Below are 144,179 nucleotides of genomic sequence, written 5' to 3' on the forward strand. Positions count from 1 at the left end.
TATATCCTGAGCACTACCATAATTGCCAAAGAATGCTCCTCACCATCCAAAGAAAATCTGGAGAAAAAAGGAGATACAACAAAATCAGAGGCTGCATTCTCAGTGATTTTCCCTTTCATGGAGTGGATTGAAACTTCTACCCTAATCAAAGGGTCAAACTAATTTCCACTAAATGTAGGTAGTTCAACCATCTTTTCTACTCATGTCCACAAAAAGCTCTAAGACTATCCTCAATGACGTGATTAATCCTTTCAGTTTTGCCATCTGTTTATAAATGATAAGTCGTACTAAACTCCATATCTCTATCATTTATTATTCTATGAGATAATCCATGTAAACAAAATATTTCTCTCACAAAAAAACCTTGGTAATATCTGAAGACGTGAAGGTCTTCTTTAAAGAGATAAGGTGTGCAACGTTTGTAAGTCTATCAACTACAACAAATATGGAATGATATCTGAGATTTATTGGAAATCCAATGATGAAATCCATGCTTATGCACTCCCACTTCATCATCGAAACATCCAAAGGATGCAATTTACGAGGCAATTCGACCCTTTCAGCTTTAACGAGGTGGAATTGGTAGACTTGGTGAACTAGGTGGACATGGTGGACTAGGTGGGTATCGTCAAACGACCACCATGCTGAAGTAACATGTTTACTAGGTGGGCATCATCAACGACCACCTTTTAGAAGATTCCAGCATTCCCTTCTTGTAAAAACTAATGGATCTTGATTCTTTATTCTTGTAACCGCTTTTGTAACAACATTTACTTGGAGTTGAGTGTAAGTAGAAAGGCATGTGCAACCAAATAGATATCTTGGAACATTGTATGCAGGATTGGTATGGGGATTTATAACGCGTATGGAGCTCTGAGCTAGTGGTGGAGAGTGTGTTGTGAGTAGCACCTTGTAAACAATTGAAGAGTGTGAAGTGAGTAACACCCAATAAGCAGTGGAGAATATGGCTCAGTGTAGCTTGCTGATGCATGAATATTAAAACTCTGTACCTTGGTTTACACCTCTTTGCAAGGGAAAAAACCCAACAGAGAATCCACATTTCTATGTATGTTTTTGGTTGTTTGGTTCTCTATTATTCATTAAACTCTTGAGTTTAGGTAAGCAAGTATGTGAGTTGGTCATAATGAGGAGTGCACACCTAGATTTCCCATAATCTACTTTGAGTATTGTGCTTCTCTCTATCTCTACTTGCTTGTTTTGTTGCGTTTCTATGTGTGTTGCTACCTTTGTTGTTGAGATATCGAGCTCAAATAGTGATGCGGGCGGACATTGATGACCCGCCTGGGTGATAGCTTCCTCATCTACACCACTAACATGGTTGGTGAGATTATGGGTGATACACAGCCAGTGGGATGATAGGCTGTGTGATAGCCATTTTGGATTACTAGAGACTGGCATAGTTATAGCGCCAGCTCATTTAGTTGGGTTCACATTATGGACCAGCCCTTGTATGTTGTAGTAGTTGATTACTAACCCATATAGTGTGTACTCTTATCTTTATGTTATGTTGGTTTAGTAGAGAAGAAGAAGATAGAAGAAAATTCAGCTATCCATCTCTTTGTGTCTTGCTCTCTCTTGTGTGTGTGTGTTTGCTTGCTATGGTTTGAAGCTCTCCCTCTCCCCTACATTCTCTTTATGATATCAGAGCCTTCGAGAGCTAAGGAGGCAAGAAAACTTGAAACTAGGGTTTGGGCATGGAAAGAAGAGCTATGGTGGGTGAAATGTGAAGAAAGCCATAGATTAAAGTGTGGAAATGTTGCTAATGACAAGGATGATGGATGATTAGTGTTGTAAAGCAAGATGATCACGACTTGGATAGGGTAGAATGCACACTCTTGTCATTACTTGAGGCTCTATCCAAATGGTTACATATCATGTGGACTCCATTGATGCCACCTCATCCAAGCAATATCTCAAATATCTCCTCTCTACTAGAGGATGTTCACACACCTTCACACACCCCCCCTTGATACATACTCCTTGTGCATCTAGGCACCACATTTTCAACACTCCCCCTTGGTGCCATAGGCATCTTGGCCTTACACATGAACTAGGCATCTTAGCCTTTACATCATTCTACCATGGCTACATCATCGGTGCCAGCGAGTAGAAACAATACAAAAAGATACAAGGGGTAGGTGAAAACTCCATAGCTTCAAAAAAGTTCTTTCATATCCTCCTTTGGAAAGGAGGCCTCCATCACATTCGCTTGTTGAGGTTGATTCTTTGACCAGTAGTTGCTTTCCAATTGCATGAGTAAATGAACTTTGGAGTGTTTTTCATGTGTACCAAACAACTTGTTTAACTCTTCCCATGCATCCTTGGCCTTCTCAATCCCATTGATATGATGAATGACCTCATCATCTAATGCAAGTGCTATGAGTCCCAAGGCCCTCTCATTCTTCTCATTCCATGCAGTTCCTAGGCTTGCTTGAGTGTCCCTCCCTTGAATTATTCCCCATAGATTTTTCTTCCATGAGTGCATACATGATCTTTGACTGCCATGTGTGGAATCTAATACCACTAAACTTGATGATTTCATGGTATGCCATGATGAGTAGGGGGTCTTACCAAAGTCCCCGTCTATGCAGTGGTACTTGGCAGTGTCTACCCTTTACAATGATTGACTTAATAATACTTATGACCACCTTACCTTAGCATGGAGTATGGTTACATACATGCCACATTCATTACTGATTTTCAGCATGCCTCAACTCATGTAGATCAATGATGGAATGCATACACGCATCAATGAAGGGATTCACTAGTGAGACCTAGGCATTTCAAGGCAACTTGGACATGATTTCTCATGAGTTCATGGGTGCAAGAGGGTATTTAAGCAAGCCTTCCACCAAACAAGTCAGAATAGCTCAAAAGATCACTTGTACTTGTACCTAGATTAAACCTGAAGTACAGTGTGATTAAGATTTTAATTAAGTTTCTTCACAATACCTCAAGCTTTTAGCTATGGCAGCTAGGGTACCCTCTACTCTTTTAGCCAGTGTGGATAGCTCCTTGCCTTGTTTGAGAATCCCTTTGGTGAGCTTCTAGAGGACCCTAGGCGCAGCCTCCCCTTAGTGGAATGGTCGTGAAAGTCGTCATGCTGGCCACACTTAAGATTTCTCCCAAATCGTAAAAAGCGATTTTGACTTCTCTACTAATGCCATCGGGTGTAGGCGTCCATCGTCTAATTGCTCCGAGTTGTGGAGTCTCCGTGAGGTCTGCTAGCTCCCTCTAAGAGGGTTTAAAGAGAGATGCCTTGTGGAGATAGAAAAACCAGTGGTGGGTAGTCAGGCTGCCATGAGAGCTTGAAAGGGATAAGATGGAGATTAAGGCTAGATTAATGAGGAGATTAGTGTGAGACCTCAAGTGAATGATTTTGAGAAAATGATAAAGAGGATTCAAGGATTATAAGTGCTCTGATACCAACTTGAAAACTAGGGTTTGGGCATGGAAAGAAGAGCTATGGCGGGTGAAATGTGAAAGCCATAGATTAGAGTGGAAATGTTGCTAATGATGACAAGGATGATGGATGATTAGTGTAAAAGCAAGATGATCACGACTTGGATATAGGGTAGAATGCACACTTTTCTCATTACTTGAGTCTCTTAATATAGCCAAATGGTTACATATCATGTGGACTCCATTGATGCCACCTCATCCAAGCAATATCTCAAATATCTCCTCTCTCTACTAGAGGCTGTTTCACACACCTTCACACCCCCTCCTTGATACATACTCCTTGTGCATCTAGGCACCACATTTTCAACAAGAAAGAGGCAAGAGAAAGGAAGGAAGCGGTACTACACGGGTAAGAGCATCATCATCTCTTTCCCCTTCTTGGTTTAGGTACAACACTCCCTCAATAGCTCTGGGAGCTACACATCTTCGATTAAGGAGCTATTTTCACGGGAGCGGAGCTACAGTGCAGGTATACTGTTCTATTGGACGACGTTTTTTTTAGCCAAATTTGCATTTCGGACGTGTTACGAGCCCTGTTTTATTATTGCAGGGTGTTTTATAGTTTTTTAGAAATTTTGGTAGAGAACTGTTTCTGCTCGAAATCTGGCTATTGCAATGTAGTAGTGCACTTTGGAAGTGTAGACAGGGTTTGCACATGTATTGTTGATATTGGGTGTATGCACATGTACTATGGTCACATTTGGTGATACAAAGGCTGTGCTAAAGTACCGCTGTTGCAGCAATTACATGAGATACTGCCGTATTACAAGTTGCATACAGAAGTTGCCTATTTGCAGGTTATTTGATTAGTGCAGGAAAACATGTTTGATGAAATTAATCAGATTGTTAGTAAAAAGCTAGATAAGAATAACTTCCATTCTTGGAAGTTCAGAATGAACAATTTCCTAATGGGTAAAAGATTTTGGGATTATGTAGAAGGAGACAATAAGGAGCCTCCAAAGTTATCTGAGGAGAATGCCACTCTTGCTAATAAAGGCATTCAAGGATTGTAATCAAGGTGCAAGAAAAGTCACGTACTGGCTTTCAATTAGTGTCATAGACACTATGATAGGACACGTACAGGATCCAAACACTCCAGCAGTTGCATGGCAAAATCTAGTTCAGATGTTCCAAACTAACACAAAGGTAAGGAAGTTGTAGTTAACGCAAGAGTTGCATACTGTGGAAAAGAAAAGCATGTCCATCAATGAATATGCCTTAAAGATCAAGGACATTATTGAATCCCTTAGGTCTATCAATGTATCAGTGGAGGATGATGATTTGGTGAGTATCTGTCTGAATGGGCTTGGCAAAGAGTACAAGCCATTCAAGACCTCCATTGCAATTAGGAAGAATATTCTCCACTTTCGGGACTTGATATCTATGCTGATCATAGAAGAAAAGACTTTAGGTGAGGATTCTTCATCACAAAGCAAGAACACATCGGAATAGGCCTTCGACTCTAATTAAGGTAGAGGCCGTGGTCAAGGCTAAGGGGGTGGCCGACAAGGAAATCAGAATTCTAGATAACAACAGTCCAATGATTCACAGTAGCAATCATACACAAGTGGAAGAGGCCAGGGGAAGCCAAAGAGAGGCCAAAGTGGTTGGCAAAGAAATCAAAATGAAAATAGCATAGAGTGCTATTACTGTGGCAGACCCTGACACATGGCAAATGACTGCTACAAAAAGCAGAATGACATTAAAAGTGGGAAGTTGCAGCAAGGTAACTATGCATCATCTAGCAAACATGGAGGTGATGTGACAGAAGTGAGCAGTTGTTTATCATGCAGCACATGCTTAGTTCGATAATAGGGGATGTGTCAAGATCTTAAGATATATGGTATGTGGATTCTGGTGCCTCTAACCACATGACCAGTCATGCTGAGTGGTTTAGAGATATGCAGAAAATAAAAAAAGCAGGTTAAGTAGAAACAGGTGATAATATTGCGTATCCCATTGCGCATGTTGGTAAAGTGTCATTATCTATGCAGGATGGCAAAATGAAGTACTTGTGTGACTGATGTACTTTATGTTTCGAATATTACAAAGAACTTGGTTTCTGTTGGATAGATGGTTGAGTAGGGTCTACAAGTGAGATTTGATCCTCAAGGATGTTTTGTGTGGAAGACTTCAAAAATAAGTACCGCTTGGTTACAAAGGGTAGCAGAAATGGCAGGATGTTTACTTTGGATGTGAACATGCATGAGATAAAGATAGCCATGTTTGCGCAGCATGGAACAGGTGTCATTGCAGATATTGACATATGGCACAAGCGCATTGGTCATGTGAATGTACAACGATTGAAGTCTATGCAAGCCTAAAATATTGTTGCAAGTTTGCCAAAGTTTAAGGTTGACGATATGCATAAGATATGTGAAACATGTCAACTTGGTAAGCAGGCCAAACATGCTTTCCCACATGAAAAGCATGTCAGTGCAAGGCCATTGGATGTCATACATTCAGATGTATGGGGACCGACCAAGACTGCAACAATTATAAGTTGCAGGTTCTATGTTACATTCATTGACTCATCACACTAGGAAAGTGTGGGTTTATTTCATGAAGGAGAAAAGTAAGCTGTTTGCTCACTTTCAGAGATTTAAAGCCTTGGTCAAGAAGGAAAAAGGCATGCAAATAAAATGCCTAAGATCAGATGGTGGGGGAGAATATTTCTCCAATGAGTTTAACAATTTCTTGAGAAAGCAAGGAATCAAGACATTTTACGTGCAGGTACCAACAGAATGGTGTTGTAGAAAGGAAAAACAGACACATTGCAGAAGTGGCACGTGCCTTGAAGAATATGCCACATTACTTTTGGAAGAAGCAGTAGCAACTGCTATGTACATTATTAACAAGACACTCACTACAGCTTTTCATGGTATGACTCCTGAACAAAAGTTTATAGGCATAAGACCGGATGTGTCTCACTTGACAGTGTTTGGGTGAATTGCATATGTACATGTTCCTGATGAAGTGAGAAAAAAGTTGGATCCAAAGGTAGAGAAATGCATCTTCATTGGTTATGCTATGGAGCAAAAAGGTTATAGATGCTATAACCCTACCACTCGTGAGATGTGAGTAAGCAAAGATGTCTTCGATGAGATGAGTAGCTAGTATACACCTATTATTATGAGTCCTTGAGCAGTGGATCCAATGTTAGCCCATGGTCAGGCAGGTTGAAGAATGATGCAAGTACACATGTATCATGGAAAGGGAAGGAAAAGGTAGATCAACCTTTTGTGCCTAATCTGTCAACAGGTCACTCATATGTGGATAGTGACTTTAGTGGATCTGAGTAGAGCCTTGATGTGAGAAGCTTGGCATTCCGATTGTGGTTACTCCTGGTGTAAGGAGAACCAGGGCTGTTTTGAGAACACCTGGCAGCAGTGATCGAGGTGTACGCAGGTCTACGAGGGTTAGATACCTTATTGACAGGTTGAGATATGATGGATATACAACCCACCATTATTCTTACATGGTAAAAGCAATACAGGAGGTTGAGCCCACTTGCTTTGAGCCGGCAATTGGAAGTAAGAAATGGGAAGATACCATGGATGAGGAGATGGCAAATGCAAATGCAACATGGGAGTTAGTGCCTTTGCCTAAGAAAAAGAAGGCAATTGGATGTAAGTGGATGTATAAAGTCAAGTGGATGTAAGTGGGTGTATAAAGTCAAGCACAATGCTGATGGTTCACTGAGGCAAGATTGGTTGCCAAGGGCTATGCGCAGACTTATGGCATAGACTATGAGGAGACATTCAACCTGGTTGCAAGAATATTTACATCAAATGGATGTAAAGAATGCTTTCTTGCATGGTGATTTGCAAGAAGAAGTGTACACGATACAGCCACCAAGTTATGAGAGTGATGCACATCTAGATTTTGTGTATAAGTTACGCAAAGCCTTGTATGGCTTGAACCAGGCACCCAGAGCATGGTCAAACAAGATGGGGGAGTATCTTATATCCAATGTAGATTTATGTGAAAAAGACAAATAGAGGGATCATGCTATTAGTCATCTATGTGGATGACTTGATTATCACTAGTGATAGTGATGTAGACATACATGATGTCAGGGCTTTTGAAGCAAAAGTTTGAGATGAAGGATTTGGGTGAGCTACGGTATTTCTTGGGCATAGAGGTGGTAAGATCACCTCATTGCATTTTGCTATTGCAGAGACAGTATGGCTTGGACATGATGTCCAAGTATGGTATGACAGGCTGTATGCCTGTATGCCTATTTCAGTGCCATTGGAGCATAACACAAAGCTTTCCACAGATACAGGTGAGCTTTTGGAGGACCCCACTACATACAGGCACATAGTGGATAGTTTGATCTACATGACCATTACAAGGCCAGACTTGAGCTATGATGTTGGACTTGTGAGTCAATTTATACAAGCCCTTAGAAAGCCACACTTGGATGCGGCTAGATGGATCCTCAGGTACATAAAGTCTAAAATTGATTATGAACTTTTCTATGAGGCTGGTACAGAGAAACAGTTGCATGGATACACAGATGATGATTGGCTCTGGTAGTATTGTAGACAGGAGATCTACCAATGGTTTTATGTTCTCATTTGGGAGTGTTGCTGTGAGTTGGAGCAGTAAGAAGTAGCCAACAATTGTCTTATAGAGTACAGAGGCAGAGTACAAGGGTGCTGCTATAGCAACTTGTGAGGTAGCTTGGTTTCAGAAGCTACTTGGTGACGTGGGAGTGCCCGTGGATAGGGCAGTTGTCATATATTGTGACAACATGAGTAGCATACAGTTGGCCAATAACCCAGTATATCATGCTAGAACGAAGCACATTGAGGTGCATTATCACTTTGTGAGGGAGAAGATTCTAGTAGAAGATGTAGATCTAGTATATGTCAGCACACAGAGGATCAGGTGGATGACATCTTCATAAAGAAATTAGGCACAGAGAAGCTCCACAAGTTTAGGAGCTTACTTGGAGTGCAGTGTGTGGAGTTGAGCTCGAGGGGGAGTGTTAAGATATCGAGCTCAACTAGTGCTACGACAGACATTGATGACCCACCTGGGTGATCGCTTTTGCATCTACACCACTGGCATGGTTGGTGAGATTATGGGTGATATGCAGCCAATGGGATGACAGGCTATGTGACAATGATTTTGGATTACTAGAGACTGGAATAGTTATAGTGCCAGCTCATTTAGTCGGGTTCACATTATGGACCGACCCTTGTATGTTATAGTAGTTTAGTACTAACCCATATAGTGTGTACTCTTATCTTTATGTTAAGTTGATTTAGTAGAGAAGAAGATAGAAGAAAATTAAGCTATCCATCTCTCTTGTGTGTGTGTGTTTGCTTGCTAGGGTTTGAACCTCTCCCTCTCCTCCACATTCTCTTTATTTGTCTCCACTCTAACAAAAGGATGCACTGTTGTGATCTTGCATTGGACTCAATGTCGAAATTGTTAGGATTGTGTACGAAAACCAACTTTTATCATGATGAAGGTTTCTAAGTTAAGGAAATGTGTAGGTCATCATCAATCACAAGAGAAAAGAGAGTATCCTACCCTATGGTCATCAAACCAGATCTTTCCTTGTAGAGGCTTTAATAATGACATTAAGTGATTGCTTGTGTGTCATGTATCTAGTTTCATAGGTAAGACTCATGTTCTTAGATTATTTGCTTCCACTTTTGGAACAATGCCAAAAGAGTTGGTTTGTTCCTCGTAGAGGCTTTAGTAATGGCATTAAGCGCAATTGCTTGTGTGTGCTGTATCTAGTTTGTAGGTAAAACTCCCATTCCTAGATTAGTGGCTTCCACTCTTGGAGCAGTGCCAAAAGAGTTGGTGTGTTCCCATTGAGATTCAATTAGAGAAGCAATGGCATGGGTTTGATTTTATAAGGTGGACTTCTGTGGTGGTCTAGATGTATATAGGGGTTCATATTCTACCACTTTCTCAAGAACTAGGTTTAGTTTAGCTTGGACCTATCTAACCAACTGTCATGTCTTCTCAATGCAAGATTTTTTCGACGTACTCTTCATCAGGACATGCAACAATTGGGAACTATTGGGCCTTTTTCATTATCAAGTACAAGTTCAAGAATGGGTTCCACGTAATCAATTACAAACAACCAAGGTGTCATCAGACCCGCTTTGGATGGTGACCGTATTGTCGTCCTTCCTTGTGTGCTTGGAGCAATATTTCCTTTTTGCCCTTCTCAATAGGTTTGTCATTATTTCATGTTGGTTTTCCCTTGACCTCTTTTGAGGTTCAAGCTTTGAGTTGTGCTTCGACTGATGTAGGGTCTTTTAAGAGTTTCTCCATATGAAGACATTGAGGGGACGTGTCCTTGATGCCATGTGGTTGGAAGGGGAGGGTTGGCTTAACCCTTGAGGTATGTGCACACTAGGAGTAGGGGGACAATTTCAACGATTTAATTAACATCGACACTATTGGTGGGTTGTGGTCAATGGTTTTGCTCCTGTATTAGTTTTTTTACCAAACAAGCAATACTACTGTGTGTGTGTGTGTGAGAGAGAGAGAGAGAGAGAAAGAAAGAAAGAAAAATTTTATTAACGTAATGTCCATCACATATCTCATCATGGAATGGAAATCAAAACAGAAACAAAACATAAACATAGCTACCTCATTGGGAGCAATACAAAACTATCCATGAAAACTCATCATGGAATACTGAGAACATAGAAACATGAGAGAAACATCAGCTCCCAATAGATGGTATACCACTCTCCAAAATATCAAAGCATAGGGCTAATGAGTATGGCCGAGAGGTCTCCCCAGTGCGGAGGCCCGCCGGTCCGAGGTAACTCCTCTCGGGTGAGAGAGGTCCGGGGGGACGAGCTCAAGGAGGGTCCACAAGATCCACTATATCGGTGTCCACCACCTCCTGGGTCCAAGAAAAACTGGTGATGGTTGGTTGGCGAGGGAGGGGTGGCTCGAGCCGAAGCTTTGTCAAGAAGTGTCCCTGTACCTGCGGAGCTCGAGCAGAAGAGGCCTAGGCAACGCTCGTCCTGGAAGTCCATGATCCTGGAGAGTGGACCAAATCCCTTAGGAAACAAACTGTGAAACCTCCCACAAGATCCACTATATCGGTGTCTTCCACCTCTTGGGTCCTAGAAAAACTAGTGATGGTTGGTTGGCGAGGGAGGGGTGGCTCGGGCCGAAGCTCTGTCAAGAAAGTGTCCCTGTGCCTGCGGAGCTCAAGCAGGAAGATGCATAGGCAACGCTCGTCCTGGAAGTCAATGATCCTGGAGAGTGGACCAAATCCCTCACGAAACAGACAGTGAAACCTCCCACAGATCTCATGGTATACCGGGCGGCGACATGTAATGCTCCTCCATCTCAACCTCTGTGGCATAATTGGCAGATCCTCTCCCCTCTAGGTCTCCGTATGAGCTTTCCGACTCTAAAGATGTTGTCAGCTCTACCTGTCTCCACTCTAAGGCGGTGGGATGAAACCCGTATCTAGCCAATCGCAATCCGCATGGCATGGGACATGTGAACACTCAAGTAGCCTAGCTGCTAGATGAATCCATCCTCAATGAGCCTGAGGAAGTGATCTCTGTAGAAGTGCATCTTCATTGGGAGCTCCGAAGGTGTGATCCATGTGCAATAGATGTAGAGGCTATGTGTGTGTGTGTGTGTGTGTGTGTGAGAGAGAGAGAGAGAGAGAGAGAGAGAGTGGTGGAGGTGTGCAAGCAAGTACAAGAGATAGTTTAAAATGGGTACTATATGTGTGTGTGTGTGTGAGAGAGAGAGAGAGAGAGAGAGAGAGAGTGGTGGAGGTGTGCATGGAAGTACGAGAGAGTTTAAAACGAGTGCTCACTATAGTACAAAGTATGAATCTTGAAGCTTAAATGTGAACACCATTAAAATATTTGTGACCATTGTCGTTAAAGAGTACTAATTTTCTAAATTTGAGTGAAAGTAACCATTTGTTGTCGGAACTGGAATACAGTTTACCATTGATCCGTTTACCCTGTTGTAGAGTTTTCTCCTTTTCAATCCCTATGCCCTCATCATCAAGTAGAACTCAGCCTCATTAGGCTAGATCACAATTTATTGGGCACTTGAAACCTTGGGATATCAAGCCCCTACTAACTTTACCCTTTCTGGTTTTGATGCATCAAGTGCCAAGCGATGCAAGAATGCTATAGCTACACACTTTTTGAGCTCTAGTTTTCAGACTAGTTTAAGATGTAGTCGTTGATGAAGATGAAGAGATCGCAAAGAGTTATACTTCGTTCCTTACGAGTCTAAAAATAAGAAAAAGTTGTTTTCATGAAGTAAATGTGTCGCAAAATGCTTCACTCCAACGGATACAAAAAGGCTCTCGGGTGATTTTCTAGCACCTGAGTTGCAAAATTAATACAAATACTATGAATTCCCTGACATCTCTTCTTCATCTAAATAACAATCTAGTAAACCTCTTCAAATTCTAAGCTAAACTAGAATGCCTTTTTCCCTTACGTTCACTGACAAGTTACAACATTGATGTACTATATGCATGTACTATTGGATATTACAACATTGATGTGCCATATGCATGTACTATTGGAGATTGAAGACTTTGTAGTGATCCATATCCAACACAAATGTATGCTAGTTGCTGTTAGAAATGCTCTCCAAATCTTACACAAATAGGCTCTATTGCAATCAAAGATAGCTACTAACACTTAACAGGAAAATACATACAAGAACTGGATGTTCCTCTCTCTATATATATACCTAGATGAATCTAGGAACACGCCCAAATTCACCTTTTACGAACGTGCACGTTATATACTCATGGTAGTCAACCCACAAGACTAATCAACTCCATCATGCATAGTATGGACTAGATACTACGACATCCCCACTAACGTCATCACCACCTATAAGCATCTCCACCATAAGCAATAAGTTGATGCATTCATTCAGAGGCTTTCTGCAGCTTACGAACTGTAGGCATTTTGACTGATGTGCCAGTAGCTGATTGGCTGAGAACTTGCGTCGATAATCTACACTTTGAACCGTACTTTTCATGTGCTTGTGTACATATACAGGATGGAATAGATCATCCCACTTATCCTATGATTTAACATGTAATAACGTTGATGGCAACACCAAGATGTCACGTGAAGGACAAGTTATGTGTACAGCACCTTTCGTTGGAGTGGGGCTGTGTAGTATTGCTCCTCACATCAAGTGTTCTCATGAGCATGTTTCTAAGATGACATTGTAGCTCTACTGTTGCTATTCCTGATGACCTACATCAACGCATCCTGGTGGCATTAATCATACGTTTCTGGACCACCTGAATCTTCAATTACATTATAAGCCACTGAACATACAAGTGAGGGACAAAGAATAAATACGTACACTGGGATCCATGCCCTTCAAACTTGCCTTGCATGCATCTTCTCTGCAACTTACTCTGAACTTGTTTTTCCCAAGTGCTTTGCCATGGGATATCACTGTATCTCCTTGAAAAAAGAAGGCTATTGACACCAATTGTGGCACCGATGAAGTATTGCATTGTAGACGCAGTTCATATACGGGGCACTGCCAGCAGAAGTGAATCATAAACGGGAACTGCTTTCTGAGTAAACGTGGCACCCAACTTTGATGACTCTTTCAGGTTGACCTGAACCATTATGTCCTCCCATGTGTTCTAACCTCTGCTCCTGGGAAGGAATGTGCGCCAAAAGTAGCCCAAATAGTATTTTACCCTACAAAGTGGGCACAACCCAATTTATTGAAAAGAACAAAAGTTTCACATCATTTTTTAAATGTGCGAAGACATGCTTTTCTGAGAGGGCTGTGCACGATTTCACCTTGAATCTCCTGTAGGATGCAAGTGTCAGCAAAGGGTTACTTCCCTCCTGAGGCCTCCCTGTTGTTTGATCTATATTGATCATTTGGCATCTATTGCACCCCCCCAAGACCTGAGGCAAATATGATGCGCACACAAATATGGCATCAAACTAAGTAGCTCAATCATGAATGACAGCAACTCTCAAAATAGACTTACTATAAATTTATCATCACCAAGATACAACGACTGCCAGCTGTCTTCCTCGAAAGCGGATCCGCCTGATATGACAAAGTTTGACCTAAAACGCATAACGTCCACCTGCATCTTTGCTGTCATGCAGAATATTTAAGACAAAATCAATACATTGTTCAAGAGAAATGCTCTCAAAGAAATACAAAACAATAGACCTAGGGGGGTGGGTAACTTATGGGGTCACAGGTCAGGGGGAAGTGAGTCTCGCTACAAAATCAACCAGATGTTGCCACATCAACAACCCCAGAAAGCACCATCAGAAAATCAAGGCTTCACTTGCGCCCTGTCATTTAAACTAGAGTATGATTGGTTGAAGACATCAGACATGCTTACGGATGTCTTTCCATAAGGTATGGAATCCCTTGCTGAGTGTGCAAAAGGTGGTCTTATTCACACAATATAGGCATGATAATACCCATTTTAAGGTTGAAGACATCAGACATGACTGCGGATTTCTTCCCATAAGGTATGGAATCCCTTGCTGAGTGTTACCTTACTGAAGATAGTGAAGCCTTGTTAACGCCACTGAGGTGAGGAATTGTTTATGATAAGACTCAAGTTTGTGAAAGCATGGTATGCAATGATAGCAGCCAAGTGGATCTTACGCATGCGCAGGGCTCTTCTTTTGTTTGTTGATTGTATGGATGAGATCACCCGACGATTCAGATCCTCGACGCTTGCTCGAGAAACGAGTAAAAATTGGCCTTCATTAGCAAAGCTAAGTTCTCTTGCCTCTTTACATGTCTGTGAATCACATGGCCCCCCTCTTAACCTCACTTGCCTGCTCCTTGGCTCCTTCCTAACCAACGAGCAGGCTGTACCAAGAGCTTCTGTAAACCAGTCAGAAACCTCCTTTTCAGATGATTTTCCTTTTGACCTGCAGCTTCAAAGCATCATCAATGTCCATTTTCACACTAGTACACTGCCATGGATATGTAAGCAATGACATGGTTACTAAAAACCCACCTTTCTCCACATAAGTCAAATCCTACAACAGCCTGGTGAGATATCTCTTTAAGAGGAACTTCTAGTCTTGTTCTCATGTTTGGAGATGTCACAAACAGTTTATTTACTGAGGGCTCAATATAAGTCCCTATCAAGCACATCATGGGGCACTGCAAACCAAACCAAACAAAACATGTTGATCAGCAAGGATTGGTCAAGGAACACATGTTATGGATTACATTACATACAGGCATTCACATTGTGTCTCACCTTCTTTTGCGTGAGAGCATCACCTGCAGAACTCATCACAACCCATTCACGATCATATAGAAGGCCTGATCAACACATCAAAGACCCATAAATGGAAGGAGTTCTCCACATGATAACAGTCTGTTGCCACCTCCGTCTTATTTAATGAAAAAGATTGTGGTGAAAATATGTATATACACATTTTCACTCGTGCATGCCACTCATTGAAAACTCATAAAACATGCATAACGCAATTGGCCAAGATGAAGAACCCCTCCCCACCCCCCACCCCCCACGCCCACCCCCACCCCACCACACACACACACACACACACAAAACCACAATGTCACTCGTGGGCCTTTCACAAAAAGGGGTGAAATTTTTGTTCTTTAATCCTCTCAATCAAAAGTTTTGATGTCCTTACCGCAGTCACCAAGTGGCCACGAATCCACAGAAAAGCCACCACAAGACTTGATGGGGTAGATGGTGATTGATTCCAAGTGCATCCTGTGATCTCCTTTGTGATTAACTGCATCAACCATTGAGTCTTTGAGGCTGCATTGTTATTTTGAAAAATCTCAAAGATATTCTCAGTACAAAAATTCAGGTTGAATCCAAACAAAACACGACTTGAAAAAACAACAAAACCATGCAATCCAAAATGCAGACCCAAATCCTAAACAAAACAACAAAAAACCTACATGCAAACAAGCTACTCACCTGCCAATCCTAATGAGAGCAACTTGTGTAAGCCCAGCGGGGCGTGCAGTGGCAGTGAGACAGACCCAACCATGTGTCCAAGAGAAAAATATAAAGAGAGAGAGGGGAGAGAGAAAAGGGAATGGGGATCTTGCATAGTACACCACATGGAGCGGGGAACAAGCCCCGCCCTCTTTCAGGAATTTATTCAGGAACAATCCACGGGCACGCTGGCCAGGATCCATACAATCAATGAATACAAAACAAACAAATATGCCGAGGTAGGATATCCAAGTCGATGTCGATATCGATGTCAAGGCACAACATCTCTGATGCCGAGCACACCACGGGGATGACCCACAAGTATCTCTCACCGGGCTAGTACCAGATCCAATATCCAAATCCAATGGATCCCAAGTCCGATGAATCCAAATCCAAGTCCAAGTCCAAGTCCAAGTCCTAGTCCAAATTCCATGTTCATGTCCAAGCTCTATGTTCCATATCCAAGCTCTAAGTCCAAGTTCATATCCAAGTTCAAGTAGTCCAAGTTCCCATGAGTAATCTCCACGACTCCTACAACCTTGTCGATCAAGAAAACCATGGAAAAGTTCTTTCTAACAAGAAAACTGATATAATACCTATTTTAGTGGTTCTTGGCCGATAAAAACATCCAAAAAGCTGTTTTTAGGGTTTTTAGAGCAGTTTTAGGGTTTCTGAAATTTTTGTCCATGTCCGTACAGCTCCACACATGTCCGTACAGATCCTTACACGCATCCATATCGCCCATGCATATGTCCATACAAGTCTAGGGATGACCGTACATCTGAAAAGTAAGTTGGTTGATGGCGAAGAAGAAGCTCTCCATGATCATAATGATGCCCACACACTCCACGATCTCCTTTATTCTTCAATGATCTTGTTCATGGTACTACAAGAGAAGTCCAATCCTTTTTATACTTGTAAGAGACCCTGCTTTTTGCCAAAAAGCCTTCATGCTTTTGCTTTGCCTTTTTTATGCTTTGCTTTTCTCTTTTTACTTTTATTAATGAAATATTAGTCAACTTTTGGTGCTTTGCTTTTCTGGCTTTAAGGCCTTGCTTTTTGGCCTTAGAGCTACTTTTTGAGAAAGCGCCTTTTAGTTTTTTGGTCCGGCTCAGTATCCTCTTTCCAATGGTGCCCTTGACTCGCGGTCAACCCTATTTGACTTTTTGCTTTTTCTTGCTTTTTGATCAAGAATGGTGCTTTTTCTTAATCAAACCTTATGGACCCTGTCCCCATGTCTTCTTCCACCTATCTGGTGTCCGGGCATGCATTTCATCATGTGAAATAGAGCTAGGAGGGCCAAATAGTTACAACTTGTCCATCTTCAACAAAGAATACTTCAACTTTGTCGGTGGGAGACCATAATCAAGTTGGCGGGTGTAAGAAGTCTATGGTAGAATTATGCTTCTAAAAGGCCTGATTGGCATGTTCATGTGCAACAAGTGAGATAATGCACTTGTCCCACACCCAAACCCTCCGTCAGCAGCATGTATGACCCATGGTATTTAAGTCGCCAAGATCCCCTTTGAGACTCTAAAAGTATGCTACTTTTGTATTTTACACTAGGATTTCCAAACGACAAGGTGGGAATTTGATCCCATGGCACACAAGGGCTGAGATCAGTCACCGATCTGTGTGCTGATGTGGCAGCAACAAAAAGATGGGCTTGCCCTTACGCGAAAAGTTGGGGGAATTTTTTATATTAGAAATTGAGAGAAAAAAGACTAAGTGAAACTGTCCTTAATTTTCTCGTACCATTAAGCATTCACAGTTGTACTGATGAAAATGGGAATAAACACAGCTTAGTTATGTGGATTGCAAAGATTTGCTGCGAGTGAGCTCCATGCAAGTTGACAAAGATATGATGACTATTTTTAAGGAAACATGTTAGTGGTTTCAAGCTTGGATATGAAAACCTATCGGACCATAAAGAGAACCCTCAACCCAATAGGCAGCCTGTTGGGTACGAGCAGGACGAAGTGGAAGGGGTAGAAAAATCTTACTTTGAGGAAAAAATGGAGAAACTCAGCAGATTTGCAGGCTGATATTCAGTATTTACAGGAGCAAATGTTACTTCTTCAGAGGGTATGGTTGGTTCAGTCCCAACTCCAAGTGCGGTTGCCGTAGCTCCTTACTTCACGCCAGATGCTTTTGCAGGCGAGAAGAGGAGAGGACACAGAAGGTTGTACTCCTGACTCAACCGCTGGAACGTGCACTTTGAGTTTCACCCTTTCCTCGATGCCCGGAGGATACAGATGGTCAGGGGTCTCCTAATGGGGAAGGCCCTTACTTGGTAGAGAGAACTCACGGATAAACCCACTACTTGGGCGGATTTCAAGGCGCAGTTTCAAGGCGAGTTCCTCCAAGCGGAGCATGAGTTTGATGTAGTGGCCAAGTTTGCGGACTTGGATATGAAGAATGTGTCTTTCAACACATATTTACAGAGATTCAAAGAGTTGTAGTCCCAGGCAGCACACACGGATGCCACAACATTGGGTGGGTTCTTTATCCATGGGAACACAAGCTCCACGTGAAGAATAATCATAGCAAGACACGAGAGGATGCCATCCAGTACGCTAGGATTTATGAGAAAACGATGGCCGGGAAGATTCAGAGAAATGTCTCCCACAAACCTCAAGCCACAAAAGCCTCTGAGCAAGCTTTCCAACGTAAATGAAAATTTAAGGCTGAGAAGGCTCCACAAAACCAAACCTAGGCTTTGGGTGAGTCTAGTCTAAAGAAGGATAAGAAGCACCATTAGAACCTTTGGGAGAGCAGGTGTTTCACTTGAAATCGGAAGGGTCACTTGAAAGTGAGTTGTCCATAGACGAAGACCAACCCCAAGGCAGCTCATTTGACTTAAGTAACAAGAAACACTCATATTACTTCCGTTGATATTAATGTTTTAGGTCAGAGTACATGCATGAATGCATTTTCAACATGGCAGTCTTTGGTCCGACTTGATATGTATGTATGGGTAACTGTTAGGGGAGACTGTGCACGTCCTTTTTGACTCTGGTAGCACTCGCAACTTCACTAATGCTAAACTTGTGCAGAAATGTCACGTGCACACCCATCAAGTGTACAAGTGGCATGGCATCATCAAGCATTAAACAGGACATCTAAGTATTATTCAAGCATATATCAGCATAAGCATGTATATGGGGGTGTTTCACTACCAACATCAGTACTTTAGTCTTCATGAGCATGTAAGGCATTCATTTGCATCAGCTCGGGGTTGTTAGCACCAGCCGACAGCACATTAGCACCAGCCGACAGCATGGTATGGGCAGCCGACAGCCTTCTAGGCATTTATAACAAGTCGTGAGCATCTAGGGGCTGGCCGACTGCAGCAAACTGGCCGACCAGCAGCCATGTTCACATATATATAGAAGTGCATCCATTCAGTCCAGCAGATCTCAGTTCAGTTCATCAGATATCTCAGTTCAGCAACGCATAGATCATCCATCTCCTCAGCGTTTCCTTCCCAGGCAACAAGGAGAGCATCAGTTCAGCATTAGTACATCAGCGTTTCAGCATACAGACAGCATCGCATCAGTTCCAAGCATTCCCTTCAGCGTTTCCTTCCCAGGAGACAAGGGAAAGTCAGTGGGACAGCAGTTCATCCAGCATATAGTCATCAAATCAGCATATTCAGCAACATAGGCAGCATATTCAGCATATAGTTCATCATTCCTACCTCCTACATAGAGGGAAGCCGGCACCGAAGGGTGGACCTCAGCATTGGAGCAAGGAACAGTCCTCATCTTCAGCATTCAGCCCATTCATCTCATCCCGAGAAGGATCTTCATTTAGGACAGCATCATAGATCTATTTAGATCTCATTGTAACCCATTCATCTAATATAGCTGCATTGCATTGACACTATTTGTCTATCTCTTAAGCATCATTAAGTGAAGTTTAGTTAGCCTAAGGTTGTGTTTACGACGGTCATTCCCTCACATGTCACAAGAAACTAGGACTGAAGACGCAAGTAATCACTCACGTGTATCGTGTGAACCTACTGGCGGGATGTGGACAAATCTGCGACATGCCTGTGTCTCAGTCTACCAATATCTATCCAAAGTTATACAGAGTCCCTAAATTTTTTGATTATGAATCTAGATGGGGTCGATGTTATAAAAGAATGGTTTTATAGCCATGACGTCCATGCGGATTGGAAGGGTAATGTTTTGTTCTTTGTAATGGGAGATGTTCTTGTATGTCTACAGGGTGATTTTCTGGTCCCACCCTCTATTTTGTAAATTCAGCAGGACTTCATAATATAATGGAATATTTTAATTGTAGTTAATAACAGTTAAGTTAGATGTTGGTAGACACATGATTTAGAAAGCATCGGGACGGGTTTCACAGATGTTTTCTATGTTGGTTTACTTTATGGTCGATCATAGGACTGTTTTGGATCCCAAGGTCTAAGCTTGTGAGTGCCACATCTTACAGGATGAGCCAATTGGGAGAGGATTGGGATAGATCGCAGAGGTATATCTCCCTGGGTAAATTCTATAGGACGAGAGTTATTGGATGTGTGGAGAGTCCACGGATCCTGGCCTCTCACCTACAGCACTAGCTCCTCCCAGGCAGCGAGCTCCGGCCCATGAATGGTCTCCTGGCTGTTATCCTTTCTCCACATAGCTTCTTGCAGGGCTGATTCAGTTAGGCCTCTTCTGTCACAGTTGCAAGACCAGATAGACAACCACACTCTCAATCACTCGTCAAGTAGTGGTAGTGAACTAGGTCCTTGCTACCATGTGGCACATCACCTCTTGCTAGGCCTTTTCCAAGGCATGTATCGGTCAGGTACAATGGTTGATCTGCAACTTACAGGCAGCGAGATCGGCCAAGTGGTGTCTAGGAGAGTCATCATTCAGCATCGCCATAGAAGGAGCCTACACATTATTGATCCTTCTATGCAGAGCAGAGCCCTTCTGGGGAAGCTGATCATCAGAGGCCTCCTCCCAGGTGGTGAGCCCTAGAAGGACTTTCTCATGGCCCACATCTCTACCCGCACTACTCCAGCTCTTGGTGGTCCCTGGCCCCCAAGACCGAGATGGATCTTCAAAGAGAGGACCCACGGCTTGAACCCAGCCTTTGAGGACCGATTTGCGGCTAGCTACTTCCGAGCCTGGGACCACATTCATTCTTCTCTTCGCTGGTCTCCCCCAGTCCTAGACAAGGAAAGACTTCTTCAGCCACGCTAGTCTGGGACCCCTTGATTACCCTTCCTAGTGGCCACATGCTAGGCTCCCATCCTCACATCTCATGGGGCGCATTGAGCAAGGGACGGGACCAACCTAGTCTCTTGGAGAATGGCTCACCTTCAAGTGGCTACCACCAGAGGCTCGAGAGCAGTGCCTAGCAGGGATCTGCGGCCGAGAAAGGCTAACCCTCAACATTTACTCCTCCATCCGTCCTGAGTGGCTCGCACCGGTCCCTGAACCACCACCCCCCCCCCCCCCCCCCCCCGGCGGCACCCCGTGGGTAGGGGTTTTTACAAGACATGATATCCCGATGGCAATCCATGGTGCAGATGGAGGCACTGTCATGACTTTCTCTATAGGGCCACAGGGCAGATTGAGCCAATCCCCCCCCCCGTGGGTAGGGGTTTTAACAAGACGTGATATCCCGATGGCAATCCATGGTGCAGATGGAGGCACTGTCATGACTTTCTTTATAGGGCCACAGGGCAGATTGAGCCAATCCCCCCCCCCCCCCCCCCAAACAGAAGACCTCAGCAAACTGCAGCACTTTCCTGAGGGTGAAAATGATCAGTTTTCATGACCACAGATGGCACGTTGACCCTCCCCTGGCCAAAGTGGCTGGAGAGAGATTGTAGACATTATGGTAGTTTGGTTGTACACCAGCAACAATAGTACACTGCCAGAGTCCAAGGCAGCCCCACACATTTCCTCCGTGCTTTCCGGAAATGATTGTGGGATAGCTTTTGTGGCCAGAAGCATACTCTTTTCCTTTGGCAGATAGCTTTCAGGAGCTCGGCATGGTGCAGATGGAGGCACTGTCATGACTTTCTCTATAGGGCCACAGGGCAGATTGAGCCAACCCCCCCCCGCCCCCCCCCCCCCCCCCCCTCAACAGAAGACCTCAGCAAACTGCAGCACTTTACTGAGGGTGAAAATGATCAGTTTTCATGACCACAGATGGCACGTTGACCCTCCACTGGCCAAAGTGGCTGGAGAGAGATTGTAGACATTATGGTAGTTTGGTTGTACACCAGCAACAATAGTACACTGCCAGAGTCCAAGGCAGCCCCACACATTTCCTCCGTGATTTCCGGAAACGATTGTGGGGTAGCTTTTGTGGCCAGAAGCTTACTCTTTTCCTTTGGCAGATAGCTTTCACGAGCTTGGCAATGGGCGCTGGCGGTTGGAAGTCGGCTAGCTCTCTGTTCTAGGTGTGGAAACCCCCGGGAGTCACGGCGACATTTGCCTTTTAGTGCAGCTTCGGGAGCATAAGAACCCACTGTATGAGATAGCCTTCCTCCGAGAGCGGCCAGCCTGTGAGGAAGAGTCCCTCTGTCTCCAACTGTTTTTCTTGTCTCCCTTGATTGAGACTGGGTCATGTACTTTGCTGTTTTGGCTGCATTTTTGGTAATGGAAGGATATTTTCTTGGAAATAAAGGAAAAAGAAAAAAAAAAAAGGAAACACTTCCGGGGAGTCTAGAGAACAACACCCGCTGCTGAAATCAAGAGCCGTTGAGGCAAGGAATCAGACGAGGTTATGAGCACCCTCATGGATGGGAGACCCACAGCCCTAGCAACCATGGAAGCTATCGTCTGGGGGGTCTCAATGACCTGTCCAAGGGTACTGCTGGGCGCATGGAGGAGGTTGTGGTACTCTTTGGGGAAGACCTGAGGAAGCAAATTATCATACGGAATCATGACGCGGGCTGCTCAGAGGACGCACTCAGGAGCTCAAGCTTCACTTCTAGCCATTTACGATTAATTGAAATTTCATTGCATTGTAGGTTTGAAGATCCCACTGTAGGCCCTTGTGCCCATACACTATAGATTCAAGCTTTATCAAATATCTGGTTGGATATTAAACCTACCCTTGCATGCATCTAGAGTAGGATTCAAGGATCTTCTAGGATTATGGAAGGCCTTCAGCCCTGTTACGTCTAATACGCGTTCTGGTTTTGTTTTGTACCATCATATTCATGTTGAATCCATCAGAAGTGAGTCTACCTTTTCTTTATGAATTTCTTTACGAAGGGCCTTTCTTGTATTTACTTTATACTTTAAAAAACAATCAAACCAGGATCATGAAGTTTGATAATTTGCACAGACCTTAGATCACTTGATTCAATCTGCGACACTGCCTGTTACACTGGTAAACTTCTGATTATGCCAAAAATGGTTTGGAGTGCAAAGACCTACTCTATATAGAATTTGTTGAGAACATGTAAAGTTGTTTCAAAGAAAAAAGTCATGTTGCACAAAACTTTTTCACTAAAAAAATTTAAAAACAATTGAGTCACAAAATATCCAGTTTTGACATGAAGTAGATAAACCATGTGACAGCAAACCTTCTTGTTGATTTAAACTCGAACATAAATGTGATGCAGAATTGTCCACAAAATACTTGCGTATAAAATCGAGTAAAGCCTGTTGAGACAACTCTTTGTTAAGTGGCATACCAACCATAAGAAGGTTAAAATTATGAAGTTACTTGAAACTTTATATGACAGCTCTCTGCTCATGTACCTAGATCAGATTTTAAAGTTCTAGATTTTTGTTATCTTTCTTTATTACTATTTTGTCCCCAGGATTATGTACCTCATGGATATGATGTAACCTTTTGGTCTCATAGGTCATTTTGGCCTTTTGAAGACGTTAATACAACTTTCTTTCTTTCTCTCTCTCTCTCTCTCTCTCTCTCTCTCTCTCTCTCTCATGGATATCATACCAATGGATGTTCTGATGTTTTAGCTAGATTGTTTTATCTCTATTCCATGATTCAGTTACTTAATGGATGTATTGTAACACTCGTATACCCTTTGCTACTGGTCTTTTTGTGGACATTTTCCGAGCCAACCTCTTCAGACTGAAGACCCATGTCACATGGCTGGTCCGCTTCTTCACCACCATCCTTCTCACTACCATCCTTCTTCGCCTCGCCCATACCGGCAGCATCCCTTCTCCTCCTCACCATCCGCGCCACCGGGTTCGCGCATAAGTACGTCAGGATTCCCCTAGCCAACGCCGCCGTCCCACCCCCCGCAGCTCCAGCCCTGTGGTCACCTTCGCTTCCTTCTCCCCCACTGTTGCTGCCACCACCATATTCGGATCCTGGATCTCCCCTGCTTCCATCCGGCACTACTGCCTCCGCTTGCACTCTTTCCACCCCCGCTCTAGTTTGCATTCCTGCCTCCTTGACACCCCCTATTGTCACCCGCACCCCCCCCCCCCCCCGCTTTTGATCTCGACCTGATTCCCTCCCTCGAGGAGATCCACTCCCCGCCGCCACCACCACCCCTTCCTGCCAGTTCTTGTCCATTGGCGGCTGTACACCTCACTGGGCCTCTCCACCCGTTCGTCTGACACCCCACCCTCACCATCCTCTTCCGACACCCATTCTTTCACCGCCACCCACTCATCCTCTTCCTCGCCATCCCGCACCTGCAGTGGCTCTCCCTTCACTGATGCCACTCCTGACCAGCTTTGAAACATCTGCCCTTCACCAGGCTTCCCCCTCTCTCCCTGCCTCGCTATGCTCGTGCCCTCCGCCTCATCCGCTCTTCGACAGAATCTCCCTCGACACACAGATCTACTCAGAGCATCTCACAGAGTATTTCATCCTTCTCTCTTGCAAGTGGGAACACACACACACTGAGCTCCGCCAGGCACAGGCTGCCCTCACTCAGGCCCGCTCAGACGCCGCAGCACATCTCCAGCACCATCTTCAGCAGGCCCAGGTCTCTCTTTTGGAGTCACGTCATGAGTTCACCAAGCTGCGCCACCTTCTTACAGCATCTGAGAGCTGGCAATCCACTTTGGAAGCTGAGTTAGCCTCCCTACGGGCGTGCCTCACCCCCACTGAGACCGACCTTGAGACTACTCGCTCTCGCCTTGAGGCCGCAGAGCATGACCTCTCCGAGCTTCCATCTCTTCGGGAGTAGGCAGCGCAGCTTCAAGGGATTCAACAGACCCTCCAGTTCGCTTTTGGTGGTCTTGGCATTGTTCCTGCAGCGCCACCCTCCAGCACTCCTACGAGCACCACTGGTACCACTCAGGGGTTTCCTACCCATCCCAACTCCCCCGGTCCTTCTGGTGGACGGATGTGACCTCGGAGGACCACACCACTTCTAGTTTTTGCTCTTAGTTTTTTTTTAGACTGTTTCTTTTATGTTATTCTGCCTTTCATGGCAGCTCATTGTATATACCATCAGAACTGCTACATGATCATTACTATATTGTTCTTGGTTGGATCGTTGCTTGTTGCTTAGTTCAGTTTAACACACACCAGCATGCATCAGGTTTACTTCTCGTCTCGGATGCGGCCTCTCTCTCTTCTGGTGAATATATGGCATCCTGCTTTCTCGACAAGCTGTGGTGGTCCCACTTCTTCAACACTTTCTCCTGGACCTATAACGGTCCATTTGCAGCTTCACCTCAACATGTGCCTCTGCTTCTGGTGTTCACCAAGACGGTGAACGGATTAATTGGTGGGGGACCTGTAGCCACCCTCACTGCTAGTGGTCAGGCACCCCAAGCTCATGAACCCCCAAGATCGGGCACCCCCAAATCGGCAACCAAGTTCGTGAACCACAAGGCCACACACCAATCACACAAGGCGGGAATCTCCGACGGACCCACTCCCCAAGTTTGGCTACCCACCGATGAAGCGGTGCTCACTTGTGCTCGGCACCTCTCACCTACTCCAACGGCATCTGTCAGTGACCACTTTTAGCACTTGGCTCGTGATAGCCCAAGGGGCCACGCCTATTGTATATAAAGAGACTCTGGTGTACTGAGGGAGGATCCCCAATGCAATACATGCTTTTGTGGTTGCCGACTCCCATCTTGTGTTGTGTTCATGTCACTCTAGGTAGCTCTTGTGTTGTGTTCCGTTCTTGAGTCTGCGTGAGTGCATAGTGGAGTGGGACAAAGAGATCACCATCTCCCTAGCCTATGCCAACTCCTGAGGGTATACTGCCCTAGAGAGAACCCTAGTGATTTAGTGTGCCTCCACGACGGGCATCCTAGTCTGCTACATCCCCTTCACATATGAGGAGTTGGCAAAGGCTATGACGGTCTTCCAACCTCTTTATTTCTGCGGCATTGGGATCTCATGAAAGGTGGCCCCAGGGCTACCTTCAATGAGAATGGTTACAGAAGCCATGCCGGAGAGGTTGTCGGAGGGTTTCATCCACTTGATTCCCAAGGGGGGTGAAGACTGATTGGAGATCCGGCAGTGTAGACCCATCACCCTCCTAGGGACTGCCTACAAAATTCTAGCCAAGGCCATCAGCCAAAGATTGCAACCCTTTCTCCCCCACTTGATTCATGGTACTTCACAGACCAGTTCTATTCAAGATCGGAGTATTCTAGACATCATCTTCACTCTTTGGGAGGCGACCGCGTCAACTAGGATGCGGCAACAGCATCTGATTGTTCTCCTCCTCGACTTGAAGAAAGCCTACAACAGAGTATATTCGGGCTTTCTGGAGGGGACGATGTGCAGGATGGGTTTCCCAGAGGAGTGGATCCGAGGTGTATCGGGACTCTACTCGGCTTCTCATAGCCAAGTTCTTATTCAGGATGCTAGAGGTGACAGATTTCCACTTTCACGCTCAGTCCAGCAGGGTTGCCCTCTAGCACCTTATCTCTTCCTGTTCATCACCGCCAAGACCATGAGCAGTTTTCTCTCTGCCCAGGAGACGAGACTCCAGGGACTGCCTCTCCCCATTCGAGTGCAAGAGGAGCTTCTTGATTCCGAGTTCGCCGATGACACAATAGCATACCTGAGAGGAACCTCCAAAGATTCACCGAGGCGATTGAGAATTTGTCTTGCATCAGGAGCACAGATCAACTAGCACAAGTCGTGTGGAGTTTGGGTTGCCTCATCGCTTGTCCCAACTTGGTGTCCGGTTGAGGATTTTTTTTTTTCAAGGAACCAATTGAGGATTTTCAATGGGTCCAGAGGGGAACTCCAGTTCGTTATCTTGGATGCCAGGTAGGCATTGACATCTCCCCTGAGCAGTAGCTTGCCCCCCTTCTTCTAAGCATTCTGAACAAGCTGTTATACCGGAGTTTGGCCAAGCTTTTCCTAGCTGGCTAGGTAGTGGTGGCAACCCAGGCTCTTGCCACCATGTGGTACATTACCTCCTGCAGGTCTTTCTCCCGGGCATGTACCAGTCATGTTCAACGTTTGATCCAGAACTTTCTGTGGGCTAGCAGTGATGGGAGACTGGCCATGGCCATGGCCAAGGTGGCCTAGAGAGTGATCATTCAGCACCAACGCAAAGGGGGCTTGGGCATCATCGACCCTCCATTCAAAGCCGTGCCCTATTGGGCAAGTTGATTGTTTGAGGTCTTCTTCCGGGTGGTGAGCCTTGGAAGGACTTCCTTCTCGCTAGGATCTCCACCCGCATGCCAATCTTGGGGGACCTTGGCCTCAGAGCACAAGATGGATCTTCACAGAGATGCGGGCACGTGGCTTTAGTCCAGTATTTGAGGACAGATTTGCAGCCAGTCTCTTGCATGCTGGGGATCATCTCAGGCCGGCCTTGCAAAAGTCAGCTCCAGCAGCCTCCAAGGAGTGGCTCCGGCAGCCTCTGATCTGGAATCCTATGGTTAGTCTGCCTAGTGGTCACATGCTCGGGGCTTGCCCACACAAACCATGGGGAGCCTTGAGTACCGGCCCCGCTAGGTCACTTGAAGATTGTCTTGCATTCAGACAGCTACCCCTAGAGACGCAGGAGAGAGGCCTTATTGAGATCCAGGGCAAAGACCGACTTAGCCTCGACATCGCCTCTTCCATCCCTCCGGAGTAGCTGGCCCCGATACTGGATCCTTCTCCTCCGCAGTGGGGCTGGGAGTGTTCACCAGGCATGGTATATGCCTGGAGGCTGGCAGTTCATGGCGCGCAGACAAGTACTCCACTTTACTCCTCTATTGGGCTTCATGGCAGACAGAGACCCCCTTAGAGAACCTGGAGAGCAAGAAACTCTTAGGGTATTTAAATTCAGTGTGTCCTGCCTTGTACCACACCTTATGTCTGGTGGGAAGGGCTGTTGTAGGAAGAATGCATTGGCTTTATTAACATCAAGTACCAAATTTGTGTAGAGAAAAAGGATCACACAAAGCTTGCCCTGTTCTGATTACTAGTGCCTTGGTAAAATTTTGAACAAGATTCAGGCGCATTTGTGTCGAAGAAATTTGAGATTCCATACTTTTTTCCAAGCATGATGTGTCCATGTTCCATGCACATAAACGTTTGATGGGAAAGTGTGGCTAGTGTGGATTAAAAGGATGGTGTTAGGGGGGGGGGGGGTGGGGGGGGAGCGCTCTGGTGGTGGTTTTGCGGCCGGTGTCCTCTCCACTGCAAGGGCCTTCTCTTCTGCAGGATGTAAGGAACTTGACAGAATTTTGGAGGTTTTCTGAGAGCCTAGCTTTAGGATCATGAGACACCCTGACCATGCCTTTCTGAACTTTTAAGAGGACCAGGGGAGCACCTTTTCCCATCATGCACCGGTGATGCTTTTCTTGGAGGATTTAAGACATAATGCTTCTCATCAGATATACTTGAGATTGCTTGATACAGAAGACAGAAGAGAAGACACAGATGGAAGCTAACTGGTAGTGGTTGACACACTCTAAGACTTGCTCACATAACCTTGCTTTGGATAGATTCTATCTTCAAACGGTTGCTCCCTTCGGCGCATGTATGTCAGCTTCTTGGAAAGAGCCGAGTTTCTAGCATCACCAAGGAGAACATACCAGACAGCCCTTGGGTGTGGTGGCAAAACTTCAAGCTAACCAGACTTGTTTGGCTTCTTGGAGGATAGTTTCTGCAGACCATGTACTTGACGTCTCACAGGACGCTCACAGTCCCAAGTCAAATGAATGTGGCATTTGATGGATATGACTCAAACATCTTTAAAGGTGCACTTAAGGTGTCATCGAAGTCATAATGCCTAAATGCCAGCTTTGGAGAGTTTAGTCCATTGAACTACCAAGGGGAAATGCAATGGTGCAACTACTTTTCTCAGAATTGAAACATCTTTGAAGGTGCACTTAGGTGTCATCGAAGTCATAATTCCTCAATGCCAGCTTCGGAGAGTTTAGTCCATTGTACTACCAAGTGGAAATGCAATGGTGCAACTACTTTTCTCATAATTCAAACAAGAAGTTCAGCTAGCACCTCACTCACTCTGCAGGCTGTCACTTGTGCTTAACAAGATCATCAGCAACAAGATTTGTTCATGGGTTGAAACCATCCTCACACGCACATGAGCTTGGCACAAATATGGATTGAGAGAATTGATCTGATAGCATTTGAAAAATTAGACAGGTTGGGAAAGCTACCAAAAGTGTCACCAAGTTCAGAACTGGGATCGATGTTGTTTTTTTATTTTATTTGTGTAAACCTCTGTCATAACCAGCTGGGTCAAAACCAGCTGGGTCAAAACAGGTGAGCATTTTGAATATGACCTGTCAAACCAGGTTTTTGGTCACCTACTTGCTCCGGACAGGTGTTGAAGGTTTACTCGCGATCTAGATAGTCTGTAGAGGAGCTTTGTGTTCTTGTTTTAAACATTCAATGAACCTTACTAGATGGACTAATGCAAAGTTAATCGAGCCTTATTATAAGATTAGGTTATATTTTTCTTTAATTTACTAGTAGGCAAGTTAAAGAAGATAGAAGACTTCATTCTTTAGAACTCATGAGAACCTTACAAACCTTATCATAGGATTAGGTAATATTTTTATTTAATTTACTAGTAGGCAAGTTGAAGAAGATAAAAGACTTCATTCTTTAGAACTCATGAGAACCTTACAAACACTTTGTATTTATAAAGAATCATGGCAGGAATGTCATCAACGTTAATTGGACACTCTCCTTACAATCATCACTAATGCCGAAACAATAGATTTTGTAATTTGTTCCTGGGCTAGCTAAGCTCAAGATTAGGAAGTAGGGGAAATACCAACGAATCCTCAATGGTAGACATATAACCGAATGATGCTCGAACTGCTCCAGTTGGCTTCCCATCAATGATGTCATGATCATCCCAACATACATGGCCAGCCTATAAAAACACCTTCATGATGAATCAAACCTACCATTTAGCATCCTTAATCCAGCAACTTAAGTAGCTTTCAAAGACTTTCACCTCATGGTTAGCTCGAATCTCTGACTCTAACAAGCCTAAATATTTCGAACACGCACCAGGATTGCAAAAGCAGCCTGTCTGAAAAAAGGCATGAAAAAACACGAGGCACTGATTATTATTATCATTACTTTTTGCAAGAAGGCATTAATTATTTTGAAACTAAAAATCAAACCTCACATTACTTACCCGAAGGTGGATGCCACTAAATGATGCAAGCTTCTCAACCTCTCGATAGCCAATCCACGATCCATCCAAACGTTTCAAATTAAATGTCACGATTGGACCCTGATTGCAGTTATCACCCCAGTAACTCTGCAAGAGTCAAGCACAAGAATACTACAAAATTAACAAGCAAGGAATCTCATAGCCAGGGCAATATTTATTTAGCATTTATCCATGGTCCCTTTGTCTCCTTGTATTTAGCATTCATAGCATGTCTCATGCCTCCTTGTCAAAATATTTGAAGAATTTAATTTAAAAAAATACAGATCCTCTACACTACAAACATTGCATTTCCTTTTGATTAGATTTGAATTGATATCATGCCTCGTATGACACTTACCTCTGAATCATGACTCCCATATAATACGCAAGCTATGTTCCCATTCTTGTGCCTTAATCCTGATAACTGGGAAGCTGTAAACTTTGCAAGGCATCCGACATGCCTGTAGATTAAAAAAGACATCCATTCATCAGTTAGCCACGGTCGTGAAACTGCCCATCTGAGCATTAGAGAATCAAATGAGAAACATCATGGCAGAAACCAACTGCAGCACAACTTTTGTTGTGTTGTATTGGGCGCCCTTTCCATGGTATGATGTTATGTGTAGAGAAGAGAGGAGAGACAATCAGTGTAAGCAGCTAATGGAGAGAGGGAAGGGATGAGTTAACACTGAGATCTGTCCACAACGAGGCCTAAGAAAGAGGGGTGTAAAGCTATGAAAGAAAGACCAAAAGCAGATAAGTAGCTAGTGCAAGAGGATCAGAGATAGCTCATAAGTTAATTGTTATGATTTTTGTTACTGATGGCTCTTACACAAACCAACATCAAAATAACAGTTGCTAGGTAGAAACTACTGGGTCATCAAAGCATTATAAACTCACATTCCTATATTGTAGATGCCAAGTTTTTTAACAGTTGTAAAGCCTCCTTGTAGAGCAGCGATCCCAAGAAAGGGCACAGTTCCATCCTCTAACCATTGCTCAATGTTCTCTCTCTTTTGAACGAAGTCTACGTCTGCTACAGAAGCTGCTACAGTACCTATAATACAAAGCAGGGACACATCACATTGTGCTATTGTTCTCCCAGAAAAATCACATTAGCAAATCAACAGAGAACAACTACATATATTGTCAAAAGTTGGTGAGTACTAATCATAGTTATGGGAAACAGGCAAACGGAATCAGAAATGAGCATTGGCAATTTTGCGAGGGACACAACGGGGGGAATGACAGGTCAACAAGGGAGATACCAGCTAGGCAGAGAAAGGGGGGAAAAGCAAGGGACTCCAGGAAATGGAAGACAAAAGGAAGGGAGAGGAGAAGAAAGGTGGGTGAGAAGAGTTGATGAAAAATGTAAGTCGTTCAACCTACAAATGGCCTGAAATGGGGGTGCAGAGGGGAAGCGCCAGCTGTTGTTGAGGGATGGATGAAATGGCAAGGTGGGAAACAGCTAATAAGACTAGAGAAAGCCAAAATGGCAGAAAAGTGTAACAGGCCCAGGGAACCCCCAAACAAATATGGTTCAGCCTGGAGACCCTGCATTTCAACCATTTTCCCCATAGCTATGATACTACCAGCTTAAGTTTTGTGTGACTTAAGAGTCAAATTTGGACTACTAAAACCATAAGGAGACATGATAGTAAGTGCTAGTGCTCAAAGCATCATTCAGCTGTAGCGCGGTTCTGAGCTCTCCCCCCCTCCTGCGTTTTTTTCCAGCTGCCTAAGCCTCTCCCCATCACTATCGCCTGCGCCCCCCCTTCAGCCTCGCCTGCCTATGCATCCCCCCACCAGTTTCATTGCCCCCCCACCCCCCCGCACGCTGCTGCACCTGCCCCTCCACTCTGCGCACGCTCCCTGCTGCCCCCCTTCTCTGCCTGCGCCGCCTCCCCTCCCCTTTCCGCCTGCCCCCCCACCCCCCCCCCCCTCCATTCCATGATGAGATATGCCATGGACATTATTGTACCACTTTGGTCTCATAGGCCCATTGGGTCTTTAGTAGACGCTTAATATATATATATATATATATATATATATATATATATATATATATATATATATATATATATATATATATATATATATATATCATGGACCCTCCATGAGCTGCTCTGGACCTACCTCGCCCGAGAGGAGTTATCTCGGACCAAGCCTCTGGACTCCAGCATGCCCGACGCCCTCCGCCCCCCCGTCGGCCACAATCACCTCATCAGCTCTAGATCCAGGACATGCTCCACCGCCATCAAGCTACCTTTCCACGTGACATAGCTGAGGGAGACCTCTCGGCCATATTCATTAGCCCCATGCTTGATATTTTGGAGAGTGGTATACCATCTACTTGGAGCTGATGTTACTCTCATGTTTCTATGTTCTTAGTATTCCATGATGAGTTTCCATGGACAGTTTTGTATCACCCCAATGAGATAGCTTTGTTTATGTTTTTTCTCTGTTTTATTTTCCATTCCATGATGAGATATGCCATGGACATTATTGTATCACTTTGGTCTCATAGGCCCATTGGGTCTGTAGTAGACGCTTAATATCTCTCTCTCTCTCTCTCTCTCACATGGTTGTAACTTAGGTCTCATAGGTCACTTTGGCGTTTTGAAGACGTTAATATACCATTTCATTTCATTATATATATATATATATATATATAGCTGATGCATTATATACTATGATATTCGGGGGAGGTTCCACTACCTCTTCCGAGCTGGGTTCGGACCACTTTCCAGGATCATGGACTTCCCGGGTCAGAGATGCCTAGGACTTTTTCTTCTAGAGCTCCACAAACACAGGGAGTCCTTAGTGGGATCTAGATCAGTTGTACTTGCTCGAGGACCAACACAGAGGGCTCTCACCAACTTCTTCCATACCAGCATTCCGAGGGCCGATCCACCCACCATACCCGGACCACAGGCTAGTGCAAGAGCTCGGCCGAGAGGTGTGACACTCGACAGAGCCACTGAGTTACGTAGAGCTCGACGCCCCAGACCCCATGGCCACGCCACCACACGAGGATCCGAGCCATCATCTCCCGTCATCGCAGGACCTTCTCGCACCGGCTCAATTTTACCACCTTGAGCACCATGTCATAGCGGCCCACAAGGGATGTATTAGGGTGATATGAGACCTCTTTGCTCATGTACCTGATCAAATTTTATAGCTCTAGAATTTTCTTATCTTTCTTTATTACTATTTTGTACACAAGATGATGTACCTCATGGATATGATGTAACCTTTTGGTCTCAAAGGTCATTTTGGCCTTTTGAAGACATTAATACAGCGTTCTTTCTTTCTTTCTCTCTTCGCCCCCACAATCTGTTCGCTTCTCTCTCTCAAAGAGGGACAGATGAGGGATGGAGGCAATTGGAGAGACCACTGATTATGATGATTGCCAGCATGATTTGGAGCAAATCATCAGTACCACATGAGATTGTTCGGGCTGAGCTGGGTGCCCCACCAGTAGTAACCGAGGCCCTATTCCAGGCAGTTACCTTTTTACAGTGGCTATGGGAGCTCCCTCAGCAAAGGTACTCCCGTTTGGCATTGACCTCATCCATACAGTTGGCAGAGGATGGAGATACTCATTGTTGGTACGCTTAGATGAGATCATGGTTTGACCTACATGGTTTGCGGATAGAGGCACTACCACCCTTTCGCTACAGTCTGGATTGCCCATTTTTGGATCTCACCCGCTCAGAGCAAAACCGCGTGATCAGGATGGATATCATCACAGTGGACACAGAGAGGACATGGACTAGCCCCCTTGAGCCCTTGGGCACGAAAATGACTCATTACAAGAGCCATTTTCTACACCTCTCACCGGATGATTTTATCACCCGCCCGACGTACATGGATGTACACCTATCACACGGGATACGTTGTGCCATTGGACAGATCCGGACCTCATCACACCAACTGCGGATTGAGACAGGGCGATATGTGCATCAGATCGTGGATGACCGCATTTGTCAGCTATGCTACCAGGAGGTAGAGACAGAGGAACACTACATTTGCCGATGTATAGTCTATTATGAGATCCGAGGGAGATATCACTGCCTCTTCCGAGAGGGTTTTGGGCCGTTACGCAGGGTCATGGAGTTTGAGGATCAGAGATGCCTCGGATTGTTTCTACTTGAGCTCAGGAGACATAGAGAGACCCTCTTGGCAGACAGGAGGCCGAGACATGATGTACCTAGACAAAGGATCCTGACAGATTTCTTCGGCACCAGCACCAGCAACCCAGCCCACACACCTCCTCATACCTCCTCCATTGGGCCATCAGAGCACCGACCACGCTCCCAGGGAGTCACCACTGATAGAGCAGTTATCTTATGTCGTGCTCGTCGGCCACGCCCACCAGGATCCCGACCACGGCATCCTCACCATCGCCAGATCAGAGCCATTATTGCTCGGCATCGGAGGCGCCTACCTCGCTTCTACGACCTCTCCATTCTAGACAGCCCCATGGCGGAGATACTTGATCTAAGGAGAGGGCAACACTTAAACTGATCAGCATACATGGATCTACCTGATATACATTTTCCAGTATTTTCTACTCAGTATCATCTCAGAGTCTTGCAAATCTATTCTTATAACTGTAGGACAATCAGTTTATTGAACTTTTTAGTCTTGTTCTCTTTGATGAGACACCAACTTCAGATGTACTCTCAGTTTTGGTCTCATAGGCCATTATGGCCTCTTAGAGACGTTAATATATCATTTTCATTTTCATTTTTTTCATTTTTCTCTCTCTCTCTCCGTACCTATGCTGTTCGCTTCTCTCTCTCTCTGGGCCCCCACAATCTGTTCGTCTCTCTCTCTCTCTCTCTCTCTCTCTCTCTCTCTCTCTCTCTCTCTCCGCCACCACAATCTGTTTGCTTCTCTCTCTTCGCTCCCCCTCTTGGCAGACAGGAAGCCGAGCCATGATGTACCTAGACAGAGGACCCTGACAGATTTCTTCGGCACCAGCACCAGCAACCCAGCCCACACACCTCCTGATACCTCCTCCATTGGGGCATCGGGGCACCGACCACGCTCCCAGGGAGTCACCACTGATAGAGCACTTATCTTAAGTCGTGCTCGTCGGCCACGCCCACCAGGATCCCGACCACGGCATCCTCACCATCGCCAGATCAGAGCCATTATTGCTCGGCATCGGAGGCACCTACCTCGCTTCTACGACCTCTCCATTCTAGACAGCCCCATGGCGGAGATACTTGATCTAAGGAGAGGGCAACACTTCAACTGATCAGCATACACGGATCTACCTGATATACATTTTTCAGTATTTTCCAGTATTTTCTACTCAGTATCATCTCGGAGTCTTACAGTTCTATTCTTATAACTGTAGGACAATCAGTTTATTGTACTTTTTAGTCTCATTTAGTTGTTCTCTTTGATGAGACACCAACTTCAGATGTACTCTCAGTTTTGGTCTCATAGGCCACTGTGGCCTCTTAGAGACGTTAATATATCATTTCATTTCATTTCTCTCTCTCTCTCTCCGTACCTGTGTTGTTCGCTTCTCTCTCTTCGCTCCCTTTCCCCACCCGCTCTTGCTCAGGCCCCCAAGGCAGCAACATACCTATCTGCTGCTACTTGCCTCCCCACTTGCAGCAAGCCATCTATGGGGGCCACCAGCTAAGGAGCAAAATCAGTACTAGAAGGGGGACCCCTTTAGTCCAACATGGACAGCTCGCCGGCAACAAGGACTAGAGGTGAGGAGGAGGGGAAATACAACTCGATTTAGGCGAGCACATAGAAGATCGGCGACCCCCATATCAAAACATGCCTGGCCACCATGAGAGAAGTATGCAAAATGCAGGATACGGACATTGAGCACCTACAAAAGAAGCTCGGGGAGAACAAGGATAGTGATGTCCTTAGGCATGAGTTGTGTGCCTCCATGCAAGAAGAGATGGATAGGTGGAAGGCAGACATGCAGGCATACATGGCAACTCAGCTAAGCAAGATGCAGGAGGAAATGGTCCAAATGTTGGACGCAAAAACCAGCCACCACACCTCACTAATCACGGAGCTCCAGGCCCAAGTCACCACCCTTAGAGTGGAATACGAGACCTTGAGGGCACGTACTCAATTTGAAGAAGGAGAGATTCAACTATCCCTCAATGATGAGCTGAATACACTTAGAAAGCAAATGAAGACCCTCCAGGAACAAGAGGAGAAGAAGGCAAACGAGGCAACCACATGGGCCGAGGTGATTAAGAAGACACAGAAACAAGTGGAAGATGCGGGCAGCTGGATTGAGGTTGCCAAGAAGCAACGGAACCCACCATCATCCCCAAACATCATCAATGACACACCTGAAGAGGAGAAAAGAAGGAAGATTAGGGCATTGAATGTGAGTGGTGGGATGGAAGGAAGGAGCCTCGCCAAAAGAAGACGCCATAGCACTGTGCAGAAAGCTGGGAATCGCTAATACCCCCTTCGTCGGCATGGAGGGTGGGCAAAGACACCACCAAAGAACGCGCACTCGTCCTCAAGTTTGCGGGGTCGGAAGCGAGGCAAGCATTCCTTACCAAAGGCGGGCACTAAAAAGGAGAAAAGACTTACCTCGAAGACGATCTCACACTAGCACAGGTGGCACAGAGGAGGGAGTGCATGCCACACATCTTGGATGCATGGAAGGCAGGGAAATGGGCAGTGTACAGAGATGGGAGGGTGATCATCACCAAGCAACATGCCCAATGACGGTGCGAGACCTATGAGACCAAGCTAGAGATTGCGGTTTGGAACTGCAATGGCGCCTTCAAGACAGATGCAGGTCTGTTCGAGGAGACATTTAGAGGGAGAGACTTGGTCGTATACACAAAGACTCATCAGTGCCAAGGGAGTCGGCTTCCAGAGGTGAGAGGATACAAATGGGAGTCAATTCACCGCCCACACCCACGCACAGTAGGGGGTACCCGAGGGTCGGGAGGGGTGGCTTTACTATACAGGGAGGAGCTTCAACATGTGATACAGGTGGTCGGACGGGATGAGGCCGCACGGTTTTTGTGGGTGAGGATCCAGACAGAGAGGGCCCGAGACATCTACCTTGCAGTGTGCTACTTTGCACCCTCCAATTCTAAATATGCCACCCATGGAGAGTCCCCGTACCTGCCCCTTTATGGTGACATTATGAAGTTTTCCAGTCTAGGGGGCATCCTCCTCGTTGGAGACTTCAATGCCCGCACCGCAGGTGCACATGTACCCTTCTTTGAGACAGATGATCCCATGTACCAGGAGACTGACACGGTGGGTACGGATCTGGAGCGGACATTACACGATACAGCAGCCCACACAAACTATGGAGAGTATCTCTTAGCCCTCGGTGGGGCTCATAGGCTAGCCATTTATAATGGCCTGGCTAGATGGCCTAGATCCAACTCCTCCACCTCCTACCCCTTCGGACATGGAGCTAGTACAGTGGACTATCTAATGGGATCCCTCTCTCTGATCCCACTCATTCCGGAGTTTACCATCTCTCCTCGCCCCATCGGTGTTGCAGTCGACCATGCATACCTGGCCTTCTCCCTCACATGCCGATACACCATGCAACCACCTGCTTTGCCCCATCACCGTCCGAGATACCACTTCACTAGAGAGACCTCTTCCAACTATTCTGATCATGTCTACCACATCCTCTCCGACCTCGACCCCCACATCCCACTTGATGAGCTTACTACACACCTTTCAGGCACCCTCCATACGTCCTCTCTCCAGAGCCACCCCTACATCACCAGGAGGGACTGTCCCACAGAATAGCTGGTACAACAAGGATTGTCGTGATACCCAGCCCATCTACATCGGGAGATGGCACTAGGATCCACCACTCACCAACAGGCGCGAGTGACATTCGACGTCTCACACAGAGAAAGAAGAGAGCCTACCTAGCCAGGCTTGAGGAGGACCTATACCAGCTATTTCTTGGAAGGGACTGTAAGGAGGCCTGGAGGATCTTCGAGGATCATCACCTTCCCACTCCGATTACTTCACCCAGCACCTTGGCACACCTATGCCACCTCTCTCTACCATGTGCCCAAGCAGCCACCTCTCCCCCATCCACCCGAACCTCGTCCCCCACACTCTTTCTTCTTTCACCTCAGCATGGTGAGCGATGCTATTGACAGGATGCAGACTGGGAGAGCACAGGATCATTATGGACTCCTCACTGAGCATTTCTCCCATGCTAGGGACACGCTAGCCCCTTTACTGGTTCACATGTTTAAGAGGGCTTTATGTGAGGGCTTCCCTATCAGCTGGTCATCGAATACTATTGTACCTATCTTGAAAGCAGGTGACCCCATGGACCCCAACAACTATAGGACTATCATGATTGGTCACACCTTGGCCAAGATTTATGGTTCGATTTTGGAGCATGAGCTTAGTAGATGGTCCGAGGAGCAGAGACTCAGAGCACCGGGGCAGGCAGGCTTCAGGAGAGGGCACTCCACACTAGATCATATCTTTACACTACGAGGGATCATTGAGGAGGGGGATCTCATGGGCAATGGATATACTACTGCTTTGTGGATTTCCGCAAAGCTTTTGATACTGTCCCACGAGCCAGACTGATGAGGAGACTGCAGGATATGGGAGTGCTAGCAGAGATGCTGTGGGGAATCATTACACTCTATGAGTCAGTCATAGGCAAAGTACGGGCTCCAAAAGGTGACTTAGAGATCATACACAGCACTATCGGGGTGAAGCAAGGCTACCCCTTGTCTCCTACTCTATTTGGTCTATACATTGATGAGATCTCAGATTACATAGACAGGCAGGGAGGACCAGAAGCACATTTGGCAGGAGTCCTGATACCAATCCTCTTGTATGCAGATGATATTGTTCTTATTTCTGATTCACCAGAGGGGCTGCGGAGGCATTTGGATGCATTATAGGCCTTTTGCGAGGACCAGGACCTTACTATGAACCTTGGAAAGACCAAGGTCATGATCTTTAACACCTCCTCACAATGGATAAGTAGATCTGTAGTACAGTTTACATACAGTGGAGAGCCTGTTGAGTATGTTACTTCATATGTATACCTTGGGATCACTTTTGCTGGACCTCAGTTCTCGATGCGGAAGGCGGCCGTTGCTAGATTGATGAGGGGATATGCAGCCCTTGGCATCACTAGAGAGGCAATGCTCACAGATACAATTTCAGGAACCGAGGACGAAGCTTTGGCTCTTTGATACTCTAGTTACACCTTCACTACTGTGTATGGTGCCCCCATCTGGGGTCCTAACTTATACCACAGGAGGAGACAAAGGAGAGAGCCGGCCGAGATAGATACAAAGGAGGTATATGATGGGTGGAAGCTGATGGAGAGGCCCCTAGTGGCGATGATCTCACGCATTATCAGTAGTAGACCATCAGTGCCACATGAGATTGTGCGGGCAAAGATGGGGGCTGCACCGATAGCGACAGAGGCTCTATTCCAAACAATGACATACTGGCATAGGCTATGGGAGCTTGATAGATACCCCCGGCTAGCCCTGGAGTCCTCAAGAGAGTTAACACTTGAGGGAGATATAGAGCGCTGGTATGCACAGGTAGGCACTTGGTTTGGCATGCACGGAGGCACTCCCCCCCTTCCAGTACAACACAGAGGCCCCATCATTTGCTCTCAGCCGCACAGAGCGGAACAGGGTTATCAGGAAGGACATTCTCAGACTGGATACTCAGAGGACATGGATTTCACCTAGTCGTCCACTGGGGACGAAGATGGCCTTCTACAGAGATCACCTGCTATGCCTGACAAAGGATGGGTTCATCATCCGTCCACACTACATGGACATACACCTATCCTTTGGGGTGAGATGTGCGATCGGCCAGATCCGCACCTCGTCCCACCAACTGAGAGTGGAGACTGCCAGATATGGGCCTACGGCGGCCGCACCAAAGGACACGATATGTCAGCTCTGTCACACAAAGCCCGAGACAGAGGACCATTACATATGCCGATGCCCTGTATACTATGAGATTCGGGGGAGGTTCCACTACCTCTTCCGAGCTGGGTTCGGACCATTACATATGCCGATGCCCTTTATACTATGAGATTCGGGGGAGGTTCCATTGCCTCTTCTGAGCTGGGTCGGACCATTTTCCAGGATCATGGACTTCCCGGATCAGAGATGCCTGGGACTTTTTCTTCTAGAGCTCCGTAGACACAGGGAGTCCTTAGTGAGATCCAGATCAGCTGTACTTGCTCGAGGACCAGCACAGAGAGCTCTCACCGACTTCTTCCATACCAGCACTCCGAGGGCCGAACCACCCATCATACCCAGACAGACCACAGGCTAGTGTAGGAGCTCGACCGAGAGGTGTGACACTCGACAGTGCCACTAAGTTATGCAGAGCTCGACGCCCCAGACCCCATGGCCCTCGCCCACGGCCACGCCACCACAAGAAGATCCGGGTCATCATCTCCCATCATCGCGCAGGACCTTCTCGTGCCAGCTCAATTTTACCACCTTGAGAACCACGTCACAGTGGCCCATGAGGGATGTCTTAGGGTGATATGAGAACTCTCTGCTTAAAGTTCTAGATTTTTGTTATCTTTCTTTATTACTATTTTGTACCCAGGATGATGTACCTCATGGATATGATGTAACCTTTTGGTCTCATAGGTCATTTTGGCCTTTTGAAGACATTAATACAACTTTCTTTCTCTCTCCAGCATGCCCGACACCCCTGGCCCTCGCCACAATCACCTCATCAGCTCCAAATCCAGGACATGCTCCACCGCCATCGAGCTACCTTTCCACGTGACATAGCTAAGAGAGACCTCTCAGCCATACTCATTAGCCCCATGCTTGATATTTTGGAGAGTGGTATACCATCCACTCGGAGCTGATGCTGCTCTCATGTTTCGATGTTCTTAGTATTCCATGATGCGTTTCCATGGACAGTTTTGTATCACCCCCGTGAGATAGCTATGTTTATGTTTTCTTTCTGTTTTATTTTCCATTCCATGATGAGGTATGCCATGGACATTATTGTATCGCTTTGGTCTCATAGGCCCATTGGGTCTTTAGTAGACTCTTAATATATCTTTCTTTGATTCTTTCTCCACCCCCCCCCGGGCCCCGTGTCTCTCCCTTCCCTCCTCCGATTCTTTCGCCCCCTCCATCTTCTACAAGCAGCTCTCAGAGTTCTTGGGGCTTTCTCCATTCGGCAAGTCTGAGTATTTTTTGATCTTCACCCCTACGAGGACTCCATGGCAGCTACTCCATCAACCCCAACCGAGCCGCCGTTACTAGCTTATCTTTCTCTGAAGCGGATTTTCAGCTCCTCGCTACGACTGTTGCATCATTAGAGGCCTTCACTCTGGTATGCAAGATTGTCAGTAGCCGCCCAACACCCGGACAACTCAGAGATCATTTGCAGGCGAGCCTCATCGGTGGACCTGAAAAGATCATAGACATTATCACCATGCACTCAGTGCATGGTGACAAACTGGCTTATCATCAGCAGTGCAACATTTGTACATTATTAGAACCCAGTCGGATGATATTTGTCGTACGCCGTGACCTCATTGTACATCCTCAGTCCAAGATAAGTCAGGCACGAGCTACGTAGGTCATTCCTCAGCCTTAGCGGGTCAGTCAGTCAGTCAAGTTTCTTAACCCACTTGGAGAGAATCATTCATGCATGTAGAGTCAGTAGAAACCTTAGGGTTTGCATCAGAAAGCACTCTGCATCTTGCATAATATGCATTCATATGCTTGTGCATCATTTAGAACATCCCAGAAACCTTAGGGAATTTACTAGGATTTATCTGGTATTTTTTCCATATTTTATGGTATTTATTTAGCATTTAATGTCATTTATGAATATAAACTTTATTAAATAAACGACCAGCCAACTTGACCAGCCCCTAGTTAGTATAAATAGGCTTGCATAGGGCTTAGTTCAGCATTCAGTCTTCAGTGTCCTCAGAGCTTTCCTCCTCAGCCCTAGGAGTACCCTTGCCTTCAGCCCTAGACTAATCCAACAGCCTTGGAGCTTCTGCATTTGCTTCTCCGGCCTTGAGAACCTGCGTTTTTGCTTCCATCAGCCCTACCAGTCCAACACAGCAGTTCAGTAGACCATTCAGCAGTTCTGCAGTCCCTATAGACCATAGGCGCAGCCATACAGTACATCCACAGGCCCAAAACAGCAAGCACGTCTGCGTTTTCTGCATAGATCACAGCCGGCCTGTGTTCAATTCATTGCAGCCCTGCGTTTACAGTTCTACAGCAGACCAGCCTTGCGTTTTCAGTTCTACAATAGTCCTATAACAGTATTCAGCCCTACAGACCTGCGTTTGCAGATTCCGAGCAGTTTCAGCATCAGTCTACATCAGTATCCAGCATTCAGTGCATCATCCACGCATACACCAGTCATCTGGTAAAGGTATTCTATCATTCATAAGCATTTACAGAATTCTAACATAGCTTAGAACAGTCCACTGCCTTCTTTTCTCAGCCTCAGGTGTGCAGCCCTTCCTCATGCCCTTGGGAAGAGTGCATAGGCTCAAGATCAATTCATTGAGGTGTTTCTACAACCGTGTACAGTTCAGCCCGGCTTCCGATCCTCCGAGATCTTGCGTTTGGCTTATCTACAGTCCACAATCATTCTCTCTAAAGTAATAAAGCAAATACTATCTCGTTATCGGGATCGGGGGCCCTTCAGTGGGTAATTTGGGACCCAATCTGGTGTACAGTTCTCATATATCTCTCCTCATCTCTTTAAAGTTTGAAGTATGAAAGTGGATTGCTAAACTCACGAAACTCAGGATACAAAAGACGGTGTGAGCATCTGTGTGACAGGATCTTCCAATACAAAGACTTCCGCTGCATATCACATTGGTATCAGATTCAGATTGTCCACACACATTGTATCCTAGCGTGGGGGCATCCTTGGATGGTTAGATTGCGTTCCGGCACGACCACCGACTTCAGCATCATGTCTACAGAAGAGAGTACTCATTAGCCGGAAGACATCTCCCCCGAAGCAGACCATGTTCTTCCACCTACAGCAGACACCATAGCTCTTATTAGAGCTCAGAACCAGCTACCCATGGAGCGTCTCCAACTCTTGGAGGCAGCAGCACCACCACGTCCTTCTCCGCCTCCAGCAGCACTCGACTACACTCCCTCTTCTTTCAGATGGAACAACAAAGGAGAGGATGAGGCCCGAAGGAAAGAAGAAAAAGCAGAAAGACGGGACTACGAGGAAGCCCAACGCAGGATTCAGGAAGACCGGCGTCAAGCTGAACTCGCCGCTCGGGAACACCAACGTGAGCTTGATCGAGAACATATGTTACTCGAGCACCAACGGGAAAAGGAGGCCATACACTTGAGGTATCAACAGATCCCCAGTCATAGGTGTCACCAGCCCGCAATTCGCTTTATATTCGTGCTCAAACAACCCCTCCCTCGTTAGTAGCATCCGTTACATCTTCAGCCCCTCAGTTAGCAGACCTCCTATCTAGACATCAAGACATTATGATTAGGGACGATCTCCCGCCCAGTCTCCCACCCTCTTGCCCTGAGGACCATCACATTGATTTGGTCCCTGGATCAGATCCTCCTATAGCAGGTTTCCCTATTGTCTTTCCAAGACTTTAGAGGGCGAGTTAGAAGAGCAGTTATCTGAACTTCTCCGAGCCGGATTCATTCGGCCTTCTTCCTCCCCATTTGCTGCACCTATCCTATTTGTCCAAAAGAAGGACAAGTCTGCACGCCTTTGTGTAGACTACAGGGCATTAAACAAACTCACTATCAAGAATAAGTTTCCTATGCCAAGGATAGAGTACATTTTGGAGCATTTAGACAGTGCTACGTTTTTCACTAAGATCGACCTCAAGAGTGGTTACCATCAGGTACAAGCTTTCACAGTGAAAACACACCACCAAGCACTTAAGTGGCTTCAGACTATGCACAGTGCCCAGTGGAGTGATCGACAGGCTAGGTGGAGTCAAATCTTCCAACAGTTTGGAGGTATGATTGAATACATCCCTGGTAAGCATAACTGTAACTCGCAGCGGCGGGAGTGCCCGGGGGACTAGGGCCTTTGACACACTTGTTGACACCATCAATGCATATTAAAACATTTAAACATGGCCACAGCCTTAACACATATCCATCATCACTTTGCATAAAACATAAAGCTGGACAAAACATCCACAAATGCTGAAAAAGGAGCTTGCACGTGTGACACCGCATAGAGGCCGGAATGGGCCGACCCCCCCCCTTGGAGTATTTTATTACCCAAGGAGAATAATATCATGTACAAGCTTTGAGGGCCTTACTCTCCCCACGGGAGATGCCGGATTATCCATATACAAATGCCATAACACAGCCCAACACGAGGCAACCAAGCCGGAACATAGGCTGTAGAAATGCCGAGCCAACAATATAATCCATATACCTCCGTGTGGGTACTGATTCTTCCCCAAAAACCACGGGTCTTCATGCAATAGAGAGGGTACAGCAAGTACAACTCTCCATTCAGCCGGTACAGTAGGTACAGTGGCTAGTACAACGGGTACAGCAAGTACAAAAGCGGGTACAACCGGTACAATGGGTGGTACAGCAAGTACAAAAGCTAGTACAGCCAGTACAAGGGCTGGTACAGCAAGTACAAGGGCTGGTACAGCAGGTATAGTGGCTGGTACAGCCGGTACGGTGGCTGGTACAGCAGGTACAGCAAGTACAGAAGCTGGTACAGCCGGTACGGTGGCTGGTACAGCAAGTACAGTGGCTGGTACAGCAAGTACGGTGGCTGGTACAGCAAGTACAGCAAGTACAAATGCTGGTACAACACATACAATGGCTAGAAATCATAATAAATGATTGAATACCCTTGCCTTCAGTATTTCTTCGCGATGGAAGCCTCCAAAACAGTCCCCAACAGCCGGTATTCTTCATGGGCAGCCTTCAAGAGAGAGAGAAAGAGAGTAGTCATCATTAGAGAAACCTTCAATGGTGGTAGAGGCTAGTGTGCAGCAAGAGAGCCTCTATTAATGAAGAGAGAGGGCTCCAATTTATAGATTTGGGCCTCCCATGAGCTAAAATGGCAAGAGAAGGTTACGATGACAAGTGGAGAGCCACACAATAGCTGAAGTGACAAGTGTGAGGCCACTTGTCTCACTTTGATCCTTTTTCTAACAAGTGTCAGGCCACTTGTCTCACTTTGGTCCACTTTCTTGCCACATGTCCCAATCTAAGAGATGGGTCCTTCCATAATCTTTACCTCTAAAAATATCCCAACTGGTAGACATTCTGTCATAGGCACTTTGCCAACTCTTGGTATCTGCTCAATTCCAGATGTAATGACGCGAACAGAATTTCCATCGGAGTCGGGCCAAAAATAGCAACTCTCCTAAATTTTAGGAGTGTGGTCCTTTGTATTCTAGGATAATCCCCCATTCCCAAAGCTTGTACTTTCCAAATATTTAAACATCCTGGAGTCCACCAGACCCCTTTCAGACTGGGAAACGTCCAGGCTGGTGACATCCTCCCCAGCTTCTTAAAAGTTGTCCGCAACTTTAAGCTTCAAGCCATATATTCAAGATATAATCATGTCCCATCGATTGGGCGAGACGAGACAGTCTCAAAAAATCCAATATAACTGAAGAATCCATGTCCCAAAGAAATGGGCGAGACTAAATAAGTCTCCATAATACCAATATCAAAATCATGTCCCAAGATAAATGGGTGAGACAAAACAGTCCCATAAGTCCAGATAGCATAATCCATGCCAATGCATATGAAATTCAGCATTTAGAAAACAATGGTATGTCGATGTAGATCACCAAGGAGCTGCCTTGACGCCCGGCCCGACTTCAGTGCCCATATTCTCTACCATTGGCTCTATGTTCTACCAAGCAAGGTAGCAACATCTTGAAGAGCACTTAGGTCAAGAGAAATACTACACAGGGCGGCTAAACAAGGAGTCCTGAAAACAATCACTCGCAGGCATAGATAACCTGGTGTTCCATACGCATTTCTACTACACATAGTTTATAGGCATTTCGGCCACCAACTCACACTACCCTCTCAAGTGCCCATGTTCCCTTCCATCTGCTCTCTATTGTTCCACCCACACATGGTAGAAACAATCTTCAAGAGAGCACGTAGGACAAGAGAACACTACACAGGGTATGTGAATCATGAGTTTCATAAGTCCAATGCATCCCAAATAAAGGGAGCCAAAAAGAATAATCCATCCCAGTAAAAGGGAGCCATAAACATAATCCATAAACCTGAGGATGGATCCAAATTCCTAGAAAAGAAGTCCAGGAATCCATAGACCTGTATACCATAACTCTTACCACATACTCTGTGCTAACCACACACCTTGGAGTAGAGGTGAACTTAATCCATAAAAGCATCATATCCATGAGATAACCAAAGATTTCTTCTCTATAAACTCGAACAGATTCGTCCATAGAAATTGCCTGTTAAGCCCAATATCTATATAAATCTCGTCCAAGAAAGAAATCTCCATAGATATATTCCATCCCAATAAAGGGAGCCATGAAAAGAATTCATCCCATTAAAGGAAGCCATAAACAATGTTTCCCTGAAACCATCTCAAGGCAAACAACAACACCTTTCTCCTTGCATAGCTATACAAGGGTTAGTGAACATCAAAAACACTTCATAGTAAATAGCAAAAGCACCAACTTTGCAAACTCAAAGTATACTTAGCTGCTCTTTGCCAGGTTGGTCATGAAGCCAACAGAAATATCTCATCACCATATCCTTAAGATATCTTGAGATATATCTCCATATAGCTTGCCTGTAAGCTTGATAATATAATCCACAATATCCATATGGAAAGAGTGCTAAACGTGTGCACATAAAGCCAACTCCATACTTCCAAGATAAATTTTGTGAATTCATAAATCCTTAGATCAAGGTGTCTATTGTTCATGCTCTTGCTTCATAGGCTGTGAAGTGGCTGGCCATGCTTAATAAAAAGTGTGGTCCCCAATCCAGATCTTTTCTCTTCCTTATTGATAGAAGGAAGCCTCCGCTTCCAAGAAAGCCTATGCTCTGATACCAATGTAACTCGCAGCGGTGGGAGTGCCCGGGGGACTAGGGCCTTTAACACACTTGTTGATACCATCAATGCATATTAAAACATTTAAACATGGCCACAGCCTTAACACATATCCATCATCACTTTGCATAAAACATAAAGCTGGACAAAACATCCACAAATGCTGAAAAAGGAGCTTGCACGTGTGACACTGCATAGAGGCCGGAATGGGCCGACCCCCCCCTTGGAGTATTTTATTACCCAAGGAGAATAATATCATGTACAAGCTTTGAGGGCCTTACTCTCCCCACGGGAGATGCCGGATTATCCATATACAAATGCCATAACACAGCCCAACACGAGGCAACCAAGCCGGAACATAGGCTGTAGAAATGCCGAGCCAACAATATAATCCATATACCTCCGTGTGGGTACTGATTCTTCCCCAAAAACCACGGGTCTTCATGCAATAGAGAGGATACAGCAAGTACAACTCTCCATTCAGCCGGTACAGCAGGTACAGTGGTTGGTACAGCGGGTACAGCAAGTACAAAAGCTGGTACAGCCGGTACAATGGGTGGTACAGCAAGTACAAAAGCTAGTACAGCCAGTACAAGGGCTGGTACAGCAAGTACAAGGGCTGGTACAGCAGGTATAGTGGCTGGTACAGCCGGTACGGTGGCTGGTACAGCCGGTACAGCAAGTACAAAAGCTGGTACAGCAAGTACAGTGGCTGGTACAGCCGGTACGGTGGCTGGTACAGCAAGTACGGTGGCTGGTACAATAGGTACAGCAAGTACAAATGCTGGTACAACACATACAATGGCTAGAAATCATAATAAATGATTGAATACCCTTGCCTTCAGTATTTCTTCGCGATGGAAGCCTCCAAAACAGTCCGCAACAGCCGGTATTCTTCATGGGCAGCCTTCAAGAGAGAGAGAAAGAGAGTAGTCATCATTAGAGAAACCTTCAATGGTGGTAGAGGCTAGTGTGCAGCAAGAGAGCCTCTATTAATGAAGAGAGAGGGCTCCAATTTATAGATTTGGGCCTCCCATGAGCTAAAATGGCAAGAGAAGGTTACGATGACAAGTGGAGAGCCACACAATAGCTGAAGTGACAAGTGTGAGGCCACTTGTCTCACTTTGATCCTTTTTCTAACAAGTGTCAGGCCACTTGTCTCACTTTGGTCCACTTTCTTGCCACATGTCCCAATCTAAGAGATGGGTCCTTCCATAATCTTTACCTCTAAAAATATCCCAACTGGTAGACATTCTGTCATAGGCACTTTGCCAACTCTTGGTATCTGCTCAATTCCAGATGTAATGACGCGAACAGAATTTCCATCGGAGTCGGGCCAAAAATAGCAACTCTCCTAAATTTTAGGAGTGTGGTCCTTTGTATTCTAGGATAATCCCCCATTCTCAAAGCTTGTACTTTCCAAATATTTAAACATCCTGGAGTCCACCAGACTCCTTTCAAACTGGGAAACGTCCAGGCTGGTGACAATAACCCAGTAGCAGATGCTCTTAGTCGAAAGTCCAGCATCCAGGCAATCCAAGAATCTACCATTCTCGAAATCACGGGGAACGACTTAGATGGTATGAAAGACCAATATGTCGACTCCCCTGAGTTTGGTACTCAGTACAGTTTGGCCCTCAATTCTGAGCCTGGCCACTATTCAGTACAGAACGGTTGGTTGTTCTACAAGAACCGTCTCTGTGTTACTCAAGAAAAGCGTTCCGCTCTTCTCCACGATGCCCATGACTTCTTAGCCCGGCTTCCGATCCTCCGAGATCTTGCATTTGGCTTATCTACAGTCCACAGTTATTCTCTCTAAAGTAATAAAGCAAATACTATCTCGTTATCGGGATAGGGGGCCCTTCAATGGGTAATTTGGGACCCAATCTGGTGTATAGTTCTCATATATCTCTCTCTCATCTCTTTAAAGTTTGAGGTATTAAAGTGGATTCCTAAACTCACGAAACTCAGGATAGAGAAGACGGTGTGAGCATTTGTGTGACAGGATCTTCCAATACAAGGACTTCCGCTGCATATCACAAACATTCATCCTCTAGAGCGTGGCTACTATTAGGTTGAGTTCGACTCCACCAGCGGCGTCAGATCGAGTCATGCAGTTGAGCCGCGTTGCACTGCGCACGGCCCAGGCCTTCTTTGCACGGTGGCAGCACGACTGGCGTGTCGGGCTTCCCAAACCTTACGAAGGAATACCTTCATCTTCTCCCGATGATTGGTGGAGCCATTGGGGGAGTGATGGAATCCCCCCCCCCCCAAAACTGCTGCCTCCTCTCTCGCACGGGCGGTAGAGTACAAGAGGATTCGGTTTCGTTAGAGAACCGTTTCGAGCATTGATCACAGCACCCACCCATTGGCAATGGGCCCCCTCCAGTCGTGGAGAGGGTCCCTCCGGCACCTCTGGTTTGGCGGCCGCATCCCCGCCGAGATTCCTCCTCCAGCTCTCAACTTCCAGTGAGGCTAGCTGGCCCCACTAAACCCCCGACCAGCCCCTCCTAGCAACCTCCCTCTCCAATGGATCACTCCCAGCCGCTCCTTTCTCCTTCCTCTCTGCCTCCCCTCCCCTCCCCCCCGGCCCCTCCCCTCCTGCTCGCCTCCGACTCTTCCAGCAGCAGTCCCCTCTGCCCCGTCTTCTTCCTCTGAGCCTGCACTTCCCCCTCCCTCCGCCTCTCCATAGCAGTCAGCCCCCCTCCAACAGCACCCAACCCGGAGCGTAGGCAGCCAGCCAGTTCCATTCACCGCTTGATCCATAGATTCTCGAAGCCCATACAGATGACAATCGCCGCTTCCCGGTGAGGGCTCTCCTGCGAGAGTCCCCAAGTGGGCCCCCCGGGATCTTGGGGCTGCCTGTGGATTACAGGTTCTTTCCATGTCTCCTGATGGAAGGGACACATCCTTTTGAGGAGACAGTAGCGCCCATTCGGATATGTGTGGTGTTTCATCACTCCAGACCTTCTACGCCAAAGAGTGGCACGATGATCTTCCCTTTTCCTTTGCGTCCAACCCTGGAGACGGAGGGGGACTCGGAGTCAGTGGCTGCTGCCATCCAAGGGCAGGCAGTTGAGCTTTCACACCATCTTCACGATCGTCGCATCACCGATGTTCTCAGCCACCTCTGGTCCCTGGCTAGGATGGAGCATGGAGGCTTAGGCCATAGCGTCCAAGACAGGGAGGTGGTGGCCTCCAGCCTCGAGGTGCTGCTGTTTGTGTTCCTACATATCTCAAGTCGCAATACCACTCCTCCCTTCTTACAGATACCTCCATTGTGATCGATGGAGTTCGGAGTATGCCTACTCTCACACTCGGACAAAGTGGCGACACATGGAGGACAGGATCCGTGCCCACTTGGCGCACCTTCGCCCCAGGATTGATTGTTATTATTCCGCATCTAAACCCACGCCCAAGACTCTTCGAGTGGAGGGAAATTCCGATAGTTCCGCTTCCCATAGAGATTGATATGCAGATAGTCTCATGGAACATTCAAGGTTTAGGGGGGCCTCAGTGCTTTCAAAGGCGAGCTTCACAAAGCTACAGTTGGGGACCCATTGACATTGTTTTCCTCTAGGAGCACCACCTTTCTGAGGGGCATACCCGCCGCTGCACGAAGATTTTACCAAACAGGAGCCACACTTTTTGGTCTCCCTCTTTCGGCCCCTTGGGGACACAGGGAGGAGTTTGTATTTCTTGCCGGTAGTGATAGGCTCAAGTGTCATAGTCTCTGGACAAGCACAATGGGTTACCATTATGATTGGAGAGGATTGTGTGGGCCTCCTCAATGTTTATGCCCCGAATGCCACAGCAAGTAGAGCCATATTCTGGAGCACAATTCATCAGGCCCTTCCTCAGGCTCACTTTTGGTGCATCGGTGGAGACTTTAACATGATTGAGGCAGCAGAGGACAGACTTGGAGGAGGCATGGCCACTGTCTCATGCACAGAGTACTCTGCATGGGAGGAGTTGATTCTGGCACTCAGGGGACAGGATCCTTGGTATCTTCCAAAGTTTGGGTGTAGTCCTGAGAGCTTGTGCTTCTTGCGGTCTGATAGGAGCACCAGTTCCAACCTCTCTTGACTTGACAGGTTTTATGTGGATGAATGGGCTTGCCGCTGTGGGGGCATGATCGGCATCTTGGCAAGCACTACTTTTTCGGATCACACTCCAATTATTCTGACCTTAGGGACCCCCGAAGACGGGACAAGCACGCGAGCTCTACGATTTCGGACAGCCTTCTTCAGGACCTCAAAATAGAGCACATTTGAGCGGGACTGGATTTTATTTCAGGCTCTATTGCGTGCCCCTTGGATGCGGGCCTCGAGGAGATCCGTAGCTTTTTGCAAGAGGCAGCTCAGAGCACATTGGAGGGATTTTGTGAGCAAGAGAGGAGTCAAAGGAGGGATCTTGCTTCTCTTCGACGGCTTCAGGAGAGTTCCCATGATAGCCCTTGGATTGAGAGTCAGATTGTTGCCGCCCGTACGGAGATCAAATCCATCGAGGAGAGGATGGAGTATAGATACCATGCCAGAGCTTCCTTTTGGACCCAGGCTAGTCACAGGAGACTTTTTTGAGATAGCACGCGCCCACAGAAGGAGAGATGGTATTCGCAGGTTGCGTGGCCAGGATGGAGCCATTGTTTCTGAGCCCCCTCATGTGAGAGCCATCGCCACTGATTTTTTCTGATCTCTCCTCACAGGTGCCCCATTGTCCCCATAGGTGATGGACGCACACGAGAGGGTCTGGCAGCACACGAGAGAGGTGGTTCCCCTCGCTCTTCGGTCCTTATTATTGACTCCCTTCACTACAAAGGAGCTAGCGGAGGCATTGACTGTTCTTCCTAGGGGCAAATGCCCGGGGGTGGACGGGCTTCCAATTTCTTTCTTTCTTCGCCACTGGGACCTCATAGAAGGTGGCCTTCGAGCTACCTTCAATGAGATTATGACCACACGTGCCATGCCAGAGAGGCTTTCAGAGGGTTTGATACAATTGATTCCTAAGGAGAGTGGTGACAGATTAGAGATCCGCTACTTGGAGACCCATCACCCTTCTTGGGACCACCTACAAGCTCTTGGCCAAGGCCATCAGCCAGAGACTCAGCCTTTCCTCCATGACTTGACCCATGACACTTAAACAGGGTTTGTTCAGGATTGGAGCATTCTAGACAACATCTTCACCTTCTAGGAGGCGACTGCTTCGGCCAGGATGCAGCAACAACACTATGAGGTCCTAGTGGCGAAGAAAGAAAGAAACTGGAAGCCCGTCCGCCCCCGGGCATTTGCCCCTAGGAAGAGCAGTCAATGCCTCAACTCGCTCCTGTGCAGTAAAGGGAGTCAATAAGAAGGACCGAAGAGCGAGGGGAACCACCTCTCTTGTGTGCTGCAAGACCCTCTCGCACGCGTTCATCACTGGGAATAATGGGGCACCCGTGAGGAGATATCGGAAAAAATCAGTGGCGATGGCTCTCACATTGGGGGGGGGGGGGGGGGGGGGGGGGTGTTAGAAACAATGGCTCCATCCTGGCCATTGTCACATGCACTCTACATTGTAGTGCATGGTGACAAGCTGGCTCATCATCATCAATGCAACATTGTAAAGTATTAGTTCCTTTTAGGATGATATTTGTCGTACACCGTGACCCCATTGTAATCCTCAGTCCACGATAAGTCAGGCACGAGCTACGTAGGTCATTCTCAGCCTTAGACAGTCAATCAGTCAGTCCAAGTCCCTTAACCCACTTGAAGAGATGCATTCATGTATGTAGAGTCAGTAGAAACCTTAGGGTTTGCATTAGAAAGCACTCTGTATATTGCATATCATTCATCCATTGCATCTAGACCATTGTAGAACCCCTCAGATATCATCTAGTATTTATTAGAATATTTATTCGGATTTATCTGGTATTTTTCCCACAATTTTCAGCATTTAAACACCATTTATCAGTCGTGTAGCATTTATTATGCAGTCGGCCAACATCTAGTGCCAACCGACCAACCTCATGGTAGTATAAATAGGAGTGCTTTGCTCATTCATTCATATCATCTCATATCTCAGAAATCAGCCCTCAAGCGCTTCAGCGTTTCACTGTTCAGTCCATAGTTCACTTCAGCAACCTGCCTTTTGGAGAAGCATTTCATCCTACAGCCATAGGCGCATCAACGCATGTGCATCCAGCCCTCCATCAACAAAACACAGCAGTCTAGAGCATTCAGCCATCAGTAAACCTTGCATTTTTTGCATACAACCAGTTTTCAACATTCATCTCTTCATCGTTTTGCTACAGCCACTTGGTGAAGGTAAAACTCAGCATTCATATTCATTTACGGCATTCATACATAGCCTAGAACAGTCCCAAACAGCCCCTATCTCAGCCTCAGTATGGCAGCCCTTCCTCATTTCATTGGGAAGAGTGCATAGGCTCGAGATTGGACATCATTGGTGTTTCTACAGCCGTGCATAGTTCAGCCCGAATCTTGGCCTTCAGAGATCTTGCGTTTGGCTTATCGTCGGTCACACCATCAGTCTCTTCAAAGTAATAAAGCAAATACTACTCCAGAAGCGGGATAGGGGGCCCTTCAGTGGATAATTCCGGACCCCATACAGTGTACAGTTTCCATCTCTCTCTCTCTCAAATCTCTTAAAGTTTGAAGTCTTAAAGTGGATTGCTAAACTCGCGAGACTCAGGATACAGAAGACGGTGTGAGCATTTGTGTGACAGCATCCTCAATTACGAATACTTCCGTTGCATGTAATACTTCCGCTGCATGTTACAGCCACGCAACCTGCGAATACCATCTCTCCTCCTATGGGGGCGTGCTATCTCAAAGAAGTCTCCCGTGACTCTATCACCAGCTTGGGTCCAAAAGGAAGCTCTGGCATGGTATCTGTACTCCACCATCCTCTCCTTGATGGATCTGATCTCCTTACAGGCGACAACAATCTGACTCTCAATCTCTCCAGAATACTATGAGGTCCTGTTGCCGTTTACCTAGTGGCCATATGTTGGGGGGCCGACCTCATGTATCATGGGGCGCGTTGAGCATAGCACCTGCCAGGTCCCTTGGAGATTGGCTTGCACATAGGCACTTACCCTCGGAGGTTCAGGAGAGAGGCTTGATAGGGATCCGCGGTAGAGACAGGCTCAGCATCGACATCGACTCTGCTATTCCTCAGGAGTGGCTGACTCCTATCCCAGACCCGCTATCCCAGACCCGACCCCCACACTGTGGCTAGGCATGTTTACCAAGCATGATATTCTTTTGGCACTCCACGGAGCAGATGAGGATAGTGGTTTGCTCACTTTTTCTATTGGTCCCCACGGCAGATTAGAGAGATCCGAGCCCCCCTTGGAGGATTTCAATGGTGGCTGCACCTTACAGAGAGTGAGGGTGATTGGATTTAAGGCACGAGAGTGGCACATAGACCCCTTGCTGGCAAAGGTGGCCAGGGAGAGATTCTGACAACTATGGATATGGGAGAGCCGACCTCTCACACGCCTCCAATGGAACCCGGGAGAGTGGACTTGGCATATCATGCTAATCGGGAGGAGACTTTGGATGCCCCCTTTTTTGCATATACAACGTGGCTAGGCTACTGGATTTAGATGTCAGAGATTGATGGCACCCCTGCAAAACAGCAGTACATTGGTAGTCACAAGGCCTCTCCCAACATTTCTTCTCAGATTTTTGGAAGAGGCTCTCGGACAGTTTTCGTCGTCGAAAGATCATCCTCTTTCTTTGGTTGATGGCACACAGGAGCTTGGCAGTTGGCACGTGGTTGGCCATTGGAGGTCGACCAGCAGCTTACATGAGTAGCGGCCACCCTCAGGAGTCTCAACGACATTGTCTTCGGGACTGCCCGAAGGCTCAGCAGGTTTAGCAACGGATTCTCCGCATCTTCGCGATGGATAGGGCCTCGACCCGGATCATTACATGGGGCACCGTTGCTTGGGCCACAGAGGCTGAGGTTGACCACTCGAGATCGGGCTCATGTCACAGATGGGAGATTTGCAATAACATTGCAGCCTGGAACATATGGCGACCTAGATGCAGCTAAGCCATCGAGGGTACACACTCTCCGCCTGCAGAGTCCATCAGGAGCATTTGGCTCGACATCATCCATACCCTCCGTGGTCTCAGTGGGGGAAGAAGTTGCAAGGTGGCTCTGACCGCCCCACCTTTTTGATTATTTGATCCCCACCCTGTACATGAGGCGAGGTTGTATCTAGCCCTTCATGGTTGAATTTAGCCCATCGTGGCTGTTTTTTCATTAACTAATAGAAGGATCTATTTCTCGAAAATAAAAAAAGGAGACATGATAGTTATCAAACTTCTGATCATGTGAAAACTACCATCACAAAATGCATCCATCCATAGACATAGGCAGCATGCACACATACACGTTTGCATGAAATGCATACATGTACATATGCAAAATTATATTTAAAGAACATATACATGAAAATACAGATCTTTTTATACTCAAAAGTGCACACTTCATGTATAATTTCATGTATGCGCATCTAACATCCTATCATTTCAAACTCTATGCCAAAATCTATAGCGAGGTTAGCCAATGCATTTATTGCATCTCAACGATGTAATGTTTCTTTTTCTTGGGCTAGCATGTATTTCCCTGCTGCAATAGAACATAAATGTGGTATGTGTTTGTGTAACACCCTTGTGTAGGCAACCAAGACCAACCTGCATCCAGACCACCAAACACACCCACGCATATCCATAGAGAACACAAGGGAATCACTTGAAGGACTCACTGACACAACCATAGGCCTGACTGCAACAAACCGCCTGAGTAGGGCAGTACACCTTAGCACTACCATAAACCAAGCTCCCAAGCAGTGGGAGGAGAATCGGATCTCTGACCACGTGCCTGTTGAAGAATGAGCCAGCAACTTATAGGCAGTGGCCCGGTAAAGGGGTTTTCCCACGGCCCATACCATGCCTGGCAACCACTACCAGATTCAGCAGTCTTATATCCACCGCGTGGGCTACAGGCCCACACACTGGCTCCACACTCAGGTGTGTGCACTTATCTATGATATACACCTTGTTAAGAACCCTGCTTTTATGGAATTTTTTATTTGCTTTCCAGTACCAAATACTAGCCCATGTTACACCTTGGATGGCCCATTGAGTATTAACCAGACCCCTACTTGAACATTGTCAAGAATGTAACAGTTAAATGTATGTATGAATAAGACTGCATGCTTCATAAATGTTACAATCTGCAATATATAAGCCCATACATTGCATATATAATAGAACAGATAGTACCATGGCATTCATCATCCTGAATTTCAAGTTCCATTGAGCTAAAAATTTATAAATTTTGATTGTACATGGATTAAAAGAACTCAGAACAAAGAGGAAAACGGTGCATGTGCATGTGAACATACCTCCTCCAAAATATTTCTTTTGTAGCTTCCTGGCAGAATCTGCATACCACAAAGCTTTGTAATTTCCAAATAGGTATTTATGCTTGAATAAGAAACTGGCATCTCGCTTTCCTATCGGTTTGAGAATTCCAAGGAAATTACCAGTCCGTACAAGAAGCGCCCCTAAACCCGTGGGATATCCAAAAATCTAGCAACACATAAAAGCTAAACTATATTAATGACACACGCCTTTAGCATAACTTAGGCTGGTTACACAATACCAAGCACGTGTATGTGGGGTGCCAATCATGGCTGCCCATTAATCTTGGACAGGCAATGATGCTCATCCAAGTCCCTGCCTGTCCCGGCAGGGAAATATCTGTGAACACCCTTAGCCACATAAGAATAACAACATGCTATTTGAGCATCAACATTAGCCAGTGAAAGTAGGCTTACTTTGTAGAAAGAAATGGCTACAAAATCTGCCGGATATTTAGAAAGATCAAGTGGAGATGTTCCACAACCCTTTGCCGCATCTATAAGCACCATCCACCTGCCGCTGGTCAACACATAACACAACAAGGAAATGTAAAGAACACAACTACAGACTGCAATACCGGCTACCCATCTGTGACATGACCATAAGTAACAAGCATTGAAACTGTAGTCATTCCTAATCATTCATTGATTACTTTACCAAAAACTACTGCACCAAGCCTACGATGGTCTCAAACCCTTGAGCTAGGAAATAATGCCAGCGCCCGGGGGTTGGTGGGTAGGGGTAGGGAAGGAAGGGAGGGAAAGGGACAGGGAGAAGGGGAACCGCGCCGGGGGGGCCGGGGGGGGGGATGGTGGGGGATGCGGCGGCGGGATTGGACACTGCAAATTGGTCTACAAGACCAAAAAAGGTACATGATGAATAGTTAGTGCTGTGATAGAAGATGCATAAGGCATCTCCAAAATCTTACTAGATAACAGTGCGGGATCCTCAATGCAGAAAGTTTTGCGATGTCACAATGAGGGTGCCCTGTGGTGGTGGTTGCTCTTGTTATGCTCTAGTTGAGCCACCTCAGAGTATGTCCTCATCCTCTGCATGTGCCTCTCTGGCTGTAAGAGCTCCTTACTGCCACACCATATCACCTCAGCAGACACGTGGAATGCTTATAACTTCTCTGATAGGTACTAGCATATTTGAGCTGTAATGTCTCCTTGCATAGTAACACATTTTTTTCCATATATGGTTCATACTCAACAAGGGTGTCAACCATTAAACACCATCATGAGAAGTTTGATGCATATGCAATAAAGAAATTGACTTTCCTTTTTTTTCCCTCAACTGTAATGCAAACTGGTATGTACACAGATAGGTGAAGGCAGAAGAGATCAAACAAGAAATTATCTAACGGAAACACATGAACTTACAGAGCTTCCTTCGTGTGTCTTCCATCTTGAATGCAGTTGATTAGATCAAGGTCAAACTTCCTCCCAGAAAAGTTGCACTCCGAAGGAAAAGCAAACAAATTGTACACAAGTCCTGTTGCAAAATCCATAGGTCAATAACAAATAGCATCAAATAAGGATATAAAAAGTTTGCAGTTCACTCAAATATATATATATATATATATTCTCCTTGCCTTCCTCTTGATCAAATTCAGGAACGCAAGTAGTGCGCCTTTGGCATGCCCTCAGTCTGAAATTCCCAAGCTGATCGGAGTCTTCTGTATCTACTGCACGGGCTGAGGCACCTACCTCAAGAGCATATCTAATAGAAGTTTTGGTAGTTAAGAGATTTAAGCACACTAGCACAAAAAGGGTGTGTGTGTGTGTGTGTGTGTGTACGGAACAGCCCCTGGCTGGTGAATAGGCCCCATCTTGACTGCCCATGGGCAATGTAGCTCATCCAAGTGCTCCTTTGTTCCATGGGTTGGCACAGTTGTGTAGGCAGTCTAATATACTCTTAATTCAGGCAAAGGTAAGACCTGGATAATAATGGCAATAACATGAAAGGATACTCTCGGATTCCAAGAACACTGTTATGATTTTCCATAGTATACCAAAAATTGCTCCTGCTGGTCCAAGGAAAGCTTTCTCCAACAAGTTTAAGTGCTGCTGTTGCTCCAGAGGTAAACACGCATTTATACTCCCCAATTGGTGCATTGAAGAACTTCAGAACCTGAAAACACCCAGTCATCGTCACTACATAGATTGAGGAAAAAAGCCAGAGTCAAAAATGGATCCTGCCCTTGTATATTCTCAACATATCCTAGCTTTTATGCAGAGATGCATGCCAAATCAAAGCAGAAGTTAAAAGAATTTCATAACACTCATGCTTTGAACTAGAGGGTTTTAACACAGCCGAACGCCAACATGGAATAGATCATCCAGATGATACACAATGGTTCCTTTCACATGTTCTCTACATGGACTACCCGCCACCGTTCCATTACAGTTTGGATGCCCCACAGCAGGCAGGACATTAACTGGCTCATCCACTTGGACCTTCTCCAACTACAGATTTACACCACATGGCTTGATCCAATCCAATGCAGCTTCCTATGAAGCTTCAGTTCTACCGGGTACATTTTTTGCAACTTACAAATGATCACTTCATCCAATAGCCTGGCAACTTATGCAAACACATGTAACATGCCATACGGATAGCAATCAGACAGACCTGACCCTCATCCCATCACCTAAGAATGGAAATTGGGAGACAAGAGGGCATTGCACAATGCAGGATCTATAGACTCTGCTCCACACCAAAGGTCGCAATGAAAAAACACTAGAGATCGAGACGAAGAAAAGCAGCCGGTCCCAGATGGAGACTCAACGATGACCACAAGGATCCCGAGAATGAGATCCAGACATACCTTGACAACCACACCTACCAGGAGTCACATTGAAAGAGAGCACTCCAATTATGGTGTGCCAAATGTCTTCGGCCGATTGGACAGAAACACACAAGTTCAAATCCAATCGGCCGAAGACAATTGGCACACCATAATTGGAGTACACCAATAGAGATCAATGTGTCTTCCGCATGGCAGGTCTTAATCCAAGAGATCCTTTCCAGACACAAGTGCTGTTGTGGTAGAGAGTCTGTATGCGGTCACAGGTGTGGAGAGAGTTGAGAGACACATTGATCTGTATTGGCCAACCTGGTGTAAGGTGCTAAAGAGCATGATCTTGGTTTTATTGAGATTCACTGTGAGATCCCCCTCCCCACAAAAAGTCCGAATTGCATTTAGTCATGACCATGTACCTCCCAACTCATAATCAAGTCTCATATCTCATCAATTCATAGCCCGAAGCGTGTGGGGGAGAGAGTGAGCAGTCTTGTCTAACCTTAATGGTTTTTCAAATCCGACCATCTTGAGCTTGAACTCAGCGAGTCACTAACTCATAGAGTGCCATCACGCCCCCAAAATCATCTTTGGTTGAAAATGGAGGTCCTATGGGTGAGTGAAAAGCCGTGATCTCGGCATTGAGTCAAACACGAAGCAACAAAACACCCATTGCTTCCATGCTCTCCCTTCCTCGATGGCAGCCCATACTGTAAAGATGTGGTCTAGGGTCGAATAGTTCCTCCTAAATCCTGCCTGACATAATTATTGGGGTCTCCTGGGGACAACGGTGTGCATAGTCAAGGATGACGGAAACCCTCACAAAGAGCCCTATTAAAAAATGTTAGCTAAAATAGGAGCCAAGGTCTTCCAACCATGTGCTAGATGTTGATGTGAAAGTCTTCATGGTACGATGCTCTACCACTGCATAGCTTTAACAAGGCTTTCATGACATTAGGTCTTCCAACCATGTGCTAGATGTGTAAGATCCCTGTTCCCACCGAGCAACGGATTCGGGGTACTGGCAGCGGAAGTAGCACGTCTCGCGTGGGACAGGGGTCCCACATTCGGGGCCTCGCCCACGGATATCCGGATAGGAGACTAATCCGTTGGTTGTTCCAGAACCGAACCCGGAAAAACTTCCTTTACCGGAAAGCACGGGCGATTCCACCAGGATAACTTATTACTCTAACGTAGTCAAGATCATTTCTGATCGAGCTGATCCAATTACATCTATAAGATACTTGGTCAGATCAAGGAAGAAACTTGCACTTGGATCATTGGGATCAACGCTTTTTTCCTCATTCAAGAGGCACAGCCGTTGATTCCTATCCATAGAACAGTTACTGTCCGGGATTTAATTTATCTATCGTAAAAAACAAAAGTTTGAGTCTCGATTTACGAATCCATCAGTCCAGCCTAACCCCATCCAATCCCATGGGTTAGCTAACCGCCCAACCACTGTAGTGATGGGATCCAATTAACAATTTGGTTAGGTTTTGTCCCGGGTACCAAGGAAAAGAGTTCCAAGGCCCCCTAGCCGGATGTTCATGCAAAATAAAACTAGTCACACCACTCACACACCCAATATGAAATTGCCTTTTCACAGATTCAACCAGTTTAAAACAATCCTTTAATAAAACCATGGTATCACTGATCACCATCTTCCAATTTATCCAGTTGATTCTTAATTTTTCCATCATTCCTTCATCAGAGTATCTATGGCATCATTGGCAACTAGGACGCTCACCACCTGTCCACTCAGGGGCCGTTTCTTAGTTCCTAGCCCTTAATACTCGGCAATATAATCACTTATCAAGATGGACTCTCATTGAAGATCAGCAAGATCAACCAACGGATCCATATAAGGAGCCATGGACTCATCCATTGAAGACCAGCAAGGTCAATCAACCAGATCCATGCTCGATTTCAGAAAACAACTCCAACTCTGTTCCAATATCTTCCTCGACGCACGCATGGGTATCCTAGGCGACCCAGAGCCCGAGCACCGTATGGTCAGCACCCTCTAGGATCCTTCGCAGGTGACCTAGCGCTTCACTCATAGGCCGCTTCCTTGGCCCCTCATCCACCGTACCGGAAGCTCACCATTTTAATCGCACCGAGGCTGGTCAAGACCTCGGCCGACCTTGCTACGCGAGACGTCCTTCATTGACTCTCCGTCAGCAGTTGCAACATTATCAGTTAGGTCTCACGACCTTAATCATAAGATAGTCACAATGCTCCCCCAGCAATCTTGACATAAAACGGTCATTTACAAACAGCATTTACAAACAGTTTACAATACAGTTTCTATTTTTACTTTCATTTTTCCACATTATCCCTCATCAATCCACATTACTTATTCCATATTCCATTTATATATATACTCATTCCATCACATCATTTTCCATCTCAACACTTCATATTCCTTCACATCACATATCGTATATTCACATCCATACATATATCCACATCCACATCTACATCCACATTCACATCCACACATCCACATCTACATGCACATTCATGCATCCACATCTACATCCATACATCTAATTTCACATCCACATCTACATGCACATTCATGCATCCACATCCATACATCCACATCTACATGCACATTCACATCCATACATCCACATCTATATGCGTACATTCTCATCTACATGCATACATCCACATCTCTATGCATACATCCACATCCACATCCACATTCACATTCTCCTCATACATCTACATCTACATGCATACATCCACCTCCACATTCACATCCACATCTATACATCTACATCTACATGCATACATCCACCCATACATCCACATCCACATCTATACATCTACATCTACATGCATACATCTACATCTCCATTCACATCCACATCTATACATCTACATCTACATGCATCCATCCACATCTCTATTTACATCCTCATCTATACATCTACTTCTACATGCATACATCCACATCTCCATACATACATCCACCTCCACATTCATACTCACATCCATACATCTACATCTACATGCAATATCCACATCTCCATGCATAATAAAATTCTTTTAAATAATCTAGGATGATAGTTCCTAGAATATGATAGGAAGTCCTCTTTTTATGCTTTGAAAGAATTTATTTTATGCGTAATTTCTGTAAAAATTTTGCCATAGCTCCGCTACTATGACTGATAAATCTCAATTTTTTTCTAAGGGATAAAGCTTATCATTAAGGATATAATTAGAATGGTCTCTAATTGGGTCATCAATCCATAAGGGATTGAATCGTCAATATGCATAAACTAAAAGCATAGAAAAAAAGTCATTAAGTTTGCCTCAAGCATAGCTTAATCTTGGATTAAGGAAAAGCTTTATGAAAAGCTTCATTTGGATTGAGAATGGGTCATAAGTATGACCATTTCTTGAGTGAGAGAGAAATTACATAAAAACCATTAGAATTTAAACATAAATGGAAATTAACTTCTATAGCATTTATTAAATTATGTAACTCTTCACTACTATTCACCAATTAACTTCAATAGCATTTAAAAAACCATACCAATTAAACTTCTCAAGCTTGAGAGGGGTTGAGAAGAGAGAATCATTGAGTAATTATAGAGAAGATCAAAATTCAATATACTTACCTTATAATTTACTTGATTCTTTATTCACGGTAGAGGCCCCCAACCAATCAATTGGTTTAGTATGTTGATGGAGCCACCAATGGGGATTGAAGAAAGAGAGAAGTGTCAAAAACTAGTGAATTATTAAAGAATTCACAGTTCTTGGCTTAGGTGGAGTAACAAAGCATAAGACACTATATATTTTGGCTTAGATGGAGTAGAGTAACAAAGCATAAGACACTATATATTTTAGCTTAGGTGGAGTAGAGTAACAAAGCATAAGACACTATATATTTTGGCTTAGGTGGGGTAGAGTAACAAAGCATAAGACACTATATTTTTTTGGCTTAGGTGGAGTAGAGTAACAAGGCATAAGACTCTATATCTTTTTCAACAAGGGGAGGCTTCTATTTATAGGAAAATTTGAGCTCCTAACCAAACAAACTGATTCTAGAATTTTCCAAGTCAGTTTGGTCACTTTTTGACCATTTTTAGGTCAGTTAAGCTAACTTTTTGGAACTAGACTTGAATGAGGAGAGAGGAGAGATAAAATATCTCAATTTTTATGAGTTTAAAATTTATTCAAGCATGTGAAATATGCACCTCCTTTAAAGAATTCCCCTTCCTTACATATTTGTCATAATGGAATCATTTTAATATTGCTCATAGTTTTTTACTAATAAACCTTGTACATTTTTAACTCTTCATCTTATGTGAGCATTTAAGGGACTCCCCTTCCTTACATATGTGTCATAATAAAATCATTATTCCCAAAATATCTCATATTTTTAATATAGTTTTTTACTAATAAACCTTGTACATTTTCAACTCTTCTCCTCATGTGAAATATGCACCTCCTTTAAAGAACTCTCCTTCCTTACATATGTGTCATAATGGAATCATTTTAATATTGCTCATAGTTTTTTACTAATAAACCTTGTACATTTTCAACTCTTCATCTTATGTGAGCATTTAAGGGACTCCCCTTCCTTACATATGTGTCATAATAAAATCATTATTCCCAAAATATCTCATATTTTTAATATAGTTTTTTACTAATAAACCTTGTACATTTTCAACTCTTCTCCTCATGTGAGCATTTACTCATTTTTGGGTATTTTCTTTTTACAATTTGGATTTATCGCCTCCCTACACATGGATTGATGCTATTGGCCCATAGGAACCTTAATTGGACCATAGTCTAAAGATTTATGAAAATCTAGACCCTTAGGCTAAGGTTCTTTATACCTATTTCCAATTAATTCCAATTGCACATTGGAAAATTCTTTTTAAATTTCTGTTTCAGGGGAACTCATCTAAATTATAAGAGATATTTTTCTATCCAGAAATATTCAAAATCTGAATATTCTCTCTCTAGAATATTTTCTCTCTCTAGGTTAAAACAGTCACAAACAAGATCTCTTATATTTCAGAAAAGGAATTGATTACAGGGGAATATACTAGACATCAAAAGGGATTGGGGGAGGAATCTTACATTCTACCCCACTTAAAAAACGCGAGATGTCCTCATCTCGCAACTTGGGATGTCCTCATCTCGCAAGATGCACGAATATGAGACTTAGAGAAAAATTTTAATCACGATTAACCACCAAGAAAAGTCTTAGAGAGAGCAAGATTCAAATAAAAACAAGATTTAAACTTTATTCATTCACGGGACTTATACAGTAAAGATAGAAGAACTCTTTACACTTCCATAAGCCCGTCCATCATATGGTCACAAAAGCAGTCCTCACAAGCTGCACAAGTATAGGGTAACTCATCTATGGGAATGATTCTGCTGGTTATTGCCGCACCTATCTCAGTGGTATGAGGAGATCTAACAAAAGGACCTCTGAGAGGCAAGTCAAAAACGGGATAAAGGCATATCTTCTCATGAGGAAGAAAACATGCCAGTAAGAAGACCCGCTCAGAAAACCCAAGATGCCTTGATCTCATGACGCAGTAGTATTGGGGACCCAAACCCAAGGCTTCAATAACCATGGCCAAGCGGACATTGTTACGAAAGTGCTGCTGACCCCAGGGTGTTACCCTAGTTATGTTTTGATAGGTCCGCTATTTGGTCTGCGCTACAGAAGTTCCTAGGTGAGGAAAAAGTGAGCGCTCATACTGTTCTATAAAGTCTTTCTTCACAGACTCTCTTGCGTCTTGAAGGTGAGAAATCATCAGGGATAAAACTAATTCCTGTTGCCAAGCCATGAAGGAGATTAAGAAAGAAAGGAGATTGATGGGAGTAAGATTACTGTGAGCGACAAGTAAAAGTTACGACTTATATAAAGGAAGGAGCTAGCGTAACCTAGAAGCCAACGGTAACTTACCACTGAAGTTTTACCGTCTTTCCATGATTTGAGTTTGACACATTTTTCTATAGAAGGCATTAAGAAATTTGAGATGAGGAGATAAAAGAAGCTTGTAGGCTAAGTCACCTACTTTCGTTGAATTCAGATATAAAGGTCACAATATCTGGGGGATAACTTCTTATACTCCCCAAGAGATAAAGAACTTCTTTTGGGCCGTACTCGAATGAAAACCAAAACCTTGGTATCCAAAACACCGATTCTCACTTCTAAACTCATTGTTCTAAATCCTTAAAACAGGCGTGTCTCCTGAGAAGTATTCTAGGAAAAGGGTCTTCCTTTTTATTAAACAGAAACTTTCTTTTATTTTAGAGAGGGAATAATTATAAGATCAGAAAGGGAGATTCTTACTCCTGTATACCTCGAAGGCTGGGGAGGAATCTTACAAGATGTTGATGTGAAAGTCTTCATGGTACGATGCTCTACCACTGCATAGCTTTAACAAGGCTTTCATGACATTAGGGGTATTAAATAAAGTGGCAGATTGGGGGTGTGGGAGGTGTGCTATGTCAGTTAAGGGCTAATTTGGGATGTCGTAGAGGTTGTGGGTGTAGGTTTGCAATGTGGAAGGGTTGATGATGGGGGTGGGTGGTTTTTTTTCTTCCGGGATGTGCAAAGCGTCCGAGCTATCTGCACTCACTAAGAGCAGGTATAATTCCTCCTCGCACTTAGCCAAGAATGAATGCTTCTTCCAGCCCGTACGGCAGTGGAAAGAACTCAGCATTTTACCGACAGAGATCCAGTCACATGCCCTTTCCCGTAGAAGGTGAAGTCACGTGGCTTTGCACTCCTCATCGTACAAACCATTTTGAGGCTGTGAGCTTAGAGGTGGCTTGGCAGTGAAGCAATAGCTTTTACTCCTTGGTACCCTCAAGTATGTGTGCTTTGATTTTGTCAAGAAGTTCTTTTTCATATTGAGCAATCTGTGTCAAAGGGATCTAGTCCAGAAACCCATTGAGCACCACAGCGATGATCACAATTTTTTATTTGCGAGGGATCGAAACAGTGAATGGATAGTTGGCTTGTGCACATTCATGAAGGATGGTCGTGATCTATGAGGCAATGAGAGGTCTAGATGAGGAATATTAGTGAAATCCTGGATGCGTCGCATAAAGGTAGGGGAGAGGGTATGAGCGTAGACCCAAGAAGCTGCATATCTCATGCACATTCTCAGGTTGTGGCCAATCTTTCACCGCCTGCACCTTTGCAAGATCCATGCATACCCCATCTTTGGACACAATGTGTCCAAGGTAATGAATTTTGGATAACAAGGATTCACTTTCCTTGCCATTGATGAGGAGACTATGTTTCCTTAACTTTTCAAACACTACTGCAAGGTGTTTCTTGTGTTCTTCCTCAATTTTGGTGGAGAATACAAGAGTATCGTCAAAGAAAGTACATGTGAACCTCCGGTGTTCTCTAAAGAACCTATCCATTAACCTATTAAAGGTTACGGATCCTATCCATTAACCCATTAAAGGTTGCGGGGCATTTGTCAATTCGAAAGACATCACAAGTTACTCATACAATCCAAAAGATGTGCGGAAATCAGTCTTCTACCCTAATTTGATGGTAGCCACTTTTGAGATCAATGTGGCTAAAACATCCTGCTCCCTGTGACTTTGTCTATCAAGCGAGCATTGAAGCTCCCCCCGTTAGCAATCTGTGCTTCCCCTACTCCCTCTGTCCTCATCATTGCAGTCACCTCCCTTCCCACCTTCACTAGCACCATCCCCCTCTTTGCCTTCTATGCTTTGCACTCCCCTCTGCAATCCGCCTGCCGCTTCGCCACCCCCCTAGCCCTCCCATATATTCGCCTTCCCCCTCCGCCTTGCACCCCCCACCCCCGCCCGTTTTTCTCTGTAGTGTTGCCCCTGCCGCCTCGTGTTTTTGCCACCCTCCACCTCATTCCACCCATGTGCCTTCTTCACACCCATCTACTCCCTCCTTCGTGTTGTCCACCTCTTTGCTGCCTCCCGATTCCACGCTCCCCGTTCTTCTCTTGCCCTCCCTCTTCCGTCGCCTGTCATTCTCCGAGCAAGTGTTTTCTAACTTTTCTTCATTAACAAGAGTAGGCACTTCTCGCCTTCACCCTCCACAAGGACTCCATGGCAGCCGCTCTGTCATCCCCAGCCGTGGCCGCCATCCCTTGCTTATTTTCAAAAGCGGGACCTCCAACTCTTAGCTTCTCCATTGGTTTGTAAGATCATAGAAAGCCACTGAGCGCACGGAAAAATTTGGGATTCGCTCCAGGCAAGCCTGCCACAATCACCGACATCCATTTTCTTGGGCTTGGCTACTCCCATGTGGGGTTTGATTCACCCGTAGTAGCATCTGATCGTGTGATGCAACAAAGTCTCACGATACGCAACGCTCGGGCATTTTGATGCGACCATGGCTTCGTCCATGCATCCAACCCCCTAGCAGGTGTATCCGGTTTCCCCTTCCCTGGCCTTAACATTTACTTTCGTCAGATCTAGTGACCTACAGGTTGTGTTGAAGTACCGCTACAGTAATCATTGCGTCCCAAGCCGAGGGCACTAACCATTGGCAGACAGTCCATCACCCTAGGTTGCGCCGCCACCCAACTCCCTAGGAGCGCCACCAGCCAGATCGCCAGGCAGATGCCCCAACCCCCCTCCCAAACCCCCAAGGTAACGGTGCCCACTGGCAACCGTTATGAGCATTTAGTATAGCAACCAGCGCCATTTTTGCCAGCACTTCCACCACTTGTTGCAGCCAGCTCCTGTGCCGCCCAGAACTTGTCCCCTTTTCCGGCTTAAACCGCCTCTCAGTGTTACTCTCACATTAGCGCCATTATCCAACTTTTGAGAATTTCTTTTTGAGGGCTAATTCCTTCTCTAGTATTTGGCATCTAGCCTACGATAGGACTTCATTTACTCTGTTGATTACACATACCTACCATGTGACTTGCTTATGAGCTTGGAGATCTTTTGATCTAGATTTGGATATTGGATTCTGGTACTAGCCTCATGAGAGACTCTTGTGGGTCATCCTTGTGGTGTGCTTAGCATCAGAGATCTTGTGCCTCAACACTGACTTTGACCCAGATTTTCTACATCGACATATTTGTTTAATATTGTATTCATTGATTGTATTGGTCCTGTTCCTGAATAAATTCCTGGCATGTTCTGGTCACCACACCACCAAACCATCAAGTTTCATCCATGCGCGATGCATTGGGGCAGGAGGGACATGGGCAGCAGCAACAATGTCCAGAAATCAGCCTAAAGCTCTGATACAGATGTGACGTGCGGAAGCTCTGTGTCCTCTTCTTTCAGCCCTAAGCACTGCATAGGAACACTTGATGCAAGAACAATCAGCATAGACAGAGGAGAGAGAGAGAGAGAGAGAGAGAGAGAGAGAGAGAGAGAGAAATGAAATGAAAATGAAATGATATATTAACGTCCTCAAAAGGCCAAAATGACCTATGAGACCAAAAAGGTTACAACAATTGGTGGATCTGATACAATGTCTGTGTAAGAAAAGCTAAAACAACTAAACAACTAATTGAAACTGAAACAATAACTATGAGGAAAAGTAAGGTACTAGGAGCTCCTAATGGATAACATCTGGGGAGGAAAACTCCAGCAACAAAGGTAAGCATCATATACATCACTATCCAAAGATGTCTCTCATCGGTCGATGGCGGATATCCTCAATGTCCTCCATGGTGAGTACTCTAACTGGACGTCTCCCATGCTGTGCTAGTATGGTCCTGATCCTCTGTTGTAGTCTCCGCCGGTGTCGAGATAGAGAGAGATGGTTGTATTTTCAGTATATTTGTAAGAGTACAAAAGGTTACAATGTCTTGGCCTGAGGCCTTCCCAAAAGTTCTATTTAATGAACTACTCCATAGGGGAGTTAGCTGATTCTACAATGAATAGGGTGATGTCTTTTAGAATGATAGCTCGCTGAAGCTCCCGCCATCCCCCTGCTCGCGCCGCCTTGCTCTCCTGCGCTGAAGCGCCCCCATCTCCTCGCCTTTGGCCCCCCCATTTCAGTGCCCCCTTCTCCTCGCCTTCGCGCCCCCCCACTTCAGCGCCCCGTCCCCCCCCCCTTCGCCTCTTTTCCCCCCGCCCCTCTTTCGCGCTGATTCCGCCCCCCCTCCCCCTAGGGTTTGCTTCGCCGCCTGTCCGCCTCCCCCCCCCCCCCCCCCCCCCCCCGGGTTTGCTTCGCCGCCTTTTCCTTCCCTCCCCCGTCCCCCTTTTTTTTTTTAATCCTTCCACCTTCTCCCTCCGCCCTCCGTGTGCAGCTCGGCTTCCTGCAGGTCTCTCCACATTCGCTCCGCCTTCGCCATAGCTTCAGACTCTGATGGAGGCTCCTCCCGCCCCACCTCAGAGGGACTCTTCTGCAGCCCCCTCGTGCACCCCTGAGGATACCCCCATCAGGCTTTCTCTTTCGCCAGAAGAGGAAGCGAGCCTCGCCGCAGAGGTGGAACGCCTCCAGGCACATTCCACCATCTGCCGTATAGTCGGCACTCGCCCCAGCAGAGGGGAGATGCGGGATCTTCTTTAGGCCCGCCTGCTTGCAGATGCGGGCAAGATCCTGGACGTTCAGCTATACTGAGCCGTGGACACTATCAGATCGAGTTCGAGACAGCCCAGAGCGTGGCCCAGGTCCTTGCCATGAGCCCCCTCGACATCAGGGGCGCTCGGGCATTCTTCAGACCTTGGCAGCATGGCTTTGACCCAACAGCGGTCGAGCAGGGAGAGCACCTTTTCCATGTTACAGTTTGCTTCCCTGGACTCCGCCGCAAGTACCTGCCGCTCCTCTCGAGGCTAGGAGCACTGGTGGGCTCGATGCTGGAGACTGGCCCCACAGCAGCTTCAGTGGTGGCTAGAGCAGCAAGGCTATCTTCAGTCAGAGTTTTGGTTTCTGACATCTCCTCCCTTCCGAAGGTCATTCAACTACCTAGGATAGGGGGGGGATGGATTGATCAGAGAGTGGAGTTCTCGGCTGAGGACCATGAAATGCCAGCACCCCCTCCTTCGCCCCCACCCCCTCCTCCCCCGTCCTCCCCTCCCGCCTCACTTCCACCTTCGCCTCCTCTCGTCCCCGCTCCGGTTTCGGCAGCGGCTCCTTCTCCACCCCCTTCTCCCCCCCCTCCTCCCCTCCCCCCGCCCGCCTCAGCTCCACGGGAGGCCCTGGCAGTCCCCTCGCGTTCACCTACAGTCTGGAGGGCTCTGAGCACCGACCTTGCTCGAGCACCGCAGAGGAGACTCACCATGCCGATTCGGGCTTCACGGATATCATCTATCCGCAGTCGGCTGAGTCGTCTCAGCACTAGACAGCGCTCGGAGGCTTTTGATTACTCCTTCACTCGGCTTTTTGGAGCAGAGGGCCCCCATGAGCCAGCACCCATCAGAGTGCATGTAGTGATACCTCCGGCCCGCGGGGAGGAGGCACTTGATTTAGCAGTGGCCTTCTCTTTCCCTCTCTGTGGCCCATGCGATCGGGAGTGGACTCTGGAGCTCGCTCTTAGTACTTTGAAGACCCAAGCAGTTGAGTTTTCTCACCATGTGAGCGATCTGGAGGTGACAGATGTGATATGCCGACTTTGGGAGTTGGCTCACTTTTTCTTGGATCCCGGGAGTGTGGACGCCTCAAGGATTCGTCATTTGGTCGTTCGCATAGTGGCAGACTTAGCGCGCGACCCTGGATATGTATGCATTCACGAGGTTGCTCTGGCTGAGCGGGAGGCAGTTGCCATGGGACACAGCCACCACTGGCGCCTGATCCGTGATTCTTGCAGCACACCGAGTGGGCAGATTCGTAGCCGCTCGGATGGGGACTATTCTCCATCCAAGCCACTAGCGAAGGCCCGCCGTACGGCTGAGACAGCATCCACATCAGCAAGTCATCCATGAGGATCCTCTCATGGAATGTACAGGGCCTTGGCGGAGCACATTATATACGTTATCGTGGTTGCTTGAGGCAGGAGCTTCAGAGATAACTGGTTGGGGGCAGCATTGATATTTTGATGATGCAGGAGCACCACTTGGGTGAGAGCAGGATCCGGAGATATGGTTCAGTGATGCCTGGTAGATGCGACACCTTTTGGTCTGCAGGGTTTGGCCCTTCGGGTGGGCAGGGAGGAGTATGTATGGTCATTGCGGATGTATGGCGGCAGGCCATTGTGGATCGCGGGATCATTGTGCCTGGTAGAGCACAATATGTCATTCTGAGGACGCATGATGAGCTCTTTGGCGTGCTCAATGTCTATGCGACCAACCATGCTAGTGCCAGAGCAGAGTTCTGGACCCAGGTTACGGATGCATTGCCAGAGGCCGCACATTGGTGTGTCGGGGGAGACTTCAACATGCTTGAGGACCCGGCCGATAGGGTGGGAGGCAGTCATGTTACAGTGCACGGCACGGAGCTTGCAGCTTGGGAGCGATTTTGCATGTCACTGAGGATCACTGATGCATGGCAGCATGGGGCCTTCTCCCGCTCTCAGGACAGTCTTAGTTTCTCTCGGTCGGATCGCCAGCATGGAGGGACTAATCTATCACGGATTGATCGCTTCTATGTGGGCGACTGGTTAGGGGAGCGAGGGGGCTCCGTTGGCATTCTCGCTGGCACCTCTTTTTAAGACCATGCGCCAGTTATTTTGACACTTGAGGAGAGGACACGGGAGACCAGCTTGCAGTTGAGGATCCCATAGAGGGTTCTTACAAATCCTAGTCTCACTGAGGACATTGAGAGGATATGGCATGATAGTCAGAGCTCTGACCAAGATGCAGTAGGCCAGTGTGCCCAGGGACTCATCGAGCTTAGCTCTTTTCTGCACGCAGTAGCCTTGACACGGCTGGGAGAGACTCGCGAGCGGGAGCATCGGCTGAGACGTAGCCTTGCTTCGCTTTAGCGCCTCCAGGAGCAGCAGCCTAGATGTGAGTGGGTGGCGTCCCAGCTGAGCCAGGCACGCCAGGAGGTTAGAGAGGCAGAGGAGCAGAGACATGAGTTTTACTATCGTCGCCAGGCCTCTCAGTGGACGCAGCTTGGTGATAGAGTGACTGGGGAGTTTTTTGAGATTACTGGACCCCGCCATGCTCGAGCAGGAGTCCGCCAGCTTGGGAGGCCGGACGGATCGGTAGCTACTGAGCCCGAGGAGATCAGAGCCATTGCCACTGAGTTCTATAGAGACCTGCTTTCAGCGGAGCCAGCCACTGAGGCTCGGGATGCTTGCAGACAGACTGTGTGGGCCCATGTGCAGAGGAGGGTCACAGATCGTATGCGTACAGTTCTGGGAGGGCCTCTTTCAGAGGTTGAGCTTACTTAGGCCTTGAGGGTCCTTCCGCGTCATAGTTGCCCAAGAGAGGACGGATTGACGCCTGCCTTTTTTATGCGCTATTGGGACCTTTTGGGGCCAGGCCTCCGCAGGGGCTTCCAGTATGTTTTGGACACTGGGGTGATGCCACATAGCTTTTCAGAGGGCTTGATCTTTCTTATCCCCAAGGGGGAGGGAGTATCAGATGATATTCGGCATTGGAGACCTATTACGATCCTCAATACTGTCTACAAGGTCTTAGCAAAGGCCTTGAGTTTAAGGATCCAGCCCTTCCTGGGGGAGTTGATTCATGCTACCCAGACAGGATTCGTCAAGGAGCATAGTATCCTTGACAACATCTTCACCTTCTGGGAGGCGACGGCCCGAGCTAGATTTCTTGGAGAGGACTTGGTCGTGATGCTTCTCGATTTTGAGAAGGCATACGATAGAGTCGATTGGGGATTCTTAGAGGGCACTATGCTTCGCCTGGGCTTTGAGCCAGGTTGGATTCGAGGGGTGGCGGCTCTGTATTCCACAGCTCGGAGCCAGGTGCTGATTGCAGGAGGACGGGGGCCGAGTTTTGAGCTGACCAGATCAGTCCGTCAGAGGTGTCCTCTTGCCCCGTTTCTTTTTCTCTTCTTTGCTGAGGCTATGTGCATGTATCTGACGGCAGAGGAGGTTGGTTTGAGAGGACTCCAGCTCCCAGTCCGGGGGGAGGACGTGCTCGATGCTGAGTTTGCTGATGACACGGGCTTATTTTTGCATGGCCAGGAGGCCAATCTTCATCGGGCAGAGCAGTCGCTTCAGGTTTTTAGTGCAACTTCGGGAGCATTGATCAATTGGCGCAAGACAGTGGCCTTTTGGATTAGTAGCGCTCCCACAACAGCATGGAGCCCAAACCCGGGATTAAGATGGATTCCTCCTGGCACAGCAGTGCGATATTTGGGATGCCAGATTGGACTAGATTTGTCACCTGAGCAGCAGATCGCCCCGCTTCTTGTGAGCATTTGGAAGAAGCTTTTGTATTGGAGTACAGCTCGGCTATCCTTGGCGGGGAGGGTAGTGGCGGCAAATCAGGTGCTTTTAGCGACCATGTGGTATATTACGTCCTGCTGGATCTTCTCGAGCTCTTGCATCAGCCAGGTACAGAGGCTGATCAGGAACTTTCTTTGGTCTGGGCGCGATGGTCAGCCAGCCCGGGCAAAGGTTGCTTGGGCAGTCATTACACTTCCGCTGGCCCAGGGAGGCTTGGGCATTATAGATCCAGTTGATCAGAGTAGAGCCTTATTGGGGAAGCTTATTGTTCGGGGGATGCTTCCAGGCGGCGCTGAGCCTTGGAAAGAGCTTCTTTTGCAGCGGCTGCAAGCTCGGGCTCCCCCAGCAAGGGGCACTTGGGCACCAAAGATACGATGGATCTTCATAGAGATGAGGAGGGCAGGCCTCAATAGAGGATGGGAGGACAGACTTGCCTTGAGTATCCTGAGAGCTTGGGAGTTGCTGAGACCGGGGCTCTCTCAGAGACCTCCTGCTTGTGTTGAGGAGCGGGCCAGACAACTGCTCATCTAGAGCCCAGCGGTTCGTACAGAGCAGGGTCATATGCTGGGTTCTCGGCCTCGTCTAGCCTAGGGACCATTGGCAGCAGGCCCAGCACATAGTTTTGGAGATTGGCAGGCCTTCTGCAGCCTCCCAGAGGAGATCCAGGTGGAGAGGCTGAGTCACTTCAGAGGGGGGTTGATTATGAGGGATGACATTCAGGCGGCACTCACACACAGGAGTGGTTCACGCCTCTCGAGCTAGTGGCCCCACAGAGGATGGGAGCCTTTACACAGATGGAGATCCTGATTGCTGGTTGAGCTTGTATTGAGGATGGCAGATGCCTCTACTATGAGATCCAGGATGAGGGCAGACTTCAAAGAGTGGAGGTGGAGTCGCCTTTGGTTGCAGAGTGCATCTTTCAGAGGATACAGGTAGTGGCCGCCGCTTCTCGGAAGTGGCATATTGACCCAGACCCTGCAGATGTGCTCCCTGATTGGCGCATATGGGCATATGCAGCGTGCCCCTTGGCCCGGCTCCAGTGGGACCCTGGTGAGTACGAGTGGCATGATCCTTATGCATCCCCTGAGGCCACGGAGATCACCTTTTTCCAGTATATTGTTCGGTTGGGGCGACATATTTTGACGGCGAGGAGGATGGTCTCTCCAGCTGCATCGGGGCACTGGCAGCTACAGGGACTCTCACAGGAGTTCCTGGAGGATTTTTGGACCCGGCTCTGGGCTAGTCGACAGGCACGCAGGATCTCGACTTTCCAGTGGCTGGTCGCCCACAGGGGCTCAGCAGTTGGCACCTGGCTTGTCTACAGCGGTCTTCCGACGGCCTGCGTCCGATGCGGCCACCCTCTAGAGACACAGAGACATTGCCTTTGGGACTACCTAGATGCGCAGCAGATTTGGCTACGGATGCTGCGCATTCTGGCCCCCCTCTCTCCAGAGGGTATGTATACGTGGGGAGCCGCTGCTTGGTCGACTTCGTCAGGGCCTGCTATGGGCTATGAGACGGAGCAGGACAGCCAGGCCATCAGATTCATTAGGGGCCAGCCTCGCCTTGTTCCTTCACCGGATTTCTCATCCGCCAGCTGGACACAGGAGAGGGATTTACGATGGGAGCTCCTCAGCAACCTCACCATCTGGTTCACCTGGAGGGCCCGGTGTTTCAGGGCCTTTGAGGGGAGACTGGAGCCACCAGCAGAGACTGTTCGGGGGATTTGGCAGGAGTTGATCCACACCCTACGAGGACAGTATGACCGCATCCGGGGCGACTCGGCGGATGAGGCGATCTTGCGGCGCCAGGCTTTTCACACCACTTGGCGCAACGGCCCCTTCTACACCCTGCACGCGGGGTCCCCCCGTTGGCATTACAGGCCACCTGTTTGGCTTTTTCCCCCTCCTATTGTATGATATAGCCCCTCGGTTTTTTGTACTGTTACTTGTACTTTTCAACACCTAGGGAGAGTCTCCCTGGCTGCCTTGTTTTGTTCTCTGCTCTGCTTTCTTATGAGCAGGAGAGGATCTTTTGTAGCCCTACGGGCGTTTTTATATAACTAATGAAAGGATCTTTTTTCGAGGGGGGGGGGGGGGGGAAGGGTGATGTCTTTTATAGGCTCAATGGTTGCCAGTCCGACTGGCCGGCTGTTGTGAGCCAGCTTTAGTGGACCTAAAATTCATATAAACGCTGCCGACTTCATCTGTGGACTGTTGTCCACCTGGCCGATTGATAGCTTGTCCAACTCAGCTTCTTTTGGACTTTTTGCCTGAGGCTATTAATGCCCTAAATCTATTGTTTATCTACTAAAAATCAGGGATTTAGCCTAGGACTTACCATGTCCATGTGCATGTACATGACAAAAGTGCATTAGTTGGACATCAAGATTGCATTCTTGAATGGGGATGAAGTATATGTAGATCGACCCATTGGTTTTGAAGTTCTGGTGAGGAACATAAAGTATTGTATGGTTTGAAGCAAGCTCCAAGAGCTTGGTATGATAAGATACATGCTCATTGGACCAGCTAGAGTTATCTGAATAGTCCATCTGAAAGCACCTTGTATGTGAAGAAAACTTGTGATCAGGAACTTTCTTTGGTCTGGGCGGGATGGTCAGCCAGCCCGGGCTAAGGTTGCTTGGGCAGTTATTACTCTTCCGCTGGCCCAGGGGGGCTTGGGCATTATAGATCTAGTTGATCAGAGTAGAGCCTTATTGGGGAAGCTTATTGTTCGGGGGCTGCTTCCAGGCGCTGAGCCTTGGAAGGAGCTGCTTTTTCAGCGACTGCAGGCTAGGGCTCCCCCAGCAGGGGGCACTTGGGCACCAGAGATACGATAGATCTTCATAGAGATGAGGAGGACAGGCCTCAGTAGAGGATCGGAGGACAGATTTGCCTTGAGCATCCTGCGAGCTTGGGAGTTGCTGAGACCGGGGCTTTCTCAGAGACCTCCTACTTGTGATGAGGAGCGGGCCAGACAGCCGCTCATCTAGAGCCCAGCGGTACGCACAGCGCAGGGTCATATGCTGGGTTCTCGACCTCGTCTAGCCTGGGGACCATTGGCGGCAGGCCCAGCACGTAGTTTTGGAGACTGGTAGGCCTTCTGACGTCTCCCAGAGGAGATCCAGGTGGAGAGGCTGAGTCACTTCAGAGGGGGGCTGATTATGAGGGATAACATTCCAGAGGCACTCACAGAGGAGTGGTTCACGCCTCTCGAGCCAGCGGCCCCACGGTGGATGGGAGCCTTTACACAGTTGGAGATCCTGATTGCTGTCAGAGCTTGCACTGAGGATGGTAGATGCCTCTACTATGAGATCCAGGATGAGGGCAGACTTCAGAGAGTGGAGGCGGAGTCGCCTTTGGTTGCAGAGTGCATCTTTCAGAGGATACGGGTAGTGGCCGCCGCTTCCCGGAAGTGGCATATTGATCCAGACCCTACAGATGTGGACTCTGATTGGAGCATATGGTCATATGTTGCGCGCCCCTTGGCCCGGCTCCAGTGGGACCCTGGCGAGTATGAGTGGCATGATCCTTATGCATCCCCCGAGGCCACAGAGATCACCTTTTTCCAGTACACTGTTCGGTGGGGGAGACATATTTTGACTGCGAGGAGGATGGTCTCTCCAGTTGCATCGGAGCATTGGTGGCTACAGGGACTCTCACAAGAGTTCCTGGAGGATTTTTGGACCAGGCTCTGGGCTAGTCGACAGGCACGCAGGATCTCGACTTTCCAGTGGGGCTGGTCGCCCACAGGGGCTCTGCAGTTGGCACCTGGCTTGTCTACAGTGGTCTTCCGACGGCTTGCGTCCGATGCGGCCACCCTTTGGAGACACAGAGACACTGCCTATGGGACTGTCCACAGGCGCAACAGATTTGGCTGCGGTTGCTGCGCATTCTAGCCCCCCTCTCTCCAGAGGGCATGTATACGTGGGGTGCCGCTGCTTGGTCGACTTCGTCAGGGCCTACTCTGGGATATGAGACGGAGCAGGACAGCCATGCCATCAGATTCATTAGGGGCCAGCCTCGCCTTGTTCCTTCACCGGATTTCTCGTCCGCCGGCTGGACACAGGAGAGGGATCTACGATGAGAGCTCCTCAGCAGCCTCACCATCTGGTTCACCTGGAAAGCCCGGTGTTTCAGGGCCTTTGAGGAGAGACTGGAGCCAACAGCAGAGACTGTTTGGGGGATTTGGCAGGAGTTGATCCACACCCTGCGAGGACAGTATGACCACATCCGGGGCGACTCGGATGAGGCAATCTTGCAGCGCCAGGCCTTTCACACCACTTGGCGCAACGGCCCCTTGTATACCCTACACGCAGGTACCCCCGCTAGCACTACAGGCCACCTGTTTAGCTTTTCCCCCCTCCTATTGTATGATATAGCCTCTCAGTTCTTTGTGCTGATATTTGTACTTTTTTGCACCTAGGGAGAGTCTCCCTAGCTGCCTTGATTGGATCTCTGCTCTGCTTTCTTATGAGCAGGAGAGGGTTTTTGTAGCCCAACGGGCGTTTTTTATATAAGTAATGAAAGGATCTTTTCTCGAGGGGGGGGGGGGGGGAAAAACTTGTGCCAATATTCTTGTAGTCATCTTGTATGTAGATGGCATGCCCATAACAAGGACTTGTGAAGAAGAAATTTCATATTTCAAGGCTAACTCGAAAGCGGAATTTGATATGTCAGATTTAGGGCCTTTACACTACTATCTTGGCATTCAGTTTATGCATAGAGATGATGGCATTGTTATGCAACAAACTAAGTACACAAAGTTGGTTGAGAAGGTTTCAAATGGAAGAATGCAAGCTGCTTTCTACACCAATTGAACCAAGTTTATGGCTCAGCATACACGACATTAGTGAACCTTTTGAAGCCGGCATTTACAGCCAAGAAATGGGATGCCTCATTTACCTGTGTAACACGAGGCCTAACATAGCTTTTGGGGTATCTCTGTTGAGCAAATTCATGCACAGCCCAAGCACAAAGTATTGGCAGCTGTGAAATGCATTTTCCATAATCTACAGGATACCCTAGATCTTGGTTTGTTCTACCGTGGGGGAGGGGCAACTTGCAACTTTATGCATACAGTGATTCAAACCGGAATGGTGATTATGATACCAGGCCGCCTTCAATGCAATCATGGTGTACCGGTATCATATGTATTCAATAGCTCGCAATCATGTCCTCATCCAAGGGCCACAAGGGACAGGTTTTTTATCTCAAGATCAGTCAAACAGGGAAGCCCCCTAGCCCCTTTCCTCTTCTTCTTCGTGGTGGTGGAGGCAATGAGCAGCTTTTTCTCCGCACAAGAGGTAGGACTCCACGGTCTCCACCTCGCCATCAAATCCTAGGAGAAGCTACTTGACTCAGAGTCTCCAGACGACACAACCGCCTATCTCTCAAGAGAGGAGGGGAACCTTCAAAGATTTGCCGAGACTTTCTAGTTAGCCTCCGGAGCTCAAATCAACTGGCACAAGTCATGTGGTTTTGGGTAGGATCTTAACCCACCCCAGCTTTGGCGCCCAATTAAGTCATTTCAGTGGATCCCCAAGGGCACTCCGGTCAAATACCTTGAGTGTCAAGTTGGGATTGACATTTCAACCGAGCAAGAGCTATCCCCCTTTCTTCTAAACATTCAAAAGAAACTTTTGTATTGGAGCCCGCGTCTCCCCCACGGACCACGTGATCATGGCCAATCATGTGCTCCTGGCCACCATGTGGTACATCACTTCTTGCTAGGTGTTTTCCAGAGCATGCTTGGGCCAAGTACAACTCCTCATCCAGAACTTTCTATGGGCCGGGTCCAATGGCTGGCCAGCCGGCTCCGGCAAATGTGGCTTGGAGGGTGATTACTCAGCCTTAGACACGTGGAGGATTGGGCATCATAGACACTCCCCGAGGCTTTTGGGCAAGCCAAAAACTTGTGAGACACACTCTGAACCCTTCTAGCCATGCATATAACCCTACATGCACCCATGGAGCTATCCATGGTTTTAATCGTGAAAATCTGAAATTTCAACAAACCAAGCACCAAGCACCTCCTGGGGAACACTTTATGCGATGAAATTTCCCAAAATAGCTTCCAAGACACATGGGAAGCTTGTAGAGCAATTAGGATTTCTGAAAATCAGGGTTTCCGTGTGAAAACAGGCCAAACAGCATGTAGAGGCAATAGGGAGGCTTCAAAACGGTCTTGGTAGCATGTAGATGGAAAGAGGAGGTTGAAAAACCCTAGTTTGATGAGTGGAGGGACTGAAAATCAGAAAAATCAGCATGTAGAGAAGGTAGAGCATGTGTTAGGGGTGAGAGAAGAGGGAAAAGCAAAAACGAGTTTCTCCTTGAGTGGAGGACGGAGAGGTGTCAAAACATGCACACTTTGCTTGCCAAGTGTCTAAACATGCATGCATAACTTTACGAGTGTCTAAAGTGTTCACATACACTTAAAAATGGGCTTGGGCACTTTCTAATGTCCAAAAGAAGGTGCCTTAAAAATAAAAAGATTTGGGAGTCCATATGCCTTAAAAATTCCCGGTGCCCGGATTATGTGTTCACACCCCACAATAGTGTGTGTAAACACACAAGCTTATAAATTTCTGTAGTCCCAAACTGAACCAAAAATTGAGTTTTTGGCCCAACCTCTGAGCCCTGCAACCATGACAACTTGTCAGAATAAATGGCACACGCACAGTCTCGAAGCCAGTAGTTCTAGGCGTCCCAGCGCCACGAGACTGACCCACGGCATCTCATGCAAGACACAAACACAAGGCACACATCTAGCAAATCATCTAACCAGCCAGGCAGGTATGTGATGCATATGCATATGAAAACTTGGAATTTCCATGTTCACCATCCTTGTACCTATTTTGGGCCAAAAGCCAAGCTAATAGATCTAGGGATGAGATCACAAAGCCAAGCTAGTGTGATCCCATGCCTAGCCAAGCTAGGGCTTCATGCATCTGAAGTCATACTATATAATCATGTAGAATCACATAAAACTGGTAGTAGACCAAGGAGATGGTGGGAAGATGATTTCCACCAATCCGATGAAGAATCCACAAGCATATGCCAATAAAGAATCTCATCCATGGGCACTCAAGTGTGCTACCACCATCTGTGTCGGTGAAGCTTGCCAGCCTAGGCCAACTTCGGCCTCCTCTTCCTCTTTATGGATGTGGATGTATTCATCCACAACAACCAACTCTATAGGTGATTCAATGTAGCCACCTGCTTCTGCTCCATATGTCCGCGAAGTCAGCTTCATCTCCAAAAGTCCGTCTCTGAGAGTCCGGGAAGTTTCCTTCCGCTCCAGGTGTTCACAAAGTGAGCCCTCCCTTGGGTCCTGAAATCACAACACCCAACAAGTAACTGCATTCTAGAAATCATTACATCATTTTCCTTTATAAATTTCTTATGCTTTTAACATTTTCATTTTGGTTTTCTTTCCATTTCTCCTGGACTCACAGGCGACTCGGTAAAGACCCCTTTGGGTCCCTCCTCCGGCCCTCATGCCTCCTGAACTTACAGGCCACTCGGTAGGGACCTCATTGGGCCTCTGTTCCGGCCCTCATGCCTTATTCTTGGACTTATAAGCAACTCGGTAGGGACCTCTCTGGGCCTTTCCTATGGTCCTCATTCCATGTTCTTGGACTTACACAGGTGACTGAGCAAGCGATTCAGTAGGGACCTCTCTAGGTTTCCCATTGGTAGACAGCGAGCACGGCGTACTACCTTTGCGACTGCCTCAAAGTGCAACAAGTCTGATAGAGGATCCTTCAGCTTTACAGATTGGTCCGGTCCAAACCACATACTATCACTTGGGGGCAATTGACCTAGGGGCAATTGCCTAGGTCATTGAGGCCGGCCCCGCTCTTTTCTACAAGGAGGCAGCTGGTGGGCAGGCTCTCCAATTTTCTCACTGGAGGATCGATACAGTTCCCACCGGTCTACGAGCACCAGCCTGAGATGGGAGATCATTAGCAGCAGAGCTCCATGGCATATTTGGCAGGCCTGTTGCAGGCGAGGCCATCAAGGATACTCTCACCCCTCTCCAGCTGAGTCCATCCCCTTTATTTGGACAGACATCATTCAAACCCTCTGTGGTCAGTGGGGAAAGCTTCAGGGTGGGTCAGATAGCATGCGTAGACGGTGAGAGGCCTTCTTGCACACATGGCGCAAAGGCCCCTTTCTCACTACTCAGGCCAGCGAGATTACTTGGCATTATAGGCCGCCGGTTTGGCTCTTCCACCCCCCTCCCCTTCCTGCCCCTCTCCTCCTCTTTTATGAGGTAGTTTCCCTCTGAGAGCGGCCAGCCAAGGAGGGGAACACCCCTCCCCAATTTGTATTTTGCCTCCATTGAGGGTTCTACGCATGTACATCTATCCCTTGGGCCATTCCCCAGGAAGAAAAAGTCCAAACAACTCATAACATGGGCACTGTGTATTTAAATATAGGTGAAAGGGCTGGCTTAAGAGGGCGCCCAGCTTTACTCTACTTTATGTATGGACACTATTTATGATGGACGCGTTTTTTTACCTGGACGCGCTTTTTATGGCTGGACACATAAAAGAGGGCATGAGCATGCTTATTGGGCAGGCTTGTGCTGTTTTTCAGTTGGCACAATCTTTCACGCATGAGAAGCATCTGCAGAAGTCCATACAGATGCACAACTGCTGCCCTGCATCCATACAATTCCGCACAGCTGCCCGTTCAGTCCCATAAAGTTTGTATAGAGGTGTACCTATCCATACAATACAGTACTTGGCACAATCTTTCACGCATGAGAAGCATCTGCAGAAGTCCATACAGATGCACAACTGCTGCCCTGCATCCGTACAATTCCGCACAGCTGCCCGTACAGTCCCATAAAGTTTGTATAGAGGTGTACCTATCCATACAATACAGTACTTGCCCTGTTTTGTTATTGTACCTGCTGGTTCTTCCGTACAGTTTGTACCTGCTGATTTACAGTTTGGACTGGCTGATTCACTGTTTGTACCAACTCATCTATGTACTAATTGTTTTACCAAGTGTACCTGTTGTTGGCCGCTTATACCAATTGTTGATGCCCTTTCTCTACTGTGGGCTGCATATTGTGTACATGTACTTTTTTTTATCTCTAGTAGATCCTTCTGTAGTGGTGGCTTGAAGGCAGCTTGGTCTCCCGCCCGAAGGCAATACAATTTTGGCCACAAACGGCACAGATGCCGCCAAGGAGCCTGCAGGAATTCAAACTCGGAACCTCCCCCTTCCCAGTCATAAACCCACACCGCTAGGCTACATGCCCATTGGTTGTACACACAAGTACTTTCAGGTATTTGTGGTGTTTATTGTGTTTCTTGATTCACCTGAATTATTTATGCTGTTGTTAACGTTTTTTTTGTTACGTTTTTTGTCAATACGTGCTCGGTTAAGCAGAAGTTGTGCACTAACGTACACAACTTAGGATGGTTTTGAATCCCAGTAGGAGAACAAGATCTTGGTGGTCCACGTGACATTGCAATAACAAGCCCCAATAGATACACATGCTCAATAAATGGGTGGCATGGGAACCACTCCTGGATTAGGTATAGCTAGATAGCGGAAACGATGTGGAGGTGGAATTAACTCAAAGGATGGCATGCATGAGGTGACAGGTCTAAGGAAAGGTGGTCGTGTGGAAAACCTTCACATGAAGGAGCCTTTGTTAAAAAGGCTGGTGTGCATGGAAGCAAAGGAAAGGATGGTCATGGAGAATCATCCATGGGGCCTTTGCACTAAAGAAGGGAGCTTTGGTCTTTCGCATAAAGGGAGGCTGCAGAGTAAAAGGAAGGACGAGTGTCTTTGGGGAATTCTTAGTGAAGAAGAGACTGCAGGTTACTTTCAGGCATGGAGAGAGAGATGCTCGGTGGCTGGTCTAGCATAGGAGAAGGAGATACCTGTTGTTTATAGGAGTCGGGAGATTTTTCTTGGAACGGTGCAGAAGCTCCGAGGAGGGAGCTTGGATTTTGAAACGAGAGCAAAGAAGATGCTCTGAGTTTTCATAGAAGACTCTGGTTTTACTAAGTACTTGAGGTTTCATCCATGCACGATGCAGTAAGGGTGGGAGAAACTAGTCGCTTATGGGGGTGTGGAGGAGCTGGTCATTTATGGGTGTGAGAAGGCTTGAGTAAGAAGTGGGCTCTACAGCGTACCTAGAAGTGGGGATTCAAGCTCTTGAGGGACTCCGAACAAGTCCATGTAGGCAGTACGAGGCCCCAGCCAAGAGCTCATGGGTTGCCATTCTCAAAGGGCAACATATGGACCTTTTTCTATTTGGGCTCCATATGGACCTGCTTGTGTACATGCATGTACTTGTGGGTATTTATGGTGTATATTGTATTTCTTGATTCAGCTGAACTATTTATGCTATTTATGAAGGCCTGTGAACGTGGGGACTGATTGCCCCCTCCAATAGACAGGAATCCAACTAACAAGAGTAAAGGAAAAGGCTCAATCTTACGTACATACATATGCTCTTAATTTATTTAATATATAAATATGATCTTTGTAAATATAGATAGACAAAGGGATGAAGGACAATCGAGATAAATGTCGATACCTAGCCCATTCCATCTAGAGGGGGGGGGAAGAAAGATGTTGCATGAAAAAACATAATGCATGGTAAATTCTACAAAGAAATAAACCTCGGCTGGGATCCCATGGTGTATCCTTAGGGGTACTTAAGGATGATTTTTTATATCACAACAATTGCAAAAAGACAAGATAGTTATGGAAAACATGGAAAGATTTGAGTGGGCTGCAAACAGGGAAATGCCATGTCAGTATGGGTAGACAGCGTAGAAGGAGTGGAGATGTAGAAGATGGCTTTTGTTTGAAAAGCAAAAAAGAGGAGGTGCATGAACACATTTAGATGTCTTTCCCCAATAAAGCCACAGTAAGAAAATTGGTATTATGCAGCAAATGCATTGCACAAGCCATCATTCTTCACCAAGTTCAACAACTTGAATCCAAGCAGATTGAAAAACCGTCTTCTACAAATAAAAAATCCAGTCAGTTAACTTGGCAATAAGCCCGTACCTCTTCGCGAGCATCTGCAACCACGTTTGACGAACTGCTGCTACAGCCACTTTGACTATCTTTTGTTTTTAAAGTCAAAGATAACATAACAATTTCTTGAAATAACATGCACTTTGCATAAATAAGTGTCTTTCATGCTCACATTGTCAAAACAAACAGTTAATTGACTGTTCAACAGCTAAAAGCATACAATTGGACCAATTTATCCAGATATATTTAAACACATTTAATTAGCATATGATAAATAAGCTCTCTGGACAAAGCTTTCTCGAATCTTACCTATCCTTGCAAGCTTCTTCAAGCTTCACATGCTTTTAAACAACCAACTCGACCTTACATGGTTACACAGGAAAGGAGAGGACAACGCAGTTCACAGCCATCGCCTACAGTCCAACGCCATGGCAAACCAGGAAGGGTTGTTTTTCGAAACCTTCTCAAGAAGAAGAATCGCTTGCGTAGAGATTAAAATGGGATTCGAGTCGGCCGCCCACTGTCAATTGGCTCTATGGCTTCTGCCGCAGCCAATCTTTCATCACCCCCACATGCCGGGAGAATCATTAATTTTTCGCAAGACGAGCTCACTTCTCTTCAACACGAGATTGACATTGAGGTCCAGATCACACTGCCACTTCTGATGGTGTACCCCGGGTCCTTGTGCTTGTTCCTCATCCATCGATTATTGACGACCATATTATGCTTCAAAGGCCTGACGGCTCTCATTTCCGCCAGAGGATGGAGATTGCAGGCAGACCTGACCAATGTCAGATTTGTCGTCAACAACACGGCCACATTGCTAGAGATTGTCCCAGATTGAGGGGCCATGCTAGGAGGCGGCATGGTCCTGCCCATCAGATGCCTTCTGCAGTTGCCCAGACTCCAGTTGCCCCTATTCCACAACAGACCACACAGCACTGGGTTGTGGTTAGAGATGGCAGGCGCCCTCGGACCCCCATACTTGCCCCTTCACCCGCACCCCTACTGGAGCACCCCAACCCTTATGCAGCTCTTGCCTCACAGGATGTTGATCCTTCTTTGGAGAATGAGGCTCTACAGGCACAGGATTTGGATCCCTCACAGGAGGATGTTGCATTACAATTACAGGATGATTGCACCCTTGAGGATGATGTTGCGCAGTCGCACTATCATGGTACCTATCCAGATTTGAGGACCAGCCCTGGCTTTTTCCCAAAGTGGGAGCAAGAGGTACGGTTTTCATTGTCTGATTTTCCCTCCCTTACCTATGCAAAACCTCCGTCTCTAAAGGGGGTCCTTCATTGATCACGAGATCTGGTCGTTTCTATTCTGAGTCCTTATGAGGATTGTCTCGTGGAACATTCAGAACCTTGGGGGCTTTTTTCTGCATCGGCGGAAACAATTTGTAAAAACTCAGCTTCATTGTGCAATCACAGGTGGACCTATGGATGTATTGCTCTTGCAAGAGCATAAACTGGATGCTAATCAGTGTGGAAGATCAGGCAAGCTTCTCTCGGGACACACCTTTTCGTCACCAGCTATTGGTACCAAAGGTGGTGTCTGTATCTCTATTTCATCTTTGGTCTTGCCTTGCATCATTGGACATGGTGTCGTTTTGCCTACGAGAGCGCAATGGATCCTTCTTATGCAGAGTACTACACGCATTGGTATTCTCAACCTCTATGCTCCTAACCATAGAGGTGAGAGGATTGTCTTTTGGAAATCTCTCACTACGTTGATGCCTCTTGCCGACCATTGGATTATTGGTGGGGATTTTAACATGCTTGAGATGCCAATGGATAAAAGACGTGGACATGAGGGCTTGGTGCATCCTCCTGAAAGAACGTCTTGGGAGAGGTTTATACTCTCCATTCATGGCAAAGATTGTTGGCATGAGGATGACATTTCGAAGAGACAATCCACTCTTCTTTATTCATGGTCTAACAGGAGAAGGGATGCAGGATGTATTTATGCACGGTTAGATAGATTTTATGTGGATGATTGGGTGCTCAACATAGGGGGGCATACTTTTATTGTTGCAGGCACCTCTAAATCGGATCACTGCCCAGTGGTTTTATGCATTAGAGATTCAAGTCGCCATGGATCAGCACCCCATGTATGCATCCCTGATCATTTGTTTTCAGATGCATAGCTATCACATAGTATGTTTGATATTTGGAGATCTCATGATTTCTCGCGGGCCTCGCAAAGCATGGCCTCAGTTCTCTGTGACATTAGTGACTTTAATCACACATGTGCCCTTTCTGAGAGGAAAGAGGCCTTGGATTTAGAAAGGGCTATTAGACGTAGATTGGCTGCCTTACAAAAAGAGCACAAGAAACATCCTCATGCTCAATGGGTTGCAAATTCTTTATGTATTGTTAGGGCAGAACTTCATCACTCTCTCAGCAACGTGCAGAGTAGCATTACCATGCCCAAGAATCCTTTTGGACCCAAATGGGTGGCAGATGCAACAAACATTTCTTTGCTGCTCACAGCCCATCTCATACCAAAGATAGTGTCGGGAAGTTGCAGGATTCACATGGCACTCTTCACTCAGATCCTCTTATGGTTAGACAAATTGCCACTGATTTCAGACAGACTGCCACTGATTTCTATCACCAGCCTCTTAGTGCTGAGCGACACCCTCATTTGAGACATAGGGCACAAAGGAAGGTTTGGAATGCATTGCCACATTTGATCACTGAGGAGATCTGTGCCGTTCTAGATGCCCCTTTTTCTATGTAGGAGTTCAGTCATGCTCTTCATGCCTTACCTCATGGTAAGTGTCCAGGGGAGGATGGCCTCTCCCCTATTTTTTTCATTACTTTTTGGGATGAGATTGGGGCTGACATCACATCGGCTCTCCATGAGATGTGGGACACAGGTTCTATGCCTTCTTCTCTCACTAAGGGGCTTGTCTATCTTATCCCTAAGAGTGGGGATAACACATTGATTGGCCAAAAATGGAGACCTATCACATTACTTGGGACAGCATATAAGATTCTTGCTAAGGCAGTGAGCATCAGATTGCAGCCAATTTTGCAGGATGTCATTCATGATACTCAGAATGGATTCTTACACGGAAGGAGCATCTTTGATAACATTTTCTCGTTTTGGGAGGCCATGGAACGGGCCAAAGCAAGCAATCAACCCTTAGCCATTCTGCTCTTGGATTTTGAGAGGGCCTATGATAGAATGGATTGGGATTTCCTTGAGGGTACTCTTAGCCATATGGGTTTCTCTCAGAGATGGATCAAGGGAGTTTCATGCATGTATCATGATGCCCACAGTAGTGTGCTCGCTTCCAGTGATAAAGGAGAACGGTTTCAAATTTCTCACTCGGTATGGTAGGGTTGCCCTTTAGCCCCATTATTATATATCATAGTTGCAGAGGCCATGAGCATCTTCCTCTGGTCCACTGCTGGTATTTCTGGATTGAGGTTGCCTCTTCGTAGTCAAGAGGAGCTGGTTGAGTCTGAGTTAGCTGATGACACAACCATGTTCTTGGAGGCCTCACACATATGCTTATGTTCCTTCGGGGTAGCACTGGAAGAGTTTTGTTTGGCAGTAGGGACACTCATTAATTGGCACAAATCTGTTGGTTTTTGGATTAGTGACTCACCAAGAGTTGCTTGGGGTGCAAAGCTTAGTTTTACTTGGATCAGTAGAGGATGCACTCCTAGATATTTGGGATGCCACGTTGGAGTTGATATTTCTCCTGCATAGCAGTTTGCTCTGGTACTTATGAGTATCCGCAAGAAGCTTCTTCATTGGAGCTCCAGGAGATTAGATTTAGCCTCCAGAGCTTTGGTGGCTAATCAGGTATTGCTTGCCTCGGCTTGGTTTATTGCCTCTTGTTGGTGCTTCTCTCATGCATGCATTGGTCAATTGCGGAGATTGATCCACAATTTTCTTTGGTCGGGTTTGGATGGCACCACAGACACTCATGCCAGGGTAGCTTGGCTCAGTTATTCAATCCAAACGAGAGGAGAAGTTGAATATTATTGATCCGGATGTTCAATGCAGGGCGTTGCTCTGCAAACTTGTGGTCAGAGGTTTCCTACTAGGCACTAAGCCTTGGAAGGATTTTTTCTTGTCCCAGATTTTCGGATGTACACCCCGTGTTTGGAGAGATTAGCAGCCCAACACGTGGTTTTTGTTCACAGAGGCTGATATCAGGGCACCATCTTCCCCTCTTATTGCAGCCATTGTCAAAGCATGGAGAAGCATGAGACCATTTTTGCAACAAAGGCTTCCTAGGTCTTTGGATGAGGCTGACCGACAACCTATTATGTGAAACGAGTTCATCAGGGATGAGGCCGGTTGGCCACTTGGTGCATCTTGTTACATGCAGTGGTCAGGATGGGAGAGATGTGCATACACAGTTCTTGCTTGGAAGACCCTTAAGAGTCTTCCGGAGGATCAGAGAACTTCATCCATTTAGCATCTAGGGGCTCTTGCATACGTATTGTTCAGATTGATGCAGCTATTCCGCATGAGTGGCTCTCTGGGACCTTTCATGGAGACTAGGCATACCTCTGCAGGTCATTGCTCTCCCGGGTCATGAGGCTACAGATTGCATCGTTTATTCTATCATGGCTAGAGGGAGATTGAGGAGATGTAGCATGCAGGGGATCATCCCAGATACTAGGCTTAGTCCAATGAGGATTGTTGGTCGTTTGGGGAAGCATTGGTTCACTGCGTGGTGGGAAGTTTTCCTATAAGGGCAGTGGTACAGACTCTACTATTTTCATTCGTAGAGGTATTGCCTAGCATGGTTTGTTGCAGGATGTCCTTCATTCTGATTATACATCCCCCAGATAGAGGATTGACACTAGTTGGGAGATTGTTGCTAGTATTACAACATGGCATATCTAGAGAGCTGGCTATTGAGGGTGTCCAGATCTTTGGGTCTCAATGCATTAGTACTATATGGGGTGATATCATCCATACTCTCACGGCTACTTGGGCTCGTATTCAGGGGTCCTCTCGTTCCGCGCAGGCAAAGTGCGTTATATTTATGTGGAAGTGGGACCGTGGCATTTTCTTTTCCTCTAGTCCCACAAGTCTCTCATGGCATCATGATGCTCCTCAATGGTTGAAATCACCTTACATATTGGGGTGATTCTATTTTGTTCCGGCTTATAGTTGTGATTGTTGTATGCCTTTTTCATACTTAATAGAAGTCTCTTTCTTGAAAAAAAAAATGACCAACAATTAAAAAACTGTAAACAGGCAACAAGGAAACAAAAGAAATCCTCCATACGGCAGCATCTGCAAGTGTCAGTCCCCAAAGCAGCAGAGATGAGCTGTAGGTCAAAAAAAGGGCATTCCCATGCACTCAGATTTAGCCCGGGAAAAACCAAAACAGCAAGTAGCCTGTTGTTGTGCATCTGTAGCATTAACACACAGAGGGTGCAGCCAAATCTCCTGCAGATCTGCATTTTCTTCATTGTGTAAATTCAATCATGCAATATACAATACATTAGGTCGATTCAGCCTCGTCTGTTATGTATTTGCAATCAAGTAATCAAGTCATGTGATTAGCGTTAAGTAGCATCTTGATCTGCATTTACTTAGCATTAATCTAGTCACACTTCTGCAACGCATGAAATACGGGCTGCACATGCACCAAAAAACTGCCTATCTCTCCTCTCCATAGCCCTACAACTACCCTGAAGCACTCTGCAGTTGTAGAGAGTGTAGAGGAAGAGCACTCAGCAGATAAAACTCCGCAAGAGGGGTTGATGAGCCCTCAAAGGCTCAATGGTCTCACCACAATAAGCCTGCCAAATCTGCAATGCTACAAAGCTACTAATTAGCTCCCAGGAAGGGGTTGCTGAGCCCTTGATATTATTAGGGCAATGGGCCCGCCAGATCTGCTCTGCTACTAAGCTGCTAATCAGTTTCAAGGGATCATTGGCATTGATCAAACATCATGATGGCCATCTACATCTATTAGTCATCTAGTGCTGTCCTCCTTATAAAAAAAAGTAGGGCCGACCTTCAACATTAGCACGGGACAGCTCCGTGATAGTCCGATTCTTCCTCTCTGCAACTCCATTCAATGATGGAAAGTATGATGCAGTTAGCTGTCTCCGAAGATCACCTCCGCACCCTGAGCTGTAGGGGCACTCACCGACAAAAGGTTAAATGCTAAATCCGAAATGTAAAGAACATCAGAGAAGAACCTCTTGTCATCGGAGGAGCGGAAGTTGGGAATGGTGCCACGTCCATGAACTAGCACGGAAGAAGAATCACCCAAGGTGATAGTGCATGTCCTCGCAGTAAAGTCCTCGAACCAATCCCAATGAGGTGTCATGTGAGCAATAGCACTACTATCCACAATCCAAGACCGGGCTTGGGAAGCCACAAACCCCAGTGCACCAAAAGTACCAGCTAATAGGAGAATACATTCATCCTTCTTGGTCTGGAACACCACTGTAGAGGTAGAGTCCTTTCCTTCTTCATCGCGCTTCTTCTTGTAACATTGGGGCTGTTTATGACCCTTCTTGCCACAATAGTGACACTCTATGTCCTTGTTTTTAGAGAATTGTCTTTGTCTTTGTCTTTGTCTTTGTCATTGTCATTTTCCTTGGGGCTCTTGTCAGATCCCCCTTTCCCTTTCTTTTGTTGATTTCAACTCTTCCCTTTATGCTGAGCAGCCAAAGCTCCATTAGAACCACCAGAGGTGCCAGTCCGCTCCTCAAAGCAAGACTCAATCTGCATAATGGAGGGAAGCACTTCCTCCCAAGTAACTGGAATAGCCTGAGGAGAAGAAATAAGAGACTGAAAATAAGCATCAAACTTCTCTGGAAGCTTGGAGAGAAGCCGGCTAGCCATATCCTGAGTAGAGATATTCTTGCCACATATAGCAAGCTCATGTTAGCAGTCATCTCCTGTCTGTATATTTACACCAGGGCCTCTGTTGTGGATGTGCCCGCCCGATTTAGGTGTTTTCCCATTTTTCCCCACTTTCCATATTTTTTCCCTATTTTTTCCTGATGTGCGGAGGGCTGTGGGCTGCCCGCTTGTCTCTATGTGCTATCCAACTTGTCTGTAGGTGCTGGCCGACTCTGTTGATGCTGGCCGGCAGGTCTTTCTGCAGCCGACTGTTGTGCTACTGGTCGAGTACACTCAGGGGGCTGTCGCCTGCTTTTATGCAGGCTGACTGGCTACCCTGGGACCATATAAAATGGCCCTTGCCCCCCACACAGTATACATTGTATTCCGGGATTTTCTTGTGTATATAGCAAAGTTATACGCTTCTCTCTCTCTCTCTCTCTCTCTCTCTCTCTCTCTCTCTCTCTCTCAGTTCTGCGTTGTTCTGTTGTGCACTTGCTCTTGGTGTTTTCAGATCTTGTCTTCATCTCGCTGATTGGAGGACTGTTTTGGGCCGTACGGGAAGAGGAGAAGCAAGTAAAAGGCGGGCCGTGTTGCTGGACAGCCACTTGCAGGTTTAGTTCTTCATTTTTTCCCACCCAGCCTCCCTTTTCAGTTACACCCCCGCAATGAGATGGTTGAGAAGCACGTGAAGATCCCAACACTCCCCACGTTCCCGGTGGACCGTCAGTTGGACGGGAACAACTACAATATATGGAAGGTAATGATGGAATTTGTTTTGGAGTCTTATGACTTGGCTGATTTCATTGTTGTTGGGGTTCCACGGCCGGAGTTAGAGGAAGGGGAGTTACCCTCTATTTGGAAGGAACGGGAGACACAGGCACAGTTACGGGATCATGTCAATGCCAAAGTCCGTTCTTTCATCTTTCTCAATTGCACACCACAGGTAATCAATCATATAAAGCATATGACGCTGGCCAGAGGTATCTGGCAGCATTTGGCTTCTCTCTACAACAGGATGTCACCCATGAAGAGAATCTCCTTGGAAGTTCAGATGCGGGTGATGAATCCTGCAAAGTCGTCGACGATGTAGGAGCACATCAACAAGTTGCAGGCTCTTCAGCAAGAAGTTCTCCAGGCAGGGAAAGAGATCTCGTCAGAGGATATGGCCATAGCGTTGCTGTCACATTTGCCCTCTCAGTACTCAGCCTTTTACTCTTCGTTGGTTACCAGTGGTAGGCTCAGCACCATCACATGGGAGAAGCTTGTGCCCATGGTCTTAGACCAGGAAGAGCGATTCACGAACCCTCCACAGGGCGGAGGTTCTGAGACCTTAACTAGCCAACGGTCGAAAGGCCGTAATAACAACAAGGGCAAAGGGAAGGCTTCATCGGAGAAGTCTTCTGAGAAGAAGCCCGACTCAGACCAAGAGAAACTGAAGGCCGAGAGGACCTGTAATGATTGTGGCGAGAAAGGCCACTATTGGAGGAAGTGTCCTAAGCGGACTAGGAAGAGTGCTGATTCTTCAGCTTCAGCTACAAAGGCTCCAGCCTTTGTGCACTTAGAGATGATGGACACGGATGCTTCATCTTCTTCGAGCGAGGAGGCAGTGGGCTTCACCGCAAAGGATACTCGGGAATGGATTCTTGACAGTGGTGCTTCTAGGCATATGACTCCTTCCCGTGACTTCTTTCTAGATCTGAAACGGCAATCAGGTCGCATTTTTATTGGTAACAATTCCACCATACCGATACACATTGAGGGCCAAATGGAGATCATTCCTGATGGCAGAGGGGGGAAGCATTCCTCTCGTGTTCTTTACTCCCAGCACTTGGTTTTCATCTGTTGTCAGTGCATGAGGTGTGCAAGACTGGCTTCCGGGTGGAGTTTGAGGAGCATTCTGTTGCTCTACGGGACCGTGTGACTGGCCAGGTTGTTTGGGAAGGCGGCGTGGAGAATGGTATATACAAACTCTCCGCACTCTCCTCTTTGACAGGTTCTCAGGACAGGTTCTCAAGTTGGTGACTTGTGGTACTTTCGGTTTGGCCACTTGAATGTGGATGCGCTGAGGCGAGCTTTCCGGTACCAGATGGTGGTTGGCTTGCCAGATGTTGGCAGCAGGCAAGGACGCTGCAGTTCTTGCATTCGTGGTAAGCAGCACAGGGAATCTTTTCCGAAGCAGGTTTCCAGGCGGGCTTCGAAACCTTTGGAGTTGGTACACACTGACTTGTGTGGACCTATGCAGACAGCATCCTTGGGAGGTTCTTTGTACTTTATGCTGCTTATTGATGATTGTTCCAGATTCACATGGGTTTATTTCCTTTCACAGAAGGACCAAGTTTTTGCTTTGTTCAAGGAGTGGCATGTAATGGTGGAGAAAGAGTCTAGCTTGCAAGTGAAGACTCTTCGGGCTGACAAAGGAAATGAATTTTCTTCCAATGCTTTTGTGCGGAACATGGCATCAAGAGGGAGCTGCCCAATACAGGTTCGCTGTCAGAGAATGGAGTAGTTGAACGAAAGAACAGGACTATGGTGGAGATGGCGAGGACAATGCTGGAGAGCATCGTGATCTTCCTCGTCCACTTTGGGGAGAGGTTGTGGCTATGGCTGTCCATATCCTCAACCGGTCTCCGACGACTTCAGTACTGAACATGACTCCCTTTGAGGCATATTTTGGCAAGAAACCTGATGTCTCCCATTTTTGTGTGTTTGGGAGCGATGCATATGTTCACATTCTGAAGAAGCAAAGGGGGAAGCTCGACTCAAAGTCCCAAAAGCTTGTCTTTGTGGGATATAACTCTCTTTCCAAGGGATACAAGTTATGTGATCCAGAGAGGAACGAGGTTGTTGTCAGCAGGGATGTGGTTTTTGATGAGCATGTTCCGGTTTCCACTGTTGATGAGCCGCCACTTCTTGGAGACCTAGAGAATTCTGATGATGATTCCCAGTCGATTGTTCCAACTGGACAACCTCAGTCAGTTCAGGAGGTTGAGCCCGCAGCTGGAGATGAGCCCCCGCAGCAGCAGCAGGAGGCTCCACGTTCTGTTCGAGTACCCAGGTGGTTGGTGGACACCCTTTGGTAGTCGGTGTCACGGAGCTTCCCTCCGAATGGACCACAAAGGACGAACCTCAAAGATCGCACAGAGTCCGTGATAAAAGTCATTCAGCAAAGCTTTTACAGGTAAACTATGCTTTGATGTCTCGTATCATGCGAGACAAAGAGCCCACTTTCGTCAAGGAAGCCCTTGCACAGGATACTTGGAGGAAAGCCATGCAAGTGGAGCTGGATGCCATTGAGAAGAATAACACTTGGGAGTTGGTACACCAAGGCCGTCGAAACGGTCAGTCATTGGTGTCAAGTGGGTCTTTAAGACCAAGTATACGTCAGATGGGTTGGTGGACAAACACAAAGCCAAACTTGTGGCTAAGGGTTATGCTCAGCGGCCTGGGATCAACTATGAGGATACCTTTGCACCGACAGCAAGGATGACCACGATTCGGACCATTCTTGCCCTTGCTTCTTCTCAGCAGTGGCCCGTATATCAAATGGATGTTAAATTTGCGTTTCTTAATGGTGACCTACAGGAGGAGGTGTCCGTTGAGCAGCCTCCAGGCTTTGAGGTTCCAAGATCAAAGGGGATGGTTTACAGGTTACGGAAGGCCTTGTATGGTCTTATACAGGCTCCCAAGGCTTGGAATCAGAAGATTGATTCCTTCTTTCTACGGGCTGGATTTCAAAGATCGGTTGCAGATCCCAACCCATATCTCTTTCGAGAACGCGGCATGGTCACGCTGATCATCCTTTATGTGGATGACCTCATTCTCACCGGCGGTCATATGGAACACATTACAGTGACAAAGGCTGCCTTGTCAAAGGAGTTTGAGATGACCGATTTAGGCTTACTCCATTTCTTCTTGGGATTGGAGATCTGGCAGACCCAGAGGGGGTTCTTTGTCTCTCAGCAGCAGTATGTTCATGAGTTGCTTGAGGCCTTTGGGATGGAAAACTACAAGCTTATCACGTCGCTGATGGACCCGAACACGAAGCTTACAGCGAATGATCCTTGTGAGCCAGTTGATGCCTCTCTATACCGGAAGCTGGTTGGTTCATTGATCTGGTTGTTGAACACCAGATTGGACTTGAGCTTTTGTGGGGCTGTTGAGTGTTGAGATTCAAGCTCGATGTCAACGTGTGCCAGCTGTGCTATGTGCTGGCATGTTAGGTAGCAGCATGTGTGAGACATAAATGACCGCGTCCAGCTGGTCATAGAGTGTGGACATTAGCTAGAGTTAGCTGTGTGTGGACACAACACATAGTGCGAGTTGTGTATTATGGATTATGGCTTTATGCATTGTGTGAGAAGGGAGATGGCTTCCCTCAATGGTTAGGGTTTGCAATATACATTAGGTTTTGCTCCTGTGTGTGTCTCCTCTCCCTCTACTTGTTTTTCATCATGGTATTAGAGCCTGGTGCTCTCTATTAGGGTTTATGAGTGAGTGAGAGAAGAGGGAGAAGAAGCTGTGAAGAAAAGCTGTGAAGCTTGCCATTGATGCTGTGAAGCTTGGAGTACATCGATTTCTATTAGATCTGAGAGCTTGGCCTACCGGGTAAGGACTACTAAACACCCTTGAGCGGATTGTAGGTGCAAATTAGGGTTGCCCAAAGCAAAAGAAAATTCTGGTTTTTTGCAAGCTTTCCATTGGAGCTTGGAAGCGGTGATGTATTGTGAAAATAGATGCAATCCGGCAAAGAAACATGTATGTGACAAGGATTAATGTATTGGCAACTCATGTGCAAGCCCTACAATGAATTTGGAGCAAATATGATGCATTTAAGTGATTGAAAATTACTGGTTTTGAAGCTCTCACAAAACAGAGAAAAAGAGTCACTTGGTGGATGAAATTAGAGCAAGTTTTTGCAAAAATCAGTCAATTGATGGGTTGTACACATGCCTTGGAGTGTTAGGCAACTACACATAGTCTCAATTACCACAACAATCATCCCAAATCCCCTCTACAGCAGGCGGCATAGATTCTACAGAGAAAACAGAGCAGTTTTTCATACTTTTTGATAAGTGGAGGCCACATTCCACTTGTGTGGTTAATTAATTCCAAATTTTGCTTAGCAATTGGGTAATACACAAACTCAAGGAGGTTGCTACATGATTGGTTGGAGCAATTATGATCTATGGAGCTGGAAATGAGCTGATTAAACAGGCTGTCTACTGTGATTAGTGAAACAGAGTGTGATTAATCGACTAATTACTCTCTCATCTTAAACAATTGGTCTAATTCCTTTTACATGGAGTTAGTAGACATCATTGCTAAGCTAATGAATGCTTGGTCTCTCAATTTGGACAAGCATTGAAGAAATTAGAGCAATTCTACTACTGGTTTTACTGATTTTTCTGGATTTTCTCAAAACAGAGAAGGGGGTTTGACAAAATTGGTATGTACACACCTTGGTTGGTGTTGATATGCAACATTGAGGTGTCAATGCAAGTTATCCACACTTGATTGAACCACTACATTGCAATTTGAAGCCTTGGAAAGCGTGCCAAAACAGGGTACCTTGGACTACGTATGCCAGTTCATTTTGGATGCAATCAGTTTGATTTTCTATATCAAAAGTGAAGTTTGTTGACTACTTTGGAGTATCTGGAACACTTATTAGAGTGTGGTTGAGTTGAGGAAGGCTCGTTTACAGATTTGGACGTGTGCAGAAGGTGCATTTGCATTGAGCAAATATGTCAGACAATCCAGTACAAATTGTGGGTGAAAAATTGGATAGGAAGAACTTCCAGGCATGGAAGTACAGGATTAAAAGTTTTCTGAAGGGAAAAGGTTTTTGGAATCTTATTACAGGTGCGGAGCCAGAGCCGGAACTACCCCGACAACCTACACAGCAACAGGTTATAGCTCACAAGCAATGGTCAGAAAGAGCATACAAAGTTTTGCATTATCTGTCTATATGTATTTCGGATGCTATACTCATACATATACATGATGCTGAGAATCCCAAGGATGCATGGGATACATTGGTAAAGCTGTTTAATACAGACACTAGTGCTCGCAAGTCTCAGTTGCGATAACAGATTCATAATGTGAAACGGAAAGGAAGGAGCATCCATGATTATGTACAAGAGATAAAGAAATATGCAGATGCATTGGCAACAATAAATGCCCCCATGCCTGATGATGATTTGGTAGACATTACCTTGCGTGGTCTTGGCAAGGAGTATAAGTCTTTTGATACATCCATCTCGGTTCAGAGTACAGGTTTACCAGATTTTGATGAGTTGGTTTCACTCTTGCTTGTTGAGGAAATTAAACTCAGTGACTCCTTTCATGATGCATCTACTAGCCATGATAATAATGACAGGAATCAAACTTTCTATTCACAAAGGGGATCTAGAGGCAGGGAGATTTGCATCACATGGCCGTGGTAATGGTCGTGGATGGCAGGACAGGTCACCACAACAAAATTTTCAGCCTACATACGGTGCTAGAGGTGGTCGTGGATATACACCTCAGAGAGGCAGAGGTAATCCTCGTGGTAGAGGACGTTGGCAAGGCCAACAAACATCTATGCAAAATGTGGAATGCCATTACTGTGGGAAATTTGGTCACATGGCACGTGATTGTTTCCGCAAACAAAATGATTTGAGAGAGGGTAGAGCACAACATGGTGGACATTATGCACAACATGGTGGAAATTATGCATCAAGCAGTAATGATGGCAGCGCAAATCACTTGTTTGCCATGAAACATGTTGTGGGATCTATGATGACAAATGCTGAAAGTGATGACACTTGGTATATGGACTCTGGAGCATCAAACCATATGACTTGTCATGGTGAATGGTTTGAGCATATGAAGCCTATGGATGTGAAAGGCTATGTGGAAACAGGAGATGATACCCAACATGCTATCACACATGTTGGAAGTGTACCATTGGTTATGCACAATGGTGAAACAAAGTCTATGGCAGATGTCTTGTATGTGCCTTCTATTACAAAAAGTTTGGCCTCAGTTGGTCAAATGGTGGAACAAGGTTTACAGGTTCGTTTCAACGAACATGGTTGCTTCATTGAGGATTTCAAAAATGAATGTAGAGTCATTGCCAAAGGCAAGAAAGAAGGCAGGTTATTTAAGCTGGATGCTTGGATTCCTGAGTTGAAATCAGCCATGTTCTCTAAAAGCCGAAATGTGGTACAGGACATTGACATGTGGCATAAAAGGATTGGACATGTGAATATACAAAGGTTAAAGAACATGCAGGCAAGAGGCATAAAAGGATTGGACATGTGAATATACAAAGGTTAAAGAACATGCAGGCAAGAGGCATTGTTAGTGGGCTGCCTAGATTCAAGTATGATGGGAATATGCATGTTTGTGATGCCTATCAGTTTGGAAAGCAGGCGAGGTTGCCGTTTCCTAGAGAAGGCAACATGAGTAGCAGGCCACTTGAAATAGTTCATAGCGATGTATGGGGTCCTGCACAAAACCCATCCATTAAAGGCAGCTTATATTATGTGACATTCATTGATGATTTCAGCAGAATGACTTGGATTTACTTTCTCAGAGAGAAAAGTGAAGTGTTGGGAAAGTTTATGGACTTCAAAGCTTTTGCAGAGAAGCAATATGGCTCTTGGATAAAATGTTTGAGGACAGATGGAGGTGGTGAATACACCTCAAATGCTTTTGAGCATTTCTTGAGAAAGCATGGCATAAGAAGGCAGTTAACTTGCAGGTATACACCTCAGCAAAATGGTGTTGCTGAGAGGAAGAATAGAGTCATTTGTGAAGTGGCCAGGGCAATGCTCAATGAAAAGAGCATGACAAACTATTATTGGGCAGAAGCATGTGCCACCGCAATGTATATACTTAATAAGACACCCACAACACCCATACATGGAAGTACGCCAGAGATGCGGCTTACACGTTTTAGGCCAGACATTGGACACCTCAAAGTGTTTGGTTGCATAGCTTATGTACATGTGCCTGACGAGAGAAGGAGGAAGTTGGATCCTAAGGCAGAAAAGTGTGTGTTTGTTGGATATGCACAAGATCGCAAGGCATATAAATGTTACAATCCACAAACTAGGCAAGTGGTTATCTCACGAGATGTGGTGTTTGATGAACTTGCTAGTTGGTACAAAGCAAAGAATGAATGTAAGGACTTTCAACTTTGACGACTGTGATCTGCGCCTGCGAGCTCCGCCTCTCCCCCTCCCGCTGCTTCTCGCCGTCGCGCCCCCCCTCTCCCCCCCGCCTGTCCCCCGCCTTCTCCTCCGTCTTCTCCCCCGCCTCCTTCCTCGCTCCCTTCCTCGCCATCTCTCCCCCGCCTTCTGCCTCGCATACTCCCCCGCCATCGCTCCCCGCCTTCTTCCTCGCATCCTCCCCCGCCTCCTTCCTCGCATTCTCCCCCGCCTTCTTCCTCGCATCCTCCCCCGCCTTCTTTCCCCCCCCGCCTTCTCCTCCTCCGCCTCCTTCCACGTTTCCTCCCCCGCCATCCCCCCCCCCGCCTTCTTCCTCGCTTCCTTCCCCCGCCATCTCTTCCCCCGCCTCTCTACCCCCCACGCCTCCTTCCTCGCTTCCTTCCCCCGCCATCTCTTCCCCCGCCTCTCTACCCCCACGCCTCCTTCTCCTCCGCCTCGCTTCTCTCCCCCGCCATCTCTATCCCCTCCGCCTTCTCCGCCGCTGCGCGGCTCTTCCCTCCCGCCTTCTCCCTCTCCTCCACTTCCGTCTCGCCCCTCCCCCCACCGCTAGCTCCCCCGTCCCCCCCCCCCCCCCGCCCCGCCCCCGCTATCCTGTAACCCTCCGCCTCTCCTTTTCCTCGCAGGGCTGTGTCCCTCCCGTTGGTGACCCCGGTTTCTGGCCTTTTCCCTCTGGAGGACTCCATGGAAGCCGCTCCAACTACCCCTGCCGATTCCGGTCTCCGTCTGGAGTTCACAGCTGAAGATCATCAGTTGTTTGTTTCCACAGTATCCGCTCTTGAGGCCTCCTCCTTGGTCTGCAAGATAGTGGGTAGCCGTCCGATGCGGAGAGAGCTTCGCGACCTTCTGCAAGGCAGCCTTGTTGGCGTGCCTGCCAAGATCGTCAGCGTAGATTTTTTGGGACGTGGCTACTACCAGGTGGATTTCGAGTCCCCCCAGGCAGCTCAGATGGTGCTGGCTCGGAGCCCCATTGCCCTCCGCTCATCCCGGGCGTTCCTGGCGCGATGGACTCACGGTTTCGACCCCGCTTCTGACCCGCTAGCAGGCGCGACAGGTTTCCCCGTCACTATCTGCTTTCCTGGACTCCGTAGGGAGTACTTGCCCCTCTTGTCATCCATTGGCAAGGCGTTCGGGCAGGTGGTGGAGACGCCTCAGACAGCGGCTTCAGTGATAGCTCGGGCAGCAGGACTCCCGACCATTCGTGTTGTGGTTTCGTCACCGGAGTCCCTCCCGAAGACGATCCTCCTCCCTTGTCTTTCTGGAGGACATCTGATACAGCGCGTGGAGTATTCGGGCCTCCCCGGCCAGTGCTACACCTGTCGGGAGATGGGCCATCTCGCACGCGCCTGTCCCCGCAAGGGGGTTCACCCTTCACGCTATGCCGCCTCTGGACCCCCTGCAGGAGACCCGAGGGGTGGCCATCCACCTCAGAGACCGGACATCCCTGGCTCGCCTCAGCAGGCGCCATCATCTGACGAGCAGGCCCCGGCGGAGGATGCCGCGCAGACCCAGGAGGCTGGCGGATGGCAGGAGGTTCGCCGGCGGAAACGCCCGGCCCGCAGGGACCGTCGCAGACGCCAGCAGGCAGCACAGGCTGGCGGACAGGCGACTCCGGCTGGCGTCCAGGCACCTACCCGCACTTATGCTCCAGTCAGGGATAGGCGGCCAGCAGGTCCCACCCCGATGGACGAGGATTCAGACTCAGTGCCCGTTGAGGCCGTCGGTGGAGCCTCCCACGTGGAGACCCCGCTCCCGCCTCCCCCCGCGGGGGGTCCCGCCCCCTCCATGGAGCAGATTCCTGAGGATCCCGGGCCGCACTCTGCGACTCCCGGCTCCTCTTCCCCTCACCCGGAGAGCACTCCTTCCACCCCCCCTCTCCCCCCCCAGCCCCCCCCTCCCGCCTCCCCCGGCGGCCCCCCCTGACACCTATCCTCTAGCAGATGCCTCTCCATCCTCTCCTCGCTCTCCCCCCTCCTCTCCGCGAGCCCCCATCCCTCCCTCGGCCTCTCCAGGATACTTCGCCAGACCACCCACTGCCCCGGAGCAGCGCAGCTGGGTAGGCCAGAGTTCTGTCCAGCGGCTGTTCCACCGCCACTCCGGGCCGGTGGAGGTGGCGATCCTAGCTTCGCCCGCCACAGAGTTCTCTCCAGCCTCCCCTGGGGGGCCCCCGCAAGTGATGGGGCTCCCAGTGGATTACGGGTTTTTCAGGTGCCTCCAGCTGGATGCTGGCCCGTTCGAGACACTAGTCGCGCCCTTGCGAGTTTGCGTGGTTTGCCATCCCTCTCGTTCTCCTTCAGTGGTGAGCAGCATGGTGGCCTTCTCCTTTCCTCTCAGTGTTGCCCCAGACACAGCATGGGATTGCAACTCTGTAGAGGAAGTTTTGCGTGATCAGATACTGGAGTTTTCTCACCACTTCAGTGACTTGGGGCTCACGGACCTATTGCAGACCCGATTACACTCAGCCCGCATGAGCTTGTTTGGTATAGGAGATTGGCGGGCGGACCCGGTCCACACCTCAGTTGAGGCGGTGCTACTGATTCTCCTCCATGCCGCCCCGAGGGTGCAACCTACCTTTAGATACATATAGGCAGAGGATTGGTCTCACGCCTATGCCCTGGACAGGGCGAAGGCGGAGTGGGGCTGGACACAGAGACAGGTCACCCTCTTTTTGGAGAGACTCCGCACCCGGACAGACAGTGACTATTCTCCCTCCAAGCCGGCGCCCAAGACTCACAGAGTGGAGGGCAGATCATCCGGGCCGGCTGAGAGGGGTGAGCCAGTGGCGGCTGATTCACTTGCCATAGCTCATCCATGAGGATCCTCTCATGGAACATCCAGGGTCTCGGTGGACATCGCTGCTACATTGGTCGGGGCAGACTTCGCCAGGAGATCCAGAGGGCTCTCGTTGGAGGACCCATAGATATCCTCTTCATCCAGGAGCACCACCTTTCTGCCGGGCGTACCCGCACCTGTGGGAAGATCTTGCCAGGCAGGAGTCACACTTTTTGGTCACCGGCATATGGCTCCCAGGGGAACCAGGGTGGAGTATGCATCTCAGTCAGCGAGCAGCTTCTATCCGAGGTTGTGGACTCTGGCACTCTGGTCCAGGGTCGTGCGCAGTGGATCATCCTTCAGGTTGGGGAAGACCGCATTGGCTTCCTCAACTTCTACGCCCCTAATGGGGCCACCGGGAGAGCCGAGTTCTGGAGCACCATTAGGCAGTCCCTCCCCTTGGCAGACCACTGGTGCCTAGGGGGGGATTGCAACATGCTGGAGGATGCAGAGGACAGGATGGGGGGCAGCCAGGAGACCATTCATGGGCCGGAGCTCGCTGCCTGGGAGGAACTAGTGCTGCAGGTGAGAGGCCAGGATCCGTGGACTCTCCCGGAGTTTGGCAGGTTGCAGGGGAGTTTATCTTTCTCGCGCTCGGATAGACGGGCCACAGGAGTTAACCTTTCCCGCATCGACAGGTTTTACATTGATGAGTGGGCTTGTGATAGAGGTGGCACTGTGGGCATACTTGCAGGCTCCTCGTTTTCAGACCACTTTCCAGTGCTTCTCCAGATCGAGGACCCTACGAGAGGAGAGCGAGGCCAAAGCGTCCGGATTCCAGATTGTCTCATAGAGGAGCCCGAGATTGCGACCAGAGTTGAGCAGGTCTAGCAGGAGCTGCAGTTCAGGAGAGGATCGGCAGCCAGCGATCTTGCCAGGGGCTTGCAGGAGATCAGTCGGATGCTCAGGCAGGCTGCCCTGGACCGTCTGGAGGCCTTCAGAGAGCAGGAGAGGAGCCTGCGGAGGAGTCTAGCGTCCCTTCAGAGACTCCAGGAGAGGGATCCTACGAGCCCTTGGATCTCAGAGCAGATGGAGTCAGCTCGCACAGAGATCAGATCCATCAAGGAGAGGAGGGTGGAGTTCCGATTCCATGCTCGGGCTTCTTTTTGGACACAGGCTGGAGACAGAGTGACTCGTGATTTCTTTGAGGCGACAGGGCCTCGCTTCAGACGAGAGGGTCTCAGGCGTCTTCGGCAGGCTGATGGCCAGGTTGTGGTGGATCCCCCCAGGGTTCGGGCGATAGCCACAGATTTTTACAGGGATCTGCTCTCTGCTGAGCCAGCAGATGACAGGGTGAGAGAGGCTCGAGAGGTAGTCTGGAGCTTCACGAGACCGGTTGTGCCCGGCCCATTTGCAGCACTCCCTTCTCTCCCCCTTCTCGGATACGGAACTGGAGGAGGCTCTTCAGGCACTTCCTCGGGGCAAATGCCCAGGAGAGGACGGTCTATCAGTGGCTTTCTTCCAGAGGTACTGGGGTCTCTTACATAGGGGTTTCAGATTAGCATTCCAGGAGATTATGGAGTCGGGAGTCATGCCGGACAGCATGGCAGAGGGGTTGATTCACTTGATCCCCAAAGAGGGAGGAGACAGACTGGAGATTAGACAGTGGAGACCGATCACCTTGCTAGGCACGGCCTACAAGGTCCTAGCTAAGGCAATCAGCAGGCGGCTTCAGCCTCACCTTCCGGACATCATCCACTCCACGCAGACAGGCTTCATCCAGGATAGGAGCATCCTGGATAACATCTTCTCTTTCTGGGAGGCTACGGCTTTGGCTAGATTTCGGCAGGAGGATCTGGCAGTGCTCCTTCTCGACTTCGAGAAGGCATATGATCGGGTGGACTGGGCCTTCTTGGAAGGCACTATGGAGAGGATGGGCTTCCCCCCTCAGTGGATCCGTGGGGTCTCTGCACTCTACACATCGGCTCATAGCCAGGTGCTGATTCAGGGCGTGCGCGGAGAGAGGTTCCAGCTCTCGCGCTCGATGCGGCAGGGGTGCCCCTTGGCGCCCTTTCTTTTTCTTTTTGTGGCGGAGGCCATGAGCACTTTTTTGACGGCACAGGATACAGGTTTGCGGGGCCTCCAGCTCCCCATCCGCACCTCGGAGGAGCTCCTAGACTCGGAGTTTGCGGATGACAGTGCTGTCTATCTTCAGGGAGGAGAGGAGAACCTCCGCCGCTTCGCCTCAACCATGGACAGGTTTTGCAGAGCTTCGGGCGCTTTGATCAACTGGCACAAGTCGTGTGGGTTGTGGGTCAGTTCTATGCCCCCCCCGACTTGGAGGCCAGTTGATGGTTTTCAGTGGCTGCCCCCCGGCACTACAGTGCGTTATTTGGGATGCTATGTGGGCATTGACATATCTCCGGAGCAGCAGATAGCCCCCCTTCTTCTGAGCATTCGGAAGAAGCTTCTGTATTGGAGTACCGCTCGTTTATCTCTGGCTGGCCGAGTAGTTGTGGCCAACCAGGTTCTGCTTGCTACCATGTGGTACATCACTTCTTGCTGGGCCTTCTCTCGGGCGTGCATTGGCCAGGTGCAGAGGCTCATCAGGAACTTTCTTTGGTCCGGTGGCGACGGGCGGCCCGCCAGGGCCAAGGTGGCATGGGCTGTGATCACTCAGCCAAGGGAGAGAGTTGGCCTGGGCATTGTTGATCCTATTTGCCAAAGCCGAGCTTTGCTTGGCAAGTTGGTGGTTCGTGGCCTCCTACCAGGCGCTGAGCCGTGGAAGGAGTTTCTTGTTTCCAGGATGCTCAGCCGCACTCCTTCTCTTAGCGGCCCCTGGACCCCCAGCATCAGGTGGATCTTTACAGAGCAGCGATCCAGAGGAGTGGGCCTTGGCTTCGAGGAGCGTTTTGCAGCTAGCCTTCTGAGGGCCTGGGCGCATCTGAGGCCGTCACTCTTCCAGACTCCCTCGGGCACCGATGAGGAGCGCCTGAGGCAGCCATTGATCTGGAACCCCTTGATTCGACTTCCCAGTGGCCATATGGTTGGATCGCGGTCTCACGTGTCGTGGGGCCCGTTGAGCTCCGGCCCTGCCCAGTCCCTAGACGACTGGATATGTTTTCAGCAGCTGCCTCTAGAGGCAGCTGCCTCTAGAGGCTCAGGAGAGGAGACTCAGTGGGATGAGGGGCAGAGAGTTGATGAGACAGGACATTGAGGCGGCCATCCCCCGGGAGTGGCGGACCCCAGTACAGGCCCCTACACCTCCACAGTGGATGGGCGTCTTTACTCGGCATGAGATCCTTCTAGCGGTCTGCGGCACAGCGGAGAGAGTCGCCCCACTCACTTTCGAGGTGGGAGAGGGTGGCCAGCTTCAGAGGACACGACTAGATTTGGATGAGCTCCAGGGTTGTATTTTTCAGAGGGTGCGGGTGGTCGGCTTTCATCAGAGACAGTGGCATGTAGACCCCTCACCGGCCTCGATAGGGGAGGACTGTTCTTGGAGATTATGGGCTTGGGACAGCAGGCCTCTTATTCGCCTTCAGTGGGATCCAGGTGAGTGGTTTTGGCGAGATCCCTACTCGGCCCCTACCAGCCCAGGCATCCCCTTTTTTCAGTACACAACGAGGCTGGGGCGGCGGATTCAGAGGCACAGGATAGCGAGTACCCCGGCGGCGGCCGAGCATTGGCGGCGACAGGGGCTCTCCCTTGCCTTTCTTAGGGACTTCTGGCAGCGCCTTTGGGCCAGCTTCCGGCCCCGGAAGGTGACGCTTTTTCTCTGGCTCACAGCGCATAGAGGACTGGCTGTGGGGGCCTGGCTAGCTTTTGGCAGACACCCAGCGTCCTGCCCTCGGTGCGGCCATGCACAGGAGTCGCAGCGGCACTGCTTATGGGATTGCCCACAGGCACAGCAGGTCCCTCAGGAGGGGGTCGGGCACAGATGGGAGATGATCAGCAGCATGACGGCTTGGCACATATGGAGAGCCCGATGCAGGGAGGCCATTGACCGCCAGGCGACTCCACCGGCGGAGGTCATACAGGCCCTCTGGGTGGACATCATTCACACCTTGAGAGGACACTGGGGGAAACTTCAGGGCGACTCGGATCGCATGAGAGGTCGCCGCAAGGCTTTCCTCCGCACTTGGCAGCCTGGCCCTTTCCTCATCGCGAGGAGCGAGGATGTCACTTGGCACTATAGGCCTCCAGTTTGGCTTTTCTCACCTCCCACATGTACTACTATGTAGCCCCCCCCCAGAGAGCGGCCAGCCACGGGGGTGGAGCTCAGGTGTTCACTGTGTGTTTTTTATCCCTCCTTGTGAGGTGAGCTTTGTAGCCTTATGGCGTTTTCTCATTAACTAATAGAAGGATCGTTTTCTTTAAAAAATAAAAAATAAAAAGCAAAGAATGAGGGTGTCATTGATTCTCTTGATGCTGATGTGCATGTGAACTTGCCACAAGCAAGTTCTGTTTCTATGTCTGGGCCAGCAGAGTCTGAGAGTAGCACTATACGTCCATGGTCAGGACGCTTGAGGCCTGAGAGTGTGAGCACTGGGAGTAGTGCTGTGGATAAAGGGAAAAAGAAAGTTGAAGGAATTGGAATTACAGGTTATGAGTCGTCAAGTTCAGAGAGTTTGGATGAGGAACTTGGAATACCCGTTTTACGCACACCTGGTGCAAGGCAGGATAGATATGTGCCTCCACATGCTAGAGTGACAGGTGTTCAGAGTGATCCGCATGTATTGCGGGGATCCCAAAGGGTCAGATATTCAGTTGACAGGTTGACATATCGTGATTTTGCTATGCATTACGTATATATGACCTCTTTGGTGAAGCATGTGGAACCTACATGCTATACAGAAGCTATTGGAAAGCATGTATAGGAGAAGGCAATGGATGTTGAGATGGACGCATTGGCTCATAATGAAACATGGGATTTGGTTGCATTACCACAAGACAAAAATGTTATTGGTTGCAAATGGGTCTACAAAGTGAAATGCAAGTCAGATGGTTCCATTGAACGCCATAAAGCAAGATTGGTAGCTAAGGATTATGCACAAACCCAAGGCTTGGACTATGATGAAACATTTAGTCCAGTTGCAAAGATGGGAATAGTGAGAGCAATCATTGCTATGGCTGCAGCAAATGGTTGGGAAATGCATCAAATGGATGTGAAAAATGCATTTCTAAATGGTGATCTACAAGAAGAAGTTTATATGGCACAGCCAGAAGGATATGTACACCCAAGGTATCCCACTCATGTATGCAGATTAAAGAAAGCATTATATGGTTTGAAGCAAGCACCTCGTGCTTGGAGTGATAAGATGAGCCGATATCTTATCTCCCTTGGATTTCAGGTTTCTACAGCAGATTCTTCACTCTATGTGAAGAAAACAGATCATGAAATTGTCTTACTTGTCATCTATGTGGATGACTTGATTGTCACAGGAGATCATGCTACAAATGTTATGCATGTCAAGAAGGCATTGAGTGGGCAGTTTGACATGAAAGACTTGGGTGAATTGAGATATTTTCTTGGAATTGAAGTGATCAAAGACCATGCAGGTACATGGTTAGTGCAACGCCAATATGCATTGGATATGTTGGCAAAATATGGATGACAGGGTGTAAGCCAATGAGTACACCTTTGGAGCAGAATGTGCAGTTGTTGCGGGCTGATTTTGGTGAAGAGTTGGATGATCCATCTATGTATAGAAAGATGGTTGGAAGCCTTATTTACATGACTATCACACGCCCGGATCTCAGTTATGCTGTGGGGCTAGTAAGCCAATTTATGCAGAGCCCCAGAAAACCTCATTTGGATGCAGTGAGACGTATTATGCGATATGTAAAGACCACTGCACATTATGGTCTTCTTTATTAGCATGGTAAAGGCTTGGATATACATGGCTACACAGATGCAGATTGGGCAGGTAGCTCATATGACAGGAGGTCTACTAGTGGTTATGCCTTTACACTTGGAAGTGCCGTGGTGAGTTGGAGTAGCAAAAAGCAACCTACTATTACTTTATCTAGTACAAAGGCTGAATACAGGAGTGCAGCCATTGCTACATGTGAAGGAGTATGGTTAAAGAGTCTCTTGGCTGATTTGGGTGAGCCTATTGATGGCAAGGTTGTCATTCATTGTAACAACATGAGCAGCATACAGTTGGCCAAGAATCCAGTTTTTCATGCGCGGACCAAACACATAGAGGTCCACTATCACTTTGTCAGAGAGAAAGTGCTAGATGGTACAGTGGATTTACAGTATATGAAGACTGAAGAGCAGGTGGCCGACATCTTTACAAAGCCACTTAGCAGGAAGAAGTTTGAGTACTTCCGTACTATGTTGGGAGTACGTGGGATGAGCTTGAGGGGGAGTGTTGAGAGCTTTGATAGCCCAAGCTCATCTACATCTTCATCTATGGCAGTACATCATGAGCTTGAGAGGGGCTGTTGAGATTCAAGCTCGATGTCAGCGTGTGCCAGCTGTGCTATGTGCTGGCATGTTAGATAGCAGCATGTGTGAGACATAAATGACCGCGTCCAGCTGGTCATAGAGTGTGGACATTAGCTAGGGTTAGCTGTGTGTGGACACAACACATAGTGTGAGTTGTGTATTATGGATTATGGCGTTATGCATTGTGTGAGAAGGGAGATGGCTTCCCTCTATGGTTAGGGTTTGCAATATACATTAGGTTTTGCTCCTGTGTGTGTGTCTCCTCTCCCTCTACCTGTTTTTCATCATTGAGCTCATTCATGCAGACGCCGTTGAAGTCTCATTGGGACGCAGGATTGCGGATCTTGCGGTATCTGCAGGGTACGAAGGATCTTGGACTCTTTTACACAGAAGGGGGATTGAAGGATGGAGTCAAACTCCAAGGTTGGAGTGACTCAGATTGGGGAGGAGATCCAGACATGAGGAGATCCACATCAAGATACAGTTTTTCCCTTGGCTCAGGAGCAGTTTCATGGAGCAGTAAGAGGCAGCCAACTATTGCCTTGTCATCAAAGAGGCGGAGTACCGGGCTGCTTGTGGTGCTGCTTGCGAGGTTGTGTGGCTACGGAGGTTGCTTGGCGAGATTGGGTTTCCATAGAAGGAGCCCACAGTCATCCAGTGCGATAACCAGAGCTGTATAGCTATTGCTCGGAACCCGGTCTTCCATGCCCGGACCAAGCACATAGAGATACAATATCACTTTGTTCGTGAGAAGATCTTGGCTAGTGCCATCTTGCTTCTTTATTGTTCGACGGAGGACAATGTGGCAGACCTCTTCACGAAGTTCTCAGGCTATGCTCCCGCAGCACTCCAGCTCACTGGGGTTGGCTCCACATTCACGAGCTGAGAGGGGGTGTTAGCAGTCATCTCCTCTCTGTATATTTACACCAGGGCCTCTGTTGTGTGTGCCCGCCCGATTTGGGTGTTTTCCCATTTTTCCCCACTTTCCATATTTTTTCCTGATGTGTGGAGAGTTGTCGGCTGCCCGCCTATCTCTGTGTGCTATCCGACTTGTCTGTAGGTGCTGGCCGACTCTATTGGTGCTGGCCGACTCTGTTGATGCTAGCCAACAGGTCTTTCTACAGCCGACTATTGTGCTACTAGTCAGGTACACTCAAGGGGCTGTCGGCTGCTTATATGCAGGCCGACTAGCTGCCCTAGGGCCATATAAAATGGCCCCTTGCCCACCACACAGTATACATTGTATTCCGGGATTTTCTTGTGTATATAGCAGAGTTATACGCTTCTCTCTCTCTCTCTCTCTCTCTCTCTCTCTCTCTCATATGTATACCTTGGGGTCACATTTACCAGCTCATCAGGGAGATTCTCTATGGCACAGGCAGCCAGAGACAGAGTGACACGAGGGTACGCAGCACTAGCAATTTTGGAATGCCAGTGTCACCATGCACACTTCCAGGAGCCCCGTACTAAGGGGTGGCTATTTGATACACTAGTTACTCCAGCATTGATGTATGCAGCAACAGTATGGGCACCAGGTTTGGCTACATCCTCATGGACACAGATAGAGCGCCCTCAGATTTTGATGCTCTCACGGATGATCCGCAGCAAACCTTCAGTACCACATGATATCCTTCGAGCGGAGTTTGTTGTACCACCTATGTTAGTAGAGGCCATGTTCCAGACTATATCTTTTATACACAGGATGCGGGAGCTCCCACTAAATCGGGTATCTCGGGCTGCTTTTGAGGCATCCAGACAACTTGCTGAGGAGGGACATACCTGGTCATGGTACTCCCAGGTGGTACAGTGGATATCATCACACAGGATTGATATTGACAGATTACCACCCTTACAGTATGACCTAGCTGCAGACAGATTACCACCCTTACAGTATGACTCTGTCTGTTCCTCTCTCAGACAGAGAGGAACAGACAGAGTCATGAGACATGACATTTGGCAGGGCCACATACAGGAGACTTGGCTATCTCCCAGTCAGCCACTCCCGACGAAGATGCTTTACTACAGAGACCACTTCTTGAGCACCTCCACGCCGATCTATAGGCCTCCTGTAGGGAGCAGTCACATTGGTATCAGAGCCCAGTCGTCTCTCTTCCTCAAGAGGAGACAGAGTTTTGAGATCAGAAGCAAGTATGAACACTTGACTCAATGGACAGCCACGGCAACCCATTGGAAGTGCCGAGTTCGAGGGGCCAATCAAGTGCTTCACGGGATTCGGATGCATTGCATGGAAGGCATAAGCCTCTAGAGAGAGTCTATGACAGTGCATTGATGGGACAGGCATCACGTGGTAAAGAACCCATGCATGAGGAAGAGCCCAATGCATTGAGGAGGACTGAGTTGAAGCACATGAAGAGGCTCTTGCAAGCAAAAGAGCAAGAGCTGAAATTCTTGCATGAAGACCCCCATGTACAAAGTGTCATAGAAGCCAAGAAAGTTGATGCTATGGTGGACATGACTTTTGAATCTATGGCTCAAGAAGCAAGGGAGTTGGCACTCTCTTATCTTATCCGAAAGGGTGACCTAAAAGAGGGAGAGGATGGACAGCTTATGTTCAAGAATCCACTCCGTTTGAAGCATGGAGACCCAACCTCTCAAAGGTTGAGATCATATTTGCATAAAGAAGAAGTATCGATCACTTCTCACCATGCATCCACTCCTCATGGCACAGGAGGATGCATGCTAAAGGCCATATGGATTCCAAGTATGTACATCATGGCGACAGTGGTCGGCATGCATGCCAAAAGACCTTGCCTATTGTGTTGTCTCGTGGCGAGACAAGGCATCTTTCAGCGAGGTCACATGCAGTGGCGCCACAAGAACCAAAGACCCATGTCACTTTGCTTAGTTAAAACACCTAAGATTACCCATGAAGCTCATGCACAGAGAGCTACCCCATTGAACAAGGGCAAGAGAAAGAGGCAAGAACTTGAGCCTCATGCCAAAAAGCTCAAGGAGTTCAAGGCAGGGGACAAGTCGGTGAAGTTTGATGCCTATCATGGGGAATTTGATGCCTCTAAGGTGCTTGCTTTTGTGGCTCAGTTTGATATTGCATTTAGTGAAGAGAACTTCACTGAGAAGTCCAAAATCGTCATGCAAGCATGTTTTTGAAGGGGACAGCTACCCATTGGTGGATCACTGAAAAGACCACCAAAGACCCCATATGCACTTGGAAAGAGTTCAAGGACAAATTTTACGCCCAATTCTTGCCTCCAAATGCAAAGCATACACTCACCCTAAAGTGGGATAGACTTGACCAAAAGGATAATAAGAGTGTGCAGCAGTATGTGAGCAAATTTTGGAAAGTTTTGCTCGAGGTTACTCCTTTCATGCAACTATCCGAGGATGAAAAGAAAAGAAAGTTTCGTTCCGGGTTGCAACCAGCCTATCATTGGGGCATCGAGTTGCACCCGAAACACACTTTACAGCAGCTTATAGCATCTGCTCTTGCTACAGAGCAATTGGTGCTCAAAATCAAGCAAGATCAAGGTGGTTCCAAGGGCAAAGAGAAGGCTGTCCCAAACCTGCAAAAAGGTGGACAGCCACCTAAAAAGAGCTTTCAGATGTCCAGAAGGAAGGTAAAGCTAAAAATACCTCATCCAAGGATAATAGGCCAAAGAAGAACAAATTTGGCTTGACTCCCGAGCAAAGGGAGCAATATGCAAAGAAGGGGAAATGCTTTTCTTGTGGCAGTAAAGAGCATATGTTTAGGCAATGCCCCAACCACAAACAAAAGCATGGGACAAGCAACCCAAGGCAAATGTGCATGCCGTTCCCGATGTGCAAGGAAACACGAAGCATAATGGTAAAGAGAGGATGGTATGCAAAGCATGGGGCCAAATCAAAGATCAACCCGCTTTATTTATGTTTGATGATTGTGCAACAGATAACTTCATCTCTACCCAGATGGCAGCCGCCTTGGGCATTGAGGTTGAGGACATAGAGCCTCAAATCGAAGCAGAAGCTGCCTTTGTTGGTAAAGAGGTGCAGGTTATCCCACTTATTGGAAAGTTGCGCATACATATTCAGGGTTATCTTGATCATGAGCATTTCTTGGTTGCACCTCTTAATGGATGTGATGTATTGCTCGGCAAGCCATGGCATCATAGGCTTGAGCCCCACAAAGAGTACAAGACAAACAGAATTTCCTTTATGCATAAAGGCCGCATGCATGTTATTGATGCTGGCAAGAAAGGGGATTCTATTCCAGTTGTATCTCACATCCAGATTAATAAAGCAATGAAAAAGAGTCTTTCAACGTACTTGGTTTTTGTTCGTGATAACATTGAACCAAGTCATGAAATGTGGATGTTTTGACTCTGGATAGGCTGAATTTACTTCATGCATACAAAGATTGTTTTGCTTATGCATTGCCAAGTGAACTACCTCCTCAAAGGCCCGAGGATCATCGCATAGATCTTGTGCCAGGTAGTTCTCCACCTAACAAACCCGCATATCGTGTGAGTACCGCACAAGAAGAAGAGCAGGTTAATGAGCTTTTGGAGAAAGGTTTGGTTCAGCCAAGTTCTTCACCTTTTTGTTCTCCCGTGCTTCTTGTACAAAAGAAAGATGGGTCATTCCGCATGTGTGTGGATTATAGAGCTCTAAATAAGCTCACCATCAAGAACAGATTTCCAATCCCGCGCATTGATGACATCTTAGATAAGCTTGATGGCTCGGCTTTTCTCTATTGGAAGGTTGGCGATTTCGAGCGTGTGATCTATGGCTAGAAGGTGCCTTGGATTATCCCATAAGTGGGAGCATGGGAAGTTGAAGAGCCATATATAGGCTAAAGTGGCACCTTGTCATAATCATCTCCTCTAGCCGATGTTTTCGGAGGCAGCTCACCGGAAGATGGGAGCCCGTTTTGCAGAAATGCTGCAGTGCCCGTTGGGGGTGTTCGTGGTGCTCAATGGTGATGCGTCTCCTACGTGCGTTAGTCTTCCACTGCACATTCTGACATGGTAACAGAGCCCGGGTGTGTGTGGTCCTGGGCGGCTCAGGCGTGTGTGGTCCTGGGCGACCCCCTCGCGCCTCCATGGCTTGCAGAGCTCAAATCGAGGGAGGGTGTTGGAAGGTTGGCAATTTCGAGCGTGTGATCTATGGCTAGAAGGTGCCTTGGATTATCCCATAAGTGGAAGCATGGGAAGTTGAAGAGCCAATATAGGCTACAGTGGCACCTTGTCATAATCATCTCCTCCGGCCAGTGTTTTGGGAGGCAGCTCACCGGGAGATGGGAGCCCGGTGGAGGGATGCTGCAGTGCCCGTTGTTGGGGGTGTTCGTGGTGCTTGATGGTGATGCGTCTCCTACGTGCGTTAGTCTTCCGCTACGCATTCTGACAGTTTCAGCCATATTGATTTGAAGAGTGGTTATCACCAAATATGAGTGGTACCAGAGGATGTCCACAAAATTGCATTCAGGACAGCTTTTGGATTATATGAGTTTTTCGTGATGCCTTTTGGTCTTACTAATGCCCCAGCCACATTCAATCGTATGATGGATAGGATATTCCGACCCCATCGAAAATTCGCAGGTGTATTCTTTGATGACATCTTGGTTTTCTCCAAGAATGAGCAAGAGCATAGGACACAGTGTTTGAAGAGTTGCGGAAGCATAAACTCTTCATTAATGCCAAGAAAAGTGAGTTCTTTCTTTCAGAGATACACTATTTGGGCCACATTGTATCCAAGGATGGTGTAAGAATGGATCCTAACAAGATTGAAACCATTCGAAATTGGCCAGAGTTGCAAAATGTACATTTTGTTGAAGTGTTATGTGGCAGATCAAAAGACTGCGTGGGAGAAGTATCTTCCACTTGTAGAGTTTGCCTACAACAACACAGTTCATGCCTCCACGGGAAAGGCCCCATTTGAGATTATTTATGGGGGGCAGAGTGGTCTTGCCACCCATCCTTCGTACAAAGGATGAGATTTTTGCAGCTGATAAGTGTGTGTGTGACTTGGATGTAGCCTTTGCTCAAGTGTGGACAGCCATTGCAAGGTCACACGACAAGCATAAGAGGGCTGCTAACAAGCATAGAAGGGACATGCAAGTCAAGGAAGGTGATTGGGTATTGCTGAAATTTGAGAAAGCTAGGCCTCGGAAGAGGCCAGGACGAGAGAGATCATATCTAAAACTTTCTACTCGATATTATGGACCCTTCAAAGTGGTTGACAAGATCAATGAAGTGTCTTTTAGGCTTGCTTTACCCAGCCATTGGAAGATTCACAATGCTTTTCATGTGAGTCTTTTTCGGAAATATGTGGGGTCAGATCCAGAGAAGCCTGTCATAGAAGATCCGCCAAAAATTGATGAGCTTGAGGAGATATTTCAGCTAGAGCAGACTGTATTTCATAAGGAGAGAGTTATCACATGGGAAGCTTTCCAGGAGATACCTTGTGAAATTTAAAAATTATTTGTCAATTGATGCAAAGTGACTACCCTTAGCTTTTGCAAGCATATCTCGAGGCTTTTCAGTTGAGGACAACTCTTTAGAAGCCCGGGGAAATGTCACCATTTGGTCCATCTCCATTTCTAGAGCCACTTCTATGGGACTGTCACTCCATAGAGCGGCTAGATTTGTGCCATGTTCACATGGGGCCAGGCTAGTGTCCCATGTGAAAGGGCCAGTCTTTTGGTGTCACATGGACGGGAGCCAGATTAGTGCCACCCGTGTGTGATCAGTGCTGTGTCACATGGACGGGAACCAGTTTCGTGCCACCCGTGTGACCTGCTTCGTGCTATATGGACAGAAGCGTGTTGGTGCCACCCGTGTATGGCCAGGATGGCGTATTACCTATGGGATTGTCACTCCATAGGAAGACCAGGACATATCTTTATATTTCTGTCATGCTAGTTTTGTGCCCGACAGGAACTTCTTGTACAAGTTTCATGAAAGGGAGATTTCGTCCGTTATATGTGCACATGCATTTATTCCTGCATGCATAAATTTATTTTTGCATGACTTGTTTGCGTGTGTCTGCCTGTTATGCCGTGCCAGTACACTGGACGGGGACGCCCCTAGTGTACCGTGGAGTGCTGTTTGCTGACTTGGAGGCCTCTTGTAGGGAGCGGTCACAAACATACTCTGACACCTGCAACTTGGAATGACCTACATAGCTCGTGCTGGACATGTCCCTGGACTAGGGCTCACAATGGAGTCATGGTGTACGACCGATGTTCGTAAAAGGTACTATTTTTTGTATAGGTGTAGCACTGATGATGAGCCAGTGTGTCACACTACACCTCAATGCATGAGTGCATGTGACAACACGTGTACCTCTCTAGGTTATGGACCTCCCCAGTCCGGGGGAGGATGATGCACCTATATACAGGATGGATGGTATTTTGAGAGAGGTGATGTGCAAGATATCACCACGGGCCCGGTGGTGCGTCCTTTGAGTGTTATTGGCAGAGTAGGGAAGTTCTTTTATATTAATCCCGCCCAAGGATAATCACAAATGCTTGGAGCCTTTGGTTGTATGGCATTTTCTCTATCAAGTACTTGCATTGGGACCCAGTGAGTGGGTGTGGAGGATTGCTACCAGCCCAATGAAAAACATGCATTTCTTCAAGTATACTGTGCGGAACACCACACATCTTGTTCTAGGATACATTCAGAGAGTCCTTACTTTTAGACCTCATTGGGAGGCTTATGATATCACACCGGACATTAAGAGGACTTTTTGGAGGAGGAGGCACTCTTACAAGAGGACACGGATATCCTCCTTTATTAGGCTCTCGCCTTGCCACCAACCAATGGAGACCAGTTGTTAGTGTTAGTCCAGCATGCTCGAGATGTGCAAGAGCTTCAGAGACGGTTTACCATTGCTTATGGGAAAGCAGGGAAGCACAAAGGATTTGGACTGCGATAGCACATCTCCTTGGAAGGATGAGGAAGGATGCTTAAATTTCGTTTGGTGCTATCATTTGACTGACAAAAGCAGGCCCACGGCTCAAGTATGAGGGGAACATCATGGATCTAGTCATTATGATCAGGGAGTTGCTCGGTGGTGCCGTCTTCAGGACATGCCGAAGTCAAGATGCATCCCCTAGCATAGAGGTTGGACAATGCATGGGAGATTATTGCCAATACTGCGGCCTAGCACATTTGGAAGGCTAGATGCTCTAAGGCCATTGAAGGCAATTTGGTTTATGAATCAACGTGCATTTGCAAGATTTGGAGTGATATCATCCACACACTCATGGCCACATGGGCCAGAATCCAGGGATGTTCAAGGGCTGCAGATAGAAAGCACGGCCAATTTATGAGAGAGTAGGATTATGGCATCTTTTTTACTCCCTCTCATAGGGGACCTTGTTGGCAGCACAAGGTACCGGACTGGTTGAGATTTCCACCTTGTTTGGTTTGAAATCTCCCTCTTGTATATTTTTAGTTACTTAATAGAAGTCACTTCTCCGAAGAAGAAAAAAAACCAGATCTGCTGTAGTGGAGCTCCAAGATCCTCCTCTACCACATTTAGGGTGGGAATAAATTGCAAAGCCAATCAAAAATATTATTGGAGGAATATCATTGCGGAGGCCCATGACCCAAAGGAGGATGTCAGCCACACAATTGGGCAGCTTGCTGAGAGAAGAAGAGCCAGGATACAAGGATTCGAGCGAGGCCAATATCCCAACCCTCCTAAGAGATGCATGTAAAGTCCTCATCTATCATTCCGAATCAGGGGCTGTCTAAGCCATGGCTCCTCTGCGCAAAGAGGCTCTGGAAGAGTCAGGCATGCAGTAAGCTGCCAGTCCCCACCCGTGAGGCTAATCAGACGCCATGATGACCATCTGCTGGTAGGACACAGAGACTGCCAATCAGGTGCTGTCCTTATATAGAACGGTAGGGCCCACCTCCATCATTTTGGCATATGTACCCCAAGTGAAAAACTGAGCTGTGGGGTCTTGCAATGCCACTCTTTCGGGTCCAGGCCAAGGGACAGTTCTCCTAAATGCATAAGCACTGAGAAGGGTCCTTTGCTACCTCAACAGGGGAAGGACCAACCTGCCGACTACAATCTTGAAAGCCAACAACCCCAGATCTGCTGCAAGTAGAGCTCTGAAATCCCCTTCAGGTTGGAAATTAGCCCCTTGCAAGGCCAATCGAGAAGACAATTGGAGGAATATCATCGCGAAGGACGTCATCAGATGAAAGCATTAAGAAGACCATTGGAGAATATGTCATAAGGGAAAAGAATCGCCATAAGAATGGGTTCCAACAAGTCAGGGAGTGAATGGCTGTGTCAATGGAGGCAATGGTGTCCAGCCAGCCACACAATTGGGCTGTTTGCTGAAAGAAGAAGAGGTTTGAGTCAGGCAGGCATCCCATCTCTCCCGAGAAATGCATGTGCCAGTCCCCATCCATCATTCCGAATTAGAGGCTGTCATCAACCAAGCTACTCATGGCTTGTGCCACGAACAAGAAAAGGTACAGGGTGAGGGGCAGCCCTGGCAAATGAGAAGTGCTTCCCTCTCATCTCCTAGATGAGCACCTAATATTGAGCTGTTGAGTGGATGCTGCACTCAACCGGCAGAGAAGCCCTTTTGAATCATCATGCCCTCTAGGAAGGCCTACTCTAGACTGTCATAGGCCTTCTCAAAGTCCATACAAGCATTGCCAAATCCTGCCGGTCTCAAAGGTTTGAGCTTTGATTATTAAAGCCATGTAATAAAGCCTTATATTATAAAACTTATAATATAAGCCTATATAGAGTAGGATATGGAATGAGGACTTCAAGAATGTTTCCTTGGTCAAGAGTAACGAGTTCTCCAAATACAGTTTGTGTAGTGGGATAAAGGCATAGCTAGTAGCCACTAAGTGTCGAGAGGAGCATAATATACTGATGGAGGAAATAAATAAGCATATGATACAGCAACAAGATGGATCAAAAGAAAACAAAAATCCCAAGACTTTGGGTGAAGTTAAAGTACACTAATTTTGCTTGGCAATTACAAGTGTCTCTAATTGGAATGATTACTTATGGGCATGGGCATGGTCATTATGGACACTTATCTGTAAATGGTTTGTGGCCCTCAGATCCAAATCTCACAGTTGGCTCCCTTGCATTGTGTTTGCACAACTTGGAGAGGATGGACATGCATGCAATTGGGGACCTAGCTACTAATGGAGTCCAAGAAATCAAAAATATTCCATTACTAAATGCTCTAAACTCAAGAAGTGCCTTGGATTATCATTATGCTTCAGAAGGTAAGGAACATCTCCAGAGAACAAAAGCTTAATCTTGTAATTTTGGACCATTAATTAAACTGAGGTTGTGGATACGGGGATTTCCATACAGATTTTCACATAAATCTTCCAAACTGGAGCGGATTTGAGAGCTCGAGTAGAGAGTTGCGCCAGCGTGATCCAAATATATATCACCTAGAAAAGGGGGATATTTAAGGGTTTTTCTTTAGGAGAAAGAAGCAACAACAACAGAAAAAAAGAGCAACTGATACCTTTCAACCGAGAGAACTCCGTGGCTCGAAGCTCGTCGATGTGGGTGGGGGCATGGGGGTACCCGTATTGCTCCTTGTAAAGCGAGAGGAATTCCTGCTTGCGAGGGTCTGCGTGTTTTGCAGAGCTGGAAGGGGACGCGAAGGGCAAGCGAAGAAGGGCAAACAGTCTGGAGAAGGAGAGAGCGCTGAGAAGCAGTTTTAGGGCTCCGAAGAGCTGGTGCACGCGGGAGCGAGATGAGGCCTCCATTGCGTTCTTCTTCAGCGAATAGACGGAAGTGTCCTTTATATATGTATCCCATGGGGATCACATGACAAGTCAGCTGGAAGGTTTATTGCAATAATATATTTATTCCAAATTGGACACGTCATACCTCATCATGCCTTCAAAGCCCAAATTGGACACGTCATTGAGAAAACCTTGGTTGTAATTTTTCTTAGCCTTCAATTAAAAGATTCATATTTTTCACATTTTAGTTATAAAACCAAATTAACCTATGTACTTTTTCTATTTTTCACATTTTAGTTATAAAACCAAATTAACCTATGTACTTTTTCAATAAAAACCGGTTCAACCTCAAGCTCATCTTTTTTTTTCACCAGTTAGGAAAAAAAAATATTTCTCCTCCTGTGCAGGTGCCTTTTACATGATTCAAACTCCTCGAAAAAGATGTTTTTCCTAACCGATCAAATTAAAGGCAACAATTCAAAATAAACAAGGTTCTCAATAACAGAAAATACGAAAAAAAAAGGATTATAACTAATACTATAAACAAGGTTCTCTCTCTCTCTCTCTCTCTCTCTCTCTCTCTCTCTCTCTCTCTCACACACACACACACACACACGCACACGCACACGCACATTAGTACCAAAATTTTGTTAAAAGTTTAATAGAATATATATCTTACTAGAATAAATATAAATGAAAGTACATTGTATTCATAAAATAAATATAATAATATTAAAAATGCACTATGCTCTTAAAAACAATAGGCAAATGTAGGCTTTCTTGAAAAGAAGGATTTTTCTTGTTAGGTGTGAAAGAGAGAGCCGAGAAAGGGTAAGACATGTGTGGATCCTATTAATGTGTTGTGTGTGTTATATATTGTCAAATATCATGTGCTTTGTTAGGTATGAAAGAGAGAGCTGAGAAAGGGTAAGACATGTGTGGATCCTATTAATGTGTTGTGTGTGTTATATATTGTCAAATATCATGTGCTTTGTTGATGTGTCATATGTCATGAATATTGTAGATATCTATTTAAAGGTGGCATTTGCAAATTTGACCTTTTCCTCTTATGTCATGCCATGATTATCGTTACGTTTTATCTACCATGTCTTATTGTATCATGTACATGCGTCATACCAACCCTTTTTTTTTACAAGCAAAAAACCACATGCAAAGGTGTTGGAACGTGTACTTCCCTTCTATGGATGATGATGTCTTAAGCTATCTTGGAATGTGTACTTCCCTTCTATGGATGATGATGTCTTAAGCTATATGTTGGAAGGTGGTGTTGGAATGCACCCTTCGCTTCTATGGATGATGTCTTAAGCTACTTGTATTATGTAAACATGTATTATGTGTTATGGGTAATATGGTATCATTGAATACATGTCATGTATCAAGTGTGACATAAGATCATGTATCATGTCTTATGGTCTAATAAATAGAATGTCATATCCCTTATGTGATTTGTGTCTCATATCTTAGGAATTATCACAAATGAATGTTGGTGGATAGGTGAAAAGGGTACATAATTCAAAAATGGGAAAGACCTTAAACTTGTGTAGCAAATAAGAATACTTTTCTTGACCTTGAGTAACTTGAGAACTTATATACCAAAAAATAAGTTAAAATATATTTTAAATAATAAATTATTTCAAGGAAGGAAAGTACCTTGTTTTATCAAGATAAGCTTAATCTTAGTATCCATCAAGTATGCCTTAGTGTCAAAAATGACTTATATACAAGTGACTAGTTTTCACATTGGGTCGGCCAAACTTAAAGATGGTCCGGTCTCTATTACTAGTCTTAAGTAAGTATGTACATGAAGTCCTTAGATTTTCCCTTTTTGACATTAAGCTTAAGAAAAGGCTGCTTTATATGTTCCAGGATTGTCTTACAAAAGATAAGTGCTCGTTCGAGCGGGGTAAGATGGCAAAGAACCAATAGGTCAAGTAGGTAAAACCATTTTAACCTACGAAGTGGTTGACATGCCCCTCTTCCAAATGACCGAATCTTGTGTCACCCAAGTTGGTGGTGAAGCTGTTGTTAAGGTGAAAAGGTGTGAATGATCCATGATATGCCATAAAGTTGGCATGCAAGGTTAAGTGTGGTGTGGTCTGAGACCAATCCGTAATGGTGGTGATAAGCATTGGGTAGCCCTAGTGGTAGGCAGCTTATAAAGGCAGCATGAAAGGTGTAGAAGCAATGCAAAATTTCTTCATGTGCGGTCAGCTTCTGTTGTGGACAAGGTTGGGACCCTTCAAGTTCAGGCAGATAGTAGAAGCATGTAAAGGTAATGTAAAATTTCTTCATGTGAGGTCACCTTCTATTGTGGACATGGTTGGGACCCTTCAAGTTCAATCAGATAGTAGAAGCAGCCTAGACGCTTTTAGTGGGTGGAATGAGCACTAGGACCACCATGGAATGATCTACATAGGTAGATAGTGCTCCAAACCTTCTCGGCAACAACATGATCAATCTCATAGTGTGTGGATGCTTAAAGGGTGGGCTTCTTCATGGGGCTAATACGTCAACCAAGAAGAGGTTAGGTGTGACATGATCAATCAATTCTTCATGTGATCAATGCTTAGAGGGTGGGCTTCTTCATGGCTAATCCATCAACCAAGGTGAGGTTAGGTGTGTGGAAATGAAGTCAAAGAAGAGGTTGCATGCATTGAAGCTATTTGGAGGACAAGGTCGATCGGTTTCCACGTGATCGTACCATAGGCCAACACCACGGTCCTCCCATCCAAAAATTTACCTAGAGGATTGACAAGGTGTATGTGTCCATGAGATGCGAGATCTTTAAAAAATGCAATGCTCATCATGAAATATGTAGGTGACGTGCATAGGCGGTGCAGAAGGGTTCTTATGTGGTTGTGGGGTCTTTGCCGATCATGAGGCTAGTTTGGGGGGGAGAAGGGTATGCTTGCTCACCCCATCTCTCATGTGGTTGAGGGGTCTTTGTCAATGGCGAGGCTAGTTTGGGGGGAGGAGGATATGCTTACTTACCCTCTCTCTCTCTCTCTCTCTCTCTCTCTCTCTCTCTCTCTCTCTCTCTCCCCGATGCAGAAATGGAAGGATGACATGTTTCGAGAGATTGGCACAACAGTTGCATCGTATGAAGGCACTTCGAAGACATGTATGGCTGACCGCAAAAAAGACATCACAGAAATGCCAAACACTTTGGAATCATGTAAGGCAAAAGTGGCAAATGAGAAGGAAATGCATTCATGGGCTGAAACTGCCAGTGCCACAAAGAAACAAGTTGAGGAAGTCAACCCATGGATTGAAGTAGTAAAAAAACAAATTGAGGAAGTCAACCCATGGATTGAAGTAGTAAAAAAACATAAGGATACACCAGTTAATAAAGTAGAGGTGATGAATGCTACATTGGAAGAGGAAGCCAAGAGACAGGCACGTGCCTTACATGTACGTGTAGTTGGGTGGGAAGATAAGGGAAATCCCCAAGAGGAAGCCAAGAGACGGGCACGTGCCTTACATGTACGTGTAGTTGGGTGGGAAGATAAGGGAAATCCCAAGAGGATGCAAAAGCTGTTGCAACAAAAATTGGAGCCACTGATGTACCCATTACCGGAGCATGCCGAGTAGCAGAGATGAAATCAGGGCGAAGATATTGATCATCAGGTTTGGTGACTTGGAGAAGAAGAAGGCCTTCCTCTCCAAAAGGATGGCCCTTAAGGGGGAAAAGATTTATTTGGATGAGGACCTTACACCGACACAGATAGCATACCAGAAGGAACACATGCCGTGTGTGCTTGAGGCAAGGAAAGAGGGGAAATGGGCGGTATACAGAGATGGTCGAGCCATCATTACAGAGAGGAGGCCCGCTTAATGGTGCGCGGCCTATGAGACCTTGCGATTCACGGTGTGGAATTGCAACGGGGCCCTTAGAACAAATGCAGGATACTTTGAGAATACTTTCAGACACAGTGATATTGCTATGTATACGAAGACCCATCAATGCACAAATAAGAGGCTTCCTGACGTCCGGGGTTATAGATGGGAATCATTTTTCTGCCCTCAGCCATGCATAGTGGGAGGTACCAAAGGATCTGGAGGAGTGGCAATACTTTACAGGGAGGAGCTTTGTGACAAAATACATGTGGTACATAGAGATGCAGATGCAAGGTACATGTGGGTCCGCGTATGCAGAGAGGGGCTCTGCGAGCTATATGTGGCGGTATGCTACTTTCCCCCCCAGCCCACTCCAGGTTTGTTGCACCATCAGGAGAGTCGCCCTATATACCACCATATGATGATTTCATGAGGTTTGCCAGCATGGGAGACATATTACTTTTGGGAGACTTTAATGCACGTACAGGCACAGAGCAGACAGAGTTGTATGATACTCAAGAGGCTATGTACCGGGAGATCACGGCAGAGGATGTAGGGTTGCAGAGATCAGCACAGGATGAGGGGGAGATTACAGATTATGGTAGGCATTTTCTCACACTTGATGTGCACATGGGTTGGTCATATACATGGCTTATCAAGATGGCAAGGATCAGATGCTCTCACACACTGGAATAAAGGGGGAGCAAGCACAGTGGACTACTTGATGGGATCTCCTTCATTGATACATGATGTGCGGGGTTTAGCGATTTCCAATAGGCCCACTGGCATAGCAGCCGATCATACATACCTGAGTTTCACACTAGTAGGTAGATCCCCAAGAGATGGGCCAGCCACTCATCTACCTAGGTACCCGAGATATCAGTTTACACGTGAGACAGTTGGGGTTTATCGAGATGCAGTATATCTGATGGCTTGTTCGCTTTAGACCCGCATAGCCCTCTGGACGAGATCACGAGAGGATTGGCAGGTGTACTACATGCATCCGCCTCATATGCGTTTCCCTGCACTATTATCCCTTCCACCCACCCCCGCAGCACTGCCCCATAGAACAGTTGGTATGATGATGAGTGTCATGAGACACGAGCACAGCTACAGCGTGAGATTGCCATTGTGGGTCTCACACGCATAGACAGGCTAGGATGATCTTTCGGCGCCTTGTGCGGAGGAAGAAACCAGCCTATCTGGCTAAGCTAGAGGAGGAGGAATCAGTGGGATTAGATGCTTGGATGTAAACTCTATAAATTGAGGCATTGGCCTAATGAGAATTTGTTGGTTTTTGATTATCCATGTCTACATTAAGCTATTTGCTAATTATTATCTTAATTATTTGCTAATCACTTTGTTAATGATGTTGATTCTAGTATTTGATCCACCATAGCTCTTCACATTGCTCTAATTTCAACATGGTATCAGAGCCATGCCTAGAATCCATCAGGTTTATGAGCCCAATATCTAATTAACTAAGATTAGTAGATAATTAGAAATTAATCAAATTTTTAGTTATTTTTCAACTCACCTCTGTACCCCCAACTGGTGGAGGAGCTCTAGCTCCTTGCACACTCAAAATTAGCCCCATTGCTTCTAGCCATAAACACCTTTGTGCTCCAGCCTATGCAAGAAACACCTCAAACCGCCAACGCAAGTCGCCGATTTTTACAGATTAAGGAGCGTCGTTTTTCAGTAGAAGATCTCATATCTACACTCGCTCAAGGTGAATCAGACTAATTCCTCTTAGCCCCAAGTGTTTTCAAGCATGCTCTACAAATGCATATGTACTGAACAGGTGTCCCACTAAGGCCTTGTAGTCTGTTACTCCATACGAAGCTTGGCATGGCAGGAAGCCTTCTATTGGTCACTTGCGTGTCTTTGGTTGCTTGGCCTACGCTTTAGTGCCTGTGCAACAACATAGAAAATTAGATGATAAGGCTGTCAAATGTATTTTTGTTGGGGTTACAGCGCTGAGAGCAAGGGTTACAGATTGTATCATCCGCAGTCAAAGCGTATCTTGATTACTCGAGATGTTGTTTTTGTGGAAGATGCTGTGTAGCCTTTGTTATCATGTACCAAAGAGACAAGTGTGAGCTCACGGGATGTATTTGATACGTTGTTGCCTATGTTTACAGGTGGGAATTCAAATGTAAGTCCTAATCAGCAGACAAATATTCAGCCTATGCAGATTTCAAACGACATCATAAATCAGGCTATTTCTGATGCAGATTTACAGATGTAATTTATGAGGATAGGGCTGAAAATGAGCAGGCTAGAGGTATGCCTGAATGGCTGGTGCAAACCTTGCGTGATAATAAAATTGATACACCTATTTCTAGTCGTACTTGTTCAGGTTTTCAGCATGCCTCTTATGCATCAGATTGTTATGCTTTGGCTATGTCTAGTATGTGTGAAGAGGAAGAACCTCTTTCATTTGATGAGGCACAAAAATCAAAAAATTGGTTGGCTGCAATGCAAATTGAATATGATGCTATAATGAAGAATGGTACATGGTCTTTGTGTGATTTTCCTAATGGTAAAAAGGTCATTGGATGTAAGTGGGTTTTTAAGTTGAAACGAAAGCCAGATAGCAGTGTTGATCGCTATAAGGCTACACTTGTTGCAAAGGGTTATGCTCAAGAAAAGGGCATTGATTTTGATGAGACCTTTGCTCCCACTTGTCGTATGACTACCATTCGTAGCATTTGTGCATTGGTAGCTCATAATGGTTGGAATGTACATCAATTGGACATAAAGACTATGTTCTTGAATGGAGATTTGCATGAAGAGGTGTATGTATCGTAGCCTCATGGTTTTGTTCAAAGAGGGCAGGAAAACAAAGTGTGCAGGTTGAAAAAGGCTTTGTATGGTTTAAAGCAAGCTCCACGAGCTTGGTATGAAAAGATACATGCATATTTGACTGTACATGGTTTTCAGAATAGTCCAACAGAAAGCACTTTGTATGATAGTGTGGATGATGTACATCTAATCATTGCTCTCTATGTCGAGGACATGCATTATTTGGGGATACAATTTTTTAAGCAGTGTGATGGAGGTATTGCTTTGTGTCAGACAAAGTATATTGAGACATCTTTGCGAAGATTTGGCCTTGAAGACTGCAAGCCTATTGCTACTCCAATGGAGACAGGTTTGAAGTTGAGTCTTCATGATGCTGCTGGAGATCACTTTGATGTCACACTCTATCAGACAGCTGTTGGTTGCCTCATTTATGTATGCATTATGAGGCCGGACATTCAGTTTGCAGTCTCACAGGTGAGTAGGTTTATGCATAGCCCAGGGTCTCAGCAGCATTGGAAGGCAGTTAAACGCATCTTTCCCTACTTGAGTGGCACCATACATCTTGGGTTGTTTTATCCCAAGGGGAGATCGTTGCCGCCAAATTTACATGCTTTTTCGGACTCAGATTGGGCTGGTTGCTATGACACAAGAGTGTCCCCCACAAGTGGTTTTTGTTTCCTGCTCGGTAGCTCATGCATATCTTGGTTGAGCAAGAAGCAACCTACTGTGGCCACTTCTAGTTGTGCCGAGTACAAGGCAGCTTTCACAGTTACGGTTGAGTGTGTGTGGCTCAGACGGCTTATGGCTGACTTGGGTGTTGGTGGACAGGAGTTTGCCACCTCTATCTACACTGACAGTCAGAGCGCATTGGTAGTTGCGAGAAACCCACTTTTTCATGCTCGCACAAAGCACATTGAGGTGCATTATCACTATGTCAGGGAGAGACTCTCAACAAGAGAGATCAGCTTGGCATATGTGCCAACATAGGACAACCTCGCCGATCTTTTCACAAAGGCGCTTCCTCGTGAGAAGTTTGAAGCTTTTCGCAAAGCTTTGGGCTTGCTCCCCTTTGTGGACTGATCTACTTCGGGCATGGCACTTCCCTATACATGAGTGCTAGCTCTCGTTTACACCATCACTCCCAGGGGAGATTTGTTGCCATATATATAGGCAGTGATGTGTGTGAACACACTTAGGACCACCGGGGCACTTTTTCCCTCCTTAGGAGGTTTCTTCCTCGGCTTGTACGGGCTAACTTATCTTTGTACATTGACACAATCTAATACACTGTGTGTTGTGTGCATTCTTGCTTCTTCTTCTCCAAGCTTTGTGTGCTTTCTTGCAACCCTAATTCCAACAAGCAAGGTCAGGTTAATCTTGGAACTGCCACCACCCACTAATTACAAAGGTGTGTAATGATTTATGGGCCACGTTGGGTATTACTGCCGCTTCATAATATTCTATGCTAAAATTGACAAGACATTATATAAGCTACTCATTGTCTTTGAATGGATTGAAGAATGCTAAGAAGCATATGATAGATTGACACAAGCAATGGCTAGCACGCCAATTCTAAGACCACCTAATTGGGACCTTATATTTCATGTGCCTAACTATCGATGCATCAAACTTGGCTATTGGATGTGTATTGGCACAGCCTAGTGAGTTCAAATTGGACTACCCAGTCTGCTTCACTAGTCGCCAATTGAATGATATAGAGGTGAATTATACTACCACAGAGCAAAGAAGGGTCATGGTTTATGGAGTCAAGAAGTATCGACATTACCTATTGGCCAACAAAATTGTGTTCTTTATGGAGGACCATCACACCTTACTATACTTGGTAAACAAGCCTTGCACCACGAGAAGAATCACACGCTGGTTGCTATTACTATTGGAATTTGACTTCACGGTTACGGTGAGAAAGGGGACACAACATGTGTTGACCGATCATATGTCGAGAATTCCAAATGGGGAACCGGCAGCAATTGGTGTGGATGATGACCTCCCTGATGCTTGTTTGTTCAATTGTAAAATTCCTTCCCCAGCCCCTCAAGATGTCTAGTTTCTCCCCTTGTAATCAATTTCCTTTTCAGAATAATAACAGATCTTGTTTCTATTTGTTTTAGCCTAGAGAGAAAATGTTCTAGAGAGAGGTAATTAAGTTTCTAGATATCTTTGGATGGAAAAATATCCCTTCTTATTAAAATGATTTCCCCTGAAATAGAAATTCAAAAAGAACTTTCCAGTGTGCAATTGGAATAAATTAAAAATAGGTAAAAAGGACCTTAGCTTGAGCGTCTAGATTTTCTAAAAATTTTGGATTGAGGTTCCTATGGACCAATAAGATTAATCCAAATGTAGGGAGGAGACAAATTGAAGAATAAAAGAAAAATCCCCTAAAAATGAGTAAATACTCACATAAGATGAAGAGTTGACTAAGGACAAGGTTTATAAATTAAAAAAGAAGAGATATTTAGAGGAAATGATGCATTTTTGACACCTCAGTGTGGGGAATTTCCCTCATGAAGGAGGCGCCTATTTCACATGTGTGGATGAGTTTTAAACTCACAAATAATGAGATATTTTCATCTCTCCTCTCTCCTGTTTCAACTAGATCCAAAAAGTGAGCTAAACTGACCCAAAAATGGTAAAAAATTGATCAAATTGATTTGGAAAATTCTAGAATCAGTTTGCTTGGTTAGAGGCTCATTTTTTCCTATAAATAGAAGCCTCCCCTTTTGTAAAAGGATAATAGTATTTATGCACTGTTACTCTACTCCTCCCCAAAGTCAAATACATTGAATTCAATTGATAATTCAAATGTTTTTGATAATTCAAATACAATTGATAATTCAAATGTTTTTGACTAAATTCTCTCCAAAAGAACTGGTGGCCACTCTTGTTACAAACAAGAGTAGAACCCTCAATCCCTCAAGCCAAAGGAAAGCTTACAAGTTCCATGTAAGCTTAATTCTTACTTATTGTGACTTTTAAATCTATGGTTTTCTTAAATTTTATGCTTTGTAAATGTTTGAATTAAAATTTGATGCTATGCCTTGATGGAAAGGCCACCCCCTTCTCTTCTTTACAATTCAGCCCTTCTTAATCCTAGAAAGTTTAATTAAAAGATGGATTAAACTCTTTTCATTGTTTACTCTCTTGATTTTTCAAAAATGGAGTAGATTAGAGATATTAGAATTCAAATTGGATTAATTCAAGTCATAAATTGAATGTTAAAATTGAGAAATGGTCAGCCATACAAAGGAGGTTATGGTAAAATTTTCTTAAATTTTGTGGAACTAAAGTTTTTCTCATTAGGTTATTCTAAAAGAGTAATTCCTTTCGTTTGTGCATTCTAAAAGATTTATGTTTATTTCAAAAGTTTTATTCCCATTAAAATTGAATTTATGCATAAGAAGATGCATAAAAAATTTATTTTTTTAATTTCAAAAGAGTTATTCTCATTAATTTTGATTTTATGCATAGAAAGATGCATAAGGGAATTTATTTTTATTTCAAAAGAGTTATTCTCATTAATTTTGATTTTATGCATAGAAAGATGCATAAGAGAATTTATTTTTATTTCAAAAGAGTTATTCTCATTAATTTTGGTTTTATACATAGAAAGATGCATAAGGGAATTCATTTTTATTCCAAAAGTGTTAATTTCATTAAAATTGATTTTATGCATAGAAAGATGCATAAAGGATTTATTTTTATTTTAAAAGTGTTATTTTTCTTGAAATTAAATTTATGCATAAATAGATGCATAAAGGATTTTGTTAAAAGTGTTATTCCCACTGAAGTTGATTTTATGCATAAAGAGATGCGTAAAGAATCTTTATATCAAAAATTAGAAGTTCTCTTAAATTCTATGCTTAAACGAATGTGATGAGAATTAGATAGATGTGAATGAATGGATGGATGGATGTGATATGAATAGAAGTGATGAGAATGTGATGTGGATAGATGTGATGAGATGCGATGTGAATCACATAAATGTGAATGAATGGATGAGATGTGATATCATGTGAATCGGAATGTAAATGAATGATATGGGATATGAGTGAATGTATGTGATGATAATGTAAATGAATGATGGAATATGAGTGAATGTATGTGATGATAATGGATGTGAATGTGTATGAGAAGAATGGATGTGAATGAGTATGTGAAAGAATGGATGTGAATGAGTATGTGAAAGAATGGATAAGGATGTGTATAAGAATGGATGTGAATGTGTATGCGAAGAATGGATGTGAATGAGTATGTGAAAGAATGGATGTGGATGTATGTGAAAGAACGGATATAGATGTGTATGTGAAAGAATATATGTGGATGTGAATGTGATGGATATGAATTGAATGTGATGTGATGGATGTGAATGGATGGAGGTGATGTGATGTAAAATGGATAGATGTGAATGGATGTGATGTCATGTGAATCGAGATGTGAATGAATGATATGGGATGTGAATGGAAGTGATGTCATGTGAATCGGGATGTGAATGAATGATATGAAATGTGAATGGAAGTGATGTCATGTGAATCGAGATGTGAATGAATGATATGAGATGTGAATGGAAGTGATGTCATGTGAATCGAGATGTAAATGAATGATATGGGATGTGAATGGAAGTGATGTTATGTGAATCAGGATGTGAATGAATGATATGAGATGTGAATGGATGTCATGTCATGTGAATCGGGATGTGAATGAATGATATGGGATGTGAATGGATGAGATGTCATGTGAATCGGGATGTGAATTAATGATATGGGATGAGAATGGATGTAATGTCATGTGAATCAAGATGTGATGAATGTGATGTGATGTGATGCGAATCAGGTAAAAATGAATGGATGAGATGTGAATAAATATGATGTGATGAGATGTGGATATGGGTAAATGGGAGTGGATGAGATCTGAGATGTGGATATGTGTAAATGCGAGTGGATGAGATCTGATGAGGATAATTGAGGAAAGAAGTGATGAGATGGAAAATGATGTGATTGAATGAGAGTGGGAATTTATATGAAATGAATGTGGATTAAGTAATGTTGATTATTGTGGAAACACGAGAGTTCGTTATAGAAACTGTATTTATGGCCTGTTTTTAAATTATTTTTTTATGTCAAGAATGTTGGGAAAGCGTTTTGACCATCTTGTGATTAAGGTCGTGGAGACCTAGCTGATAAAGTTGCAACAGCTGACGGAGAGTCAACGGAGGACGTCTCGCGTAACAAGATCAACCGAGGTCTTGACTAGCCTCGGTTCGATTAAAATGATGAGCTTCTGGTACGGTGGACGAGGGACCAAGGAAGCACCCTATGAGTGAAGCGCTATGTCACCTGCCAAGGATCCTAGAGAGTGCTGACCATACGGTGCTCGGGCTTTGGGTCACCGATGATACCCACACGTACGTCGTAGAAGATATTGGAACAAAGAGAAAGAGTTGTTTTCTGAATTCGGGCATGGATCTTGTTGCTAGTCCTCAACGGATGAGTCCATGGCCCTTTTATATGGATCCGTTGGTTGATCTTGCTAATTCTCAACGGAGTTTCTATTTTGATATGTGAATATATTGCCAGTTACTCTATGAGCTAGGAACTATTGAGACGAAAAGGCCCCTGAGTGGTCAGGTGGTGAGCGTTTTGGTTGCCAATGATGCCATAAATACACCAATGAAGGAATGTTTGGAAATAAGGATTCAACCGGAGATTTTGAGGATTATGATCAGTGAGACAATGGTTTCATTAAATGATTGTTTTTAAAGATAGATGATGTTGAGAAAAAGGCAATTTCATATTGCGTGTGTAAGTGGTGTAACTAGTTTTAAGTTTGCATAAATATCCGGCTAGGGGGCATGGGAACTCTTTTTCGTGGTACCTAGGACAAAACCTAACCAAATTCTTAATTGGATCCCATCACTACAGTGGTTGGGCGGTTGGCTAACCCATGGGATTGGATGGGGTTAGGCTGGACTGATGGATCCCTAATTTGAGACTCAATTCTGTTATGGTACGATAGATGAAGTAAATCTCGGACAAAAATTGTTCAATGGAAAAGAATCAATGGCTGTGCCTCTATGAGGAAAAAAAGCATTGGTCTCTATGATCCAAGTGCAATCTTTTCCCTGATCTGACTATGGGACTTACGGGTTCGGTCAGATCAGTTCTGTTAGATAAGGCTTTTGACTACGCTAGAGAAAAGTTATCCTAGAGGAATCGCCTGTGCTTTCCGAGCAAGGGAAGTTTTTCCAGGTTCGGTTTTGGATGAACCGATGGATCAGTCTCTTGTCCGGATATCCGTGGGCGAGGCTTCGAGTGTGGAACTCGGCCCCATGCAAGAAGTGCTACTTCCACTGCTAGCACCCCTGAATTTGTTACGTGGTGGTGGGGACAGGAATCTCACAGTTGGTATCAGAGCGAATTGGCTAAAGTGGATCAACCAAGAAGCCAAAAATGTCATAAATTTATGAAGTAGCAATAAAAGGTTGGAATTGTGTGATGAATTTCATACAAAATGATATTCAGAATGAAATTCTTAATTTGATAATTGGGTCTTTAGATAGAAGTACTGCAATTGTATGGAATCCCTGACTTGCTTGAGGCCTAGACATGATTTACCTTATAGTTCTGAGGACCGTGACTACCCGTATATACCGAGGGTATAACTGCAGCTCTTTGCTATGGCAGTATATACAAGTAAATCTAAGATCTTGAAATTATAAGCTAAAATGCTATCCAGATGATGAATTCGAATGTGGTTAATATGATTTTAAAATTCTGATTGAGAACTGATGAGTTGAATTGGATTATTCCTATTGAAAAATGATGATTCTTGAATTTTTGGTTGAAAAGCGATAAACTGAACAAAACCACAATGAGGATGAATGGGACGAGTCCCTGTGTTGATGTTCATAACTAGAATGATGATAATGACTTCAGCAAATCACTATGAGATTAGTAGATTGTGCTAACAGATTGCTATTGTTAACTCTTGACCCAGTGGATCAAGTTAAGAGATGACAAATTAAAAATCTATAAAATTGAAATCCCCCATGGAGTACTGTTCAGATGGAAATTTTGATCTAATAGACCATTATTATGTTAAAGATATGAATGATATGTTCTGAATGAATTGTTATCTAATAATACGAGTATCTTTATCCCACAATTCTGTGGGGAGCCGACCTATCTAAAGAACCCCAGAATCAGATGAATCAAAAATCGGATTTGAATCATAAATAAAGGGACTTAACAAGATTTTTCGTATTGATAGGAACATGGATCGAGGTCGTCGTGGTAGAAATGATAACCCCCAATTCAATGAGGAAGAGTAGCAGCCTGGACCTTTCAAGGGTGAAGGGGAAAACTTGGGCGAAGCTGTGGAGAAGTGGATCGAAGCAATGGAAGAGTACTTTGATGTCACCGGGTACAATGAGAAGAGCAAAATGGCTCTTGCAAGGCTAAAGATAGTAGAAACAGCCAGAGTGGTATGGAGAAACCACCGCGAGACAAATCGTCTGGATCAGAATACCCAGACATGGAATGATCTCAAAATTTACCTAAGGATGAGGTTCTGTCCTCCTCGCTTTTTGGAAACAAAGATGAACGAATTCTTAGAGCTAACCCAAGGGAGCAGAACAATTGAAGTATATGACCAAGCGTTCGCTCTCCTTCTCAAATACTCACCATCGCGCTGAATGAAGAACAACTGATGGCTAAGTTCATTCGGGGACTGAACGAACCTTTGAATATTTTGGTGAAGAACGCCAAGCCGATTTTCCAAGGCCTTTAATGTCAAGGTCCCACCAAAGCTAGCACCATCACCTTTCAAAAGGTTTTTTAGTTCCAGAAGAAGGTGATTCCAACCTTCCACCGCCTAAGAGATATCAGGGTCAAGCCCAGGATATGGGAAGTTTCAGAATGGAAGAAATGTCCTTTTCCCGAAACTCAATCCCTGGAATTCAACTTCAGAAATTCCATCCTTGAACAAGGGAGCGAAATGCTATAACTGTCAAGGATTTGGACATCGCAGTATGGATTTGTCCAACTCCTTTTGGATCAAGGTTTTCAGGGCAGGGAAATCAGGGATCAAGATTCCAGACTCCAGCTCCTTCCTTCCAGAGTAATCAGGTTTCTATCTACTACCAAAATCAGGGAAATCCCAAAGGTAGACCCTCTAACCAACCCGCAGTTTCAAACCAAAGTAAAGAAGAAGAAGAAGAAGATGGAAGAGATCATACTCCACCTGCGAGATGAGGACATCTCGAGTTTTTTAAGTGGGGTAGGATGTAAGATTCCTCCCCCAGCCCCTCAAGATGTCCAGTTTCTCCCCTTGTAATCAATTCCCTTTTCAGAATAATAACAATTCTTATTTCTATCTGTTTTGGCCTAGAGAGCGAAAATATTCTAGAGAGAGGCAATTTAGTTTCTAGATATCTTTGGATGGAAAAATATCCCTTCTTATTAAAATGATTTTCTCTGAAACAAAAATTCAAAAAGAACTTTCCAGTGTGCAATTGGAATAAATTGAAAATAGGTAAAAAGGACCTTAGCCTAAGGGTCTAGATTTTCTAAAAATTTTGGACTAAGGTTCCTATGGACCAATAAGATTAATCCAAATGTAGGGAGGAGATAAATTGAAGAATAAAAGAAAAATCCCCTAAAAATGAGTAAATACTCACATAAGATGAAGAGTTGACTAAGGACAAGGTTTATTAGTTAAAAAAGAAAAGATATTTAGAGGAAATGATGCATTTTTGACACCTCAATGTGGGGAATTCCCCTCATGAAGGAGGCACCTATTTCACATGTGTGGATGAGTTTTAAACTCACAAATAATGAGATATTTTCATCTCTCCTCTCTCCTATTTCAACTAGATCCAAAAAGTGAGCTAAACTGACCCAAAAATGGTAAAAAAATTGACCAAATTGATCTGGAAAATTCTAGAATCAGTTTGCTTGGTTAGAGGTTCATTTTTTCCTATAAATAGAAGCCTCCCTCTTTGTAAAAAGATAATAGTGTTTATGCACTGTTACTCTACTCCTCCCCTGATTCAAATACATTGAATTCAATTGATAATTCAATTGTTTTTTACTAAATCCTCTCCAAAAGTACTGGTGGCCACTCTTGTTGCAAACAAGAGTAGAACCCTCAATCCCTCAGGCCAAAGGAAAGCTTACAAGTTCCATGTAAGCTTAATTCTTACTTACTGTGAATTTTAAATCTATGGTTTTCTTAAATTTTATGCTTTGTAAATGTTTGAATTAAAATTTGATGCTATGCCTTGATGGAGAGGCCATCCCCTTCTCTTCTTTACAATTCAACCCTTCTTAATCCTAGAAAGTTTAATTAAAATATGGATTAAACTCTTTTCATTGTTTACTCTCTTGATTTTTGGAAAATGGAGTAGATTAGAGATATTAGAATTCAAATTGGATTAATTCAAGTCATAAATTGAATGTTAAAATTGCGAAATGGTTAGCCATACAAAGGAGGTTATGGCAAAATTTTCTTAAATTTTGTGGAACTAAAGTTTATCATTAGGTTATTCTAAAAGAGTAATTCCTTCCATTTGTGCATTCTAAAAGATTTATTTTTATTTCAAAAGTGTTATTCCCATTAAAATTGAATTTATGCATAGAAAGATAAAGATGCATAAAAGATTTATTTTTCTAATTTCAAAAGAGTTATTCTCATTAATTTTGATTTTATGCATAGAAAGATGCATAAGGGAATTTATTTTTATTTCAAAAGAGTTATTCTCATTAATTTTGATTTTATGCATAGAAAGATGCATAAGGGAATTTATTTTTATTTCAAAAGAGTTATTCTCGTTAATTTTGATTTTATGCATAGAAAGATGCATAAGTGAATTTATTTTTATTTCAAAAGAGTTATTCTGATTAATTTTGATTTTATGCATAGAAAGATGCATAAGGAAATTTATTTTTATTTCAAAAGAGTTATTCTCATTAATTTTGATTTTATGCATAGAAAGATGCATAAGGGATTTTTTTAAATTTCAAAAGTGTCAATTTCATTAAAATTGATTTTATGCATAAAAAGATGCATAAAGGATTTATTTTTATTTTAAAAGTGTTATTTTTCTTAAAATTAAATTTATGCATAAATAGATGCATAAAGGATTTTGTTAAAAGTGCTAATTCCTGTGAAGTTGATTTTATGCATAAATAGATGCATAAAGAATCTTTATATCAAAAATTAGAAATTCTCTTAAATTCTATGTTTAAACGAATGTGATGAGAATCAAATAGATGTGAATGAATGGATGGATGGATGTGATATGAATAGAAGTGATGAGAATGTGATGTGGATAGATGTGATGAGATGCGATGTGAATCAGATAAATGTGAATGAATGGATGAGATGTGATGTCATGTGAATCAGAATATAAATGAATGATATGGGATATGAGTGAATGTATGTGATGATAATGTAAATGAATGATGGGATATAAGTGAATGTATGTGAATGTGTATGAGAAGAATGGATGTGAATGAGTATGTGAAAGAATGGATAAGGATGCGTATGAGAAGAATGAATGTGAGCATGTATGTGAAGAATGGATGTGAATGAGTATGTGAAAGAATGGATGTGGATGTATGTGAAAGAACGGATATAGATGTGTATGTGAAAGAATATATGTGGATGTGAATGTGATGGATATGAATTGAATGTGATGTGATGGATGTGAATAGATGGAGGTGATGTGATGTAAAATGGATAGATAAGAATGGATATGATGCCATGTGAATCGAGATGTGAATGAATAATATAGGATATGAATGAAAGTGATGTCATGTGAATCGGGATGTGAATGAATGATATGGGATGTGAATGGAAGTGATGTCATGTGAATCGAGATGTGAATGAATGATATGAGAAGTGAATGGAAGTCATGTCATGTGAATGAATGATATGGGATGTGAATGGAAGTGATGTCATGTAAATCAAGATGTGAATGAATGATATAAGATGTGAATGGATGTGATGTCATGTGAATCGGGATGTGAATGAATGATATGGGATGTGAATGAATGATATGGGATGTGAATGGATGAGATGTCATGTGAATCGGGATGTGAATGAATGATATGGGATGAGAATGGATGTGATGTCATGTGAATCGAGATGTGATGAATGTGATGTGATGTGATGCTAATCGGGTAAATATGAATGGATGAGATGTGAATGAATATGATGTGATGAGATGTGGATATGGGTAAATGCGAGTGGATGAGATCTGATGAGGATAATTGAGGAAAGAAGTGATGAGATGGAAAATGATGCGAATTATTATTGTGGAAAGACGAGAGTTCGTTATAGAAACTGTATTTATGGCTTGTTTTTAAATGACTGTTTTATGTCAAGAATGCTGGGAAAGCGTTTTGACCATCTTGTGGTGATTAAGATCGTGGAGACCTAGCTGATAAAGTTGCAACAGCTGCTGACGGAGAGTCAACGGAGGACGTCTCACGTAGCAAGGTCAGCCGAGGTCTTGACCAGCCTCGGTTCGATTAAAATGGTGAGCTTCCGGTATGGTGGATGAGGGACCAAGGAAGCGGCCTATGAGTGAAGCGCTAGGTCACCTGCGAAGGATCCTAGAGGGTGCTGACCATACGGTGCTTGGGCTTTGGGTCGCCGACGATACCCACACGTGCATCGTGGAAGATATTGGAACAAGGAGTAAGAGTTGTTTTCTGAATTCGGGCATGGATCTGGTTAATTCACCTTGCTGGTCCTTAATGGATGAGTCCATGGCCCTTTTATATGGATCCGTTGGTTGATCTTGCTGATTCTTAAAACGGAGTTTCCATTTTGATATGTGAATATATTGCCGGCGGTTACTATGAGCTAGGAACTATCGAAAAGTCCAGGTCAGGTCGTGAGCGTTCTGGTTGCCAATGATGCCATAAATACACTGATGAAGGAATGTTTGGAAATAAGGATTCAATCGAAGATTTTGAGGATTATGATCAGTGAGACAATGGTTTCATTAAATGATTGTTTTTAAAGATAGATGATGCTGAGAAAAAGGCAATTTCATATTGTGTGTGTTAGTGATGTGACTAGTTTTAAGTTTGCATGAATATCCGGCTAGGGGACCTGAGAACTCTTTTTCATGGTACCCGGGACAAAACCTAACCAAATTCTTAATTGGTCCCATCACTACAGTGGTTGGGCGGTTGGCTAACCCATGGGGTTAGGCTGGACTGATGGATCCCTAATTTGAGACTCAATTCTCTTATGGTACGATAGATGAAGTAAATCCCAGACAAAAATTGTTCTATGGAAAAGAATCAACGGTTGTGCCTCTCAATGAGGAAAAAAAGCGTTTATCTCTATGATCCAAGTGCAATCTTTTCCCTGATCTGACTATGGGACTTACGGGTTCGGTCAAATCAGTTCTGTTAGATAAGGCTTTTGACTACGTTAGAGAAAAGTTATCCTGGAGGAATCGCCCGTGCTTTCCGGGCAAGGGAAGTTTTTTCGGGTTTAGATTTGGATGAACCGATGGATTAGTCTTTTGTCCAGATATCCGTGGTAGGTGAAGGCTCCGAGTGTGGGACCCGGCCTCACACAAGAAGTGCTACTTCCGCTGCTAGCACCCCTGAATTCGTTACGCGATAGGGACATGGATCTCACAAAATTGAACATGGTGCTCGAATGGAGCGATGAAATATCCGATTATCTAGCTTATGGTTTTTTGCCCCAAGAACGACTCTTAAACAAAAATAAAACGCAGCGGCTTGTTAAGCTTGTTGCACCTTATCAATTAATTGCGAGAGAACTATACAAGCTAGATAAGGACAATGTCCTAAGGAGATGCGTGAGGGAAGATGAGTTCATCTCACAATATTGGATGAAGCACATTCAGGGGTAGCCAGAGGCTTCAAGTAGGACTATGGTGGCCTATGTTATTCAGAGACACCATAGAGTTTGTCAAAAGGTACGATGAATGACAACGATTTTCTATCAACAAAGGAACAGGATGCCACTTACCCCTGTTATTGTAAGACAACCTTTCGAGAAATGGGAAATTGATTTTGTTGGACCTATTAGTCCAGCTGTGCATCCATTCACAAGCCCGATATGTAATCGTGGCCACATACTATTTCACAAAATGGGAAGAAGCCAAAGCCTCTAAGCGAGGTGATGCACGAACAACAGCTAAGTTCTTATATGAGCAAATCATTTCGAGATTCGGCTGCCCATTAGAGTTAGTCATCAGTGATCGCGGTTCACATTTCATTAATGAGATGATTGATGACTTACTTGCTGGATTCCTTGTAGTCCACCAGAAGTCATCACGAAATGGGAAGAAGCCAAAGCCTCTAAGCGAGGTGATGCACGAACAACAGCTAAGTTCTTATATGAGCAAATCATTTCGAGATTCGGCTGCCCATTAGAGTTAGTCAGTGATCGCGGTTCACATTTCATTAATGAGATGATTGATGACTTACTTGCTGGATTCCTTGTAGTCCACCAGAAGTCATCACCTTATTATCCACAGGCTAATGGTCAAGCAGAGAGTACAAACGATTTTGTGTACTACCTTGACAAAAACACTGGACGCAACAGATTGGGAATATAAGCTAACAGTAGCCTTATGGGCATATCGACATCGTATAAGGTAGTGATGGGATATACTCCCTTCCATCTAGCTTATGGTGTTGAGGCAGTAATGCCTATGGAATACCTAGTTCCAAGCTTGAGAATTGCAGTGCAAGAATGTTTGACGGAGAATGTATTTGCTGAAAGGCTAATCGATTTAGAGAAGTTTGATAAAACCAGACTAATTACATCGCATGGACTTATGGTCGAAAAACTACAAAGAAAACATTGGTTCGACAATAACTTAAAACAAAAAGAACTAGAAACTGGAGACCTTGTCCTCATGTATGGTGTAGGGAGCACTAGAAAAAAGAAACTCAAGTACAGAGGTCTAGGACCTTTCCGAGTGTCAGAGATCACACCTTAGGAGTCAGTTAGAATTGAGACAATTGAGGGCGTAGAAATGGAGTGTTACGTCAATGGCAACAAACTTAAAAAATATTTTGGACCACTGACCTAAGTCTCAATTCCTCAATTGAATTATATTCAATATTCCTCTTTTAAATAAAAGAATTCATGGGATTTACAGAAATCAATTCTACCCATCCATTAATTCCAATATGCTAGGAATTCTCTTTTCCCATCTAAATGATTGAATTCCAAATGTCATAGGAATTCTTCTTTTATCATTTAAATATTTCTCATAGATAAAATAAATTTATCTAAAATTCATCTTTGAATTTAAATAAAATATCCATTAATTTCAATATGCTAGGAATTTCACTTTTCTCATTCAAATGGTTGAATTCCAAATATGGTGGGAATTCCTCTTTCATCATTTAAATTTATCTATGCATAAAAAAATAAATTTAACTAAATTTTCTCTTAAAAATTAAATAAAAATCGCCATTAATTCCATTATACTAGAAATTCTACTTTCCTCATTTAAATGATTGAATTAAAAATATGGTGGGAATTCCTCTTTCATCATAAAAATGAATTGCTAGAAATTTCTCTTTTTGCTAATTAACTATTTATGCATAATTATTAAAATTAAATTTTCCATGGTTATGATGAGAATGATTCAATTAACCTAGGATGATTAATCCTAGAATATGGTAGGAAGTCCTCTTTTCATATTATGCATGAAATTGATTTATGTTAAAATTTTTTACCATAGCTCTGTCGCTATTACTAATAATTTTTAATAATTTTGAAAGCATAAAGTTTTAGTAATACAATATGATAGTATAACTATCATTTGGATCAATATCCAATTATGGACTTGATTCCTAAGTTTTTCATAATTTAAATAGCATAAAATCATTAAAAAGCCACTTCTTTGGCTTCTAATTTGACATAGAAATTACTTTTAGATTTGAGAATGGCTTCATGAGAAGCATCATTTGAATATAGAATAGGTCATAGGAATGACCATTCTTTGGGGGGAGAGAGATATGCTTAAAAATATTTTAAATTAAGCATAAATGTAAACTTTATGTGTTTAATTACTAAAATTCATTAGAGAGCTTCAATTGCATTAAAGAGCCATTTAATTGAATACTTAAGCTTGAGAGGGGTTGAGAAGTGAGAAACATTTAGAGATTAAGAAAAAGACCATAAAATCACTCTTTACCTCTTGTTTTGCTTGATTCTTTAGTCATTGGAGAGGCCCCCAACCAATCAATTGGTTTAGTATGTTGATGAAGACTCCAAAGAAGGTTGAAGAGAGAGAGAAGCTCCAATCTCTCCAAATTGTAGAGGATTTTTAGAGGATAATAGAAATTATCATTATTTCAGTATAATACTGGCATGGTATAGTTCACATATTTTTTTTACAAAGGGCTAAGGATCTATTTATAGGTGAGGGAGGCCTCTAACCAAGTCCAATTGGTTTCTAGAATTTTCCAGGTTCAGTTTGGCTGAATTTGGACAAGATTTGGACCTAGTTTGGCTCCCTTTTGATTTGTTTTGATCCAGGAGAGATAAAAATATCTTATTATTTTTTACTTTAAAACTCCTCCACACGTGAAATAGGCGCCTCCTTGAAGAGCCCCCTTCTCCTTACCAAGGTGTCAAAAATGTATCATTATACCCAACATATCTCATTGTTTTGGTAATATTCATAGTTTTTTACTAATAAACCTTGTACTCAGTCAACTCTTCATCTTATGTAGGCATTTATCCTATTGGCCCATAGGAACCTTAATTGGACCATAATCCAAAAATTTCTGAAAATCTAGACCCTTAGGCTAAGGTCCTTTATACCTATTTTCAATTAATTCCAATTGTATATTGTTGGAACGTTCTTTTTGAATTTCTGTTTCACGGGAAAGCATTTTAGACACTTGGAGGATTTTTATATCCAAAAATATCTCAATTTTAGATTACCTCCCTCTAGACATTTTCTCTCTCCAGGTCAAAACAGGGTAAAACAGAATCTTTCTTTTATTTCACAGAGGGCAATAATTTAAGATGAGAAGGGGAGGTTCTTACACCTATACATCTCAAAAGATGGAGGGAGGAATCTTACATCACACATAACAAGGAAGAAGCGACTATCCATTCTCAACAGCTACAGGAGCTAAATCACACCTCCCAAGCCAAGGAAGAAGAGCTACAAGAATAATTACATTCACTATCCTTAACTCTAAAGGAAGCAGAACAAAAAGAGCTCCAACTACAACAAGAAAGGGAACATAGCAACAAAGCAAATGCAGAAAAAATTAGAGCACTCAATGAGACCATCAACATCAATAAGTCTGAAATGCAGAAAATGATGGGCTACACACCAAGAAGCTATGGTGCAAATAACACAGTAGCTCCAAGAAACTTTGGCCCCATTGAAAGACTTCACAAATTTACAGAGGCTCAGGGAAGGGAGGCTGTAGCCAGAGACGAGCACAAGAAGAAGAAACAAGGCATTTTGAAGAGCTTGATGTTGCAAGGATGGTGAGAGAAACTGCTATTTCTGACCTTCTCACTACCAAGGACTCGCGAAAATACAAGAGTTGGAATGCTAACTGGCCATCCAAGAATGCAAGCCAATGATAAGTACCAACCGAAGAGATGCAACTACTCCTTGAGCAAGCCTTGGAGATAGGTTCGTTCCCAGTAACTCCTCGAGCCCCTCCTCAAACTCTAACTCTCCTTTTGTCTACACTAACCCTCTCTTTACTTCAATATGATATAAAACTATCGGATGACCTGAGCCTCAAAGAAATAACACTAATTAAACAAAACACAAAATGTGATGCTGATCCTACCATCATCATGGGAATTTTTTAGGGGGACTTAGTATTAACTGATCCTAAAGATATTTAGTTTTATCCTTTGCACCAGATTGTGCTCAACCTTCGTAGTTGGTGTCGAGTGCTGCAAAACTCCGACATCCTAGACAACATTGTTGATAAATTAGACGTGTTTGTTCCAGATGATATTCCTGAAACATCAGCCAACTATGAAGTTGTAGCTCAAAGTTATCAATGGATCATAAGCCATGGGTGGTTAGAGGTATATAATACTCACTAGCATGAAAATCTATGTGAGTCCTCATTATATCATCCTTTTGGTATTCTTAAACTATATCAAAATATCCACAAGCATCTAGAAGCTATGTTAACCACCATACTTTATAATTTTGATAAAACACATATTGAGTATCCTAACATATCTCCACAGGATATCACTGAGCTACAAGACTTTATGAAGCTCCACAAACCCTGCCACCCACCCCCTAGTTCAGGAGAAGGTCAAGAAGAAGCATCCAGTTCATCCCTTAATCCTACTTACCCTATATATTCAAATGTCGCTCGTAAATTACTTAATCCATATCCAAGTGCTCTGCCTATTGACAAATCTCAAGTTGATTGTATATTTTCTACTCTTTCTTCTCAACCCTTAGAATTTTCCACCAACATTCTTGCCCCCAAGGAGTTCCCAGCACCTGACCCGTCTCCACCACGGACAACTCAAGAGGTTAGTCACACTCTCCCACAAGATACAATTGGGCCATATAATGATGATTCTATTCTTGAGTCCTTGTCTACTACAGAGTACGAAGGTTTCATAAGATTCGGGAATCTGCTACTCAAACCAAAGCTCATGTTCAAGGTGTTAATGCAAATAAAACCCTTTGAACCTACTCGATGGATTCTACCCGAAGCTTACTCAGATGTCACATCAACAAAGCAGTCGTATGTACCATGC

General features: G+C 45.7%; 1 protein-coding gene across 5 annotated transcripts; it reads right to left on the bottom strand.

Annotated features, from left to right (window-relative positions):
• Positions 1-12,117: 12,117 nt before the first annotated feature.
• On the bottom strand, positions 12,118-119,764 carry ABA3 (molybdenum cofactor sulfurase (LOS5) (ABA3)). 5 transcript variants are annotated; one of them, XR_015269358.1, is made up of 23 exons: positions 119,489-119,764; positions 119,313-119,411; positions 84,739-84,797; positions 58,545-58,705; positions 58,167-58,294; positions 57,955-58,066; positions 56,989-57,091; positions 56,695-56,740; positions 56,554-56,592; positions 30,951-31,107; positions 30,409-30,511; positions 30,033-30,158; positions 29,847-29,924; positions 29,661-29,762; positions 23,034-23,112; positions 15,153-15,257; positions 14,750-14,814; positions 14,501-14,649; positions 14,140-14,364; positions 13,499-13,611; positions 13,302-13,412; positions 12,847-13,196; positions 12,118-12,734 (listed from the first exon to the last, which is right to left on the bottom strand). XR_015269358.1 is itself a non-coding variant. In XM_086821395.1 (22 exons), exons 1-22 carry the CDS (start codon positions 119,733-119,735, stop codon positions 13,047-13,049), a joined length of 2,604 nt encoding a protein of 867 aa, XP_086677521.1. In that variant the 5' UTR covers positions 119,736-119,763; the 3' UTR covers positions 12,118-13,046. The 5 variants fall into 5 exon arrangements, 1 of the variants encoding a protein (XP_086677521.1); XR_015269357.1 differs by having other exon boundaries at positions 14,189-14,411; XR_015269356.1 differs by having other exon boundaries at positions 14,140-14,411; positions 119,489-119,763.
• Between the last annotated feature and the right edge of the window lie 24,415 nt (positions 119,765-144,179).

The sequence above is a fragment of the Cibotium barometz genome, chromosome 27, assembly GCF_041138505.1.
Source record: "Cibotium barometz isolate CiBa-2024 chromosome 27, ASM4113850v1, whole genome shotgun sequence".
In the NCBI taxonomy this organism is placed as follows: Eukaryota; Viridiplantae; Streptophyta; class Polypodiopsida; order Cyatheales; family Cibotiaceae; genus Cibotium; species Cibotium barometz.

Coding starts and splice junctions, on each gene's coding strand:
- ABA3 (XM_086821395.1), bottom strand. CDS start 119,735: ATGGAGGCCTCATCTCGCTCCCGCGTGCACCAGCTCTTCGGAGCCCTA. Junction 15,258..23,033: donor GAGTTTAAATCAACAAGAAG/GTTTGCTGTCAC, acceptor TGGTTGATGCAG/TTAATCACAAAGGAGATCAC. Junction 13,612..14,139: donor AAGAAGAGCCCTGCGCATGC/GTAAGATCCACT, acceptor TCTGCATGACAG/CAAAGATGCAGGTGGACGTT.